The sequence below is a fragment of the Euprymna scolopes genome, chromosome 35, assembly GCF_053919585.1.
Source record: "Euprymna scolopes isolate OS-2025 chromosome 35, ASM5391958v1, whole genome shotgun sequence".
NCBI classification, from domain to species: domain Eukaryota; kingdom Metazoa; phylum Mollusca; class Cephalopoda; order Sepiida; family Sepiolidae; genus Euprymna; species Euprymna scolopes.
In genome coordinates this window covers 87,039,642-87,183,820 of record NC_136516.1, presented here as the reverse complement: position 1 = coordinate 87,183,820, position 144,179 = coordinate 87,039,642, and the positions used below count along the sequence as shown (strand labels likewise).

Below are 144,179 nucleotides of genomic sequence, written 5' to 3'. Positions count from 1 at the left end.
ATAGTTTGTGCATGAGGCAGCTTTTTCCCCCTTGGGATCCCTGTTATACCGTGCTTTTGAGTCAGCACGTGAGGCAGCCTTCTTTTTTTCTGGTTCTTTGTTATAAAGAGCACGTGAGGCAGTTTTTTTCCCCTCGGGATCCCTGTTATACTGTGCTTTTGAGTCAGCACGTGAGGCAGCCTTCTTTGCCTAAGGATTTGCATGATACTTAATTTTTATTATTTCAGCATTTTTCTGATAGTATTCTTTTTGCTCAGATAATACCTTGACTTTGTTTTTTTCATAGTCTATATTTCTCTGAGCTTTTTTACTACGGGCTGACTTTGGCATTTTTTATTAAATGTAAACATATAACACTTATGTGTATCACTATAATATCACTTATCTTATAGCAAGACAACTCTCGTAGAATTGAGATACTGCCCCGTCACCAATAGTTAAAGTGTGGAACGATATATACACCAATAGTGTAGTTGTTATCTTTATATGAAGTCCTAATCAGTGACAGTGTGAGGTTACTTGGTTAATTTATTGTAGTTTATTTTAGAAAACTTACTTGTTTTTATTAGTAGATTGTGTATAGTAGCCACAATATCTAGTTATTTTTGTGGCTAGGGCTTGGATTTTGATTCTTTTTGGTCAGCTTCCAGTGAGTTCTTAGAAGATGACTTTCTTGCAGTTTCTTTTGCGGTTAATTTAACTTATTTCCTTTGGCGTTTGGCGAGTTCTTAGAAGAACTGGTCTGATCTACTTTTCTTAGCGAGCGAAGAGATTCAGCTGCATTTAACAATGGTTGCTATAGTGTATTTTTGCGCATGCGTGAGAATTTCAAGTTTCCTTCTTATTTTTCAATAGTTTGACAGTAGTCAGGTGTCTTTCTGCCAAGAGCGACAGACGTCAGTGTTAGCCGTGATCGTCTAGAGGTTAGGACCCCACGTTGTGGCCGTGCTAACCTAGGTTCGAATCCTGGTCACAGCATTGACATTTTGTACATATTTTACAGTCCAAAATCTGAAGAATTATTTGTTTTTATAACATTGTTTTTTGACGTCGTACTTGCTGATAGGTTACTCTTATAACAATTTTGATCAACTGAGATAAAGATTCCGTGGTTTCATTAACGCTGGTGGGTTACTGTTTAAAGAAAAAACCTTAACGTTCACCTCAAATATTCAGCGTCCAAGAAATATAGGCCACTGGCAAACTGGAACGTCTGTGAGCATCCGGTGTATTATTTGGAGCTGTCCCTTTTGAGAGAAGTTCCGTGTTCGAAGTGGTCTGTCTACATTGGATATATAGTGTTTAAAACTTGTTATTACACGTAATCTTATTTAATTATGGAGTTAGCTAAAAAGCGATGGGTCACTGCACTTCTCCGTGTAAAGAGCAGTCGATTGATGCTTGAACTGTTGTCAGAGACTGTTCGTACACCGAGATACATCATCTCAAAAGAAAGAAGAAAGAAGAATAAAGAAGAAAGAAGAACAATTGGTCATTTTTGTACCCTTTTTTTTTTTTCTCTCTTTTGGCATTTTAACCGACGTTCTGACACTCGCTGGATTCGTAAGACGCTTCTCTGTAAGAATATGTGCTTTTTGAAACTTATAAGTTGATTTTAGTTGAGATTTGGATAGTTTTGTTTTGTAGGCGTATATAGGCGTGTACGGGCCATCCCTATATAGAGAGTGCTACCGCCTCTCTGATATTATAAAACTCAAATGATCTTGTAATGAGTGTTGTAACCCAACATCCGGTTTACGACTTCCGGTTTCTCAGTCGTACATAAACATAAACCCATAACAGCGTAAATTAATAAATACAAATCGCTGGACTAGTTTCGTTCGAACAAACGGACATCCTTAGAAAAGCGAATGTCTTAAATTTATTGAATAAAAAACTTCAAGATATTGGAAGCAAATGCAAAACGTTATTACAAATAATACGTACACTCATCGACCTATTTCATATATACGATATATACTACACTTAATAATTTAGGCGACAATAAAACGTACTGTTTTACTGTGTACGTTTTCAACGTCCCAAATTTTTGGCATTTAAATTATCCAAATAAACAATTGTTAAACTTTCTACTTTTTTTGTTACATTATTCATTTCCGTATTATGTTTAAGTTATTTTAACGCAATTCTCTTACAGTAAATCCAATTTAACCCGTTGACAACCATAAGAGCATTTTACAACAGCGATTTACGCGACAATAAAATGTATTGTTTTACTGTGTACGTTTTCAGCGTCCCAATTGTTTTTGGGGTTTTTTTTTTTCGCATTTAAATGAAAAGATATATCAAAATTTGAATTTAACTTTAAGTATTATGGTATCTGTTCAGTGCACATTTACCTATAAGTATGGCAAACCACTTATAATTCAATGGCTGTAAACAATTATAAACAGAACGACTAATAGAAATCTATCTATATTCTTTTCCATTTTAATATACTTTCATAGAAATGTTTCTGTTATGTCACAAAGAACATTTTTTTTACGTCACATACATTAATACCATAGCTAATATAACATACTGACCCAACGGGTCACGGGTAGTCTAGTGTATATATATATATATATATATATATATATATATATATATATATATATATATATATATATATAAGCGAAGATTGTTAAACAAGATAATTCTACTGCTTCATTTGACTATTTTTTATCTTTATAATTCTTCTGATTATCTTTCTTTAAATAAATAAATAAATAAATAAATAATGTACGTTTAATACGTATCATGAACGGTATTGATTCTCCATTAAACCCTCTTTAGGTGACAAAAACAAATGAACAAAAGATCTGAAGAAAAGAGAATTTTAAAAAGGAGCCAAGATTGTGTATAGAAGTCAGAAATCAAAGAACGAACGAGTGTTGTGCCAGGAGAGACGCTGACAATGTAAATTCCGGGCGGCATAAACGAAATGGCAACAGATAGGAAAACTTGGAAGTCATTCACGAAACGTCTAACCTTAAGCACAAGACAAGACAACGAATCTTCATTATATTTTTCTTAATCTGTCTTTCTCGGAAACTACTGGGCTTATTTGGCAGATATTTTGTATGGCCCTTTCTTACGGTATCCGTTCAATGCACAGCTAGGGATAAATAGGGATTAGTCACTACAAACACATTTGCTGTAGAAGTTTTCTCCGAAACTACGGCGCCGATCACACTTAAATAAAAAATAAACACAAATTTAACTAAACTCAACCACTTATTTGATAAAGCACTTATTTTAAGTCAATTAAGCTTTTATATAAGCAATATCGCCTGAAGAGGTCTCTAGTTACTAGTAACTGACTGACTGAAACCTGCTCATGAATGTGTAGAGACATAATTATGCTTATGTAAAACAAATAAAAAGTAATATATATATATTTTTTTAGAGGGAATTAGACCCGGAGTCTAAAGAGTAGAGTTTATTTTAATGTATTAGTAAATGTATTAATACTTTTAAGAGAAAACAGTGCCCATTATACCGTAGATATATAATAAGCTCAATAGGTATAGGCATCCTAGAGCTATATTGATATTAAGTAAAATGATTCATAATTGTGAATTAAAAATCAGTTTCAAAAGAATTTGACTTTTAATTGTATCTTTACAGTTACCCAAAAGGTGCCGAGTTCAATCCTGAACGAAGGCAGTAAAAAAGTAACATTCAAAACAGAGAATCAGCAACTATGTCCCAGAGCCTAGCTGGAGTCCGAACACGGTACCCCCGTAATAATAGTAATAATAATAAAGGGTTGGGTTCGAGACTCCTAACAAACGATTCCCCAGTTCGAGACAAAACACCTGATGAAGGCCGGAGGGTAAAACGGCCGAAACGTTGTGACCATAACAACCAAGATGAGGAAGTCAGTCCGATTATCTCAATCAAGGATTTGATTTTGTTTGTTTTTTTCTTTTTGAAACTGATTTTTAATTCACAATCATGAATCGTTTTACTCAATATAAATATATATATATATATATATATATATATATATATACCCTAGCAGGGAGACCCGACGTTGTTCGGTATTAAATAATGATCAACAAATGTTTCACACGCCCATAAGTTTGTCATTGAAATCGGTTTAATTGCCCATTTTTTAAAAAATCAAATCAATTGATAACCTACTCTAGTTGGGGACCCATTGCAGTGCAATGGGAGGAAGCTTCGCATGCTTCCTTGCAGTGACTTAGTCCATGATACATTGTAGTTTACATTGCACTGTAGAGAACCTACTGTTGATTTTATAAAAAATATCGTTATATGATGGCTTGAGTTAAAGTTTAAAATTCAAAAGTCAACTATCATAGTGTAATTCTGCTCTAAACAGAAACGTTCATTTTTAACGCACTTCTGTCTTATCAAAGAACATACTGTTGACTTTATATGCCGGATCATTCTGCTTGTGCAGTGATTAAACTTCTCAAATACACTACTGATGTTAGACTTTATAAATTACTTTATTCCTTCTTTGATTGAATTTCTTCAATTATCGATACTTATAAGGGACATCCCGATACAAAGCATATCTAAGAACACTCCCAGACACAAAGTATGTTTGCATGAAATTTCATAAAAATCGGCTCATTCGTTTTGGAATCCATAAGGAATTCACTTATACACACAAAGTGCCTTTTATATACAAGTAGGGATTATATTAGATCCTATCATGATAAAGGGATACTCTATGTTGTAGATAGAGCGTCAATATAAGAAATATTGAAATAATGAAAATAAAATTAGAAAATTTACAAAATTTATTAAATCGTCAAGTATTCATCCAAAGAATTAAAAAAAAAAAAAAATTTAAAAAAAAAGAAAAAAAATGACCCTTATTCCATCCATGAAAATATATTTTTAATGAAAAATCCAGACCCCCTCCCCCCTGCCAAAAAAAAAAGTTGGCTCTGAATTGGGATAAAAATAAAAATGGCGTCAAGCTAGATGGATTTCTCATTCGCTGACTGAGGACTGAAACAGATATTACACTTTATTCCTCTCCAATTTATCTGAAAAGATGGATTTTCACCACGCAAAATGTTAGGCACGCATAATTGCAATTAATATGTCCGACACCTTGAAGTTTTCCTCATCCATTTTTCATACGTCACCATTGAATGTGAAAATTGGACGCACATTGTTTAACTTGCTGTTTGTCTGTTTAGTTAATAATTAAAAATATTGGAAGATTGATTGCCGGACAGTTTTTTCCCCATATAATCGATAAGCAACACAAAATAAAGACAAAATGAAAGAAAGAATGAACAAATCGTCCTCTCGCCTACCACCCACTAGGAAAGTGATGGTGCACGCGGTTTCTGGTCCCATCCGATTCCAGCCCTTGGAGTAAGTTTCCAGCCTCTAACCGAGTAAAGTGAACAGCCCCTCCCCTCCACTTGCCAACAGAAAGCTTCCAAGATGCCCACTCTTTATTTTCAAGGTTTTCATTTATTACTATAGACAACAAAAAAACTGGTAAAGAAACAACTACCGTACTGGGATGGGTGGGTGGGTAATTACACCAAGTCCTGGTAATTGCACCAACTAGCTAAAAGTGCTCTTTTGTGGCAACCACGCATATAAAGAGCACTTTTTTTTTCTTTTTTTTTTTTTAGTTAGTGCAATTACCCCCGGATTTGATGCAATTACCCCCGGATTTGGTGCAATTACCCCAAAGTGCAGTGTACATAACAAATACCGTATATTTTGGCGGATCAGGCGACTATAGTTAAAAAATTATAGTTAAAAAAAAAAAAACAATATTTCATAAGATACCGGATGTTGCAATCTTTAGCCTAGGCTAAACAAACCTGGTTTCGTGATTTAGAAGTCGTCTTATACAACCGATATATGATAAATTTATTAAAATTTACTCCAATTTTGTACCTCGTCTTATCTGACGGTCGCCTTATATGCCGAAATATGCGGTAAATATCCCTACTTTCTTGCCTTTCCACGAGGGCAGAGTTACACGCAAGGTCGGTTTTTAATGTGGGGAAAATCCAGCTCCATCAAAAGGGACACTCTGGATAGGACCAAAAATTAAAATTGTCTCAGTCATGAAGAATTTCTCCTCCACTGACCGAGGATAGAAAAGGTGAAGTGTAACATCAGAACAGATACTACACTGTGATATTGGCCCGAAGACCAAGAATATTACCAAAGGCAAGATAAGTTACTCTTCTACCTACTTGGATAATTTTTTTTTTAATATGTTTAAACTTATTTTAAAACGATTTTTTTTTTTTTAAGTTTGAACCACATGCAGTGCCGAGTTGCTAAGTTAGAACGAGAACAAGATGGCTGACATGAGACGGTTATCTGGAGAGACTCAATAATTGTCCAAAAATCAAAAATGAAACAAAATACTGATATAGAAATCCAACCACTAACTCCCCGGCCTCTCCCAAATTGCATTCATCTTGGAAGGACATCACCCACTCTCCAAACTCCATCCATCGGGGAGGGGGGTATTTTTTTTCTTTTCTCTTCTCTCCTATTTAGATTTCACCTCCAACTCAGATATTTGTCTGCTCGTTTTCAGTTTTAAACAAACCGGAAAACAGTGAGCAGTCTATCATTTAGAAAGGGTTGGTAAGGTTATATTAACCAAATATTTTACCCCCCCCCCCCACGCACAAACTAAATGATTCTCTCCCATTAATTGTTTAGACATAAAATTTTTCAACTATTTGGGAAATTTTTAAGTCGGACAGCCCCAGGAGTATGGTGATTAAGGGTTCTAGTAAGGTAGACATTTTCTAGGCATAGTTACAAAAGATGACCAATAACATTTATTCCAACCTCCCACCCACCCGAACACTTTTGAATGGCCTTGTGCCTAATTTGTTAATTTAAATTTTTTATATTTTCTGCAAATAAATATTTCAAAGTGCAAGATCTGTTCTGTTCTCGTTTGGTAAAAAAGATATCTTTCTAGACTGAGGCAATTTAATTTTTATTTTGTTCCAATCCAGAGTAGCCATTTTTTTTTTTTTTTTTTTTTTTTTTTACAGGGCTACATCCCTCCCCCTACAATAAATGAAACAAATATATAAGTAATTGTTACCAAAGGCAAGATAAGTAACTCTTCTACCTACCTGAATACGTTTTTTTTGTTTTGTTTTTGTTTTAACTTATTTTAAAGCGACTTTTTAAGTTTGAAACAGTGCTGAGTTGTAAAGTTAGAACGGGAATATGATGACCGACATAAAACCGTCATCTGAATAAATTTTATTTCTATTTTTGTGCCAATCAAGAATGGCCTTTTTTTTTTTTTTTTTTTTTAACTTACAGAACTGAATTTTCCCCACAAAAAAATAAAATAAAATAAAATAAAATAAAAAATAAAAAAAGCGATCTTGTGTCTAACCCTGTCCACGTGGGTGGGCAACTAAATAAAGGCACAGTCTCAGTGAGTATCTGTGTGAAATAAAGGCACAGTCTCAGTGTAGTATCTGTTCTGATACTACACTTCATTTTTTTTCTGTCCTCGGTTAGTGAAAGAAATCCTTCCAGACTGAGGCAACTTTTATTTTTGTCCACATTCAGAGTGCTTCTTTTTTGGGGGAGCTGAATTTTTTCTTTACATTAAAAACCAGCCTTGTGTCTAACAATGCCCTCCTGGGGAGGCAAGTAAAAAGAGACGACTTTTCATGTTTGTTTGCATGTTTCTTGTCTCTAGGTGACTATATATATATATAATAACTATTTACTATAATAATTATTAAATACCTACAGACATTAGTGTTTCATCCTTTCGGGAATCTTCAGTGCAGGGTGTCATGATTAACACCAGTCAATAGATTCGAACCCGGCGACAGAAGCTATCTCTGGCTTCATCAGCAAGGATCTAATCCATTCAGCTACCGTTAACAGCGAGAAAAGCTGTTGAAATTTAAACATTTATTTCATTAAATGTTTTTAACGTCAGTCAGAATTATCTAATCATTATATGACGATCTGTGCATATATAACTGTTAATAGTTTAATTATTGAAATTCAAGATACAAGTGCATAGACTAAAGTGGATTTCTGAAAATCTCATTAAAAAATATAAATTAAGGTATTAAATCTGTCATAATGCATTTTTGTCAAAATCCAGAGTGCCCCTTTTTTGTGGTGGTAGTGGTGGTGGTGGGGGGGGACTGGATTTTCCCCACATTAAAAACCGGTCTGGTGTCTAACTTTGCCCTCGTGGGGAGGGGCAAGTAAATAGGTACTAATAAAATAAACCTGGATGAAACCTGGATGATGTTTTTTTTTTTGTTGGTAACTTTGATAAACTTGATAGCCTCAGGCTATCATTAAACATCAATAAACAGAAAATTCCTTTCAATCTCTATATCAATAAAATCATTAGAGAATTATGATGAAAATGTAGACTGTTTTGGTGATACATACACTTCATTTTTTCCTATCTTCTGCCCTCGTGGGGAGGCAAGTAAGTCGGGATTTAGAAGTTATTGAACTTTCTATTTTTTCTTGCTAAATGAAATATCTAAACTGTGCATTTTAATGATAAAATTACTATTTCAAACTTAAAACCAACAGACAAACCAACACACAGACTCATGGCACAACGGATAAAAGTGCTTAGTACTAATCAGTTCAAAGTGACTTCCATACAACATATAGAGTTCCTGTATATGAGAGTAGTACCTGGACGTTCACCAAAAGATTAGAGCGAAAAAACTTGATAGCGAGTATGCCAGAATACTAAGAGCTGCTCTTAACTCGGAGAGAGCAGCTCTACGAGAGAGCAACTTCATGGACACCTTTCTCACATTTCAGCCTTGATATAAGAGCGAGCAGCTCTACGAAAGAGCAACTTCATGGACACCTTTCTCACATTTCAGCCTTGATATAAGAGAGGAGAACCAGATTTTGCTGGACACTACTGGAGTGCCAAGGATGAAACCCTCAGAGATGTTTTTTGGATTTGTTTTACACTCCACAGAGATTTGAAAAAGTGGTTGTTAAAATAAAAAAATTAAAAAAAAAAAAAAAAAAATATACAACAAATGTTACCAAAGACAAGAGAAGTTACTCTTCTAACCTAGCTGGAGAGTTTTTTTGGCGTTTTTACTTAATCTAAAATGGTTATTCGGCTCGAAAAATAAGTAATGTCAACCGGTACACGAGCACAAGAAAAAAAAAAAAAAAGACTGCGTAACAAATACATTGCGGTGATTTTTCCTTCTGCTCATGTACCGATCGACATTACTTGTTTTGCAAGCTGAATAAATATTTTGCATGAAGTAAAAAAAAAACCACCAAAAACCTATCCAACGAGGTAGATTGGTTGGTTGTTTTTGTTTTACGGCATATCAACCCTTTTCAGGTTATTTAATGCCGAATCCGGTGATTTTGAAGAAAAAATTTTAATAGGATATATTTGTTTTTTGCAAGTCAGTTTCTATTTAACCCATAGTTGGGACCCTAACAGGTACTACCACTCCGGGTCAGAATGGACCTGGGAGCAATGGCAATTAAAGGGTGGCTCCACACTCCCCAGAGCCCGCAAGCTGGGGCCTCACCATCGGATAGAGTTTAAGGTCATATCCAGGACCCCAACGAGGTAGAAGAGCAACTTATCTTAACATTTATTTGTTATCGTTTTGATTTTTTTACCAATTTTTCGAATCTCTGGATTGTAAAACAAACCAGTCTTTTTTGTTTGTTTGTTTTGTTTTTTTGTGGATGCTAAAAAGCAGGAATATGGCTCCAAATAATACAAATTATCAATCCTCATCTCAATAATTCAGAAACATAAAATTTCCAATCTTTCAAATTCAGGATATCAGCAGACCAACTTAAACCTCCTCCTTCAGACTGTCACCAATCTGACTGTCAAGATCAGTGTCAAGCTCTTGTCAAACTCATTCATGTGAAGCTAGCACATCATAGAAGATTAACTCCTTTCTTCTAATATGAAGATGCCACACGGTCTTTTCGTTTGGAGTTTGACTAACTCTCGCTTCCCTTATTTTGTCCTTTAGTCCTCACGTTCCAGGAGTGGTGTTTCTGACAAAGAGGGAAGAATCGCTGTTTTCTTGATCAGTATCTATTCCATCTAACACTTATCTGTGGCAAGTTTTTGATTTTGAAGTAGTTTTTTTTTTTTTTTTTTAGCTTCATACATAAAGTGGCTTCATGCCTTGTTTGGAGCGATTTCCATTAAAAAAAAAAATATTAAAATTCAACTTGCTTATTTTCTGTAACTTTGATGTCTCATAATAGTTTTCACTGATAAGCATATTCATAAGTTTTTCTGTTATTTTATTTTGAACTGCCACGTTTCGCTTGAGTGTAAATAAAAATAAACACTAGATGATTGCTTTCTGAAACAGATACTAAACTTTGATCCTAGCTCAAGGTCAGGAAAAATTAGTGGCGACTAATAACAAAAATACACACACACACAAAAATGATGGAATATTTAATGATGAAAGATTTGTTCATTTTGTCGGGGAGGGGGGGGCTCAAGTAAACGTGTCCAAGTTTTCCTGTTATTTTTATTTTTATTTTTTTGAACTGCCATATTTTTCGTATGTATCTCAATAAAATGAATCACAAAAGATTGTCTCTTTGAAAACGTAAATAAAAAAGAAAAAGTAAACAAATAGAAAAAGAAAAAAAAAGGATAAATGCAACATAAAAATGAATGATGAAAAGTAAACCCAAGAAACCCTCAAATATATATATTTTTTTTTATTCAAAAAAAAAAAAAAAAAAAAAAAAAAAAAAAAAAAAAACTAAGAAAAAATAGATTTACCCAAAAGAAAGAAATAACCCCAGACCAATATTTTACCATCACCAATTTAAAAAAAAAAAAGGGCTATAAAATCTAACGAATTACCATTCAGGAATTTTGATAAATCTGAAAAATTCGAGAAGTTACAAATGAGATATTAAAATAAACAAAATGAGTTTACCAAAATGGTACAATAAACAACTTGTATTTATTTTTGCCCCCCACCCCACCCCACACACCGACAAAAGGAGGGTGGACCGGTAAATTCACCCTTGTTCGTTCCTCTGTCGAAATTTTCTCAATAACTACACCTTGGAATTTTTTGAAATTTTGGACAAACATTAAGCATGATATGAGTACAAAAGTAAACAGAACGGAGTTTTGGGAAAACTCCGGTTGCCCCCCCCCCCCAGGGGTGCCTTTAATGGCTAAAATTGACACTTTTGTGCTTATTTAAAAAAAATAATGCCTTGGATTTTTATAAAACTTTCTGAAAAGTTGTAACTAACTGATTTCTATATAATTTTGTTTGTCTATACTTCGCAATAACTCTTGCATGTGCCCCCAGGGGTTCTTTTAGGGCTAATAAAAACACTCCATTTTTGAGACTATTTTACCATATTTGTCCAAAATTTTCTGTGTATGTCTATTTAGCAGATTTGCTCGGTGCTGAACTCAAATTAAAATATGTTAAGGCCTTGGGGACTTTTGGGGCTAAATTTTTTTTGGGGGGGTGGGGGGATGATGGACTTAGTCATTTCTTTTTTTGCATGGTGTAGAACTTTTTTTGCATGGTGTAGAACTTTTTTTGCATGGTGTAGAAGACTTCTACCTGGTCATAGCTGACAGAACACGAGCAAGTTACTTTGGTGGATTAAATAAAGAGTTCCGTTTGAAATTCTTGAGTTTGACGAGACCCACCTGAAGAAGGTCAGAGCTTGCATCTGCTGAAATGTTGTAAAAAAATTACTCAAATAATCCAATAATATACAAAATATTAATCCTCTTCTGAAAAATTCCTAAACAAAACAGTTACTATCCAAAAAATTTGTTTGTTTTTGAAACTGTTACATTCGCTCTAGACAAAACATGAAGCCATTTTATGTAAGTAGCTAATAAGAATGAAAGCCGATTACCGGAAAGAAAGATGCCTTCGGGGGGGGGGGTAAGTTTATAGCCTCATAGCTAGTCGAATGAATAAACCCCTCACTTCTCAGCAATAGAAAGCCTCCAAGATACCCACTACTCATTTTCTCATTTTAGTCCCAGGTCTCTCCCAAATTGCATTCATCTTGGAAGGACATTACCCACTCTCCAAACTCCACACCCCCAACGCCAACCGTTTTCTTTTTCTTTCCCATTTAGATCTCACCCCACACTTAGAGATTGGCCTGCTTATTTTTGGTTCAAGACAAACCGAAAAACAGTGGACAGTTTATTATTTAAAAAGAGTTGGGAGGGTATCACTAACCGAGTTTATTAGCCTTCACTTTTTCCTTACACTCCATGATTATATCCAATGAAATTATTGGCCTTAGTCTTGAATAGACCAAAGCAATATGTAAGAGGAAACAAGTTTTTAGTTCTTGGGATCTTGGGAGGGATGGGGGGTACTTGGGAGTCACGACTTATCAAGGCCCGAAAGCCACTCAAGTATAAGGGTTAATGAATGTAAGGTGGTAGTATAGTAACCGTAAATGGTGTATATTGGGTAGAATTTAGATTATTTAAGGGGACAGCTCAACAAGAACTTGTTTACATTGGACTTGAAGGCTACCATGTCATATTCAACCGGGAAGCAGTTAATTTAGATTAATTGAACAATTGTTCTCATCTTGAGCATTATCTGCACAACTTTTCAGTAGATGTAACCCTCGACATTCGTTCGGTGTAAATGTCACCATGTTTTGCCAAAAAAAAAAAAAATGGGGGGGGGTAGGTCTGCACTCTAAGGTTTCTAATTTTTGGATCTAGTTGGAAGTATGTTTACACGAATAATAAAGATAATTTAATTATCAAGGAAATTCAGAGGATGTAATTTTTAGCTTATTATATGATTAAATTTTAAATTAAATCCATAAACAAATTGTAAGTTCTTAGAAACATAATATTTACGAAACTAAGAGGTTGCTGGTTTCAGTATAATTGTCATCCATTTTTTAACCAGATGTACTTTTTTAGTTTTTTGATATGTTATCATTATGACCGATATGAGATAAAGGGAGGAAAGCAAAAAAGGAAAAAAAAAAGAGGTAGGAAAGGAAGAGAAAAAGGGGGAAGAAAGGGAAGAGAGGTAAAAAATTGAAGATGTTTATATGTGAGAAGAAAAAAAAACAGTAATTTTTTAGGCTTTTTTTTTTTTTTTTTTTTTAACTCTTTGAGATGAGGCTTCATAATTTGTATATGCATTCTTTCGTAAACTATTATCCCCATCTTCATAGTTGTTGTTTCACCACGTTTCGGCCAACTCATCCTCTGACCTAGTCAGGTTATTAACCATGACTGGATAGAAATGCTGAGTCTTGTGACTATTGTTGCATATCAGTAATGCTGTTAACACGGTACTGAGTTGAACCCTACTTACTTGTGTCGGGTAGCTGCAGAAATGGTTACCTTCTCCTAGCCATATTGCCTCAAGTAACAGCACTTAAATGGATACTCTACTCCACTAGATCAGATTAATTTTAGTCCAGGATCTGATAAGATCAAGGGACCAGAAATAATAATAATATGTGTGTGTGTGTGTGTGTGTGTGTGAACAAAGATGGCTGACATAGCAAACACGATGTTGAGTCTTCTATGGACTTTTTTCTTCTTGTAGCATTATACTGTCATGCATTTTTTCTAAGCAAATAATTTCTAATTTTTGTGAAGAGTATATGCACGAAAAAAAAAGACAGCATTGACATAATAATAACCGTTTGTTTCTATATAATGAAACGGATCTATAAACAAAATGTACCGAAATTTTAACATGCTGGAGGAGCCATTTTGCATGAAAAATAAATATTTGGATCTTGGAATGTAACTATATTTACATTCCAAGATCCAAATATATATATATGAATACTGTTATTCTTTATATTCTATGTATGTATGTGTATATATAAAATAAATACGCATCAAGTGCTCTTGAAAGACAAATTACAACATAATTTTACAAAAATAAACAAATATTTACATGTTACAGCATGTTAAAACAAGTTGGAGAAAGAAAAATCAGTAATAAAGATACTAGCTCTTGCACTGCTATTTAGTGACATATGTAAAGAGTCCATAGTTTCTGAGGAAAGTCTGAGGTTATATCGGCAGAAACGTTGTGAGAAAAAGAATGAAGACAAGTAATGCAAACTAACATTTTTTTGTTAGAATCAATAGCATTTCGTGATCAAATTAATGAAAATCAAAATCGATTTTTTATCATTTGAAATTTAAACTATTTTAATGTTTTTATTTCTTTTAATGATTTATTAAAAAAAACAAAAAACAAAAAAAAACAATCGAAATAAAGTTTAATCAATAATAAAAAGAAAAAACAGTGATTTATTTTTTCTTAACCAGTTTTTTGTTTTGTATTTTTTCTAATAACATTAACTAACTTAACGTTTCTGGATGAAATAAAATCAATGCAACACATTTTAAAGTATCATCCGATTCTTATCTAGAATTAAATCTAAAAAAAAAAAAAAAAAAAAAAAAAAAAAAAATGCAGAAAAATCTTTATGGTGTACGTATTTGTCATGGAATGAAAATGTCATATTCCAAAAATTATATAAATTGAGCAAGTAGGTTTCTTTTTGAAGAAAATAATTTTTTTACGATTTCTAGCGATTTTAATGGTAAATTGTTGCTATTAAATGCTGACTTTGATCTCAGTAGTTCGAATTGAGTTGTCTCCTCATTTATTTAACATGACGGATGAAAACACGTCTCGTTTCCTTATAAAATTTGATTTTCTTAGTTAAAAAAATACTTGATCAATTTATGTGATTTTTGGAATATTTTCTGCATAATTTTTCTACGTTTTTTTTTTTTTTTTTTTTTTTAACTCAGTTGATTTCTGGACTTGCACTTATCATTTCAATAAAATGAGTACATTTACTTGACCTCTAGGTCACTGTAGCAAAGTGAGACGCAAAGTTAGTTTATAGGGTGGAGTGGGGGAGGTCCAGCTGACCCCTAAATAGAGGGAACTCTGGATTTGAGTACAAAAATTGATGTTCAACTACAGGTGTACCCCAACTGACCGGCCATAAACAAAGCTCCTTTTTGGAGACCAACACCATCATCTCTTCCGATCCCCGGGTTAGGCCACCCTCTGAGGTAGGTAGTTATTTCATTGGATGCTCATTTGTAAAGAATACTAAGGTATTTACCTGCTTCAACCTCATCTCCCGTTAGAGGTCAGTGTTTAATGTGTGTGTGGGGAGGGGGAGGCCCGGCTTCCCAACAGGACACACTATTTTTTTTCTTTTTTAATTGACTTAGAAGAAAATATACTACACTTTGAATTATTTATTCGTAATACACTTTTTGGTACTTGTGCAGTTTATGAAGCATATGAAAATAACAATGGCTTTCATCAAGTTTAGTTTGTCTTTGATGACATTCTCTATCAACTGGTCTGATTATATATATATATATATATATATATATATATATATATATATATATATATTGGCAGCAAGTCATTATTCAAGCACGTCTGATTGAACATGACAAAGTTATTTTTTCCGATTTTTTGGGGTATCTTTTCAATTCACCAAATGGTCTTTTTATTTCAGCTGCTATGCTGTATATTATGGCACACAAAAGTTGTTGTTCAGCCATATTTTTCTCAAGCGCTTTCTATCGATACATCCGATCATGATCATTATCAGGGGCGATTGATATATATATATATATATATATATATATATATATATTAATGTTGGGATGATTAATTGGGATCGGAAGTCAGAAAAATTGTAAGTTTTGGGGGGTATCAGAATTGGTATCAACAAAATTTGTGCCTATTTTCCGATGCCAAAAACGATTCCTTTAATTATCTTTTTTTTTTTTGATTTTGTTTAAAACAAAATCTTCCACTGCTGGTAGTAGTAAGACAATCAATCAAATGTGGCAACAGTACTCCATCCTCGGACGTACTTGGCTCTTATATATTTTTTTTTTTTTTTTTTTTACACAGTGATCACCACTTATCAAGGCCCGGAAGCCACTCAGGGATAAGGGTTATTGCAAGTACATTAAGTTAGTGTGGAGATTTGATGAAGTGTTTAATTAAGGGGGCGGTTCATTAGGAATTTGTTAACATTGGACTTGAACACATCCAAGTTGTAGTCCGGTGGGAAGCAGGCAGACGGAACAGAGTTCCACAGGCGTGCAGTTCTAAGAAAGAAGCTTTGTTCATGGAATCTGCGTTTTGATTTAGGCACAGATATAGAGTGGGGGAAATTTTTCACAGTGGATTCAACTAGACGGGTGTTTTTCGTGAAAAATTGGCGAGGGGGGACCAGAGATTGGAGTTCAGACGAGCGCCTGCCATGGAAATAACGATAAAACAAGGATAGGCTCGCAATGTCTCTTCTGTGGGAGAGAGGTTGCAGGGTAGAGAAAAGGGCATCCCCCACTAAGCCACGAAGTCTATTTTGCACTCTGTCAAGGCAGGATAGGCTGTTTTTAGCAGCTCCTGCCCAGATATGGCAACAGTATTCCATCCTTGGACGTACTTGGCTTTTATATAGATAGAGAATTGCATCAGTAGTGAGATATCTTCTGGAGCGGTAGAAGGATCCCACCATCTTTCCAGCGACCTTGGCAACAGACTTAATGTATGTGTTCCATTTCAGATCAGGAGTAAAGGTCAAACGCAGAAGCTTGTCAAAACACGGGGCCTCACCCAGACGAGAGCCATCCATCACAATTGATGCCAGCTGGGGATCAGAGCGTTGATGACGTAAGGATAGGAGTTTGGTTTTGGATGCATTAAAAGGTAACCAGCCACATCTTCCCCCACTGAACCACTCGCTCGAGATCAGAGGAGAGAGAATCAGAGAGAACTTTGTCATTTACAGCCTTTGATGTGTTGCCGTAGATGGTCGTGTCATCAGCATAGATGTCAACGAATGATTTAATAAAAAATTTGATGTACGTTTTCCTTCTCAGATCAGGAGTAAACGTCAAACCTTGAGGTTTGTCAAAAGATGGAGCCTCTCGAAAACAAGAGCCATTCCTTTTGATTGATGCCAGATGGGGATCAGAGCGTTGATGATGGAAAGATAGAAGCTTGGTTTTAGATGCATTAAAATTAACCAGCCACCACTTTCCCCATTGCACCACGTGATCAAGATCAGAGGAGAGAGAATCAGAGAGAACTTAGTCATTTACGGGCTTTGAAGTGTTGCCATAGATGGTAGTGTCGTCAGCATAAATATCCACAAATGATCTTAGGATGTGATTTGGAAGATTATTGATGTAGTTCTGGAAGAGAGTTGGGCCCAGGATGGATTCCTGAGGGACGCCAGCATTAAATACTGTGAGCTTGTGCAAGTTAGTGATGTCTTGTTGTCTCTTCTTACCGATGTTGTCAATAACTCGTCTAGCACAGACTAAACAATACCGGGTTATCTTTACAATTCGTGTCTCCACCAAACTTCCGGTTGCTGCTTCGTTTTTAATTGAATTTTTACAGTATCTTCTGTTTATTAAATTGTTAGGTAAAAGGGTGCTTGTACAAAGAAAGACGACAGATAGATTTAAAAAATAAATAAAATAGCAGGAACAACGGTCATGACTCAAATTGATTATTTTAGAATATGGTAATTTTTAATTTTTTCTTTTTTGCTTATTCATTATTTAATTATTATTTTTTTATTTTAAAAAATATTTTTGATATAAATTTATGAAAACAGAACTGGAAATAATTAAAATTTTTATTTCATTAAAGTATTGTTTCATGAAACCGTGCTGAAATAATAGCATTATTATTTAGAAAGCCATTCTTAACATGGGGAGAGTAGGGTGTTTTGTAACTATTCTGTACTTAATCTGTAAAAATATTTTTGGTGTGAAATAAAATAAAATTTTAAGAAAATGTCGGTCACCGATAAAAAAAAATTAAATTAAATTTAGATTTTGAAGACTTTAAAACGTAAATTACAACTTTATTTTGGAAATAAAAAATATAAGACCAAAAAATCAATTTTTAGTCGCGTGCAAGCGACTCTATAAGTCACTCCATCGGTCTGTCCGTAACACTTTTGTGCTTGGCCTTTTTGGTTAAGATCAAAGGTCTGTTGTTCTTAGCTTCCTAAACTTTTCTTGGCCTTTTGGCCAAGATCAAAGTGTAGTATCTGTTCTTACTACATGCTGTACTTATTGTGATATAAAGTGGGGGATCACTTTATTGTATTAATTTAATGTAAAATGATCACCCACTTTACAACCAGTCAGTTTCAAAGCCATTCAAGTCATTCTCCAGATCATTCAAGTTGTTTTTGAAGGATTCCAGTTATTTTTTAAGCATACAAGTCATTCCTAAGGTCACTCAATTCATCCTTTAGTTCATTAAAGTCATTCTAAGTCATTTACTTTTTATTTATTTAAGTCATTTCAGCTCATTTTTCGGTCATTTTAGTTTATCTTTAAGAATTTCATGTCAATCCTACATTCACGCATTCATTCATTACACGAGAGCATGCGGCTAATGGCTATCGGCCTTGTTTTATTTCAAACCATAGGTATGTCACTGCTTTAATCTATATTGAATAAGTACATTTTATTATTCCTCCTCCGGTCTTAAATATCCAGAGTTTGGACATGAAATAAAACTTTATTTAAATTCCTAATATTAATTTAACCATACTTCAACATGTTATCCTAGTCCTAAACCAACATATAAACAATACCTTAACCAAATATGAACTCCTCCCTCTCAAACCAATCAGTTTAAGATTTTGCTGCTTCTACTGCATGAATTTTTAAATTATCCCCTCTTCCAGTAACAATGAAATGGAAAGCATAGTAATGTCCTTTTTAATTATTCTGAGGAGTAACTTTCAGTAGATATAACCTTAATTAACTAACCCATTAACATTAACTACCTATGCGGGGGTCGCAGAAATACCTGGTTTAGCACCCAAGTACAGGGCTAACCCTCTCCGGTGCTGATGGACCCTTAGATATTCTCAGGTCATCCATCTAGAAGAAGGAAAACTCTGAAGCTAAACCCTGAGAAGAGAGGCCTCTTCAGTCCTCAATGAAGACCTTCCTAGAGCTGGTGACTAACAAATTATTGGTTTGCAAACCTAAACTGCTTAAGTAGATAAGCTCTGTCTATCACCCGGCTTTCATACTCCTCCTTTGCCTATTAGCCAGGCACAGAGGTGCAATCACAGGGACACTACAAAAACACCCAGTTGTGGACCTTGATTCCTAACTAGGGCAATGAACACCATTCCCCACTCCCGCCACATCCCATCCCCTAAAATTGGGAAATTTGGGGGTGCTTGAGTGGCAGATATGCCAATGCAATTGGATTGGGCTGATTTTTGTCTGATGGGTTGAGGGTATCAGATTTACAGTTCTTGGCTGAGGTTTCTGACTGATAGTACAGGAGCCCTAACTCTTTGGTAGCACTTAGAGTGGCTACTTCATCACATCAACAGTTGGATAATATCGAAATGGTTGTAGTGTCATGTTGCGCATGGAAAGAGACCTTGCACCCATCTCTGGTGGGTTTTCCCCGAGGCAACAATCCTGTAAATGAGGAGTCAGCTGATGGTCTACTTGTGTTGCATGTTCGGTATTCTGGTCAACCACTTTGTCCAGCACCTCTTACCCTTAAACTTCTAAATAAAATAAAATGGCAGTTCAATCAAAAATTATGGTTAAACAAGGCTAACTCAAAACCAATTTGCCTCCTCCTTGCATTCACAAATATCCATGGGCTTAGAACTAATTTAAATGATGTAGATTCATTTCTCCGAGCAAACACCCCAGATATCTTAGCGCTAAGTGAAACTAACCTAAACTCCTCCATTCTCTCTAACTACTTTAACATGCCTGGTTATCTCTCACTTTGCCATAAGGACTCAGACAGACATATGCATGGACTTGGAGTCTATATTCAAAACACCCTCCTCTTGACTAGAGAAACAAAACTAGAATCAGACGACCAAGCCTTTATGTGCTTTAGACTTAACATGCAAAATAACATTAGCTACTTATATTTTCTCTACCGCTCTCCCTAGATCCAGGACTGTACCCTAATCAACCAAGTCTCTGACAGCATAGATACAGCACTCTCCCTCGATACTAGCACACAAGGACATGTATTTGGGGACTTCAATGTCCACCATAGTAATTGACTTGGGTTCTCTACTTACAGACGCAGCTGGTAGCATGCGTAGCTTCTTTTTATCTTGTTCCCCGTCACAGACGGTTACGTTTCCGACACATTTCCCAGATCAGCAAGACCAACATGCCTCACTTCTAGATCTATTTTTGACCACAGTACCTGATGATTGTGTAACGAATGCCCATAGCCCACTTGAGAATGCTGATCATGCTGTGATAATGGTAGAAATTGCCCTTAATTTTTGACCCAAAACTGAAGATCCACTGCTCAAAACAAGATATTATAAGAAGGCTGACTGGGAAGCCATCGGGGATCTCATCAGAGATGCCTCATGGGGAAACATCTTTTCTCTTCCCACTGAACAGTGTGCAAAAGAGACCACTGAATGGTTCAAAACGGCAATTGAAGCACATGTTCCCACATGGAATCCAAAAGCAAACTCCACTCTCCTCAACGGTTTACTTCTACTTGTGCAGCTGCCATTGCTCAAAGGCAGAATGCATACTGCAAATTTAACTGACATAAGTCCAGTACAGACAGCCAGAAGTTTATAGAAGCTAGAAATAATTGTAAGAAAGAAATAACGACAGCTAAGAGAGAATATACTGAAACCACCAGAAAACGTATCAAAGCACAGAAATTAGGAACCCGTGATTTCTGGAAAATCTACAACAATGTAGTAAATAATGGGCAATCAACAATTCCCCCACTATTCAATAATCATGAAGTTTTTTGCACGACAACCGAGAAGGCTGACATACTTGCCAGTCAGTTTGCCTCAAACTCCACATTGGACCCCGCTGATCACTTCCTCCCTGACTTTCCTTTGCAGATAGACGCCACACTAGATGATCTGAAAATCACCCCTTCTCAGGTGCATGATATCATAAAAAACCTAGACAGCTCAAAAGCATGTGAACCAGCTTTATCCTGGCTGTGCTATTAAAGAAAATGCTCCGCTGAGGTTGCTCCAGTCTTCTCCAAACTATACAACAAATGCCTTAATAAATCTTACTTTCTTGACTGCTAAAAAACTGTTTCTGTGGTACTAGTTTACAAGAATTCTGGCGAAAGAACTGACCCATTAAATTATCACCCCCCATTAGCCTCTTCCTGCTTTTCACAAAAATATTTGAGTCCATAATTAACCAAGCTCTAGTCCATCACCTTACAGCTGCTAAACTTCTGACTGATGAACAATATGTATTTAGGCAAACCCGTTCTGCAGCAGATACAATAACTGAATAACTCTGAACATATATACCATACACTGGACAAAGCAGGTGAGAGTAAAGCAGTAGCTCTAATGATATCTAAGGCTTTTGACAGGGTATGGCACGATGGTCTTCTCAGGAAAATCAGATGTTACAGTATGACTGGACGAATAACTAAAAATTAAATCTTAAGCAAGAGAAGAATCCAGGTTGTCCTCGATGGTTGTACATCTAAACAATATGATATAAATGTGGGTGTACTTCAGGGGTCTATCCTTGGACCTTTATTATTCCTAATATTTATAAACAATCTCCCGATAAAATTGTTTCTGAGATGGGTATATTTGCTGATGACACCACGCTCTATAACAGGCACAAGGGGAAAACAAATGAACACATATCCAAGGAAATGGCAGAGACACTAGAAGATAACCTCCAATTTGTAGTGGAATGGGGACAAAAATGGATGGTCACATTCAATGCTGCCAAGACTAAGCTTGTTTCCTTCAATAATTACAAGAAACCTTCTCAACCACCAATAGCTGAGACTAAAGATACATTACCTGAAAGTACTTCTTTCAAACTCCTCGGCCTAACGTTCAGGAACATGAGCTGGAACAGATATATTGAGAACATTGCCAAGGCTGCTGTGAAGAAGGTGGGCTTTCTCTACCATGCTAGAAAGCTACACACGCCTGAAAGTATCCTGTATTTCTACAAAGCCACCATTCGCCCATGTATGGAGTACTGTTGTCACATTTGGGCTGGTGCATCTGCTACTAGTCTTTCGCTCCTGGATAGGGTTCAAAAGAGAGTCGCCAACCTGATAGGTTCTAAACTGTCATCAAAGCTTAAACTTCTGTCCCATCGACGAAATGGTGCATTCCTCTGCCTGTTCTACAAGTATTTTAATGGTGAATGCTTCGACGACCTACAAGCCCTTGTACCCCTTTGACGTAAATACCCCTGACAAACAGCAAAGTCCCACCCCTACACAGTAGAGGTCCCCAGATGTACGAAAACCTTCTACTCTAATAGTTTCTTCCCTAGAACAGCTAGACTTCGGAACTTCCTTCCGGGTTCCTGTTTTCCCAACTGTACTGACATGCAGAAGTTCAAGTGTCATGTGAACGGACACCTTGCTGCTCAACTCCCTGCAAAGTATCCCTGCAAATTATGCCCCCGATAGTAGTCCTCTACGTCAAAGTGGCACTGTGCCTTGTTTGAGGTAAAAATAGAATTTTTAAAAAATTATCCAAAATATGGGCGAAAAGCAAATGAAATAGGTGCAATTTTTCAACGATCTTTAAAACATGGCTGAAGTTGTCGTTAGATTTTACTGTTTTTACCACATGTTAAGGAAAAAAATAAAAATGAAATTGTGTGTGTGTGTGTGTGTGTGTGCGTGCGCGCGAGCGCTTCTACATAATCTGAACCGAACTAAACCTAAAACTTGGATTATGGTTAGGTTAGAGTAAAAAAAAAAAAAAAAACTTTATTCGTGCAATATAAATCAACACAATGAAAAGTTAAAATGTTTCTACAAAAAATTGAACCGAATAGTTTGTTTTTCTTTCTTTTTTTTTTTTCGTCTTTAACTCGAACCTAACCGAAAGTTTTAGTTTAGTTCAAATTCTGTAGAAGCACCTGTACCCAAAAGTAAAAGTTAAGAGTATAAAAAAAATTGTTTTGTTTTTTTACCTGCTCCAGCATAATATAAACACCCCCAACCTCCCCATGTTAAGAACGGCTTTCAGAATACCCTCCCAACACCGAAAGCTTTTCTTAACATGGGGAGGTTGAGGGGTGTTTATACTACGCTGGGGCACTGGGGCAGGTCGTAAAAAAAAAAAAATGCCAAATGTAACGTAAAATAACTATCCATTTTCCGACCAGAGTTTTTTGGTAACTCAGAACGGGTAACGATTTCTTTCTATTTTCAAAATGGCCCTTTTTTATGTGTGTTTATGCACTTATGTTTTAAATAGTATTTTCCAGTTAAATTCAAGTTTCTCGTGTCTTTTTTTTATATTAAATTGGTAGATGGAAGTACAGAATGGTTACAAAACACCCTCCCTTCCCCATGCTAAGAATGGATTTCCCGCAGGCTAACATACCCTTTTTTTTTTTTTTTTTTTAAATTTCAGAACTATTATATTTTCGATTTCTTTCTCATTATCGCCCCTACCCTAACTTTTTAATTATTTTTTTCTATTTTACGTGTTACAAACACCAATTTAGGGTTCGTGTTAGATTTAATGAGGGGCATCTTATTTTTTAGCGACTTGCTTTTTTTCTGTGTAATATAGTACGAAATAACCATTTTAAATTACAAAAAAAATAGTTACTCGTTCTGTCCGACGCTGTATAATGAAAAAAATGAGTGATCATCATGTAATATTTAATGGAGTCTAAAATAATATGTTCATGTATTTTCCCCCCAGGTAATTCCAGAGTGTTGACGTAATCGAACGAAAGAAAAAGAAATAAATAAACTCACTTCTATTTTTTTTTTTTTTTTTTTTTTTCACTGGCAGTGTGGGGGCAAAGAATAAAATTTGAACCAAACCATAGATTGTCAGTAAGTTAAATAAATAAATAAATGAAATAAAAATTCAATAATACTGAGAATAAAACTTTTTTTTTTTTCAAATCTAATTATTAGAAAATGTGGTTATGTTGAAGTTTTTAGCTTTAAGATGGCTGCTACTGAAACATTATCTTCTTAACCAAATTAGTTATAGGGAGTTGGACGGAGGAGTGCACTACTGCATCAAGGTAAGCCCCCATTAAAATGTGTATATTTTCGTATTTGAAAATTATCAAATAAACACTTAATAATAATAATAATAATAATTACAATAATTTGGTTCAATTAATAATGGGCATTTTGCAGTGTAAAAAGGTGATAAAAAAAAATAAATAAATATATAACTGTTACCAAAGGCAAGATAAATTACCCGTCTCCGTCTACCTACCTAGATAAGGTTTTGTTTTCACTTATTTTAAAGCGTTTTAGTTTGAAGCAAAAAGTAGTATCAAGTCTTCAGTTGGTACAAAAAAAAAGGTAAAACTATACAAACACCGTGACAGCGAATTAACCCTAACCCTAAACCTAACCCTAACCCTAATCCTAACGCTGTCACGGTGTTTGTATAATAATACCAAAAAAAATGCCCAAACACTACCTTAATTGCGGTATTGTTTGATCATTAAACTATTAAGTGAAACAAACTGTTAGAAAACTAGAACTAATTTGGTGAAACTAATAGCGTTTCAATGGTAGTCATTTTAAAGCTAAAAACTTCAATAGAAGCGGAAATATAACAATTCCAAGGCTTACTGAAAGGAAAAGTGCTTCTACAGAATTTGAACCGAATGAAACCAAGCAGATTTTTTGTGGAACGAAATCTAAAGTTCGGTTCAAATTCTGTAGAAGCACGAAAAACAAAGCAAAAAAAAGTATTAATATTTTTTTTTGTCGTTGTTTATTTATTTATTATTTTTAAGGAGGGACTTTTCAACTTACCTCATGAGCTTTAGGTACCTTGTGTCTACACACATGACGTCCATGGGTTAGGGTTAGAGTTAGGGTCAAAAGCGTGACCGTGAGTCCAGCTGCCAAGGGGGTCGGTATGTATCCTCGTTTTGCCGTTTTTGATCCGGATAACACGAAAAGGCATAATAAAGATAGCCATGAAGTGACCTGAGTTGTTGAAGTTAATGCATGGTCAGATGTTTGGGATATGAAATCAGTCACAAAGAATAACAATATTTTTATTACTATTGGTAATAATAATAAAAGTAATAATAGTAATGATAGCACCACGATTGACCGCGAAGAAGAATAGGTAAGAATAATCCCAAAGAAAAAGGAGGATTCCGTCAATGTTTTTTTATCGTTCTGGGATCGATTCCTGACCATGGCGATAAGAATAATAATAGCAATAACAATAAATTAATTCTTCTTAGCATTGCCGGTTTTAGCTTTCAAATAAAAATAAATCAAATTTGTAAAAATCTATCCAAAAAATAAAAACGGTAACTAAAACAATAAACAGTAGTCCGTGAAAACATGACGCGCTTTAAAAAAAAAAATAAATAAAAAAGATGAGGTTAAAAAAAGAAAAAAGCGGGGAAGGAAGAATGATACAGTTTTTCTTATCTTCTTTTTTAAATTTAAAAAAAAAAACAAACAAACAAAAATGACGTTTAAATATCACATTTAAGGGTCTCTCTTATTTCTTCCTTTCTGGGAGTCATTGCTATCACCAGATCGATCTAAAAACGAACCCCCTAAACGTGTGAGGGTTATTTTCTGTCTCTCTCATGTCTGAAGAAGACCTCCAGTCAGTGCGACCTCCTCCCGGAAGCAGAATATTAACGGAAAGAACAGCAACTTGACGAAGAGGAGGAATGATCGTACTCCAACTACTAATAATAATCGACTAATAATAATCGACTGCAGCTGCTATAATACTATTACTATTACACATACCAACACTATTACAACTACAAACAAACTGCTACATACCGGAGTCATCGCAATGCCGGTTTAGGCGAAGCGTGGTTGGGGATCCCGCGCACACACCCTTGCAGGGGTTATCCGTTGTCTCTCGTAACTGAAAGGATGCCTTACATACATGCATATATATATATATATATATATATATATATATATATATATATATATACCCACGCACATATATATAATATACACATATTATATATGTATATATACCAACACACATATATATAATATACACATATTATATATGTATATATACCAACACACATATATATATATACACATATTATATATGTATATATACCCACACACATATATATATAATATACACATATTATATATGTATATATACCCACACACATATATATATAATATACACATATTATATATGTATATATACCCACACACATATATATATAATATACACATATTATATATGTATATATACCCACACTCATATATATATAATATACACATATTATATATGTATATACACACACACACACATATATATAATATACATATATTATATATATATATATACACACACACACACACATACATATATATATATATATATATTTATGTCACACTCATACTATTTTATATGCGTTGCTTCCATTCAGTCTCGAAAGACAATGGTCACCCCCTGTAAGGGTAACTGAGCGTGTAATTGTGAGTCAGGAGTTGCACAATTCTCAACCAATCTCACCTGAATCAACAATGCTTGAGTCCAGTGGCAAGTCGCGGAGGATTGGAAACAGATTGAGATAAGTGGAAAGCACATACAACACCTGGAATTCAGAAATGGTCACCCATTTTAGTACTAACCAGGCTCAATGTTGCTTACCTTCGGTGATCTAACAGCAACTGGTGCATCAATGTATCATATTTATAGATATGAACGTAGATGGCTTGAGATAGTTGCTTGTCTAGCCGCATTGATGAGCTGTGAAACAGCGAAACAGTGCTGTATGTGAAAATTTCTATTTCTATGTCTATCCTTGTGGTCATGTCACTAGTAAGGGTGCTGGAGGTAAACGTTTCATCTGGGCTGACGTTACCCGCCTGATAGTCAGGGACCCGAACCTTGGATTAACCACTAAGGAGGCTGTCCTATCAGCAGGTGCAAAGTACCGGGGCTGCTGTATTGCCATTTGGTGAATGGATTCTGGACCATACAGTAGTTTCTGGTAGGGCCTCCATACTAGTGCGTAATTGTTACGGCCTTACTTTATCATGTGCCACAAAAAAAAAAAAAAAAAAATTCTTGTCTTTTTCTCTTATTTTCCCTCTCTGTCCTGCTCCAACCAAGTCTACCGATCTGCTCCACAAACCCCACAACCTCAATCATGACAAATCTCCAAAAAAGAAACACGAATAAACCTAGAACCCCATCCACCAACGTAGACCCCTACTACCAGGTCTCCTTCTCCAACATCAGGGGTCTACGTTCCAACCTTCCAGAGGTTGAAACACAATTGCAGGAGACGAAACCGGACATATTCTTTCTAAGTGAAACTGACATAGGGCCAACCACTTCTCTAGACGAATTCATAATTAAAGGTTACTCCAACTTAACATCTAAATCTGACCCCCAAGATCGCCATGGGCATGGAATATGTGCCTACATCAAAGATGGCTTTCCATGTGGTAGGGATATCTCCAGAGAAGACCCTAATTTACCTTATATGTGCTTTCGGGTTGCACTAGCTTACACCACTGCATTTATATTTCCCCTCTATAGCCCCCACAACAGTGGAGTTACTATCTTTAAGAGCATATCTGAGAAAATTGACCACATCTTGTCTGCTCATCCTTTGGCTAACATTCACATTTGCGGTGACTTCAATGTCCATAATGTGGAATGGCTGACCCACTCAACTAAAACTGATGACGAGGGGAGGTTTTGTCACGATTTTGCCATTGCCTATGACCTCACTCAGATAGTTCACGATACGCCCGGTCAATATGTAAGCCTTCTAGACCTTTTCCTCACAACTTCCCCTGAGCTGTGTTCATGTTCCGTTCTATCTCCTCTGGGATCCTCTGACCACTTTGTTGTAGTAGTTAAGATAAAAATGAAATGTAATAAGTCTTCAGACGTACCTCTCCACCGTACTGTATATCGATACCCTATGGCTGACTGGGATAGCTTCCGTACATTCATATCTGACCTACCTCTGCATTCCATGTTTAAAAAGGATGTGTCCTCTATAGTATCAAACCTGACTGAATGGTTAATTATAGGCATAGACCGATTCATACCATCCAAAAAATTCCAACAAAAACCTAACAGCCAGCCATGGTTCTCCCCTGAATGTGCTGCTGCCATCGCGCACAGAAATTACTTTTTCCATAGCTACCAACGTAATAGATGTACTGAGACTAAAGCTGCTTTCAGGACTGCCAACAACCACTGTAAAAGAGTAATAAAACATGCAAGAGAGCTATATGCTCAGTCTGTTAAATCCAAAGTAGCTAAGTAGCAGCTTGGTTCCCACCAGTTCTGGCAAATAGCAAACAGGATCTTGAACAGAAGTGTGTGTTCTATCCCAACTATCATCAATGGACCTGAGGTCATCTCGTCAGCATCAGACAAGGCCAGACTATTTGCCAAGAACTTTGCAGCTAATTCTACCCTATGTGACAATGACCATCAACTCCCTGTATTTCCTCCTATAACAGACAACATGCTATGCAACATACAAATATCTGTGCGTGAGGTCGCCAAGCTAATCAAGAACCTTGATTCCAGTAAAGGAACTGGCCCTGATGGCATTCCAGTTATAGTGCTGAAAAAGCTCCAATCAGAACTTGCCCCCATACTTACAAAACTGTTTAAGCGTTGCCTTAAGGAGAAGTGCTTTACAACACCCTAGAAAACCTCATCAGTATGCCCTGTATTTAAGAATTCAGGTGAAAAGTCATCTCCGTCTCAGTACAGACCAATAAGTCTCCTGTGTGTCATGAGTAAGTTGCTGGAATCCATATTAAATAAAGAAGTAGTCAACCACCTCAACAGAAACAACCTTCTTAGTGACATGCAATATGGTTTCCGCTCTGCAAGATCTACAGCAGATGTGCTAACGGTTATATCACACAGGATTAGCAAATCTCTTGACAAAGGTTTCCTTTCCAGGACAATTGCTCTTGACATATCGAAGGCCTTCGATAAGGTATGGCATAAGGGTCTACTTCACAAGATTTCCAGCTACGGTATTACTGGAAATGTTTTCTCAATCATTAAACCATTTCTCTCCGATAGTAGTGGTTGATGGGCAGAAATCAGAGGCCCACAGTATTAATGCTGGAGTCCCTCCGGGGTCCATCCTGGGCCCAACTCTCTTCCTGATCTACATCAATGATCTCCCAAAACACATACTTAAATCATTCGTTGACATCTATGCTGATGACACGACCACCTATGGCAACACATCAAAGGCTGTAAATGACAAAGTTCTCTCTAATTCTCTCTCCTCTGATCTTGAGCACATGGTACAATGGAGAAAGAGGTGGCTGGTCACTTTTAATGCATCCAAAACCAAGCTTCTATCTTTACATCATCAACGCTCTGATCCCCATCTGGCATCAATTGAAATGGATGGCTCTCGTCTTGGAGAGGCTCCATGTTTCGACAAGCTTCTGGGTTTGACCTTTACTCCTGATCTGAAATGGAACACGTACATCAAATCTGTTGCCAGGGACGCTGGGAAAATGGTGAGATCCTTCTACCGCTCCAGAAGATATCTCACTACTGATGAAATTCTCTATCTGTATAAAAGCCAAGTACGTCCAAGGATGGAGGACTGCTGACACATCTGGGCAGGAGTTGCTAAAAACAGCCTATCCTGCCTTGACAGAGTACAAAATAGACTTCGTGGTTTAGTGGGGGATGCCCTTTTCTCTTCCCTGCAACCTCTCTCCCACAGAAGAGACGTTGCAAGCCTGTCTTTGTTTTATTGCTATTTCTATGGCAGGTGCTCGTCTGAGCTCCAATCCCTCGTCCCCTCCCCTCGCCAATCTTTCACGAGAAACACCCGTTTGGCTGAAACTACTGTCAATAATTTTCCCCACTCTTTATCTGTACCTAAATCCAAACGTAGTTTCCATGAGCAAAGCTTCTTTCTTAGAACTGCACGCCTGTGGAACTCTGTTCCGTCTGCCGGCTTACCTTCTGACTACAACTTGGATGTGTTCAATTCCAACATAAACAAACTCCTGACAAACCGCCCCCTTAAGTAAGACACTCTATCAAAACCCCCAATACTAATGATTATTACAATACTATCTCATTGATTACTGTACACGCAATAACCCTTATCCCTGAGTGGCCTTCGGGCCTTGATAAGTGGTGACTCCCATGTAAAAAAAAAAAAAAAAATATGTACATATTTATTTGCAAATAATTGAATTCATTCAAAACGTATCGCAAAAACAAAAACAAATAACATCTAAGTAAATCGCGATATATCCATACAGTCGTGTGTTTAGTCTCCTTACTGTGGGGTCCCGATTTCAAATCTCGCTAGATTCAATCACTCTGATGAGTCATAGATAAAGAAACATGTGTCAGTGGATAATTATATTTAAAAAATTATATTTTAAAAACAATATGTATGCTGCTCCCCATATGGGGTTACCAAATTGGTTAAAAGGAAAATTATTCCCAACTCACATTTAGGTAAAAATGCACTTTCGTAAATAATTGAATTCATTCAAAACATATCACAAAAGCAAAAACAAATAACATCTAAGTAAATCGCGATATATCCAAGCAGTCGTGCGGGATGGGCGAGCGGTAAGAGTTTAGACTCCTTGCCGTGGGATCCCGATTTCGAATCTCGCTAGATTCAGCCACTCTGATGAGTCGTAGATGACGAAACACATCTCAGTGGATAATTATATTTTTAAAATAATGTATGTATATATATAATATATATGGCACCAATTCTTGTTAAATCACCAAAGTTAAGCCATGTTGAGCCTGGCTAGTTACCAGATGAGTGACCATTTAGGAATTTTAGGTGCTGTACGTACTCTCCGCTTATCTTGGCATTGTTTCCAGTGGTCCTGAACATTCACTTGCCACTGGTATTTAACAACGCTGACTCAGGAGAGGTGTGGTTAAAGATTGTACAAAAAAATTCCATGCGCAGGCACACTTACAGTGGATAGTCTGAAGGATGCTATCATATATATGTATATAGATATGTGTATATAGATATGTTACCAGAAAGCACATTTTGTTGCTGAAATATATATATATATATATATATATATATATATATATATATATATATATATATATATATATATATATATAAGAACAAGTAGTTAATAAAACATGTTAAAAAACACTTTGAAAAAAAGTTAAAAACATATTTAATTTTAAAAAGGAAGCACTAAATAAGTGGATAGTCCTTAATCCACAGAGTTTCAAAGAAATACTTTCCTTCTCATCAGAGGGTAGGATTTAGCAAAATGCAGGATCGGATTTTGCTGCAAAAGTATTTAATGAAACTACAAGTAAGTCATAGATCTTGCTTGATAACAAAAAGTGAAGCAAAGGGAATAGGGTGAATAAAAAAGTGATTTCACGTGAATGGATAGTCTGGTGAAGGGTAAAATATCCAATGATATATATATATATATATATATATATATAAGTTTCGTGGTTCAATTTTAAATTCTGAAAAAATAACATATAGAGACATATATTCGATTTAAGAATTTATTGTTTGACAAAGGAATATATAGAAGGGGTTATTTTAATTACCTCAAGCAAGCCGTTCCAGCGTACTCTTCCAAATTTCATCACCAAGATTATTTTGCCATCTTCGGTATTTTGATAACTACACTATTGATTCCGAAGTCCATTGCACACTTAATTCAATGCTCAAATTCTATTACTCATGGTGATAATTACAATGGAATGGTATATCCACCCAATTTCGAATATACTTTGTCAACACCGAGAAAGCATTTGGACCACAGCAAATAACAATCAACGCAACAACAAATAAGGCTGCCCAGTATACTTTTCGAAATATCAAGAAGGAGCAGTACACTTTCGTTATATGGGAATATCACTTTCTCCCATGTGCCTATATTCTGCCCACCCGGATTTATAACCCCAAATGACATTGGACTTCTTCCGATAATGGACTACCCAGGTTGTATCAACTCCTCTTTCCGTATAATTTTCTCCATACAATTATCCACAACCACTCCAAAAACTATTTTCAATAATTGTGCTGAAAAGCAAAATAGCGTCAATTCGCAGCTGAACATTTTGCTAACTGCATTTCATTTCCTCTGATGATATGAGCCATTGTTGAAAATCCAAGGATTAAGGTAATTAAAATAACCTCTTCTATATATTCTTTTGTCAAACAATAAATTCTTAAATCGAATATATGTCTCTATATGTTGTTTTTTCAGAATTTAAAATTTAACCATGAAACTTATATATTGCTCTATTCTTAAATATTGAGCTTTTCCTTTTTAGCTAGGATCTCCTTGAAAGTATTACTTTAAGTAATATCTATCAGGATTTTTCATCTGAATTCTATCAGTGTCTTATCTTGCTTATATATATATATATATATATATATATATATATATATATATATATATATATATATATATATACTTCAGAATAGTTTTTTTTTCAGAATAGGAGATTAATTTTCTAAAGCATTCTTTGTCTTGCTTAGAATAATAAAAATTCTTTGATATGAAACTCAACCACTTCATTTCATTTCAATGAGTTTTTTTTAAATTCATTGAATTACAATTTAATATATATATATATATATATATATATATATATATATATATATATATATATATATATATATATCAGTCATGTGATCTCACAAAGGCATTTGATACTGTTTCCAGGGATGCCCTATGGACTGTTTTGAGGAGGCTCTGTATTCCAGACAAGGTTTTGAGTATGATTGTCTCCTTTCAGTGGGGAATGGTGGCGACAGTACGATCTGACTGTGAACAAATGAACATTTGAAGTGTCAAATGAAACTAAGCAAGGGTGTGTCCTTGCTCCAATTCTATTTGCTCTTTTCTTTTCGGAGATGCTTGAGACAGCTTTCAAGAACACCTCGGGAGGTGTAGGTGTTGAGTATCGATCAAGTGGAGGATTATTTAACCAGCAACGGTTCAAGGCTAAATCCAGGGCTTCTGTGCAGACTGTTCTTGATCTCCTTTATGCTGATGACTGCGCTCTGGTCAACCACAGTCTTGATGACATGCAGAACATCCTCAATAGCTTTTCTGGTGCATGTAAGGTCTTTGGTTTTATAATTAGCATAAAAGAGGCTGAAATTATTCATGAGCCAAAGCTAAATGCTACGCGCTATTCACAACCAGTGGTATATGTTGATTGTGAAGCTTTGAAAACAGTATCTTCTTTTACATACCTCGGATCTGTTGTGTCTGATGATGTTAAATTTGAAAAGGACATTCAAAGTAGAATCAACAAAGCTAGTGAAGCATTTGGTAGGTTGTGACATAGACTCTGGAACAGCCACGTTGTCTCTCAAAAAGTGAAGCTGGCAGTCTACAAATCTGTTGTTCTGCCTACTCTTCTGTATTGTGCTAAAACGTGGATCTTGTACCACAAGCATATAAATCAGCTTGTTTCCTTTCACATGAGATGTCTGCGTTCTGTTTGCAATATTGGATGGCAAGATTGTGTCACAAATAGTGAATTACTGGATAGATGTGAAATCACTGATATTAAATCATTTTTGATCAGGATACAATTGCGCTGGTTGGTTGGTTAGTTGTTTTTGTTTTACGGCATATCAACCTTTTTCAGGTTATTTAATGCCGAATCCAGTTATTTTGAAGAAAATTTTTTAATAGAATATATATTTTTTTTTAAGCCGGTTTCTATTTAAGCCATAGTTGGGACCCTAACAGGTACTATTACTCCGAGTCAGAGTGGACCTGTGAGCAATGGCAATTAAAGGGTGGCTCCACACTCCCCAAAGCCTGCAAGCTGAGGTCTCACCATCGGATATAGTTTAAGGTCATATCCAGGACCAGTGCTGGTTGGATCATCTTGTGAGAATGGATGACTCAAGAGTTCCTAAGCAACTTTTTTATGGGTAACTGACAAATTCTTGTTGCCCAATAGGGTGTCCCCTCCTTCGTTACAAGGATAAACTAAAAGACAACTTGAAGCGTTGTGGAATTTCTCTGAGCTCCTGGGAGAGTGCAGCAGAGGATCGCAAAGAATGGAGGAAGATGTGTTTTCTAGGGACCAGAGAATTTGAAAATAACCGCCTTCATCATAGGGATTCCCTTCGTGCAACTATGAAGGCAAAATACCAGAAAATGCCATCAAAAAATGAATATGCATGCCACTGTGGTTTCAAAGCAGGCAGCAAAGCAGGATCATCTGTTTACTCGAGAAAGCATCTTTGACCAACGAGCATATATGCAAGTTCTGCGGAAGAGTGTGCCGGACATCTACAGGATTGTAATTATGCATGTAGTGTCACAGACCTTAGGAGTGCTGAAGATTGCATAATGAACTCTCATCCATCATCTTTGATGAGAGAATCCACTATATATATATATATATATATATATATATATATATATATATATATATATATATAGTATCATTATTATTATTATTATTATTTTTACCTCAAACAAGGCACAGTTCCACTTTGATGTAGGGGGCTACTATCGGGGACATAAATTGCAGGGATACTATGTAGGGAGCTGAGCAGCAAGATGTCTGTTCATACTACACTTGAACTTCTGCATGTCAGTACAGTTGTGGAAGCAAGAACCTGGAAGAAAATTCCAAAGTCTAGCAGTTCTGGGGAAGAAACTATTAAAGTAGAAGGTTTTCTGACATCTGGGGATCTCTACTGTGTAGGGGTGGGACTTTGCTGCTTGTCGGATTTGTTAGAGATATTAATGCCAAGGGGGTACAAGGGCCTGTAGGTCGTCAAAGTAGCTACCATTAAAATATTGTCAAACAGGCAGAGGGATGCAACATTTCACATTTCATAAATGGGACAGAGGCTGAAGCTTAGCTGATAGTTGCATCCCTCTGCCTGTTTTACAAGTATTTTAATGGTAGGTGCTTTGATGAACTACAGCCCTTGTACCCCCTCGACGTAAATACCCCCGACAAACTGACAAGCAGCAAAATCCCACTTTTTTTTTAACAAGGAAGTCACCACTTATCAAGGCCCGGAGGCCACTCAGTAATCAATGGGATAATATCGCTAGTAATGGGGATCAGATAAAGTGTCTTACTTAAGGGAGCGGTTCAACAGGAACTTGTTTATGTTGGACTTGAAGACATCCAAGTTGTAGGCAGGTGGGAAACAGGCAAACGGAAGAGAGTTCCACAGGCGTGCAGTTCTAAGAAAGAAGCTTTGTTCATGGAATCTACGTTTTTATCCACTTTTACGCAATAGAGATCCCGAAATGTCAGAAAGCTTTCTACTCTAATAGTTTCTTCCCTAGGACTGCTAGACTTTGGAATTCTCTTCCAGATTCCTACTTCTATACAGAAGTTCAAGTGTAATGTAAACAGACATCTCGCTACTCAACTCCCTACATAGAATTCCTGCAAATTATGTCCGAGATAGTAGCCCTTTACATCAAAGTGGCACTGTGCCTTGTTTGAGATGAAAATTTAATAATAAAAAAAACAACTTTCTTTTTTTTTTCTTTTTTTTTTTATAGTTTATTTCTGTTTGACTTTTTAGAGGGAGTGGGAGATGATTGAAAGACCGCACAGATCAAAAAAGAAGAGACTGTGTCATTTGATGTGAGATCGGTCATTTGTATCACATGAGCTAACTGGAAGGCAATAATTACTGGGGATACAAGACTCAGCATTCCTATCCTTTAATGGCTAATCACCTTAAGAAGGCCAGAGGATGAGTTGGCCGAAACGTAGTGAAACAACAACTATAAGGATAACAGTCCACAAAAAAAAAAGTGACTTACATTCACAAATTACTCATTTCAAAGGATTCCAATAAAAATAATATATAATACTAGCACCGTAAAATATGCTTAAATATGATATTTTAATTTGTACAGATTTTGTATATATTATTATAGTCGTGATTTCAGAAGTAAAATAAATTGTATTTGGGGAACGTCAGCTAGAATCGAAACCAAAACTGTAACATGCAAAGCTGGTGACGTTACCACTGTACCAACATGACACGCATACGAATTGATTAAAAATAAACTAAGATCAAAATAAAAAATAAAATAAGATGAACGTTCAAAATGTTTAACGATATTTTCAATTTTTACCCATTTTTGATCCCTTAAAAACAATTTTAACTGGCTAAAGAGCCATAAAAGAACGGTCCATAAAAAATCCAATCATTTGAGGCCTCTAGTGCCGCACTGCGACTTTTAGTTTCGGAGGAGATAGAGTTTGAAAATATGGGGACAGACTGACAGACAAACAGACATAGAGCCATTTATGGACTATTGTTCCCATATTAAGTGTTATTCTCACAATGTTTCAGCCGATGTAACCTCCAACCTTCTTAAGGTGTGTAGAAATGGGAGACAAAAATTCTAACATTTAAAACAACTTTTTTAGTTATTTTCATTAGTAAGAATAAAGAAGTAGGTTAATCATGGAAAGTGTTCTTACTGAGAGACGTCGATGATTATACAAGCCTGTTAAAAAGAGAGAAGTGTTCAAATGTGTATAACTTGTCTCCTAGAAGCTAGTAGTAGAACCGTGTGTCACGAAAGATTAGAGACAGTAAAGAAAGTTTGTGTGCGTACTGCATGGAAGTCCATATGCCGAGGTAGCCATGTTGGCTTGTTTGTATTTATGTTTTAGTCAAACCCCGAGCCCAAAGGCCAGGTGTTGGCTTGTTGTTCCTTGGCCTTCGGGCCGGGATCAAAGTGTAGTATCTGCTCAGATACTGCAAGCAAAGACCATATGTGGGAGTAACCCCACATATAAGACCTTGGTCAATGTAGGGGCAACCCTTCATACCAATTGTCACTATCCACCTCCCCTACTCCCCGGGAAGTTGGTCCCCATTTCCCCTTCACTCCTCACATAAAAAATCGGCCTTGTGTCTAATTTGCTCGGTGGGGGAGCAAATAAATACCTTGTTGAATCCCAAGAGAGAAGTTGGGGGTGACAAATCCATTTCCACATGAAGTTGTTGTCAGTCCACAATCTAGGAAGAAAAAGAGAGATTGTGTTGCTGGTTTAACCTTATATAAACTCGGTCACGTGACTGAGACCTGGTTTCTGATTGGGCAAGCCAGGAAGGAAGAATTCACTCCTGCTTATGTTTGTTGCAATTTCGTCTGCTACAGGTGTATCTTGTCAAATTGGGTATATGCATTCTCTACAAGTAAGATACGTTGGCGGCCCTAATCGCATAGGATAGAAGTTCTTGGTAAAGAGTTTGGCTTTGTTCATAACTGACGAGATTATCTTAGGTCAATTGATGATAGTTGGGATAGAGTACATGCTTCTGTTTAGGACCGTTATATGCCAAAGAAACAAACTTGAAGAATTATCCTAGGTCTGTTGCCTGTCGATGTACAGAGTTTTTTGCTTTGTTTTGTTTTTTAACTAAACACAACATAACACTTAAAAATAACATTATGTTTCTGAATTTTTGAGATGAGGGGAAAATCCAGCTCTCCCATTTATTTAATGTGGGGAAAATTTAGCTCCCCAAAACGGGGCACTCTGGATAGGAACAAAAATAAAAATTGTCTCCGTCATGAAGGATTCCTCCACCACTGACTGAGGACAGAAAAGATGAAGTGTAACATCAGAACAGATACTACACTGTGAGGTTTTTATTATTTATTTTCTACAAATGTAAAATTACAAATGTTAAAAAAAAAATAAACAATTAGGCACAAGGCGAACTCAAAAGATACTACACTGTGATCTTGGCCTGAAGGCCAAGAAATGTGAATGTTGCCCGTCAATCTACAGAATGTTTTGTTGTTTCATTAACATAATACTTAAAATAATATTATGTTTCTGAATTTTTTAAATGAGGATTGATAATTTGGACAATTTTTCTCATTTTCAGTGTTATTTTCATAACGTTTCAACCAACTTTCTTCAGGTGTATCAGGAATCTTTCTATCGAACTCGGGAATTTCGAACGGAACCCTTTATTTAATCCATGGGGTTAACATGCTCTCATTCCATCATCCATGACTGGGTAAAAGTCCTAGCTAATTCGCAATTGTATTTTTGAGCGTCGCTTGCATATATACAGAAGAATGTAACTTTACAACTGAATCATATTTCATCCACTACACCACTCAATCAATCCTCGTTCTCAAAAATTAAAAAACAGAATCAAAAATTTTTTTTTTTTTTGAGATGTGGGGAAAATCCAGCTTCCCCATTTATTTAATGTGGGGAAAATTTAGCTCCCCAAAACGGGGCACTCTGGATAGGAACAAAAATAAAAATTGTCTCAGTCATGAAGGATTCCTCCACCACTGACTGAGGATAGAAAAGGTGAAGTGTAGCATCAGAACAGATACTACACTTTGTTCGTTTTTATCATTTATTTTCTGCAAATGTAAAATTACAAATGTTAAACAAAAAATAAACAATTAGACACAAGGCCAACTCAAAAGATATTACATTGTGATCTTGGCCCAAAGGCTAAGAAATGTAAATGTTTTTTGTTTTAACTAAACACAACATAATATTTAAAATGAATTTATCTGTTTTAATTTTAATTTAAGTGTACCTATTTACAATGCCTCCCCACAGGGCAGAGTTAGACACCAGGGTCGTTTTTTAACATGGAGAAAAGGTACAGAAATAAAAATGGTCTCAGTCGTGAAGGATTTCTCCTCCACTGAAAGAGAATGAGAAATGGAAGTGCCGCATCTGAAGAACATATACTACACTTTGATCTTGGCCAAGAAGTTTAAATATAATGCAATTAAAATGTAATGCAAGTGAATTCACGATATCATTGCGTTGTAATAAAAAATATTAAAGAATGAATTCTTTGTGTAAAAATAAATGTTTAGTTGAAAGCAATAATAAATAAAGGTCGTAGTTAGATTTCACGGTTAGAGTCCGTAAAACCGGAAGTAAGAAGCGGTTAGTTAATAATCGCGTTTTCTTTTTCTTTTTTTTTCTTTTTATTTTATTATGGGAAAAACAGAAAGCATAAATCAGGGGAAAAAGATTAAACAAAAAACGGCATAAATAATCTTGTACGATTCCAAACTGGTGTTTCCTTGTACTGTCCCATTGTGAACGCATCCGCTGTGGTGTAAATGGGGAGTGGGGAAAGGAGGAATCTGATATAGAGAGAAGATGTTGCAACTTCCATTGAATCTGACCGATTTTGGCAGTGGACTCTCACCGGAAAAAATATAGGAATGTACCATTGTCGAGGAACTGTAGAGGTAATAGGCCTATAGCACATGTCAGATAATGTGCTACAGTTTGTACGCATTACATGTGCATGTAATGTCATGATTTTTAATCCTATTAAGGTTAAAGTCGGAGGGGAAAAATGAGTTCTTTTTATTTATATAGAAGAAGATAGATAGAAGAAGATTACTAATGATTACTATATTGTCCAATGTCTACTGTACACTCTTTAACCCTTATCCTTGAGTGGCCTCTTGGCCTTGATAAGTGGTGATGCCTATGTAAAAAAAAAAAAAAAATACAGAAGAAGATAGAAGATAGAAGAGAAGAAGATAATATTATGTTTCTGAATTTTTGAGATGAGGATTGATAATTTGGATAATTTGGTCAGCTTTTCTCATTTTCAGTGTTATTTTCATAGCGTTTCAAACAACATCCAACCTTCTTCAGGTATATTAGGAATCTTTCTATCGAACTCGGGAATTTCGAACGGAACCCTTTATTTAATCCATGGGGTTAACATGCTCTCATTCCATCATCCATGACTGGGTAAAAGTCCTAGCTAATTCACAATTGTATTTTTGAGCGTCGCTTGCATATATACAGAAGAATGTAACTTTACAACTGAATCATATTTTATCCACTACACCACTCAATCAATACTCGTTCTCAAAAATTAAAAAATAGATAAATTTATATCGAAATTAACAAAATGCTAATGTTTATTTCTTCATATGAATAAAGGAAAACTATTTTATTTTGTGCTTACAACAAAGTTATGAATTATTTTAAATTATTTCAAAGGTTGTCACAACTGAGGGTGATAGTGGGGATAAGCTGTGTCTCCCTAAAAAATTGCCCTCATGGTGTGCATCTCAAATAGCCTCTGACAACCCAGTCCAACTCCTGGCCTTCTTGTGCAGCTTATCCATAGCCCTTGAGCCCCTGGAGGGGCATAGGCCATCTACAACTTTTGTAGATGTTTTTGTAGCGAGTTCTTTTTACAGGCCCCACGTCCAACCTTCCCAGAAGATACATACAGCACCTAGCCTTCTCAAATGGTCACCCATCTGGTACTTGCCAGGCTCAGCATTGCTTAACTTCGATGATCTGGTGAGAACCGGTGTGTCAACGTGATTGTGTTGTGTGGCTTAGCTACTGGTGAAACTGTTTCCTACTACCTGAAACTAAACTGAATTTTTGAGATGAGGATTGATAATTTGGATTATACAGATAATTCGGACAACTTTTCTCATGTTCAGTGTGATTCTCATAATGTTTCGACCAGTGTAACCTCCAACCTTCTTCAGGTGTATCTTGTCAAACCTGGGTAGCCGAAAAACGTGCATATGCGAATTGGGAAGTGTACGCGAGAGCAAGAAGGAAAAAAAAAAAGGAGAAAAGAATGCAACACATGCTCGGAGAGAAGCAAAGTGGACGTCGAAGAGAATGCACATGTAAAACGAAGGTGAGAAATGACTAGCTGCGGCTGACGTGCAGTCAGAGGAAGGAAGAACTGCTTGCCAATTAAAATGAACATATGGCAACGAGAAACTTTTTTTTTTTAAGCCAGGTGATAACATGTAAAGCGAAGGTGAGAAATGACTAGCTGCGGCTGACGTGCAGTCAGAGGAAGGAGAACTGCTTGCCAATTAAAATGAACATATGGCAACGAGAAACTTTTTTTTTTTTTAAGCCAGGTGATAACATGTAAAGCGAAGGTGAGAAATGACTAGCTGCGGCTGACGTGCAGTCAGAGGAAGGAGAACTGCTTGCCAATTAAAATGAACATATGGCAACGAGAAACTTTTTTTTTTTAAGCCAGGTGATAACATGTAAAGCGAAGGTGAGAAATGACTAGCTGCGGCTGACGTGCAGTCAGAGGAAGGAGAACTGCTTGCCAATTAAAATGAACATATGGCAACGAGAAACTTTTTTTTTTTTAAGCCAGGTGATAACATGTAAAGCGAAGGTGAGAAATGACTAGCTGCGGCTGACGTGCAGTCAGAGGAAGGAGAACTGCTTGCCAATTAAAATGAACATATGGCAATGAGAAACTTTTTTTTTTTAAGCCAGGTGATAACATGTAAAGCGAAGGTGAGAAATGACTAGCTGCGGCTGACGTGCAGTCAGAGGAAGGAGAACTGCTTGCCAATTAAAATGAACATATGGCAACGAGAAACTTTTTTTTTTTTAAGCCAGGTGATAACATGTAAAGCGAAGGTGAGAAATGACTAGCTGCGGCTGACGTGCAGTCAGAGGAAGGAGAACTGCTTGCCAATTAAAATGAACATATGGCAATGAGAAACTTTTTTTTTTTTAAGCCAGGTGATAACATGTAAAGCGAAGGTGAGAAATGACTAGCTGCGGCTGACGTGCAGTCAGAGGAAGGAGAACTGCTTGCCAATTAAAATGAACATATGGCAACGAGAAACTTTTTTTTTTTAAGCCAGGTGATAACATGTAAAGCGAAGGTGAGAAATGACTAGCTGCGGCTGACGTGCAGTCAGAGGAAGGAGAACTGCTTGCCAATTAAAATGAACATATGGCAACGAGAAACTTTTTTTTTTTTAAGCCAGGTGATAACATGTAAAGCGAAGGTGAGAAATGACTAGCTGCGGCTGACGTGCAGTCAGAGGAAGGAGAACTGCTTGCCAATTAAAATGAACATATGGCAACGAGAAACTTTTTTTTTTTAAGCCAGGTGATAACATGTAAAGCGAAGGTGAGAAATGACTAGCTGCGGCTGACATGCAGTCAGAGGAAGGAGAACTGCTTGCCAATTAAAATGAACATATGGCAATGAGAAACTTTTTTTTTTTTAAGCCAGGTGATAACATGTAAAGCGAAGGTGAGAAATGACTAGCTGCGGCTGACGTGCAGTCAGAGGAAGGAGAACTGCTTGCCAATTAAAATGAACATATGGCAACGAGAAACTTTTTTTTTTTTAAGCCAGGTGATAACATGTAAAGCGAAGGTGAGAAATGACTAGCTGCGGCTGACGTGCAGTCAGAGGAAGGAGAACTGCTTGCCAATTAAAATGAACATATGGCAACGAGAAACTTTTTTTTTTTTAAGCCAGGTGATAACATGTAAAGCGAAGGTGAGAAATGACTAGCTGCGGCTGACGTGCAGTCAGAGGAAGGAGAACTGCTTGCCAATTAAAATGAACATATGGCAACGAGAAACTTTTTTTTTTTTAAGCCAGGTGATAACATGTAAAGTGAAGGTGAGAAATGACTAGCTGCGGCTGACGTGCAGTCAGAGGAAGGAGAACTGCTTGCCAATTAAAATGAACATATGGAAACGAGAAACTTTTTTTTTTTAAGCCAGGTGATGACATGTAAAGCGAAGGTGAGAAATGACTAGCTGCGGCTGACGTGCAGTCAGAGGAAGGAGAACTGCTTGCCAATTAAAATGAACATATGGCAACGAGAAACTTTTTTTTTTTAAGCCAGGTGATAACATGTAAAGCGAAGGTGAGAAATGACTAGCTGCGGCTGACGTGCAGTCAGAGGAAGGAGAACTGCTTGCCAATTAAAATGAACATTTGGCAACGAGAAACTTTTTTTTTTTTAAGCCAGGTGATAACATGTAAAGCGAAGGTGAGAAATGACTAGCTGCGGCTGACGTGCAGTCAGAGGAAGGAGAACTGCTTGCCAATTAAAATGAACATATGGCAACGAGAAACTTTTTTTTTTAAGCCAGGTGATAACATGTAAAGCGAAGGTGAGAAATGACTAGCTGCGGCTGACGTGCAGTCAGAGGAAGGAGAACTGCTTGCCAATTAAAATGAACATATGGCAACGAGAAACTTTTTTTTTTTTAAGCCAGGTGATAACATGTAAAGTGAAGGTGAGAAATGACTAGCTGCGGCTGACGTGCAGTCAGAGGAAGGAGAACTGCTTGCCAATTAAAATGAACATATGGAAACGAGAAACTTTTTTTTTTTTAAGCCAGGTGATAACATGTAAAGCGAAGGTGAGACATGACTAGCTGCGGCTGACGTGCAGTCAGAGGAAGGAGAACTGCTTGCCAATTAAAATGAACATATGGCAACGAGAAACTTTTTTTTTTTTAAGCCAGGTGATAACATGTAAAGCGAAGGTGAGAAATGACTAGCTGCGGCTGACGTGCAGTCAGAGGAAGGAGAACTGCTTGCCAATTAAAATGAACATATGGCAACGAGAAACTTTTTTTTTTTAAGCCAGGTGATAACATGTAAAGCGAAGGTGAGAAATGACTAGCTGCGGCTGACGTGCAGTCAGAGGAAGGAGAACTGCTTGCCAATTAAAATGAACATATGGCAACGAGAAACTTTTTTTTTTTTAAGCCAGGTGATAACATGTAAAGCGAAGGTGAGAAATGACTAGCTGCGGCTGACGTGCAGTCAGAGGAAGGAGAACTGCTTGCCAATTAAAATGAACATATGGCAACGAGAAACTTTTTTTTTTTTAAGCCAGGTGATAACATGTAAAGTGAAGGTGAGAAATGACTAGCTGCGGCTGACGTGCAGTCAGAGGAAGGAGAACTGCTTGCCAATTAAAATGAACATATGGAAACGAGAAACTTTTTTTTTTTTAAGCCAGGTGATAACATGTAAAGCGAAGGTGAGACATGACTAGCTGCGGCTGACGTGCAGTCAGAGGAAGGAGAACTGCTTGCCAATTAAAATGAACATATGGCAACGAGAAACTTTTTTTTTTTTAAGCCAGGTGATAACATGTAAAGCGAAGGTGAGAAATGACTAGCTGCGGCTGACGTGCAGTCAGAGGAAGGAGAACTGCTTGCCAATTAAAATGAACATATGGCAACGAGAAACTTTTTTTTTTTAAGCCAGGTGATAACATGTAAAGCGAAGGTGAGAAATGACTAGCTGCGGCTGACGTGCAGTCAGAGGAAGGAGAACTGCTTGCCAATTAAAATGAACATATGGCAACGAGAAACTTTTTTTTTTTTAAGCGGTGGCGAAAATAATGGTAAAAATGCCAACCCGGATTTTTATTTATTTCTATTCCTGCTTTATTTGTTTGTCCATTTGCAACATAATGGCTACGTTACAAAACTTTCTTACTTTGATTCCTTTTTTTTACACGGTCTTAACTTTCAGCAACCTACACCCAATGGTGTATATTACTCAGGTAAATATATTGTCACTTATAAGAGAGCTTAATTTTTCTTTCTTTTGACGACCTTTTCACTACACAGAGTTTGTCATACAATCAATGCAAAGATAGGCTCCAAAATATGTCACTGACCTTTGTTAATTAATAGTTCAAGTGGCAGAGTTTAGTAGTTTTTAATAGTGATATAATGATTTTAATAGACAAATAATGGTATTTAAGTGATCATTAAATATCAGTCAACTAAATTAAAATAATTCCCATTTCTGTATTTGCACTCAACTATGGGCTCTACACAAAATTGGGAGAACAGACCAACTAACAATGTGTCAAGTGTTTGCTAAATGAATTCATCTAAGATAAGGAAGTTTCTGTAGACTGGCTGAAAAAAGGATTATCATGATTGCCCAAGATCAAGGCTTCATGACCAAGGATGAAATTTTGCATGGACCTTTGTTATGATTTGGTTGGTTGGTTGGTTGGTTTTGTTTTACGGCATATCAACCCTTTTCGGGTTATTTAATGCCGAATCCAAAGATTTTGAAGAAAAAATTTTTTAATAGAGTATATTTGTTGTTTTCACATCGGTTTCTATTTAACCCATAGTTGGGACCCTAACAGGTACTACCACTCCGGGTCAGAGTGGACCTGGGAGCAATGGTAATTAAAGGGTGGCTCCACACTCCCCAAAGCCCACAAGCTGAGGCCTCACCATTGGATATAGAACCCCATTGAGGGACATTTACCCTCTGCAGGGGGGCAGTCGGCATATTCTAATGCCCCACCGACAGGGCCCTTTGTTATGATAAAGTGCAGCAAACTAAATATTGTGTTATCTATTCGATACACAATTTGGGAGTACGAGGGTTGAAGATGGATTAATAACCACAATATCACATTTACTATAGAAGTTTAGCATAAAGCAAACACTAATTCTAAGTTAATTTTTTCCAGTTTTTGATAATAGGTTAAAAGAACCAATATATACAATGCATATGTATGTCACTGTGGTTTTAAAGCACTCAACAAAGCAGGGTTATCTGTTCACTCAGAAGGCATCTTTAACTGACGAGCATATTCAAGTTCACCATCTGCAGAAGATTGTGTCGGACATCTGCAGGATTGTAATTATGCATGTGGTGTCACAGAGCTTAGGAGCTCCTGAAGATTGCATACTGAACCTTCATTCATTGTCTTCGATGAGAGAATCCACCAAATATATATTATATATATATATATATATATATATATATATATATATATATATATATATACTAGCAGTTCCGCTCGGCTTTGCTCGGGCCCTATATACTGTCCATAAGGTTATGTGCATATGTATATATTAAAAAGTGTGAATATGTAAAGTAATGTATTTCTGTATAATAGTCTTCCTTAATTACCATAGAGAAAAGACAGACAGACATTTACACTTTTATAGATGTAGATAGATAGATAGATAGATTGGATGCAATATATAATAATGATTAAAAAAAAAAAAAAGACTCATGCGCCACCATTGAGAATCGAAACCAAAACGTTCAGCTCACGATTTATTTTGCCTCTGCCATAAATGACTGGGCTATGAAAACATGTTTACTGCAAGGCTAAAAATTAAAACATGAACCAATATTAACTACATTATGCATTCGTAATGGCGGCATTCGACCTTCACCTGGCAAATTTAATTTTTTTTTAATTTTCACACTTTTGCACGGATTTTTCCAGGCTAAAACCCAAATATAAAGTTTTGCATGGATTCAAACATCTTATATATGAAATTTTATGTCCGTAGACCAAAAACTCTATGAGGAGTTTTTTAGGCAAAATCTGTGCAACAAAAATATATACGTATATATAAATATATATGGAAACAATTTTGTGTTTCCTATAAACGTTTTACGCAAATATTACGCAAGTATAAATCATGTAGAATATCTGCATGAATATAATTACACGTAATAGTTAAATAAAGATGATCACCCCATAAGAAAACCGAAAAAAACTAATAGGAAATTAATTAAAATGAATGTTTAAAAGAATATGCAAATTAGCTAGATCTTTTGCAGATGGATGCAATTCCACAACCCATATATAAGAAAATTGTATTTTCTTTTTAAATAAGTAGAAAAGGGGGTTTTTAATATGAATATCAATACACCCAAAAGAAAAACGAATTTATAGGAAGATAGATAGATAGATAGATAGATATACAAGGTGACCAAAAAAAACGGGCCCCAAATCTAATTAGGCCCCGTTTCTTAGTGTTTTGTCCGAATGAAATGAAACTTTGGACATAACTAGTTTATTATGTTCAAAACATCACATCAAAACACTAGGGTCCTTGGCCTTTTTTTATCCGTTCTATAGCATATGTTCTAGATGGCCTCCATTTAGCTCCATGCATTTCTTGAGGTGCAGCACAAAGTTGTCCGTGATTACCGAATTGGTAATGGCTCTCATCTCCTCCCTGATGGCTTCCTTGATGGTTCTGGGTTTCCCTGCATAGACTCTGTCCTTAAGATAGCCCCAAAGAAAAAAATCTGGGGGGGGGCTTAGGTCTTTAGACTGATCACTCGGCCTCCAAAGTTCTCTTTTAGCCACTCTTGGGACAGGTTTGAGGTGTGAGAACTTGCTCCATCCTGCTGGAACCAGAACTTGCTCATGAGCGACGGGTAGATGGTCTGGAGCTCACTCTTGAAGGTTTTGAGGACCTCCACATACCGCTCCTTGTGACTGTCACTGCTGCACCAGATTCTTCAATGAAGATTGATCCGATGATGCCTCTAGCCGAGATTGTAGCCCACACCATGCACTTAGGAGAGTGCAGGGGCTTGGTGGCTACTTCATTGGGTCTGGAGGACCCCCAGAAAACATTTGTCTTGGAGTTCGCCTTTCCATCAAGATGGAAGTGGGCTTCATCTGAGGTCCAAAGGAGGTTAAGGAAACTTGGTGTCTCCTCCATCTTCTCGAGCATCTTGACTGCCATAGCCCTCCTCTGCTTATTGTGAGGCTGTAAGGGTCTGCAGCATCTGTATTCTGTATGGGTAAGCCCTGATATCGTTCACCAGCACTCTCCTGCAAGTCTCACGGGAAATACCGAGGGACTGACTTTGCTTACGCACGGAGCATTTCGGACTCTGCTGGAGAGACTCTCTCACTCTTTCGACCAGCTCGGTTGTTCGCTTCTTGGGACGTCCTGAGTAGCTTAGACGGTTCTCTCTGGCAGCATTTAGGTTCTCAATGGTCCCATACTTCTCGAAGTGGTCCACCCAGTTCTGAATTCCGCTTTTGGATGGAGCCTTTTCACATTCGAACTGGTGCATGAAACTGTCCTGGGTTTTCTTAAACAAGCCTGTCTTGTAGTAAAATTTAACACAGTGTATTCTTTGTCCAAGCTCCCACTGGGGTCTTGGTGTACTCACGGTCGTTGATTCTGCCATGTCCTGTAAAATAAGGGTAATCGGTGAATAAATAATGTAGATATCACATAAAGTGTACACAGGGCCCGTTTTGTTGGGTCACCCTGTATATATATATATATATATATATATATATATATATATATATATATATATATATATCTTCTCTTCTTCTCTTCTCTTCTCTATCTCTTCTCTATATAAATAAAATGAACTCATTTTTTGCCGTGTGAGTTTGACCTTAATAGGATTAAAAATCACGACATTACATTCAAATGTAATATCCCCACACTTCAGCACAGGATCTGAGGTGTGCTATAGGCCTACTACCCTTACAGTTCCTTGATATTCGTACATTTCTATATTTTTTCCGGTGAGAGTTCACTGCCACAATCGATTAGAATCAATGGAAGTTTTAAAATCTTTTCTCTCTATTCGATTCATACTCCGCCCACGACCACTTAACACTACTGTAGATATGTCCATAGGGGAATATACGAGGAACACCGGTTTGAGTTCTTGCTTTAAAAATATGAATTGGCATTTTTCCGTCGGGTAAAACGCGACTTTACATTCAAGTTATTCTGTGGATTACTTGTGCCATTTTATAAATTTCTTTTTTTTTTTCCCCCCTTTTTTTCCTCCCTTTATATTTTTTCTCTTTTTGTAGGGGTGGATGGGGTGCGATTCGAAGGATTACTTAAACGAAACGAACTAACATTGGATTCCAGTTTTTACAAGAAACTTTTACAGTCAGTCACCAGTGTTCATCAAATCTTACACCGATTAGTCACTTTAATATTTTATTTACTGTCTTTATAATTCTATTATGTTTGCACTGATTTCACACGTGATACTAGGGGGGGGAGCTGACTTCCTATTTTCGGATTAGTTACTTTATACATGGTAAGTTTTATTTTTTTGAATTTTGTTTTTCCATTTAAAAAAAAAACAAAAAAATTAGATTTAAATGAACATATTTGCATTTTATGCAGTAAATTTTTTGGGGGTGTTTTTCTTTTTTTTTTCTTTTTTTCCTTTGGTATTCTTTCACATTCGTTTTGTTTTTATTCCTTTCAATTTTGCACGTTATATATTAGCTAAATCAGGGCAGGAGGCATCTATAAATATAAAAGCTAAAATTTGTGTGTATGTGGGGTGTGTGTGTTCCTTCACCCTAAACTCAGCCTCCTCCTGGTACTACGACAATGACGTCATGTTTGACCTAGAAAACGTTGACGTTAGTTTCAACCACCTGCAAGTGTTTTTAAAAGGTTAATTTTATCCGTTATCAATTGCGTGTCTCTTTGGCGTAGAGGGAACGTGTCAGGCATTTTTTTTTCTGCCTTGGCCTCGATGCTTCGGGTTCAAGCCTGTCTTCCTGCCTAAACCTTTTTTCCTCTTTTACACCTTTTTTCCCCTTTTTATTTTCCTTTTTTTTTACATTTGTTTTGCTTTGTTTTGGTTTTTCCAATTTTTTATAACATCGTGTTTTTTTTATAATATTAAAACAGGGTCACCCCCCTCCTACATACACACCTTCAAACATCAGGGCAACGCCGGGTACCCCCCGCTAGTATATATATAAATATTACGATCGTTTCGGAAAACAATGCTTTTTTATTGTGGTATACATCAAGTTATGTACAATAATTACATATAGTTTTTTAATAAGCAAGGTCACCTCGTCAGCAAATTTTGAAGGGTTTTTATTGAATTTAAAAGACACCATAAATAAACCTAGCATTAAAAGTAAGGCAGATGAATCTGAAAAAAAAATTGAAATAAAAGGTCTGGATTTAAAATTTATAAGAAAATTAATATGGGTTAGAGATAGAAATAAGTAGAGAAAAATATAGATTTGAATTTATATAATAAATTTGCTTTAAAAATATATAGAGATATTTACCTTTTAATTTTTCGCTTTTTGAAATCAGGAACTATGGTTAAAATATCTTTGAACCCTATCATAAACCTAACCAATCACTACTATATGTCCACAATCAATCAAACCACCCTAAATCCATATTAAATTGCACCGGATTTTTACTTTCGATTCACTTTATTTCAGAGTACTCCTATTTCCTTTGGATTAAGCTGCCATTAACTTGAGCAGGTTTTCCTATAATTTCTTTCTTTTTTTTTTCTTGCTTGTCCTTTTATATTTTCCTGACTTAATTCACCCTTTTTCCCTTCCTTCTTTCTTCTGCTTTTCAACTTCTTTCATACTACTTTTTGTTCACTATCATATCATCCCCCACACCCGTATTTCCCCCCTTTCATTTTTCTATTTCTGATCTAAATGTATTTGAAGTCGATATTGTCTTTTTTCCTTTATTTTTGTGACCTAACGAGGGTTCTTCCCTTTATTTACCTCTTTTTTTTACCCTTATTGAATTGATAATGTAATAAAGTGCCTATGTAATTGTTATGGCTTGCAATAAGCCACAAAGAAAAGATAACAACGGAATAGAGTTTAAACAATGTATTACTGGAACAACAACGTAAAAAGGTTACAACTGAAAAAAAATAGTAAACGTCACCGAGCAGGCGAGGGTCGCTCTGGTATTTAATCCACACCTGGGATCAAAAGGTCTATGGGTTATATAATGGATAGAACAGTCCATTTGGAGGGTGATTGCCCCACAACAGTAATTTTACTCCTTATCTTTTTATTCTCTCTCTCTCTCTCTCTCTCTCTCTCTCTCTCTCTCTCTCTCTATATATATATATATATATATATATATATATATATATATATATATATATATATAGTGAATAAATTACAAAAAACTATATTTCAAAATTCATGACGTTGACCATCTTATAATTTATTCCTTTAATTCAGTTGACTTTTACAATTCTTGACAGTATCTGTTTCATAGTGCAAAATCAATCACTTAATTATTATATCGATCAGTGAATCTATTTTGTCTTTAACTCATCAGAAGAAATAGCAACAATCAATCTGTCAAAAGGAAATAAAGTGCGATTTGACATGATTAAAATCCGAAAATTGGAAGAGAAGCTGCAAATATCTTTGATTGATTTTGCGCTATGAAACAGATACTGTCAAGAATTGTAAATGTCAACTGAATTAAAGGAATAAATTATAAGATGGTCAATAACATAAATTTTGGAATATAGTTTTTTGTCATTTATTCACTATATTGCTTTGTAATTACATTGAGCTTCTTAAATAAGGATTAGTATATAAGAAAATATATTTCTACAGAAATATATATATATATGTATATATATGTATATATATATATATATATATATATATATATATATATATATATATATATACACTTGTGCCCGATATTATTCATACCCCTCGGATCTTTGAGATTTCTATAAGAATATTGCTCAAACCAGAAGATAGACAATATTAAAGGGATTTCAAACAATAAATCAAGCATAAGCATTTAATTTAAACTCAACAAATAAATAAATTATGCAAGTTTGAAGCATTATACTAAGAAAAACAATAATGGCACTAGTTCAAAATTATTCATACCTCTCTTACTAATAGTCAATAGCATGCCCTTTATTCTTAATAATTGCCTATAACCGTTTTGGATATTCATCAACAAGGTTTTTACAATCATCAACACTGATTTTTGACCATTCTTCAATGCAGTAGTTCTCTTAATTCCTCAAATTTCTAGGTTTCCGCTTTTTAACCTCAGTTTTCAATATGTGCCAGAGGTTTTCGATAGGGTTCAGGTCAGGACTCTGGCTAGGCCATTCCAAAACATTAATGTGATTATCCTCAAACCATTTCTTGACTATTTTGGCAGTATGTTTTGGATTATTATCCTGTTGAAGGACCCAGTTTGGTCCTAAATGGAGCTTCTCCGCATCCTGTCTAATGTTTTTCTGGAGTATCTCCAAATATTGCTCCTTCTTCATGGTTCCATCTATCTTGACCAAACTACCTGGACCACTAGCCGAAAAGGAGCCCCAAAACATTAGGCTACCACCACCATGTTTCACCGTGGGTATGGTGTTCTTTGGGTTGTAAGCTTCTCCTTTCTTCCTCCAAACGTAAGAAGCATCCATATGGCCAAACAATTCAATTTTTGTTTCGTCAGTCCACAAAATACTTGAGAAAACGGACTCTGGAGAATTCACATGGGTCCTAGAAAACTTTAGACGTGCTGTAAGGCGTTTTCCGGTGTGCAATGGAGTCCTTCTTGGTCTTCTTTCTTTCAGACCATTTTCATGCAGAGTCCTTTGCAATGTTTGCCTTGATATTTTTATGCCAGAAGACTCCAGATTTTCTAAAATGTCCTTAGTAGTGGTGGTTGGATTTGCATTAACACTTCTTACAATATTCCTGGTGGCTCTAGCAGACAGTTTCCTTTTCCTTCCTCTACCAATCAAGTTGTTTGTTGTGTGGTGGCTCTGGAATTTTTTGATGATGCTCTGTACTGTTGCTGTAGGGACCTACAATGTCTTGGAAATTGACTTGTAACCTAAACCATCCTTATGTGAATTCACAATTTTAGTCCTAAGATCATTACTAAGCTCTTTTTTCTTCCCCATTCTAATAATTTTTATTCTTTTTTTGGTTTTCAGTTGATATCATTTTAATTTCTGAAAAATGCAAAAAACGAAATGAAATTAATCAAAGGTTGTATAAAAGCATTCAAAATAAGAATCAAACAGAAAACAAACAGTCAGAAACTCGATTAATACTGAAAAAATAAGGGGGTATGATTATTTTTGAACATTGCAGATTTTATAAATAGCTGTATATTTCTTTTATTACAAGTATCCCGAGATTTTAAAATGATGAAAATGATCAGAAGAGGTTTATTAAGAATATGTATCAATATGGACGTAAACAATAAATTCTTACAAAGTTACACCTAATAAACTCAATTTTCAAGAGGGGGTATGAATAATATCGGGCACAAGTGTATATACTAGACTACCCGTGACTCGTTGGGGCAGTATGTTATATTAGCTATGGAATTAATGTATGAGCGTGACACTTGTGATGTAAAGAAAATTTTTTTTTTTGACATAACAGAAACATTTCTATGAAAGTATATTAAAATGAAAAATCACGGACGGATCACTCAAACACGGAAAAAAAATCCTACCTATTCCTGTAAAGTTACCTATTTTTCTGAATAATCGCTCAAAAATCGAGAATTAAACATGATTTTCCTATGAATCGCACACAGATGAAAGTCATTTAGCAGCAAAAATGCACATGAACCTATTGATGAGAAATATAAGAATAAAAAACCTATAATGGAATCCTTCATCCGTTATAGAAACTTAAAATCTAAAAAAAAAAATTAATAAAACCTAAATAAATAAAATAAAATAAAACTATATTGAAACAGATTAGTAAATATGTCAACAAATTCACCGTTCTCAAAAACTATTTTGTATCTAGAAATGTAAACAAAAAATAAAAAAAGAAGGAAGGAAGGAAGGAAAAGGGACGGATAGAGAGTAGTAGTAGTAGTAGTAGTAGTAGTAGTAGTAGTAGTAGTCTTGGCTTTATTACAATTGTTCTTATGTTTGTCAACGGGTTAAAGTTGTTTGGTTGTAAGAAAATAGCGACAGTATAGTTGTAATAAAGAATAGTTGCAAAACACCCCCCACTCTTCGCATGTTAAATAATAATTTCGAAATAATAATGTTAATATTTCAGTGTGCAGGTCAAAATCTGCAAAAGAAGCGATTTGTGTTTATTTGTTTACGTTGTTATGGGTTAATGTTTATGCATGCATGCGCAACTGGATGTCGTAAACCGGAAAGTGGGTTACATCACTTGTTACAAAGTCATTTGAATTTTATAATTATTTATATATATATATATATATATATATATATATATATATATAGATTTAGAATTCCGTTTTCGAAAATAAGGGTTGTTGCCTGATGAGGTCTCTATTTAGTAAATACTAGTAGACCGAAACATGCTCATGACTGTGTAGCAATAAACTACTGCTTATGTAAAGACAAATATATATATATATATATATATATATATATATATATATAGTCTTATTTGTAGTATTCCGAATTATACTGAGTTTATATAATTCAGTAATCGTTCATATACCAATAAATTTTAAGCCAAAAAGGAATGACTTAAACTGTAAGCTACAAAATTATCATATTTCATAATTGAGCATTCATATATTGTTTTAAAAAGCTTCAAAGAATGGGTTGATAGCAACAAATAGTGTATTTCATCGTTAGTTACAATTGTTTCAAGACTATTTGGATAAATTCAAGCATTATCTTATTTGAAAATTTTCACAAGAACAGCCTTTCTTCAAACTTATTGAATAAAAAACACTTTAACTATAAAGCATTATAGAAACCATTTCCCTTATAAGGAAAAGAAAACAAGTGAAAATATTTTACCTATATCTCATCCTTGCAAAGTATTTTTTTTGTATATATATATATATATATATATATATATATATATATATATATATATATATATATATATATATATATTAATATTAAAATTTTCTTTCATTCCATTACGGTTGGCGGTAGTCTAGGAGTTTAGGTGCCCGTTAGCTGAGCTAAAAGTTGCTTTATTGCAGCGTGTGAATTCTTTGACCAGTGGCAATTGTCACATCCTGCACTGATGATTGCTTTCCAGTAATTGATAAAAACTGAAAGGTGATTCAAAAATCCTAAGGAGCAGGGCATATTTAAGAAGATTACAGATATGTATACATCAAGATATGTAACGCGGCCGTTACGTCGCAAATGGACAAACAAATAAAACAAATAAAACTGGAAATAAATAAACCAAAATCTGGGCCGACATTTTTTTCTTTTTTAGAAAACGTTGTTATTCCCATTACTTTCTGTCTGTCTCTCGCTTCCACGTGTTCATTTGAACCGGCACTCATTTCTCCTTGCTCCGACTGCATGCCGGTCACAATTGGCCCATTCTTGTCTGTCAAGAAATGCACAAATGGATCATAAACTCGAGTTGTTTTGTTTTCAATTTTTAATATAGAGAACGATTTACTTTAAGGAAAAAAAAATATGAACAGGTAAAATTATAGAAGAATAAAAGGCAAATCAAATGAGGTATAGGTTGATTAAACAGTTACATTAAATTTAGCTTAAATTTGCAGTTTTTGAAAAGATTACAAGTGCGAACTTTCTTTTTGCTGCCCTTGTATTTATATATATATATACAAGGGCAGCAAAAAGAAAGCTGCCCTTGTATATATATATATATATATATATATATATATACAAGGGCAGCAAAAAGAAAGTATATATATATATATATATGGGGTGTTAATGCTCCGGGAAAGTTCACAACTGTTGATTGATCGATCTTGTGAAAAACTACATACGAATAGACACTCAGAAAAATTGGAAACTATCTTTTATTCATAGTGTAAATCCGATATATTTGAAATTGTTCTGGAATATTAAAAAAAAATCAAAACGGTTGAAGTGTATTATCTTTTCCCCTTGTTCAAAAACGACAAAATTATTAGTTGCTTTATAATTGAATTCCATTTTTCGCGTTCGTTTTTAGCTGTACATTTAAATATTTTTGTTATATTTCGTTATGTACTAAAATATGTTTTTTTTTAATTTTTTTTAAATTTTTATTTTTATTTTTTTTATTTTTTATTTTATTTTTTTTTACACTATGTTTTAATAAGTAAAGAAATCCTTATCCTTATTTATCAAAATCGAAAATTCTATTTGGGGGTAAATTGAAATATTGAACCAGTGTTATTTAAGCCATTTTTCACGTAACGTTCGTTTTTCTGTTTTTTTTTTTACTTTGTTTATCCACCCCGACCACACACCCAAAAACACCCGGGTACCCACCGATTTTTTTAATTCTAATATCGAAACAAGCTTATTTAAGCCATTTCTTTTTTGCTTTTTCGATTTTTACATTTAACATCGTTTGTTTGCCTTACATTAGGTTTTTTTGTGTTTTTTTTTCGATGTTTTGATTACCCCCACCCCCGCTTAAGTTTTAACGTTGTTTTCTTTTTTTACTTCGCTTATAACAAACAAACCTGGTCATTGACCTCATTTGCTGAATAGCTATTGCTCTACGACTTCCGTGCGTGCACCTGTCAATTTGGTTCTTACTTAAATAAATTCAAACATCTTTCAGTAACTCATTCTGGCTGGCCGCTTTTATTTTCAAACTTCACCTCAGGGCTTCGGGTTCGATCCTACCAACTCCCCCCCCCCCGTTCACACCTCCAAACACCCGGGGAACGCATATATATGTTTTTATTTGTTTTTGTTAGTGATACTTTTTGAATGAATTCAATTATTTATTCAAAAGTGCATTTTTACCTAAATGCGAGTTGGGAATAATTTTCCCTTTGACCAAAATGGGGTGCGGCATATATATTATTTTTAAAATATAATTATCCACTGACACGTGTTTCATCATCTACGACTCATCAGAGTGGCTGAATCTAGCAAGATTCGAAATCAGGACCCCATTATAAGAAGCCTATGATTTATATTTTAAAAATAATGTGTATACTAGCATTTCAGCCCGGTGTCGCCCGGGTGTTTGGAGGTGTATGCATAACAGCCGAATTTCTGGCCGAATATGTATTACAAAGATTTTTCCAAATCTCAGTACCCTGTATATCAACTTTCGAGTCTGTAGACTAAAAATTGACAGAGTTATTGTGTAGGGAATGTTACACAGACACGTTCACTTTTATATATATACTAGCATTTCAGCCCGGCGTTGCCCAGCTGTTTGGAGGTGTATGCTGAGCAAAAAAAAAGCAAAACAAAAAAACGGTCAATTTTTTAATTTTGACCCCTATTATGACCCCTTAAGATTTATTGTTTTGGGCTCAAATCAAGTTATTAAGTTAGATCCATATCCAAGGAACCTATATCTAAAATTTCAAGTGTGTAGACCCAAAACTGTCGGATGAGTTTGGTAGAATTTGCAAAGGTCAAATCGTTGAACTTTAACCCCTTAATAGCCGAATTTCTGGCCGAAAACTGATTACAAAGATTTCCCCAAATCTCAGTACCCAGTATATCAAATTTTGAGTCTATAGACTAAAAATTGACAGAGCTATTGCGTATGGAAATGTACACAGACAGACAGACAAACAGACAGACACGTTCACTTATATATATATATCAAGGAACTATAAGGGTAGTAGGCCTATAGCACACCTCAGATCCTGTGCTGAAGTGTGGAGATATTACATTTGAATGTAATGTCGTGATTTTTAATCCTATTAAGGTCAAACTCACATGGGAAAAAATGAGTTCATTTTATTTATATAGAGATAGAGAAGAGAAGAGAAGAAGAGAAGATATATATATATATATATATATATATATATATATATATATATATATATATACAGGGTGACCCAACAAAACGGGCCCTGTGTACACTTTATGTGATATCTCCATTATTTATTCACCGATTACCCTTATTTTACAGGACATGGCAGAATCAACGACCATGAGTACACCAAGATCCCAGTGGTAGCTGGGACAAAGAATATACTGTGTTAAATTTTACTACAAGACAGGCTTGTTTATGAAAACCCAGGACAGTTTCATGCGTCAGTTCGAATGTGAAAAGGCTCCATCCAAAAGTGGAATTCAGAACTGGGTGGACCACTTCGAGAAGTATGTGACCATGGAGAACCTCAACGCTGTCAGAGAGAACTGTCCAAGAAGTGAACAGCCGAGCTGGTCGAAAGAGTGAGAGAGTCTCTCCAGCAGAGTCCAAAACGCTCTGTGCATAAGCAAAGTCAGTCCCTCGGTATGTCCCATGAGACTTGCAGGAGAGTGCTGGTGAACGATATCAGGGCTTACCCATACAGAATACAGACGCTGCAGACTCTTACAGCCTCAGATAAGAAGCACAAGAGGGCTATGGCAGTCAAGATGCTCGAGAAGATCGAGGAGACAGCAAGTTTCCTTAACCTCCTTTGGACCTCAGATGAAGCCCACTTCCATCTAGATGGAAAGGTGAACTCCAAGACAAATGTCTTCTGGGGGTCCTCCAGACACAATGAAGTAGCCACCAAGCCCCTGCACTCTCCTAAGTGCATGGTGTGAGCTGCAATCTCGGCTAGAGGCATCATCGGACCAATCTTCATTGAAGAATCTGGCGCAGCAGTGACAGTCACCAAGGAGCAGTATGTGGAGGTCCTCAAAACCTTCAAGAGTGAGCTCCAGACCATCTACCCATCGCTAATGAGCAAGTTCTGGTTCCAGCAAGACGGAGCAAGTTCTTACACCTCAAACCTGTCCCAAGATTGGCTGAAAGAGAAGAGGCCAAGTGATCAGTCTCAAGACTGATTTTGAGTGGGCACCCCATAGCCCGGACCTAAGCCCCCCCCCCCCAGAGTTTTTTCTTTGGGGCTATCTTAAGGACAGAGTCTATGCAGGGAAACCCAGAACCATCATGGAACTCAAGGAAGCCATCAGGGAGGAGATGAGAGCCATTACCAATTCAGTCTGTAAGAATGTCATGAACAACTTTATGAATGGAGCCGATCTAGAACATATGCTGTAGAACAGAGAAAAAAAGGCCAAAGACCCTAGTGTTTTGATGTGATGTTTTGAATATAATAAACTAGTTATGATCAAAGTTTCATTTTATTCGGACAAAACACTAAGAAACGGGGCCTAATTAGAGTTGGGGCCCGTTTTTTTTGGTAACCCTGTATATATATCTACATATATGTATATATATTTGAGCAACATTGTTTTCTGTTATGCATTTTTCAACAGGGATAATTCGCGTTTGTTTCTCTTCTTATCTGTTTTTCCATTTGGTAGGTCAATGTTCGAACGTTTTGTTCAAGTGTAAAAAGAAATTTGCCATGGAAGTTGAAGACGTTCACGACTATGGCAAATTTATTCTTACACTTGAACAGAAACGTTTAAACATTGACCCACCAAATGGAAAAAAAATGGATTGCAAAAGAAACAAACACAAATTATCCCAGCTGATGAATGAAACATATATATATATATATATATATATATATATATATATATATATATATATATATATATATATATATATATATTTGTATGTGTGTGTGTATATGTGTGTATGTGTGTGTGTGTTTGTCTCTACATATTTGTGTATATACAGATATGTATATATATATATGTATTTATATGTATATATGTGTACATGTGTGTGTATGTGTGTGTTGTGTGTTGTGTGTGTGCGTGTGTTTGTATATCTGCATATTTGTGTATATACAGATATGTATATATATATATGTATTTATATGTATATATGTGTACATGTGTGTGTGTTGTGTGTGTGTGTGTTTGTATATCTACATATTTGTGTATATACAGATATGTATATATATATATATGTATTTATATGTATATATGTGTACATGTGTGTGTATGTGTGTGTGTTGTGTGTGTGTTTGTATATCTACATATTTGTGTATATACAGATATGTATATATATATATATATATATATATATGTATTTATATGTATATATGTGTATATGTGTGTGTATGTGGGTGTGGGTGTGTGTTGTGTGTAGTGTGTGTGTGTTGTGTGTGTGTGTGTTTGTATATCTACATATTTGTGTATATACAGATATGTATATATAAATATGTATTTATATGTATATGTGTGTGTGTGTGCGTGTTTGTATATCTACATATTTGTGTATATACAGATATGTATATATATATATATGTATTTATATGTATATATGTGTACATGTGTGTGTGTGTTTTGTGTGTGTGTGTTTGTATTTCTACATATTTGTGTATATACAGATATGTATATATATATATATATATATATATGTGTGTATTTATATGTATATATGTGTACATGTGTGTGTGTGTGTGCGTGTGTGTGTGTACTATCCGTGCTAGATTTCGATAATTATATATATTTACAAAGCTATCAATGTTATGTTATTCAAATTTCAAGTTTGTTTTAATTCATTAATAATTTATCTTTTGTTGAGAGATTTCTCTTTCAATAGTTTAATTGGAAATTATCTTCGTATAAATGTTTATAATTGGCACTGGTATACATTTCATGATAACAAGATAATTGATACAAGAGTGTTCTGTAAAAGAATTGGTCTTGTAAAGCCATGGGGATGAAATGTTTTATTTATGCTTCTACGGTTATATCAGAAAAATCACTACCCAATGTATTAGGGATTCGTTCCCTAACAAATAATAAAAGGGCAATAACTCTTCAAACTAATTTAGAGGATTTATTCTGCATACAAATGAACCTTTCAGAATGACGATTTGACCATAGAAAACGCACTGGTAAAACAATTGTATTAAGTCTATGCAGGGTGGAACAATAAAATAGTCACCTTAGAAAAGACGACATGATTCCATTTCCATTTGATGGAAACCGGTTTTCTTTTTTTTGTTGTAAACCATCTACTAGTTTGCCAGTTGTGTACAAATATCAAGAGTGATAGAAGCCTTCTATCATGTCTGAAACTGACACAAGGTGCTCTCTACAGATCCAAGTTATTAGAACAGGACCATTGCCAGCATTATTTTTAAAACAGTAATTACTGTTTTAAAAATAAATGAATATATATATATATATATATATATATATATATATATATATATATATATATATATTATTACGAATTCCATTATTATAAATGCAAACAGATAATAATAACAACACATTCATGAGTTCGTAATAAAAAAAAATAATAAAGGACAGACATGAAATACAACTGGACCTTAAAACACGTAGACCCTGGGTTTGATACACCTTGTTGCAATAAAAAATATGGAGAGACTCTTTCAAAACCGGAAATATACAATAGACGAACGAACAGCGTATGAAAATAACGAAAAACGCGACACACAATGTTAACTTTCAAAGTTAAATTTTATTCTAAGACACTAAACTATGGTAGGGAGGGGATGAGGTTAAGTAAAATAAAAGAAACAGATTACAAGGGTGTGGAGGGAGGGTCTTTATCTACTATCTGAAAATATCAATGAGAAATATATCAAAACAAAAAAAATATATATATATCTTCAGTCCAAACAAAATGATTGCAAAATGAAGTCGCTGATGTAATATATGAGAGAGAGGTAACTCATGGTTTTTATGCTTCTTTTCTCTTTTTTTTCTTTTAATTTTCAAAGTGAACTTTAACCTTCATTTTATTTAACACGTTGTATCCCTGTATCCGTCCAACAGTTTGGTTATTCCTGGAGTATCGTGTCTCCTGTGTTTGTGAACTTAACACCCTGTATTTCGACTGCCGGCTTGTTCTCTCAGGCATTATTTCTTTCCTTTCGCTGTTGATGGGGGGTTTCTCACAGACATTATCTCCTTTGATGCTTTCAAGCCGTTCCTTTGCTTCTCTGTCACAGTTGGGTGGGAATTTTGCACGTCCACTTGGCACAACCGCCAGGCTGTAACTGTTGTACCAAAAGGTCTCTTTTCTTTTCTCTTTCTCTCTCTCTCCTCTTCTCAATACATTTCTTATCCCTTGTTTTTTTTCTTTGTTGCTTAGTGACTAGCAAGGGTCATAAAATATGTTTCTGAGCAAATGACTCGGTCATCTTGCTAGCTGATTTTCCTCTAGCTGTTCCTCACTTCCCCCCTCTCTCTCTCTCTCTCTCTCTCTCTCTCTCTCTCTCTCTCTCTCTCTCTCTCTCTCTTAGGTTTAGCCTCGGTGATAAAATATAAAAATACCAAAAAAGAAAAAGAAAATATATATATACATTTCTCATTGGCCTAAAATTGAATATTTCAATTTTTATTTAAATACGTAATCCAATTTAAGGGTTATGTCACAATATATATATATATATATATATATATATATATATATATATATATATATATATATATATATATATATATATTATGGTGTAACCCTTTAATTAGATTACGTATTTAAATAAAAATTGAAATATATATATATATATATATATATATATATATATATATATATATATATATGCGTGCATACATGTTTTCATAAGTTTTATTACGGTTTCGATTCAAGCTAATGCACCTAAGACATGTGAATTTATATATTTGTTAAATTGCAACTTTATAATATATAAAAAATCGATAGAACACTAACTCTATAATAATATTTAGGAAATCTGCAAGAATTAAGATATCATATTTAAGTGTACTTTATGACCGAGCTTTGCCGGGCGTTTGTGCTAGCCTAGATAAATACTTCTGCAGTTTTAACAAAAGACTACAATAATATCAGAGCGTCTCCATTTACACTGAACATCTACAGAATGACAACATCAATATGATATGAATGAGTCCCCATGTGGAATTTCCACCTGTCCCGCTAGTAATAATAATGATAATAATAAAATATCTATGCATTCACAATCCAATTCTCTAAGAAAGATATGCAGGCAGAATCCCCTTAAAACTTCTAATACATATTTATCTAAGTTTTATCTTTATTCTTTTTCACCCCAAGCAAGGCATATTGTTCCTATTTACAATGCCTCCCCATGGGACAGAGTTAGACACCAGGGTCGTTTTTTAACGTGGAGAAAAGGAACAAAAATAAAAATTATCTCAATCGTGAAGGATTTCTCCTCCACTGACAGAGAACAAGAAATTGAATTGCAGCATCTGAAGAACAGATACTACACTGTGATGGTATTTATTTGCTCCCCCACCGAGCAAATTAGGCACAAGGCCGATTTTTAAAGTGAGGAGTGAAGAGGAAATGGGGACCAACTCCCCGGGGAGTAGGGGAGCTGGATAGTGACAATTGGTATGAAGGGTTGCCCCTACATTGACCAAGGTCTTATATGTGGAGTTGCCCCCACATATGGTCTTTGCTTGCAGTATCTGCCGGAACAGATGGTATTTATTTGCTCCCCCACCGAGCAAATTAGGCACAAGGCCGATTTTTAAAGTGAGGAGTGAAGAGGAAATGGGGACCAACTCCCCGGGGAGTAGGGGAGCTGGATAGTGACAATTGGTATGAAGGGTTGCCCCTACATTGACCAAGGTCTTATATGTGGAGTTGCCCCCACATATGGTCTTTGCTTGCAGTATCTGCCGGAACAGATGGTATTTATTTGCTCCCCCACCGAGCAAATTAGGCACAAGGCCTATTTTTAATGTGAGGAGTGAAGGGAGGGGGAAGGGAAAAAGGGGACCAGCTCCCGAGAGGTGGGAAATGGGAGCTGGTTAAAGGTCAGGCATGTGGGGTTGCCCCCACATCTGGTATTTGCTAGTCATAGCTTGCAGTATCTGCCGGAACAGATACTACACTGTGATCTTGTCCCGAAGGCCAGGCAAGGCATATTGTTACTTGAAACGTAAGGATCTTATAGAATAAAGACAACAAAAAGAAAGTCTCATTCTAAGATTTAAAAGCAACTTTATTGGTTATCTTTGTTAGTAAGAATATAGGAGAGAAACAGTAGTAGCTGAAAAATGTTCTTGTGAGGAAACGTAGATTAAATATTAGACAGGCTTTTTAAAGGAAAGAAGAGTTCAGTGTACACATGTGGAAGTTGGTCGTAGGGGCGATTTTTTGGAATATATCATCTTCGTTCTGTAATAAGCGCATATACCATAAAGACTCTTTTGCATTTTCTTTACTTTTAATTGCCACCATAAGTGCCAGTCTTTTTATTTAAAAAGAAAGGGGGCATTTCAAATCGCTCAAAAATCGAAAATTAAACAAAATACTGACAGAAACCAGCCTAATAAATGTCACCAATCGTGTAAAAATCTAATGTTTAGTTATAGAATAAAGACAAAAAAAAGTCTCATTCTAACATTTAAAAGAAACTTTATTGGTTATCTTCGTTAGTAAGAATATAGGAGAGAAACGGGTTGTATAGAAAAAGGGTTAGTCATTGAAAGTGTTCTTGTGCGGAAATATAGATTGAATATGAGACAGGCTTGTTGAAAGAGAAAAGAGTTAAGTGTATACGTGTTGAAATTAGTAGTAGCAGCATGCGTCCATGTATGGATGAGGGCAGTCCTGTAGCATGAGAAAGAAAGTTTGTGTGTATACCGCATGTGGAAATAGCCATGTTTGTATTCATGCTAGCCCGGGGCCAAATGACTAAATCGCTCAAAAATCGAAAATTAAATAAAATACTGATAGAACCCAGCCCAATAAATGTCACCAATCATGCAAAAATGTAATGTTTAGTTATAGAATAAAGAAAAAAAAAACGAAAGTCTAATACTAACATTTAAAAGCAACTTTATTGGTTATCTTCATTAGTAAGAATATAGGAGAGAAACGGGTTAGGAGATGAAAGTGTTCTTGTGTAATATGTGGAAACATAGATTAAATACGTAGATTAGACAAGCCAGTTTAATGGGAAAGGTGTTCAGTGTTGTTGTTGGTTGGTTGGTTGATTTTCTTTTATGGCATATCAACCCTTTTCAGGTTATTTAATGCCAAATCCAGTGATTTTGAAGAACAATTTTTTAATAGAATACATTCGTTTTCTTTTAAGTCGGTTTCTATTCAACCCATAGTTGGGACCCTAACAGATACTACCAGTCCGGGTCAGAGTGGACCTGGGTGCAATGGCAATTAAAGGGTGGCTCCACACTCCCAAAGTCCACAAGCTGGGGCCTCACCATTGGATATAGTTTAAGGTCATATCCAGGACCGAAAGGTGTTCAGTGGATATGTGTTGTAGTTGGTAGTAAAAGTGTGCATCCATTGATAAACGGGGACAAAAGATTAGAGAGTCCTGTGGTAAAAAAAAGAGTATGTGTGTGTACCGCACGTAGAAGTAAGTCCGTATTTGAAGATAGCTATGCTGGCTTGTTTGTATTCATGCTAGCCCAGGACCAAAAAGGGCCGGATGAGGTTGCACTCCAACAGATATGTGTGCAGTCAACAAGAGCCGTGTAAAAAAAAAGGGAGAGTGTATTGCCGGTTTCATGTTTTATACACTCAGTCACATGACTGAAAGCTGGCTTCTTATTGGACAAGCCAGGAATAAAGTGGATTTCAAAATCTTCTGCTTGTGTTTCTTGCAATTTTCGTCTGCTACAGGTTACTATTTGGAATCACGTCTAACAGGAGACTGTAGGGAGTTGAGCAAGAAGATGCCTATTCGCATTACATTTAAACTTTTGAGGGTTAGTACAATTAGGGAAGCAGAAAACAGGCAGGAAATTCCAATTAAAAAAGAAAGAAAGAAGCTATTAGACTAGAAGGCTTTCCGACATCTACGGGGCTTAGTGATAGGGTGGGATTTTGCTGCTTGTCAGGTTAGTCTGTAGTATTTATGTTGAACGGACACAAGTGCTATGAGTTCATCAGAGCACATTTCATTAAAGTACTTGTAAAAAAGGCACAGGGATGCAACCTTACAGTGATGGGACAAACAGAGCTTGGGCGACAGCGCAGGGCCTATTGGATTTGAGACTCTTTTTTGGACCCTAATTAAGAGTGAGAGACTAGGGGTAGATGCATCTGCATAGATGTGGCAACAATACTCCATGCATGGGCAAATTGTGGCTTTGTAAAGATATAAGTGTGAGTAATTTTCTAGTATGATAGAGAGAGCCTACTTTCTTTGCAGTAGTCTTGGAAATGTCCTTATAATGTAATTTCCCAATTCATGTTAGGGTAAGGAGTTTAAAAGATATGCTCTCAGGCAAGGTGTTATATTATACGGCTATCTTTGTTTTCAGAAGGTTTTTTCTTGAAACTGAAGCAAAAACTTAATTCAGAGAGTTTTCCAAATTTCAATTTCGGTACTTGTTTAGTTTGATACAGACATTAAAAAAAAATGAAAATATTGTAAAAATATTAGCGCTTCTACACTATTAGAACAAAACATTGTAGTCGATAAATGGAGTTTTCAGATAAAAGCCAATAGTTTTGTAGCAGACGATACTCGCTACAAACAGGCAGAAACTACTTCTCATGACTTCAAGATTTGAAATCCATTTCTCCCTGGCTTATCCAATCACAAGCCAGCTCTCTATCACGTAACAGAGTATATAAAAGGTGAAATCTGAAACCATTAATTCTCTTTCTCGCTGGTCTGCCCAACAGCACACATCGCCGGGGGGGGGGGGGGGCTTTGGCCCCCGGTTGAACGTAAGTACTACAAGTTAATAATGGCTCTTTTCTAACTACCATTTATTTCCACGTGCTGTACCCACACAAACTTTATTATCGTTATTTCCATGGCAGGTGCTCGTCTGAACTCCAATCTCTGGTCCCCCCCTCACCAATCTTTTACAAAAAACACCTGTCTAGCTGAATCCACTGTCAAAAACTTTCCCCACTCTTTATCTATGCCTAAATCAAAACGTAGATTCCATGAACAAAGCTTCTTTCTTAGAACTGCCCGCCTGTGGAACTCTGTTCCCTCTGCCTGCTTCCATCCTGACTACAACTTGGATGTCTTCAAGTCCAATGTAAACAAATTCCTGATGAACCGCCCCCTTAAGTAGACACTCTAAAATATCCACACTAACGTACTGTACTTAGAATAACCCTTATCCCTGAGTGGCTTCCGGGCCTTGATAAGTTGTGACCACCTTGTAAAAAAACAAAAAACAAAAAACATTATCGTTCTTCAGGACTACTCTCATTGACATTGACACACACACTCTTGACAACACACTGAATACCTTTGCTCTTTCGTTCTCTTTTAACCGGCTTCCTTTGTACCGATGACTACTACCTATAAACACGTGTGGACTGAACTATTCTCTCCTTCAACAAGCCAGCAATATATTAATTCTATCTCTACACAAGAACTCTCGAACCTACTAACCCATTTCTCTCTTGCACTCTTCTACTAACGCCACTAACAAAAATCACAAATAAAGTGTCTATTAATATATTGCGTTCTCACATCTCTATAGTTTCTACTGATTTTTTTTTTTGTCAATTCTAATAAATAACAATGTTAGCTTCCAAATTATGCAATCGAGATTACCTGAATATTACTGAATTATTTAAAAAAAACAACTTTAATCGTGTTAGCAGGTGAAAAATTGCGGCCATCTTGTTTTAATAAAATAAATCGAAACAGAAAATTACCTCCCCTTTTTGAACTCTCCTGTGTCTTACATAAGTAAATATGATCGTTTTCTTCAAATTCTATTTTCTTTAATAAATAATTTTTTACCTTATCGATTTTCGTAATTTTTGGAGAATAATCATCCATTTTTGGAGATAATCATCGAGGAATACGTAGATACTATGGTTTTCATGTGAAATTCAGTTTTACGATTTCCGAAATTTCGTTCTGATAGTGTAGAAGAGCGAAAATATTATATTGTACGTCCTCGTTATGGAATTAAGTTTTTATAAAAAATTCATTTAATTTGATCAAGTAGTTTTTAAAAATTTTTTAAATATTTTTTTTTAAATAAAAAAAAAAATATAAAAAAATTTTAAAAAAGAAAATCAAATTTAAATGAGATCATTTGATTCCTGACCATCTTGCCTATTTCGCAAATGAGGAGTAAAGGGCGCCAAGGGAGATAACTCCACCACCTATTAAAGTTACCAAAAATTTGACGAGATTATTTTGAAACATGGGCAGAAAAAATATCTAGATAAATATTCTAGCTTTTTTTCTCTTATTTTACAAAGTTTCTGTGTCCTTCTTTAATCCTTTTTTCATTTTGTCCTTTGTTAATACCTTTTTTGTTTAAATGCACCCCCTCCTCGTCGTCATGAAATGGGCAGGATGGTCGGGATATGATCGATCTCATTAAAATTTGATTTTCCTCTGTAAAAAAAAAACAACAACAACTACTTCATCAAATTAAGGGAATGGCCAAAGACTCATTATCTGAAAGTACTTCTTTTAAACTCCTCGGCCTAACGTTCACAGGAAACATGAGTTGGAACAATTACATCGAGACCATTGCCAGGACCACTGCGAAGAAGGTGGACTCTCTCTACCATGCTAGAAAGCTACTAGCGTCCGAATGTATACTGACAAGAGTCGCCACCTGATAGGTCCTGAACTGTCATCTAAGCTTCAGCCTCTGTCCCATCGATGAAATGTTGCATCCCTCTGCCTGTTCTACAAGTATTTTAATGGTGAATGCTCCGACGAACTGCAAGCACTTGTATCCCTTCGGCGTAAATATCTCTAACAAACCCGACAAGCAGCTAAATCCCACCCTTTCACAGTAGAGATCCCTAGATGTAAGAGAGCTTTCTACTCTAGTAATTTCTTCCCCAGAACTGCTAGATTTTGGAATTCTCTTCCGGGTCCCTGCTTCCCCAACTGTACTGACATGCAGAAGTTCAAGTGTAAGGTGAACCGACGTGTTGCTGCCCAACTCCCTACATAGTACCCCTGTAGCTTAGGTCCCTGATAGTAACCCCCTACATTAAAGTGGCAATGTGCCTTGTTTGGGAGTGAAAATGTAATAAAAAAATAAATAAAAATAACGAGTGCGTACAATATAATTTTTTTTTTTTTTTTCAATATTTTCATTTTTTAATGTCTTGATTAAACTAAACAAGAACCTCGGTTTCTTCCGAATGAAACGGGGCGGGGTAGTAAAAAAAAAAGAAAAAAAAGTAATATGCTGTTGTGAAAAAAAAATACTAATAAAGACCTTAAATCTAGAGCAACGTCGAATCTTTCTGCAAGCAATTGATGTTTTTATAATTCTTTCCAAATAAATAGGTACGCCCAGACAACCCAACCATAGGTAACAAGTTTGCCGAGTTATCTCCCTTGGCAACGTGCTCGTTCTTTCGCGCTGTCCACGTGCGTCCGTCGCAATCACATCTTCTAAACCATCTTTAAACTCATCAACTATGTCTACCGCTACAAAAGTTGAACGAGGTATTTTTCAACTTATTAGATTTGTCTTTTCTTTTTAAGTAAATCTTTAATTTCACTTTCTGATTTATCTGTTGCTATTTATTTCAGATTTTTTTGTAAAAAAAGAAATACTGCATAAATGTCTTCGTTTTTATCTCTTTTTGCGTATGTGATTTCAGGTTTAAAACTTTGCGTGTTCTTAAACTAATTTGTAAAAAAACAAAAAAAAACATTTTTTTTTCAGCTTTCATGATGCAAAATCTGTTAAAATTAAAAATATATATATAATAAATAAAACTTAAAAAAAACGCGTTATTTTTATTTATTTTTTTCTTAATGCTTAAATGAAAAGATGACCCGGTCCGGTCCGGCGCCCCGGCGGTCCATGTAGCCTGGTAGTTCCACTGAAGACTTACCTGCAAAGGGGTTTATTCTGAAAGCCGTTCTTAACATGGGAAGTTAGGGGTAATACCACTAAAAAGCAAGTCTTTGTTAGTAAGTCTTCAGTGAGACAACCAAGCCACATTGACCAACGACCCCCCCCCCCCCGAAAAAAAAAATTCTCTTTAATAAGTAAATGATCATCCAGGGAATTCCAGTTCTTATCGAACTATGATGAAGAATGTCGAGTCCCAGAAATGACCGAAGCGGCGAAGCAGCTGATAATTGAAATGCCCTTCACCTTTTTTGGAGACTGAATGGCGGACTAAACGAAAATCACCCCCACTCATATATTAGTGTGTCCAATCAATAATAATCCACTGAAAAAATTGCAAACAAACCGAAAGTCGTTCTTAACATGGGGAGGTTAGAGGTGTTTATTCCGAAAGCCGTTCTTTACATGCGGTGGTCGGGGGTGTTTATTCCGAAAGTCGTTCGTAATCTACAAACTAATGATTTTTTTTAAAAGTTACCCACCACGGTAAATGTTTAGATTCGCGTCGAAAATTGTGTATAGATAATTTGGTTTTGTATTACAATCCTCAGAGGTACGAAAAAGTTGTTAAAAAGCGAATAGGTAACATTTATTTGTTACATATTTGCTATCTAACTAGATAGGTTTTTAGTGTTTTTATTTCATGTAAAATGTTTATTCGGTTCGAAAAACGAGTAATATTGAACACTACCGAAGAACAAGAAAAAATGACCGTGATGTATTTGAAGACTCGATAATCACTTCAAAATAAGAAATAAAACAAAATGGTGGTAGAAATCCGCCCAATAAATGTTACCGTGACAGGCGTGACACTTATTGGGTGGATTTTGGATTTCTATTACCATTTTGTTTTAGTTAGGTAGAAAATTAACTGGATGTTTTCTAACTTGCCTTTGATAACATTTGTTTTTTGACAATTTTTTTCATACCTCTTCGATAGTTTTTATTGATTCAAATCTAGAATTTGGCTTAATTATAAAAACAAAATTACAGACAAATCTTTATGGCGTACGTACCGCCGACCGGTCACCCTAACCCGACGGTCACGAAACTAAGATATCACATTCCTAACATGACGACAATTGATCAATAATCAAGTATTTTTTTTTAACTAAGAAAATAAAATGTTATGACGAGCGACACACAAGAATCAACAGTCGCCATATTGTTTTAGAATGTATTAAAATTCATGGACGACAATTCAATTCGACTACCGAGATTTTGTTTTTATTCAAAGTAATTTAAACTTTGTATCGCTAAAAATCGTACTTGATCAGTTTATGTGATTTTTTTTTTTTTTTTTTTTTTTTTTTTTTTTTTGTGAATATGACGTTTTCGTTTAGGTGCAAGTACGTGGTGATGCAGAAGAATAGCCGACTCGAAGTCCGCAGCAAATAGTGTCAGATTAAAGTTTTTTTTGTTTTTTTTTTCTTAAATATATATACGAGGGCGTGCAATAATGCCCCTGACCCACTTCCAGTTGTCTGATCTAGCTGAAATTTAGCAGGTGCAATGATTTCTATCTCTACGGTTTATGTGGCAAATTACAGCTCTGAACTTATTGTGGTTTCTGTTTTACAGGTGTTTGAACTGAGTCAGGTGTGAAATGCAGCCTGTTGAATGTCGAGCAGTGATCCAGTTTTTGGAAAAGGACGCACACCACCACAGGAGACTTTTGATGAAATGAAAGAAACTTATGGTGATAATGCCCCATCATATGACCTTGTAAAACGCTGGCATCATGAATTCAAACATGGCAGGAAGTCTGTGGAAACGGCTCCCAGATCTGGGCCCCCCCCCACACACACACACCTTCTGTCATTGATGAGGCATCTGTCCGTCAAGTTTAGGCTGCCATTTTGGAAGATCGGCACATTACTAATCACCAAATAGCCCAAGATGTCAAGATTAGTACAGGGTCTGTGGAAACTATCATTCATGACCATTTGCATATGCATAAGGTGTCTGCCAGATGGATTCCTAGGTTGCTCACACCATTCCAGAATCGAGTGCTCGAGGATGAATTTGGAGATGTGCCAAGAAGATGAGTCAAAGTTTTTCAAAAGACTGATTGCACAGGATGAAACCTGGGTCCATCACTCTGATCCAGAGACCAAATCCCAGTCAATGCAGTGGAAGCACTTAGACTCACCACCTCCAAAGAAGGCAAGGATGCAGCCCTCCGCTGGCAAGCTTATGCACAGTCTTCTGGAACCAGGACTGAGTAGTGATGACAGATTTCCTGGCAAAGGGTACCACAATTACAGGAGCCTATTATGCTTCACTTTTGAAGAAATTAAGGGAAGCTATCAAAATCCAGAGGCGGGGCAAGATCAGCAAAGGTACCGTCCTCCTGCAGGACAACACTCCGGTCCACAACTCGCATGTCGCCAGATCAGAAGCACAGGCGTGTGGTTATGAAATCCTCTCTCATCCTCCCTACTCTCCTGACCTTGCACCCTCTGACTTTCACCTCTTCCCAGCCATGAAGTTGTTTTTGAAAGGAAAGAATTTCCCAGATGATGCAGCCTTGATTTCTGAAGTCACGTCGTGGTTGGAGGACCAACCTGGGGGTGTTCTACAAAACGGTCTCCAGAGCTGCATCAAACGATGGGAGAAATGCATAACTCTGGGTGGTTCCTATGTAGAGAAAGACTAATAATTGTGCCGAGTTTCGTTGCTCTACTCCTATGGGAAGTGGGTCAGGGTCATTACTTATTGCACGCCCCTTGTATACTCAAATTTTTGATCTACAGACTTGCAATTTGTGTGCATAGGATAATCAGACTTGTGTAAAACTTTTTGATTGGGTTTTCATCGTTAGGCTGCTAAGGGGTCAAAATTAGAAATTGGTAGGTGGGAGTGGTCAAATTTTTATCTGTTTTCAACTGTTTCACGAATATGTATGCGCGGCCGCAAAACATAAGATTTATGTTAAGAATAAGAAGGTTTAAAAACACTTTTTAAAGGCTGTGACAAGCTGGTCTAATGGTTATCATACTTGATTCAGTCTTTAGGTTTTGGTTTCGATCTCAGTTTCAGTATTTTTTTTTCTTACAAAAAGTGAAATATTTAATAAAAAAAAAACAATACTTGCATGTACATGTCTCAGTTTCTGTATGAATGGAGATATTTATGCATATTTTATGACTGGAAATGTCGGGTGGCCTGCTAGTATTTCACATTTCACGTATTGCACTTACTTGTGACGTCATTCACCCGGGGTGGGTTGAGCCGTCTTTAAATGAATTTGTTGCATCACGTGTCAAGGCAGTCCCTCCATCACTGTCCGCTGCTGACTGCTCAGCATACTTCAGCCATTTGCGATTCCATCATCGCACACCAAAGACACAAGGGTCAGTCATACCTTCCAAGTTAGCTTTGACTTTTGCGAACCATGCCCTCAGTTGACCACCGCTCTTCTTGTGCTATCCTGGTAACAGTGTTAGTGCTATTGCCTTGTAAATCAGGTCAGTTAGTAGACAACCAAGGGCGTGGCCAAACCATCACAGCCTCCTGATAAGAATTATTTCCATGAGTCTAGGAAATTTATATTGTGCATGTATTGTGGCGTTGAGACGTGGTCAGAGATACAAATTCCAAGTATGCAGCGGAGACGCCATCGATTGAAAACTTCCGGCCTTTGAATGTCAGCTAATCATATGGGCCAGGTTCATCGAACAAGAACCTAGTAGATGTGGCATTTGGTTGTTCAAGTGATTTCTTTTTACAACTAAAAGCAATTATGATGCCAACAAAAAACCTTGTTGATTCTAATAGAGATTTGTGCATTGTATCCATATGTTCGCTATGCAAGAAACTCTGGCTAATGTGTCTCCACGCTGGAGTATTGTGAATGTGTTGCCATCTTGGAAAATTATGATGAAACGTTTATTTTATTCTAGGTTGTACTTGGTAAAACGTTGGTGCCTAATTATTAGGACTATGAAAAGAGCATATTCTTTTCCTTGTTTTGATTCTCTGGTATATATCCATTGGTATCTTATGTTTTTATGTAGTGATGTGGTTTCAATCCATTTCAATATTTTAGTCATGGGTCGGAGGTCACCAATTTGTTGCAGTAGGCTTGCGCATTCATCAACAAAAATTAATGAAAATAGATTATTAATAGTGTGTATATATATATATATATATATATATATATATTTATTAGATGTTGTTTGTTTTGGTTTTAGCGATATGTTTTTGAATGAATTCAATTATTTACGAAAGTGCATTTTTACCTAAATGCAAGTTGGGAATAATTTTCCCTTTAACCAATTTGATACCCCTACATAGGGAGTGGTATATATATTATTTTTAAAATGTAATTATCCACTGACATGTGTTTCGTCATCTACGACTCATCAGAGTGGCTGAATATAGCGAGATTTGAAATCGGGACCCCACGATAATGAGCCTAAACCCCCTTACCTCTGACCTATCTCTCCAACTGTCTGGATATATCGCGATCTTAGATGTTTGTTTTGGTTTTAGCAATATGTTTTTGAATGAATTCAATTATTTACATTTTAAAATATATATATATATATATATATATACTACAATAGGCTTTATTTAAACAAAGAACATTTATACATTTTTTTATAAACAATAGCTTTTGCGAAAAATGCATAAGACGTGTGCGTGCGGCGTGTTGCTGATATTTGCCGATCAGATGTGATCTGAGATTAAGTATTTGTTTAAAGTTGTTTACCGAGGTAATTCATGATTGTAGAGTTTCTCCGTGAATTACCTCGGTAACAACTTTAAACAAATACCTGATCTCAGATCACACCTGATGGGCAAATATCAGCAACACCCATGTACGCACATTGTAAAATGTTTTTGACTCCTAATGGGGGTATGAGACGAATGGATTCGCCAATCATTTTTATAACCAACGGCTGTGCTAAACAACCAATGAAAACGTCCCAAAATTACTATAAAAATTGTCGAAGTTTGGATTCAATCAGTTCACCGTTTACTACGTCACGGACCGCATTTAATTCTTGGCCGCCATCTTGGTTAATGATCTGAACTACGCCGCCATCTTGGTTAATGATCTGAACTACGCCGCCATCTTTGTTCGACACAATGTCTCAAAACTTAACATGCGTCTTATGCATTTTTCACATTTATTTATTTATGGCGTACTATTATCCTCATCTTTCTTGGTTGTTGTTTCTTTCTTGGCCAAAAACGTGGTGAGACAACAACAACTATGGATGGCAGTGATTGTTGAGGATGCAGTTAGGAGTTTCAGAGTTCCTATCCCGTCATGGTTACCACTGGACGAAGGCCAGAGGAATAGTTAGCCGAAATGTTAAATAATATATTGGTATCTATTTTTGTTATTTTTTATCAATGAATGTGCAAGCCTGCTGCAACAGATTTCATCTTTCCCCTACCCTTTAAATGTGAAGATGACACTGAGATATTAAAAGTTGTAAACCTCTTCAACCATTTCCCTGTTAAAAATTATACCAATTCTGTTGCTCGAGAGAATCTTCATTTTTGAGCTGTTAATTTTTATATAAAAAAGCTGCACCACTGATACCAGTTCGGATCTTTCGACAGAGGCTACCTTTCTAGAGCAATTGTTCTTGACATATCAAAGGCCTTTGATAGAGTATGGCATAAAGGTTTACTTCACAAATCTCCAGCTATGGTATAGCTGGAAATGTCTTCTCGATTATTAAATCATTTCTCTGAGAGGTTCATAAGTATAGTGGTTGATGGGCAGAAATCAGAAGCTTACAGTATTAATGCTGGAGTCCCTCAGGGGTCCATCCTAGGTCCAACTCTCTTCTTGATCTACATTAATGATCTTCCAAATCACATCCTTACATCATTCATAGACATTTATACTGATGACACTACTATCTATGGTAGCACATCTAAGACAATAAACAACCACGTTTTCTCCGATTCTCTCTTCTCTGATCTTGAGCAAGTGGTACAATGGGGAAAGAGGTGGCTTGTTACTTTTAATGCATCTAAAACCAAGCTTTTATCTTTACATCATCAACGCTCTGATCCCTATCTGGCATTAAGTGAAATAAATGGCTCTCGTCTTGGGGAGGCCTCATGTTTTGATAAGCTTCTGGGCTTGACCTTTACTCCTGATCTTAAATGGAACACGTACATTAAATCTGTTGCGAAGGCCGCTGGAAAAATGGTGGGATCCTTCTATCAATCCAGTAGATATCTCACTGCTGATGCAATTCTCTATCTATATAAGAGCCTGGTACGTCCAAGCATGAAGTACTGTTACCACATCTGTGCAGGAGCTGCTAGAAAGGACTTGCCCTGCCTTGATAGAGTTTAAAATAGACTTTGTAGTCTCGTAGGAGATGTCCTTTTCTCTTCGCTGCAACCTCTTTCTCACAGAAGAGATGTTGCGAGTTTGTCTCTGATGTATCGTTATTTTCATGGAAAGTGTTCCCCCCTCGCCAAACTTTCACAAGAAACACTCGTCTAGCGGAAAACAGTATCAGTAATTGCCCCCACTCGTTATCTCTGCGTAAACCTAAATGTAGATTCCATGAACAAAGCTTCTTTCTTAGAACTGCACGCCTGTAGAATTGTCTTCCGTTTTCCTGCTTTCCAGCTGACTACCATATGGTTGTCTTCAAGTCTAACGTAAACAAGTTCTTGATGAGTCGTTCCACTTGTTAACAAATTTACTGAATTTCTATTACTAACGATTACTATATTGTTCAATTTCTACTGTACACTCTTTAACCCTTATCCTCGAGTGGCCTCTTGGCCTTGATAAGTGGTGATGTCTATGTAAAAAAAACATAAAATGACATTCCTAAAGCATTGAACCTACCATCTGTAAGAACCTTTTGAATCGGTAAGTTTGCATAAAAAAAAAACATTATTCTAATTTGCATTCTCATAAAAAAGTTGAGGTTAATCTCCCCCTCATACCATTCCCATAACTGTCGCCTCTTACCACCATGCTGAACAGCTCATAGTATAGAGATACCCAGCAGTATTTGTTTCTTTTATTAAAAGCAAAAATCCTTTCTTCTTTTTTTTTTTTTTTTTACAATGATAACCACTTATCAAGGCCCGGAAGCCACTCAGGGATAAGGGTTATTGCAAGTACATTACGTTAGTGAGGAGATTTGTTGAAGTGTTTACTTAAGGGGGCGGTTCATTAGGAATTTGTTAACATTGGACTTGAAGACATCCAAGTTGTAGTCCGGAGGGAAGCAGGCAGACAGAACAGAGTTCCACAGGCGTGCAGTTCTAAGAAAGAAGCTTTGTTCATGGAATCCGCGTTTTGATTTATGAACAGAATTATTATAATAAATATCATAAATAATCAAATATAATAATGATTTGATTTATGATTTCTCATTTCTATAAAAAATATCCATTTCCTTCCATCTCCTCCTTGAATTTGTTAAAGCAAAAGTTACCAGTACAACTAGATCAAACCTTTTCCATATCCCCAAATCCTGATAAATGACGGATGTTCAAGCTCATGACCGTACATCTGTGCCAGGAACCGAATTGATTGTGGGAGTTGATTATTGGTTACTAAATAGAATCAGCATTCAGAATTTTTTCAGTTTTCGTCCAGTTGTCATCTAGTAATTTTTTTTTTTTTCTGTAAGACGTTTCTCAACAACCATCAACTCGGACGCGTTCTATATTGAAACACGGAGTTGAAATCAATCTTTGAAGAAGACGTCAAAGATCAAATTTTAGATTCGAGAGAAAGCATGTTACTTTTAATCTTGGACCCTGTTTCATCCTGAGAACTCAACAACATTATATATATATGTATATATATATATATATATATATATATATATATATAAAAACCCAAAGATATTGCTCTTTGATCATATTGACCACATAATTGACCACTTCTTATTAAAGAAACATTTTCTCAGTGACCGGTGACCTTCTCTTTAAAAAATTATGAAATTTTGAATGAAAATATTATGCCATTTCATGTCAATGTCTTAACACTTTTGAATTTACTATGTTCCCGAAACCTTATTTGCGCCACTTCCTTTGTGGCAACCATTATCTTGTCTATTCTCTTCTGTTCTTTTCCTGTTTTATTAATAATTCTGTTAATAAATTATTTATTTTATGCAGATTTATGTGTCATTGTTATTACTTCAGCATGTTTATTGATATCTTCTCTGGAACACAAAATGAAGTTCAGGAACGGATAATCACTAAAAAAAAAAAAGAAAAAAAAACTTATTGGTCCCCCCCCCCACAACAAAGGAGGGATTGCACCTAGTAATTCACTCCCATTCATCTGTTCATTCGTTTGCATGTTTCTCAATAACCACACCTTGAATTTTTTTAAATTTTGCACAAACATTAGTCATGGTGAAAGTAAAATTTTTGCCAGAACGGATTTTCCGAAATAACTGGTTGCCTCCCTAGAGGGCATTATAGGGCTAAAATTGCCTCCAAATTGTTCACTTGTAGAGGGGAACCCCGCATGCTTGGCTTGTTTCTACTTAAATTTAAATAAAATATAAAGAGTGAGCTGTTGAGTTGCTTATCAATTAGAAAAATTAAAAGGGATTTTTTATTTGTTTGTCAAATGTAACTCCATCCCAGAACTAAGGAATATTTTAGTACATACTTGGTACTAGCCTGGATGCCCGGGTGTTTGGTGTGTGTTGAGCAAAAAAAATTTCTATTTCTAAATAACGTAACAACTTTTCCTGCAAAACATTTTTATCGTAAACTCCTTTATATTTCCAAGCTATTTAAGTTGGTAAGTTTATTCCTAAAAAAAAAAAAGACTTTAAAATATGTTGCCTTTGTTAAAGTAATTAAACCATGAACAGATATATTAAACACATGTTGAAAATTACATCTTCTTATACCTATTTCATGCAAGATGGTCCAAAAGCAGTATGAAACATTCCATGCGTTTCTGTGGCATTTTTTTTTTTTTTTTTTTTTTTTTTCAAGTTTTAAACAGAATTTAATTGCATATCGTTCTTCTAAAGGCCAGGTGCTGTAGGTGCTCTCCGCTTATCACAGCATTGTTTGTAGTCAACTTGGACTTCTACTTACCACTGATCAATCAAGCAGCATCTATTCAGGAGAGATGTTGCTGGAGATTGCGCAACTCGTGCTTCACAATTATATGGGCAGTTACCCTTACAGAGGGTATTCATTGTCTCTCATGACAGAATCGAGGTGATAAGTTAGACTGTCTTCCCATTGCGATGTATATTATTAGATTACAATGAACATTTTTGAAATTCACCAGCTGTAACAATCAGGCTTTAGTAGGGTGTATTCCAATTCCTGCTGTAGCTGTCCATTTGAACCTGAAATCATAAAAATTAGTCGGTCATCTCGTAGCATGTATAGCAATAACATATTGAATTTTCAAGAGTCTACAACAATTTTAACTGCCTGTACAAAAATGTCAGTACATTTATTGAAGGTTCCTCATACAACGGTTGTGGGGCTTTTGGTAACTGAACACTTATATACTGTCGAAAGTAAACCCAAGCATTGTAACGCTATGTGATTTGGATTTTCCGTCAACTTATACTATGATTATATAATACTGTGCATTTACTGGAGTTTCTGGTAGCTCAAACAATAACAACTAAGGCTAGAGCACGGTTTTAGCTGATGTCATTGAAGTCATATTTTTTTTTTTTTTTTACTTTTGAAATCACTTTTAAATATTGGTTGTAATATTATAAATGATAGAAAATATGCTCTGTAACATTAAATATAAAATCTGCATATGTTACAGCTGTGCCAGTGAGTAATTATTAGGGCTATGACAACAGCATATTCTTTTCATTGTTTTGACTCTCAAGTGTGTATCCGTTGATATCTTGTATGCTTTTATATAGAGTTATGTGGGTCTCGGTTGATTAACTGTGTCGGATATATACTCAAGAATCAAAACAGTGAAAAGAATATTCTGTTGTCATAGCCCTAGTAATATATATATATATATATATATATATATTGATTGATATCAGAATTAAATGAATGATTTTGCCTCATGAAATGGGTGCTGTCAAGAATTATGCATGTCAACTTAAAGGAATAAATGGTAAGCTGGTCGACATTTTGAAATTTAGAATATAGACTTTCGTCATTTATTTGTTATATGCTCCGTAATTACATTGAGCTTCATAAATTAAAGGATTGATATAAATAAAAGGTGAAGTATAATTTAAAAAAACATTTCCACACACGCATATATATATATATATATATATATATATATATATATATATATATATAACTACATTTACTCACATAAAATTAATATACGAAAGTATAGATTTATGCGTAAACTTTAAGTATTTACTTCAAAAGTGCTCAATACGTAGGTAGAACTAGTTAGTAATTTATAAAATATATATGGCGATTAAGCTACACTGAATATTCGGCGTTTCATCCACTCTAGGATTCGTCAGGCTTATGCGCGAATTCTGTAGTTGTTTATCGTTTTTATATGGTCCTCTTCTGTTGAGGATTTTAGTTAGCCAATCAGCTTTCTAGTATCCACCGTGCCCCTTCCTATCAGCCAATGGGCATGCATTTTATCGAACAAAGGATCTGTTTTAAAACTAGTTTAGTGGTTTAAGGCAGACATTTTTATATATATATATATATATATATATATATAAATAAATATACATATATGCACATATATATACATGTATATATACATACATATGTGTGATCGTTTATGTATATTCATGTTTATTTAATTTATTTATTTGTTTATTTTCTATTGTTTTTGTTAGTTTTAAAACTATTTTGTATCGCTATCCTCTTCTACAGTTTAATAGATTTTGGGGTTCTTTAAAGTACAGGATAGCAAATTTTTCATGAAGGCATAATTTACAACCACAGAATTCACGCATAAGCCTGACGAATCCTAGAGTGGATGAAACGCTGAATATTCAGTGTAGCTTAATCGCCATGAATAAAAACAAGTTAAGAGTTAAAAATATTTAATTTTCAAAAAGGAAACACAAATTAAGTGGATTGTCCTTAATCCACAGAGTTTCGAAAGAAATACTTTCCATCTCATCAGAGGGTAGGAATTAGAAAAATGCGGAATTGGATTTTGCTTGCAAAGTATTTAATGAAACTACAAGTAAGCCATAGAACTTACTTGGTAATAGTTATATAAAAGGTGTGTGTGTATATATATATATATATATATCAGCAAAAATATGCGATTGTTAGGGGCATATATGTGCTGGTATTTATAGTAAATGTTATTTCAAGAAGTTTATTTTTCATTTGAAATTTTTAACAATTTTTTTTTTACTTTGCAATAAATTCCTTGCTAACCTCAATAACGTTAACGATGGCATGACTAAGCGACACTCACCACGTTCAAATTTCTAACCTTTTCATAAAGGAAACAAGCAATTAGAATGACAATCATTTGACATAAAAATTTGAGTCAGAATTTCATGTAAGTTTTAATGCTCAATGAACCAAAAAGGATGTCCTCCAGACAAAATTGTTTACTTTCTGTAGTAGACGGTTTTAACTGTTGGTTCCAAAATCCAGGGTAGTCTCCAAATTTTGTTGCACTAAGAAGTAATAATAAAGGGGAAAAAAAATCCCCAAAGTGTCAGAAAATATTGTAACGCCACATTTTATACCACACACACACACACATTGGCTTGAATGCTTACTGGAGAGAACTTGAATGCTTACTAGACACTATCCTCGAGTGTCTAAGGTCTCTCTGTACAGAGGTTTGTCAGAACAACCTGGCATTAGGATTCTTTTCCCTAGAAGTAAACCCTGACTAAATATTCAAAATCACATAGTATTCGCAGCCCAAATAAGATCTCCTTTCTATAGCTAACCCACATTAGCTTTTACAAAGAATGGTGCACCTTCTCTGAAGTGATGTTATCTCAAGTAATAGCACGAAGATGGATACTCCACCAGACTAGATAAATTCTTGTCCTGCGTATCCAATAAGACCCAAGAAACCAAAACGAAAGATACGCTAAAACATATGAAAATGGTTAATTCGGGAGAGGAAAATTATTATTTTTAATTTTTATTTTTCGTGATGGGACAATTCCAATATTTTTCCCGATTTCTGATACAATTACCGAACTTTCTTGGCCTTCGGGACAAGATCAAAGTGTAGTATCTGTTCTTCAGATGCTGCACTTCTATTTCTTGTTCTCTTTCGGTGGAGGAGAAATCCTTCACGACTGAGACAATTTTTATTTTTGTACCTTTTCTCCACGTTAAAAAACGACCCTGGTGTCTAACTCTGTCCCGTGGGGAGGCATAGTAAATAGGTACAATTACCGATTCTGTGCTAAATTCCAGATTCCGATACAATTACCGATTCTGATTCTCTAATTATTGAACCATAAGATTATTTTCCCCAATTTTCATAAATATGCTGATATTTTCCTGTCAAAATACACTTGTGGAGGATGATCTATCGATTTTAGCTTTACTAATATTATAAAATCAAATGTTTATTATTTTATCATTATTAACAGCAATGGAAGATTTTAATTTACACAAAATCAAATAAAAAAAAGATTGAATGAATCGTTTTGGCATCGGAAAATAGGCATCAATTTTTCCGATTTTGATACCGATTCCGATACCTCCAAATCTTCTGATTTTGCTGATTCCCGATTCTGATTAATCGTCCCAACACTAATTTTTTTGTTACTAAACTCTGTGTTTGAAGGATAAAGAACTTTAATGGAACATTCGAATGTTTATATCTCTCATATAGGGATCAGGTCCTGGATATGACCTAAAACTATATCCGATGGTGAGGTCCCACCTTGCGGGCTTTGGGGAGTGTGGAGCCACCCTTTAATTGCCATTGCTCTCAGGTCCACTCTGACCAAAATCGTTCCTCAAAATAACTAGATTCGGCATCCAATAACCTGAAAAAGGTTGATATGCCGTAAAACAAAACCAACCAACCAACCAACCATATAGGGATCAAGTGTTAGCCCCAGGTAGGGAGCCCCTTGATTTCTGAGAACTTTGACTGAAGTAAAATAAAAACAAAAAAAATGTGAGTGTGTGTTTCCTATAGAAAGAATGGTTAAGAAAGCTACATAAGATCTAAAAATGTTTTATGTAACATTGGTTCCAAATCTCTTTAGGTGTTCCTGTAAGAGAGCTATAAGAGCACAACCCCCTTAAAACTTCAAATAGATACTATTTTGATGAAATCTATATATCTACAAAAGTGAGAATGTGTGTGTGTGTGTGTGTGTGTGTGAGGACAATTCTCAACCTATATACTCAACGGATTTTTGATCTACAGACTTGACATTTGGTATGTAGGGTATTCAGACACGTGGAAAACTTTTTATTCAGGTTTTCATCCAGAAAAAAGAGCTGCTAGCGGGTCAAAATTGATACCGGGGGAGGGGGGGGTCATCAAATTTTTATCTGTTTGTCAACTGCTCCACGAATGCGCATGCATGAGTTGTTCACGTGACAGATTCCTTATGTTAAGAATAAGTAGGTTTGAAAACACTTTTTAAAGATTGTGTCAAGCTATTTGTTGTCTGAAGGGTCGAGCTTCAAAACAATACCAATCTTGTGAAAATCCGTCGCCTCTGTCAAAAGTTTTAGGTAGACATATATACATACATTCATTACATACAGGTGAGATTTATATTATAGACTAGTGGGGGGTGCCTGGCGTTGCTCGGGTGTTTGTGTAAGATGGGAAAAAAACATGTTAGTAGGCAGGCAGGCTCGAACCCGTGACGCGAAGGCGGAAAAGAAAGTGAAAGAAAACCTGACATGTTACTGCTACACTATGACGCAACAGGAAGTGAAAATATTCAAATTTAGCGATGTCAGTCAAAAAGTTGCAGAAATGGATAGTTAAGTGAATGAATTCACGCAGGCGCAGAAATGAACGTCTGCTAGTCTAATATATAAAGGCCAAAATGTGTGTGTATGTTTGTATATCTCGCAAAAACTTTTAACACACGTGACGGATCCTCACAAGATTGGTATCGTTTTGAAGCTTGATACTTGGATGACAAATATAAAAAAATTGGCCAAAAACATTAATTCCTTCACCCTCAACTAGGCAAGGGGGGGTTCATTTTTTTTTTTTTTTTTTTTTTTTCAAAATTTGCACAAGTTATCGTCTCCGTTGAATCGACTACGCTTAATTTCAACACTCTGGATTTTTGCTTGCTGCGTGGACGCATCGGCCAAGATGTTATGTTTTTTTTTTTTTTTCCTTCGCATTACGGGTTCGAGCCTGCCTGCCTACTACCACATATTTTTTTTCTTTAAATAACATCTCTCTCCACCCAAACTGCCTACTGTTTTAGATCCCCCCCCTACTACCCCTCTTCCCCCGGGGTGCCTTATTACATCACCTACACACACCCGGGCAATGCCAGGAATCTTTGCTAGTTATATAGAATACGGCTTCCTATTTCAGAAATTTCTTTTTCAGAACTGCAAGTTTGTGGGACTATTTTGTACTGACTGTTTTCCTCCTGACTATAACCTTGATTTTTTGAAGGCATCGCCAGTCTTTGCGATTAATCATTTTTCGTTCTTGTTAGCACTTTATATCAAGTGGTTTCAAGGCTAGTCTGAAGCGATTTCTATTAGGAATATATTCTTTTTAGATCTGTGTATCAGTTTGTAAAATTAAATAATCAAAAGGCTTTAAGGTAGTTTTCTTGCAATAAAAGTAGCTTCAGTTTCACAAGGTGTGTATTAACAAATTCCTAAAGGCAATTTCTATCGCTGGTTTATTGAAGAAAAATCTGGCCTTTAAAGAGTTTGTGACAACAGAGGTGGGGAGGGGGTCAGTATTTCCTGGTTGTAAAAAATTAAAAAAAAATGATGCGTGCCGGGTACGAACTCACATAACTTATGTGAGCAAGTGAAAACCTTATCAGTGGGCCTACTGATATAAGGTCGCAATGTTAGCTACTTATAATAAAAGTACGTAATGAAATTTGTGCATGCGCAGTTTGCAAAACACGTCAAAAACAGATTTTTTATCTGACTCCCCCCCCCCCTCCTTTGACTGCGGGGTAGTATTTTATTTAATGCGAGCACTTTTTTTATTTTTATTTTCCCAAAATGTTGGGGAGAGGGGGAACCAGCTCCCCTTGTCCAAATTGAATAGCAATTGTCTGATATAAGGAAAATATTTTCACATGTATCAAAGCTGATTGCTTTCGGACATTTCCGGTGATCGCGACCGAAAAAATACTGCCAGAATTAGTGTCGCTTTTATTATACGAAAAAGCCTAATCCACATGCGGCAAGCGAAAAATGTTGAATATTTATCTTCCCAAAGTTGAGTAAATTAAATAGACAGGCGACCTCCATTGTCAACTCGGAGATATTATGATTTATATGTGATATAAAAAGTTTTAAGAAGTTGTGAGCCGACTGACCGCTTCTCTGAAAAAAAAGCCATTCTTGGACATACACAAAAAGCGAACATACATACACACATTTTCGCTTTTATATATATAGACTAGCGGGGGGGGGGGTAACCAACGTTGCTCGGGTGTTTGGAGGTGTGTGTGTTTTTGGGTAAATGAAAATAAAAATCGTTAGCCGGGTGTTTGTTTTAAAAAAAAAAAAAAAAAAAAAACAAAAAAAACAAAGCCTTGACGCGCAGTTGGAAAATAATAAAGTGTGAAAAAAAAAAAGTGCGACATTTAACGGCAGGTGCCCGTTTTTGACGAGTTAATGACGTCAACTTTGAGTGCAGGACAGTGTTTTATTTACCGCGAGTCTGTTCGCTTCTTTTTTTATACGAAAAAGCTTAATGTACATGCGGCGATCGAAAATTGTTGAATATTTATCTTTTGAAAGTCGGGCAAATTAAATAGACAGGCCACCCCGGTTGTTAACGTAGATATTATCATTTATGGTGTGATATAAAAAGTTTTATGAAGTTGTGAGGTGACCGATCGGTTCTTGGAAAAAAAGCCTTTCTTGGACATACCAAAAGAAGCGAACATACATACACACATTTTCGCTTTTATATTTATAGAAGACTAGCATTGATAACTGCTCGGATCGACATGAAGTTCTGCTTGGAAACATCTGCTATACTCAGGATATTGAGCACTTTTTCATTATTATATGTCAACTCCATTGTTTCCCCTGCAACAATTTCACAAATAAAATAACAGATAAAAACACAAAAATGTAATTGCGACAAAAAAGAAGTATTTGACAACCTCCCCCACCAGATACTTCGCCAGAAGAGATACGAAAGGAAGAAGCTATTCTCCTGATATTGAGCAGCTAGGGAAAAAAACCATCCCCCCCCCAAAAAAAAAAATAAAAAAAAAAAAATCATAAATAAATAAATCAAAACTTTTTCTTTCAATCAAAATAGCAGTGAGTGCCCATGCGACCGTAAAAAAAAAAAAAAAGGAGCCACCGTATCTGAGCTCAAACGTGAAAGAGCGGAAAAAGGTAAAAACTTATGGACATACACTTTTGCCCACACCCACACGGCTACAAGTGCTTATGATGTTATGACGTTGCAAAATAAGCGTTTTAAACATAGCTTTAGTTTAATGCCTTGACTTACAAAAATGTGATGTGAAAAAGGGCCCCCCCTTCCAAAAATGAATCTTTTTTTTTTTTTTTTTTTTTTTCTTAATTTTCTCAGACTATGCATCCCTTTCAGATGGTACCGGTTTTGACCCGGTCAAATGTGGATGACAAGAAATTTTAGCAGACACACACACACACACACACACACACACACACCTCCTTTATAATAGATGAGCATGGATACCCGGCGTTGCCTGGGTGGACATAAAGTTAAGTTTAGACACAGCTGCTATATTAAGGATATTGAGCAACCACACAAAAAAGTAGTAGATGACAACTCCCCACCAGCCCATGTGCTGGAACCATGCTCTAAAAAAAAAAAAAAAAAAAAAAAAATGAATCTAAACAGGTTTTCTTTCATCAAAATAGCAAAGGCCCGTGCTACCGCAAAAAAACAAAAAAACAAAAGAAAAATTAGCTGCGGTAAGCAGGCTTGAACCTAAAACGTGAAAGGCTGAAAGAAGGGGAAAAAAACGTTACTAACAAATGCTTTTGCCCATCAGACCACGACGACTTAAGACAACATGACCCCTCAAAATAATTTTTTTAAATAAACTCTCAGTTTGCTACATGACTTGCGGAGATGGAGGTCGCAAAAAGTGACCCACCCCCTTTGCAAGAAATGGTCCAGTTGACCACCACAGAATTAATTTTTTTTTTTTAAATTTTCACAAATTATTACGTTGCTCTTTCAGATGGTACTGGTTTCTACTTGGTCCGATGTGGGTGACAAAAAATTTTAGCAGATATACAAACGCACAAACAAATTGACGTTTGAGACACTAGTGGGGAGTACCCGGCGTTGCCTGGGTGGAGGATATTGGCATAAGGACGGAGCAATGTTAAGAATGACTCCTAATTAAAATTTTTTTTTAAAAGTTAAGGAGAGAAGTGGGTAATTAGTTTTCCATGCTAGTGAATTCAATGAGTTGGTAATTAACTTTTTGCCCGGGTGGAGGATATTGGCACAAGGACGAAATAAAAAATTTTTTTAAAAAAGATAGAGGTGGGATTGAACTTGGAAACGTTGGTAATTAACTTAAGAATTATAAGAGTCGTCATGCATGCGCAGAAATGAACATTGCTTTTAAGCCTGACCCCAGCCCAGGTAAAGTATTTATTTGCTTCCCCACGAAAGCAAATTAGACATAAGGTCATTTTTAATGGGCACTCTGGCATCCAAATAAATACTAATTGTTCCAGTATAAAGGGTTCCCCTACATTGATCAAGGACCAATTACTTAGGCGAAGCATCAGAACAGCTGGCCAGGGGCCAGTTAAGCTTTCCAATTTCTGTCATTTGCAGTCAAATAGTTTCACTTTATACAAAAAAGCCAAACAAACACCCGAGAGGATGCCACAGGGGGAATTTTGTTTAACTTGATCAGAAAAAAAGAAAGAAAGGCTGTCTGTTTGCGAATGCGAGATATTAAGATCTGGAAAGTATGCAAATGCGGAATCTAACCGACACACACACTAACACACATTTTGCCTTTTATATATATATATATATATAGACTAGCTGGGTGTGGAGAGGTTTTATGGTCAGGGTATTGATCAACTGAAAAATAGCAGCGAGTACCCGTGCGAGCGCAAAAAAAAAAAATTTTTTAAAAAGTAGTAAGCAGGTAGTAATGCTAAGGGGGAAAATGAGGTGAAAAAAAGGAAACTGTTTAGTCGTCTCACCCACACATCTTGTGACATGTTTCTTGTGGAAAATGATGGTGAAAGAATGCATGTTTTTCGCCAATTTTTGGATATTTGTTGGTCAAGAGACAACTTTCAATTTTGTCAGTGTTGATCGCGTGTGTCAAAAGTTTTAGCGAAACGGACAAACATACACGTACACACACTAACAGACAGGTGAGATTTATATTATGGACTAGTGAGGGTGCCCGGGTGTTTGGAGGTGTAAAAGAAAAAAAAAAGTCGTAGTAGACAGGCAGGCTGGAACCCGTACCGCAAAGGAGTAACAAGAATGTGAAAAAAAGAGTTAGTAATTAAATTTTGCTCGGGTGGAGGATATTGGCACAAAGGTGAAATGGAAAAAAAAAAAAAAAAAAGAGAGAGAGAGAGAGGTGGGATTGAACTTTAAAACGTACGGTAAAGACGCCAAAGAGGACAGTGAATTTATTGAGTTGGAAATTAAGTTAAGAATCATAGGAGTCGGTGATGAAATGAAAATGGCTTTTAAACCTGGCCTGGGGCCAGTTAAGCTTTCCACTTTCTATCGTGGTATCTATTTGTTTCCCCACAAGGTCATTTATAATGTGGGGGCAAACCAGTTCCCCACAAAAAGTGGGAATTCTGGCAGTGTCCAAATGAATAGCAATTGTCTGATATGAAGGATTTTCCCCACATTGATCAAAGCAAATTGCCTTCTAGACGCCCCGGCCAAGTAGGCCTGGATTTAGTTTCGCTTTACTTATACGAAAAAGACAAACAAACATGCGAAAGGACGAAATAGGATGAATTTTATAAAAGTCGATCAAAAGAAATGTAGAGACGATGTTTATTCGCAAATCGTAGATATTATAATCTAGGGAGTATATAAAAAGTTCTCGAAAATAGTGACCCTCTCGAGACCTATACCCCCGGATAAAAAAAGCCTTTCTTGGACATAAAAAAACGCACGCAGCCATTTTAAAAATTTATCCGATAATTTTTCCTAATTTTTGGTGAAGATACTTACTTTTGCATGATCAATACGTAAGTATATTAAACAGCTTTTTAATTGGAATTAAATTTTTAATTCTACCCCTTAAGTGTGTAACCAAACATTTTTTTTTTTTTTTTTTTTTTTTTTTATCTCTCTTTACCCCTCTGTCTATCTTCCTCTTTCTGTGTTTATCCCTCGTATATTAATATGAACGTTTTGTTTTTCTTATCTCTTTAAGCTCTTCTTAGTGTCTCTGACAAAACTGGCATTGTTGACTTTGCCAAAAGTCTCAGTGAATTGGGTCTGGAACTGATTGGATCTGGAGGCACAGCCCAATCGATTAAGAATGCTGGGATTTCAATCGAGTAAGTTTTTGGTCTACTTTTAAAACTTTTTTTTTTTTTTTTTTTTTTTTTTTAAGATTTCTTAGTTAAATTTAAAATGTATTAATGTAAGTTTTTTTCGTTTTTTTTTTTTTTTTAAGATTTCTTAGTTAAATTTAAAATGTATTAATGTAAGTTTTTTTCGTTTTTTTTTGTTTTTTTTTCATTGAGTATTCCTATATCAAAACTGGTTGCTTTTATTTAAAACAATAATGCATTTTGAAATGAAATACTCTATTATATATATATAATTATATAATATTATATAAATACTCTATTATATAAATACTCTATTATATATATATAATTATATATGAAATACTCTATTATATATATATAATTATATACCTATAAGCTGAGTTTTTTTCTCACTCTAATATTGATATTAAAATCTTACATTTTCCATTGGTATTTATTTGTTTCCCCAAAGAAAGCAAAATATGACACAAGGTCATTTTTAATGTGGGGGAAGGGGCCAGCTCCCCAAAAAGGAGGCACACCAAAAGTAGGCAAAAATAAAAATTGCTTTAGCATAGAAGGGTTTCCCTTCCATTGACTAATAACAAATTAACTTAACAGATACTATACTGTGATCTTAGTCTGCAGGCTAGATCTACTTTTTCTATTTAAAAATTATTAAAACGAACTTCTTAATATACTTAATCATGGATAAGTGACCTTATGTGTGTGTGTGTGTGTGAAACTTCTCTACTAAACTCCTCTTTGAATATATAGTCCACAGACTTTAAATTTGATATACAGGGTATTTGTTCCTTGGAAACATTTTTGATTTGGTATTTAGTCTGTAGAAATGGCTGCTTAGGAGTCCAAATTGAAAGGAAAATAATTGACCTTGGCAAGAGTAAAATGACTAACTTCTGAGCATGCACACATATACGTTTTTAAGTTGAAGTTGCTTAATTTTTAGCTTTTTTTTTTCCATCTGGCAAGAGCTCAGACGGTAACAACGAAAGTTGAAGTGCTAAATAACGACTAAGTCTAGAGCGCTGAATCGTTTAGTTTCTATTCCATCTGATGGCACCAAAGTCATTTTCTTTTTTTTTTAACTTTGGAAATCATTACTCTATATATTAGGTACAATATCATAATCAATACAGAATTTGCTCTATAATAATAAGTACAAAATCTGCATGAATTAAAATATCATATTTAAGCGTATTTTACACATTAAGCAGCCTGTTATATCATTAAATTCATTACCATCACAGCAGCAGCCATTATAGCGTAATGGTGAGAAGTCTTGACTGTCATTTGGGCGGTCAGGTTTCGATCCTGGCCTGAGGCAGTTGCCTGTCTAGTCACACTGATGAGCTGTGAAACAGTACTGTATGTGGATGACTATATATATATATATATATATATATATATATATATATATATATATAATATCTCATAGAGATGAAAGCCCCCCCCCCTACAAATTTTTGTATGCCTAATTGACATAATTACTTTTTAAATGGTTTATGATAAACTAGCCTGGGTTCCTGGTATTGCCCGGGTGTTTGGAGGTGAGTGTTGAGCAAAAAGAAAAAAAAAGGAAATGGTAGTAGGCAGGCAGGCTTGAACCCGTACCACGAAGGAGGAAAAGAACATGAAAAAAAATGTGACATATTTGCTGTTGCGTCCATCGCAAAACCAGAAGTGGCAAATGTCAAAATTAAGGCTAGTCAATCCAAAAGAGTGGATGACTTTCGAAAATATCTGCGAAAAAAGCGACACCCTCCTTGTAGAAAACTACCCTGTTAGGTATGTGAAAATGCCAAGGCTTTTGCAAGGGTTAAGTGGCACTGGTAACTTGAGTAAGCCATAATTCTGTGCACTGGGGTATGTGTCATAGATTTGCGCTTAGCATCTGTATCCGGGGGGTTAACTACACAGCACGGATACTAATGACGTAGCACACGGTATTTGAATTATTTTCATACGTTCAGTAGAAGTGAAAAAATTTTTGAAGTGAAGTTTTGTGTCATTTAAGTCATCATTATTCGACCTGAAGGTAAGTTGTAATAGTTTTGAAACTATATATATTCCTTAATATAGATATTAAACCTTATTTGGGCGAAATATGAAGCCTATATGACTTTACCTTCATTGGTTTTGAGTTTACCTAAAATGTGAAGCCGTTAGGAAAATTTTGAAAATTGGCTAAAAGTATAAAAGTTCTTTTAGCATATAAATTATTAAAATTTATTTCAGCATAATGAACTTTTAGGATTTAAATTATTTTAATTTCTTTAAACCAAAACATTTCTCCCCGGCAAAATCAAACGTCAATGTATTTTTTTCTATTTTATCATTTCGAGCTGTTTTTTTTTTTCTTCCATTTGTTACTTTGCTTTTTTTTCTATAATAAACTAATAAACCAATTTACAATTAAAAAAAAAAATACAAGAGTTATTTTTAAAATTAAAAATAAAACTTTCATAAATATATTTTTTATTATGCACATTTTGCAAACTTTAAATTCTAAAAGTTTTAATTTATATGCTAAAAGAAATTTTAATTTATATGCTAAAAGAAATTTTAATTTATATGCTAAAAGAAATTTTAATTTATTTATATGCTAAAAGAAATTTTAATAATTTATATGCTAAAAGTTCATGAGAAATGTAAAAAAAAATTATTTATTGGTGTTTGTATGAGAAATAAAAATAAAAAACGGTGCTTCTGCAGTTTATTCATGACATTAAAAAAATGGAAATATTAAAAAAAATATACATCGTACGTACTCGTCATGGGATAAAGTATTCATACAGAAGTAATCATTTAATTTGATCAGGTAGGGTTTTTTTACAGGCGAAAACAAAATTTTAAGACAGACAGACGGAATTGTTGTTTTTACGAACGCGAGGAAGAGTTGCATTTAAACGAAAAATTGATTTAGAACGGACAAAACAATAAAAATATTTAATGACATAGAATCTCTGTAAAATAAGTGGGAAAGGACTGAAATATTTATCTAGGTATTTTTATTTCTTTTCACATTTAAAAAAAATATGAAGACTAGTCCAGTGGAAGAGGTCACGTGACCACATTCCAGTTATTTGCTGCAACCGATGTTTACCAACACAAGTAGCCATGTGCTTGTTAACATTTGAAATAAAGTCTATAAAATGGATTATTTTTGGTTTAATGATTAATATTTTGTTGGTTTTGTATTCAAAGTTGCATTGTTGCTGAATGAAAGATGCCACCAAAGAAGCAGCAACAGGCTTTGCGAGAGAAAGTGGGCAAGATGCGGCAGTATCTAGCTGATAATTTTGTTGCTTTGCCCGACGATGTGGACAACTTAAAGAATGGACACCTGCTCTTCATTCACACCGTCAACGGTAGATCCATCGGAAAGACTATTGACACTGTCATCGAAAAGTTTCCTTGCTCAATTACATACGCTCAAGTCCAGTCCCTATTGAATAGAGCCAAGAAAATAAAAGATGTCAGTTCTGATAAAGGCATGAACAAGTATTCAAACCTGTGCAGTGAAGCCTATACCTTAGTGAAGCCCCAGCCCATGGAGGCAGTGTCATCCACACCTGTTTCATCAAGCAGTATCTGTAAGTAGTGTTTTAAAAGTCTCTCGATTTATTAACTTTATAAATGAAATATGTCAAGGTCCAGTCAAAGTCATTGAAGATTCCTATTTCTATTTCAGATCAAGAGCACCTCCATCTCAACAATGAAGTTTCAACTGAAGAGCCAGTCAGTAGGCCTTTAGTCGTTTCCACTAAAGATCCAGCACCTGCTACCCCTGACAAGAAAACTCCTACGGTCCACTCATCTCTTCGGATAAAACACAACCTCACCCCACGTTGCCTGAAGAAGAGGCTGGATTATCTTTTGTTATCGCACTCCGCTATGAAAGAAACTCAGCGAAAGAAACTCAGCGAAATGAAATCCAAAATTGACTTTCCGCGGATCAACAAAGTAACGTACCTCAATCAAGATATCAATCGCCTCAAACTGAAGCTTACCGTGAAAGACAATAAGATTCGCGATATCCAAAGCATCATTCAAACAGGATTCTTTGGTACAAGAATTGGAAAAAACAAAGGAGGAGTTAAATAAAATGCGGCGAACTGTACAATGTCTTAAGGCATCTTCCTGCAGTGGATGTGTGTCGAAAGGAAATAGAAATACTGAGTGATGAACTCACTGAAAAAAATAAAACTATCCAGAGTATGGAGAACGAAAAATTTATCCTTGAGGAAGTGGTAGACGCGTTGAAAGCTGGTGAAATGGACACTAGTTTGTTGAAAGAAGGGCGATCATACTCCATGGACATGAGGATGTTTGTATATGACTCTATAGTGAATAACATCCCCATTCTCATTAAGCAATATGCGAAGAGATCTGGAGTTTTTGTAGAAAGCATTCCACACAGGAACATGGTTGAGATGATGGCCAGAGAACTCGGCATTGTTTCAGACTTTCAGGCTGCTGAAATGGTCCTGGAAGGGAAGCACTTGACAATTGGTTTTGACGCTACGACACAGGAGGGCATACACGTGAACAGTGTGCATGTGACCAACAAAGAGGCAAATCGTGTTCTGGCCCTAGGCCAGATGGCGGGAGGAACTGCTGAAGATTATGAGCTGCACATTACAGAAACATTCGACAACATCAGTGATGTCTACTGCAGGTTTTATGGCATGGACTTCAGTGAAACGCGTGAAGAAATTATCAAGCGCATAACCAACACCATGACAGACCGTGCTGCTGTGAACTATGCGACCATCCAGCGACTGGAGAATGCCTGGGGGACAAAACTCAACGAGCTGAACTGTCATCTACATCCTCTGGATACAATAGCAAGTTCAATGAGATCAAGCCTCAAGGCAGTTGAACCCAAGGACTTGAGTAAGCAGCTGTTCGGAACCGATTACAAAGCCAGTCAGCTTATGTTAGCAATCAATAAATTCCGTTATAAGGATAGTCGGGGAGACCCCAATGGGTTCACTGCAGCACTTAGGGATGCTGGTCTCCCTAAGGGATTGATTCCGTGATATCGCGGTAACAGGCTGCATATTATGTTCTTGATATGTGGCAGGCTTGTGGAACATAGTAAGTTCTTTATAAAATTCTTTGAAGAAGGTTTGGTTTCTTGTGGCGGCCTCCAGACTGCCATCGCACATGATTTTAAAGAACCAGTCACCAAAGTTGAACTCCAGGTCCTCGGCCTGCTTGGAATACTCCTCTCAGGACCATGGATGAGCCGCTTCTACACTGCCGCCGCGTCTGATATCAGCCATGTAGATGCCATTGGAGAGGTCAGGAATGTCTTGGCCGAAGTGAAAGCTTTAGTTCTGAAGCCTGAAGAAAGTCTGACTGCGACAAAGGACTTGTTTGGCAGGGATCTGAAGTTGGACAATATGCTTTACTAACTTCAGCAGACGCCTGTAGATCTTCCGATCTTCAAGAAGATGATGACAGTTTGCCTCACTGCGGCTGTGATGGTGCTGGAGAAGCAGTACAACAGGCACTTCAGTCTGGACATAACCGAGACCCTGACGAAAGAGACAGAATCAACCAGGCTAAACAATATTGATGCAGAACAGGTGATGGGAATGTTCAGTGCTTTGAAAGACCATGCCCCCAATGCAACACTCTGTTACATCTCCTGTAGAATCCAAGCACAGAAAAACGGTGTTGTGGACTACCTTGACAGTCTTTCACTAGAAAAGAGGGACAGGCTGATTTCTCTTGCTATATCAATGGGTCGGAAAACCCACCTGGCAAAAAGAAAGAAGTCTGAGGAGACGAAGAGAGAAATATGTAAACGGTTGGTCACAAAGCGGCTGAAGAAAGTGACATTTCAAAGAAGCAAAATCGAGACAAAACTAAGGAAACCAGTCCTAGATCTAAGCACTGAATTTCCTGAGATGGACGAGGAAACTAGAGAGAGGACTCAAAATATGTCATATCTGGTTTGATGCGGAAACTTTGGAGAAGACCGTCTATAACGGGAAAGTGGAGAAATTCCTAAAGAGGAGTGGGGGAGTTTATGTAATTGGATACTGAGGTGAGGGAGGAAGATGCCGAGGATTTTGACATAAAAAAATCAGCATTAGCAGCAGACTTCATATGCGGGGATGTAATATTACCTTAGAAATTGACTTTATCTTTCGCCCTAGCATCCCCCTTCACCTCTTAATCTTGTAAATAATTGATTAATAAACTTTCAAAATATATTTTTCTTGTTCTCCATTCAATAAGCTCTCCAGTGATATTTGTTTTTTTTGAAATCGGACAAGAAATAAGAAAGTTATGACAAAATAACTGGGAAAAATCTTGATAGCGGTCACAACTTTGTTAAGGAAATCCATTGATTCTATTGTCCAAAATCAGCCTCAAATTTCAGCTTTAGAATTGTTGTAACTTTCTTATTATTTGTCCTACAGAGGTGGTTCAAGTATCATTAGAATGGTCTCTGCATACTCTTTCTGCTGAGCTGTTCCATTTTGAGATATGTTAACTTTGAATTTTTCTTTCACATACTTAACCCTGTTGAAGGTGAAGGAATTAATGTTTTTGGCCAATTTTTTTATATTTGTCGTCAGAAAGTTTGAGGTTTAAAACAATACTGGTTTCATCACGTTCCAATGCGTATGTCAAAAGTTTTAGGCACATATACATACATACATACATTTAAACAGACAGCTGAGATTTATATTATAGATTAATATTTGATGTTCTTTTGTAATTTGACTGTCCTATTTTTTCAATAATATATGCAATGCAATAGTAAACAGTAAAAACTGTGACTTGTTTTTTTTGTTTTTTGTTTTTTTTTTTAAGTATAAATTATTAAATCTTTGCTAAAATATTTGCCAATTTTCAGTGGGAGATCATTTAAATAAAACTAACTAGGAAGGAAGATATGTTAACGACACTACAGAAAGAAAGAGAAGGGGGCTTGTGACTGTACCCTCCCACTAGCGACTCCTGCCATATTTGTTTTTTTAATTGTTTTTAAATTTAACAGACTTTTGTCGATGCAACAAACAACCAGAAAATGAGAATGAGGCTGCATTCCAACAGTAAAAAAAAAAATTCAATGAAAAAATTTTAAGTTAAGAAATAAGAGCATGCACACACAAACATACATACACACTATCGCTCGGGTTCATAATCATTTTTCTTTCCATTATTTAAATGGTAAATAAATTTATATATATATTATTCCTTAATTGAAATTCATTTTTGAGATGAGCATTATATATTAATTTTTATTTTGGACTATTATTCTCATTTTCGGGGCCCGTAGCGCAGTTGATAGAGACATTGAATCTCTACAGTTCCAGATGAACACTGTCTGAAGATAGTGGTTTCAATCCCACCCAAAGCGTGCCAGAGGTTAATTGGCCAAAATGTGGTGAGACGACAACTACGGATGGCAGTGATGGCTGAGAATGCAGTTAGGAGATTCGAAGTTCCTATCCGTCGCAGTTACCACCTGACGAAGGCCAGAGGAATAGTTGGCCGAAACGTTGTGAATAAACAAAACCAATAAAAGATCAAAAACAACAACTAATAAAGATGAGAATAATAGTCCGAAATAAAAATGAATTAATATGTAAATAAATTTGTATAAAAATTTACCGTAATACAAATATGTACGAGGTGCCTTCAATAAGTTTCCAGACATTTTTTGTATCTGCACTTTTATTCATAGTACACACATGAAACTCTAGTCCCCTTTGAAGTAATCTCTTCTGGCTGCAATGCACTTGTTGTACCGTTCCAACAACTTTTGAAGGGCCCCATGAAAGTTCTCTTATGTAAGCGTGTCAATGACCCTCATCACGGCCTCTTTCATCTCCTCAATTGTCTTCTAATGACAGCCTCTAAAGTCACAGGGAGCAAGGTCTGGACTACAAGGAGGATGAGGAGCTGTCTTGATGCCCATCTTGGTCAAATAGTCTGTGGCAAGGATAGAGTTGCGAATTGGTGCATTTGCGTAGATCTTCCACATCTTCAGTTCCTCATGAATAATTGTGTATACAGTTCCCACACTGACATCAAACTGTCCTTAACCATGAAATTCTTTATTTGGTCAATCAACTCAGGTGTTTTGACTTTCTTACTGCTTCCACACCTCTCATCATCCCTCACAGACATCCTGCTTTTCTTTGACTCTCTTTTGCTACTCAAAAACTGATGCTCTATTCATGCAAGATGGTCCAAAAGCAATCTGAACGAATCCATACATTTCTGTGGCATTTTTCTAAGTTTAAAACAGAATTTATTCTAAAATGTCCTCACGTCCTGATTGCATTTTTGAGATTCACCAGCTGTGACAATCCGGCTTTAATAGGATGTATTCCAGTTGCTGCTGTAGCTGTTCATTTGAACTTGAAATCATAAGAATTAGTCAGTCATCTCATAAGATGTATAGCAATAACATACTGAATTTTCAAGTGTCTATGACAATTTTAAATGCCTGTACAAAAAGTCTGGAAACTTAAAGTACCGCGCATATATATATATATATATATATTTGTATATGTTGGCAGCAAGTCATTATTCAAGCATGTCTGATTGAACACGACTGAGTTCTTCTTTCTTCCGATTTTGTTGGATATTTTTTCAATTCGCCGAGCAATCTTTTTTATTTCGGCTGGCATGTTGTATATAATGGCGCTCAGTAGTTGTTGTTTCTTTATTGAGGCTTACTGTATTTATAGTTAGTTCTATTTTTTTTTTTTATATTAGTTATAATAAATCGAAAAAAGGAAAAACTTGATCTTGTTCAATCAGACGTGCTTGAACATTTAAATCTCCTCAATCCGTATACTGACGGATTTAAACCAAGTTTGCAAATCTGAATTTTGGGATGAGGATTATTCATACTATTTGGATTCTTTGGGCTACAGTTCTCATATTGAATGTTATTTGTTTTAACTGATATAACATCCGACCCTCTTCAGGTGTACCTTGTCGAACTCAAATCTTTGTCAAACTTCAGAATCTGCATGGAATTTCGAACGATACACTTTATTTAGTCCATGAGAGTCGCATGCTATCATGCCATTAGTCATGACTGTAGAAGTTCTAAGTAATTTGCAATTGTATTTTTGGGTCACCCGCACCGAGGATTGAACCTTCAATCTCCAGAAATATCCGTTTTGCAACTGAATTTTACCCAAGTACTTTACCTACTGTGGACGCTCCAGATGAGAACAATAGTCCAAAGAATTCAAATAATAATACGAAAAAGGTTGCAGAGTTGGAAGTTATAAAGTCAGATACGGACTCTTCAGATTCAAAAAATTGTCTTATTTTAATGACAAGTGCTCGTCTGAGCTCCAATCTCTGGTCCCCCCTCGCCAATTTTTCACGATAAACACCCGTCTAGCTGAAACAAACCACTGTCAAAAATTTTCCCCTCTCCTTATCTGTGCCAAAATCAAAACGTAGATTCCATGAACAAAGCTTCTTTCTTAGAAGTGCACGCCTGTGGAATTCTGTTCCGGTTGCCTGTTTCCCACCTGACTACAATTTGGATGTCTTAAAGTCCAATGTAAACAAATTCCTGATGAACTTCCCCCTTAAGTAAGACACTTTATCAAATCTCCAATACTAACGTACTGTACACGCAATAACCCTTATCCCCGAGTGGCTTCCGGGCTTTGATAAGTGGTGACTACCTTGTAAAAAAAAAAAAAAAAAAAAAAAAATTAGTTCCAAATTCAGTAGAAATTGGTCGGATTTTAAAAAGAATTGCTTTTTTATTTTTTATTTTTTTTTGACTCCGAACAGTCGTAAGACTTAGACTTCCTGTAACAGAGTGCATGTGGGTGCGTGTGAGAAAATATTAGCAGCATCAGCCGTTTAAGCACGCATGCAAATTAACATTGCAAGAAAAGCAACAAAAAATGCAGCACCTGCTCGAGCAAAGGAAGCGATCGGACTTTTTTTTTTTTTTTTTTTTTTTTTTTTTGACTTCGTGTGCATCGAGAGAAAAATTGCAACCTGTGGCGAGGAGCAGAAAGAAAAATGCAAATCAGGTGAGATGGACGTGTGGTCCTGTGGTGGTGGTGGCGGCGAGAAACTTTTACGTTGGTGTTGAGTCTGCAGGGTTTTGTTAATGTTAGTTGCAGACGAAATGAACCGTTAGAAAAAAACAAGAAGCAGGCATTGTTTGAAAAAGTAACGATAATAAATGCCTTTTGTTTACACAGAAAAAAAAGTCAAGAGGGATTATTTATTTATTTTTTATTTGTTTGCTATTTTGCAGTGGTGTCGGACAGCATGTTGGTTCAAGATGTAATGACACAGTTAAAAAGTAACGGCTACGTTACACAAAGCTGCAATCTTGATTTAAATTTAATTTTTTTTTTTTCCTTTCCTCTTTAGGGAAGTGTCCAACATCACTCGTTGTCCAGAAATGTTGGGTGGTCGCGTTAAGACTCTCCATCCAGCTATCCATGGTGGTAAGTTAACAATTAATTTTTTTTTTTTTTTTTAATTTATGCAAAAAAAATAAAAAAAGCGCAAAAGACATTTTTTTAATTTACATTATAGATTGTTCTCATTCTGTCAGCCATGACTGGATAAAAATGTTAAGTAATATCGATGTTATTGTGAAACAAAATCATGTTCGAGTGACGTCAGATATGACATAAAAATTACTGCCTTAGTAATGTGTGCTCTGCCTATTCCTTTTTTCTCAACCAATCACATTTCAAAAGCACTATGACTTTAATATATATATGTATATATGAAGTGATAGTGTGTGTGTGTACGTACAACTCTCCTACAGCGCACCCCATTGGATTGATCATGACCAAACCTGGCATGATGATTTTTCCCCCACCTAGAGATGTTGCACAATTTTTCAAGGCCAAAAGTCAAGGTCATAGGATATGTATATATATACTCTCCTACAGCCCACACCACTGAATTGATCCTGACATGATGATGGTCTCTGACCTAGGGATGGTGCACACTATTTTTCAAGGTTAAGGTCAAATGTTAAGGTCGGGACTTTGCTAGTAATATATAAATTATTCAGATTGCCGTTCTCATCTCCGATGTTATTTTCATTGTGTTTTGGCTCATGTAACCTCTGACCTTCATGGGCATCTTGTTAAAGCCTTTATTTAATTTATGAGGGAAGATTGTTCTCGTTCTGTCAGCTATGAAAGTGTTAAGTAATTTTGATGCTGCTGTGAGACCAAGTCATTGAATGTTAGAGCAACGTCGGATATGCTCGTGTCCTTGCTAATTGAGAGTGCAGCATATACAGTTGGTCTGCACCATCATATTTGATGATGGCAAATTTAAATTTTTGGTTCTTATTTAGAATTCAACCTAATTAAAAAGACAACTATACAATTTTTTAATATACTTAAAGTGATTAATAGGGAAACCATTTGCATTACAGGGCCGATCTTACAAGTTAGAATTATTGTGAACTTATCTGTCCTTGGTTTTCTTTAAGATGGCTGCACAAGACAGTTTCTTTTTGCCTACTCATAAAATGTGATTTTTTTTAGTTAAAAATAAAACTACTTGATCAATTCATGAATTTTGGAATATGACCTCATTCTCTCCACCATTTTTATATGTATATTGTCATGCTTAACCTTCGTTTGAGACCATGGTGCCATACATGTGACAATGATAATAAAACAAAAGATATGGGATCGACTCGTAGGTTCCTGTGTTAAATAATGGTACCAGCTATATGCTGCAACAAACAAGGATGAGAATTGAAGTAACAAAACTCCCGGATGATGCCAGATTCCTGAAAAAAACAAACAAACAGGAGAAAGCCACCCAGATTGTGACCTGTAACGTAGATGAGATATCAAATGCCGAACAAAGTTAAAATAGATGTTTCTGGGTTAGTCGGAGATTCACGCTATGAATCGGTCTGTTGTCCCCCTCCCTATCTCTGTGTGTGTGTCTCTCTCTCTCTCTCTCGCTCTCTTTCTCTGTCTGTTGCTGCTACACTTTGGTTTTCAAATAAAGTTTGTTTTTATAGACAAAAAGAATTTGTCATTTATTTGATAAACACAGCATATTTCAGATGTGTGTTTTGTGCCATTAAAGTACAGTGGAAAAAAAAACAAAAGTGAGCTGCTATTATTAATGCAGAATGTACACTTGGTTCACATTATAATACTGAGTGTAAATTACTTTTGTCTTTTTCCACCATTTTTATATATATATATATATATATATATATATATATATATATTAATAGTAATACTTGTTTCTTTTCAGGAATCCTTGCTAAACCAACTGATGTGGACATCAAGGAAGTGGAAGACCTTGATTATCGCCTAATTCGGTGAGTATTAATATTATCTAGAGTATTTAAACAGTGGTTGTATGTGTCTCACAGTATTATAATCTTGCTTTCATATCATTTCAGAAAAGAACAGGGTATTCATATACACATTTGAGATATATACCGCTTTCATTATTTTTTTTTTTTTTTCTGAATGATGGAAAAAGAATTCTATAAAAAGAATAAAATAAATATTTTTGGTTAAAAAGGCAAAACATAAACAAATAAAAAAAAATTGGGTGATTATACAGTATGAGGACACAGATGCAACAGTTGATAATTTAAGGACAATGAATTGTCCATCGGCCGGTGTAGCAAAGGTACTGAGAGGACAGGTCTCTTGCCAGTCGCCAAAAGAATTTGTGAGGCGACGGGTATCGTGTGTGAGCATAGGCAGTCTTAGCTGGCGCTCGATTTGATTCCAAACCTTAAGATGACTCTGTGTGTGTAACAAGGGAGGCATGAAAAAGGAACAAACCATCAACGTTTCGTCTTTTATTGTAAGACTTTTTCCAAAAATAAAGATGAAACTTTGATGGAGACATAACTTGGTTTGTACCTTTTTCATCTTTCTCATCGGAATATTATTTCCATTATTCTCATATATATATATATATATATATATATTGTTCATGCTTGAAATCTTAAGACGCCAAGTTGTTGAACGATATGCAATGTGTGATGGAAAGAGACTCTAAAATAGAGCCAAATTATGTCAACGAAAGAACAAGAAATGTGTTCTTGTTGAAACGGAATTGACATATTGCAACCATTTTTGAAATGGCAAGAAAACAAAAGTGGGAGAGAAAATATCTACTCATTGTGGTGGTTTGCATTGGTTTTTAGTTTACAATGCTGAATTATTTTCTTTTTTTTTTTTTTTTTTTTTCACCCCCATCATTTCAGTAGTAATTTTAAAAATAATGTATACATGTATGACTTGGGTACCATCAGCTAGAATCAAAACCAAAACATATAGTGTTCCAGCCTTAGTTGTTACCATTTGAGCTATCATTAGATGGATAAGAAATAGTTAAAAGTTAATCGACTTTAACGTACAAATGTGCATTTGCGCATGCATACAAATTTCACGTTTAGTTGACTTATGCCTGCCAAGATCCAATTTTTTTCAATTTTGACTCCTTAGCAGCTATTTTTACTGATTAAAACATCCCAGAAAAGAATACTCCACAAAAAATGCAATCATTTGACACTCCTCGCGTCGCTCTGCTACCTTGCATCTCGAAGGAGATGCATTTTTAAAAATGGTGACATAGTGAGTTTTATAAATTTGGATTTTATAATAAATGAATAATGTTTCTTATTTGTTTTTCTTTGAAGAGTCGTTGTCTGCAACCTTTATCCATTTGTGAAAACCGTGGCTTCCCCCGATGTGACGCCTGATGAGGCAGTGGAGAAAATTGATATTGGTTCGTAGTTTTTTTAATTTTTCTTTTTGACTTTTTAGAGCATATTTAATTAGTCTTTAGATTCTAAAGACTAGCAATCTTTATTTAAATTTAACAATCTAAACTTTAGATTGCTAGATACAACATCCTTCAGCGCAAATTATTAGGGGTTTGTATCTGATTTTGAGCATGTGGTACAATGGGGAAAAAAGTGGCTGGTTACTTTCAATGCATCTAAAACCAAGCTTCTATTTGTGCATCAACGTTCTGATCCCCGTCTGGCATCAATTGAAGTGAATGGCTCTTGTCTTATATCTAGAAGTGTAAGCCATGTTTAGTTTCAGATGGTTCGTTGTTCTAAACAAGTTTTGAGAGGTGACTGGTTTGCAGTAGACAACAGTTTCCGATGGTTCGTTGTTCTAAACAAGTTTTGAGAGGTGGCTGGTTTGCAGTAGACAGTTCCACAGAGCAAAATATTCTTACCGTGTCGAGACGGAAAATACATGTGAAATTGCTACCGAAAAGGTTTAATATTTATGGAGCGGTTGGTAGCAGAACGTGAATTAATTTGATTCGTCAGTTCCTAGCAGCATCGTTTATAAATAGAATCGTCCGACTGTGTGGGATCATACCCCATTATATGTCCAAAATATTGCAACATTATATATACACACTACACCGATGAAGACTGAAGGATCAGTTGAAAATTATGTACTTGAAAAAAAAGTTTTTTAATTTTTTTTCATAACATTATTTTGTATTCCTGCACGTCACCAATTGAAAACGAATAAAGAAAAGTTATAAGCTTTTATACTTTTCGTATTCTTTTTTATACATTTCCATATATATATATATATGGCTCTAGTCTTGGGGAGGCTTCATGTTTTGACAAGCTTCTGGGTTTGACCTTTACTCCTGATCTAAAATGGAATATGTACATCAAATCCATTGCCAAGGTCGCTGGAAAAATGATGGGATCCTTCTATCAATCTAGTAGATATCTACTTGCTGATGCAATTCTCTTCCTATATAAGAGCCAGGTACATCCATGGATGGAGTACTGCTGTCACATCTGGGCAAGAGCTGCTAGGAAGACCTTCTCCTGCCTTGACAGAGTTCAGAATAAACTTTGTAACCTAGTGGGGATGCCCTTTTCTCTTCCCTGCAACCTCTTTCTCACAAAAGACGTTGTGAGCCCCTCTCTGTTTTATCGTTATTTTCATGGCAACTGCTCATCTGAGCTCCAATCTATGGTCCCCCCTCTCTAAACATTCACGAGAAACACTTGTTTGGTTGTAAACACTATCAATAATTTCCCCCACTCTTTATCTGTGCCTAAACCTAAACATAAATTCCATGAACAAAGCTTCTTTCTAAGAACTGCACACCTGTGGAACTCTCTTCCGTTTTCCAGCTGACTACAATATGGTTGTCTTCAAGTCCAATGTAAACAAGTTCTTGCTGATCCGTTCCCCTTAAGTAATCCAATTTACAAAATTTGCACTTCTAACGATTACTATGATATTGTCCTTTTGACCACTGTACACTCTTATCCTCGAGTGGCCTCCGGACTTTGATAAGTGGTGATTTCTTTGTAAAAAAAAAAAAAAAATGTATGTAAGGCTTAATTTCCATGGCCAGAGTTTATTATTTCCGAGTGTTGTGTAGTGAGGACAAGAATGAGACGATTATATTAGATTGCACACAGTTCATATTCATAACATATAGGAGATGCGAATTCATCATTGAAAGAGAGTGTTTCGTATCACACTTTTGAGGAGGGGGATTCGGTTAACTTTGGAAGGGTGCTTCATACAAAGTTTGTTTACAAAGATGATCTCAAAAAAACACATTACCTTTCAGAAGATGAAATAACGATGAAGACAAAGGTTTACAAATGCATGATGATTGATGATCAAGAATTCAATTGCCTTTAGATTTCTCCATTTTCTTGTTTCCCTTTCTGGTCGCTTCCAAAAGAGCTTCAGTTAACTCTCCTCTCTGACTCCGAACTTGACTCTGCCCCAACTCTACTCTGATTCACTGAATATATTGGAAATATCCTTTCTTTGTGATGTCAGAGACGTGCTCCAGCCATGTGAATGTTTTCTCACATGAATTTTACATGTCACATGCATCCAACACATTCCAGACAAAACGAACACATTCCTTAAGTTACATTGTCCAATATCTGACCTCACTAGTTGTGTAATATAATTCGTACCCAGTCATGGCTGATGGAACAAGAGCATGCTACCACTGGATTAAATAAAGGGTTTCGTTTGATCACGAGCACCCGTTTATTAAGGCGACTAATTACTAAATTGCATCATCGAATTGGTAATTAAACAAATATACCAGTTTTCAGTCTCTTTGTTTTTTCTGAATTTTTGAGATGATTGATTATTCGTGTTATTCGGACTACTGTCCTCATCTTGAGTGTCATTTTCACGTTTCAATTAATGTTGGGACGATTAATCGGAATCAGGAATCGGAAAAATCGGGAGATTTGAAGTATCAGAATCGGAAAAAATTGATGCCTATTTTCCGATGCCAGAACGATTCTTTTAATTGTCTTCTTTTTTTTTATTATTAAAGCAAAATCTTCCATATTTTTTGATTTTAAATTACCAGTAAAGCTAAAATCAATAGACCATCCTCCACAAGTGTATTTTGACATTTAGGAAAATATCTGCATATTTAACATGTTTTTTTATGAAAATCGGGAGAAATAACAATCTTATAGTTAAATAATTAGAGATTTATGAAGAATCGGAATTGTAATCAGGAATTTTGTACAGAATCGGGGGAAAATATTGCAATCGTCCCATCACTAGTTTCAATTGATGTAACCTCTGATCATCTTCAGGTGTATCCTTGTCGAACTCTGGGAATCTTTTTCTTGAACTTGAGAATTGGCATGGAATTCCAAATGGAGAAGAATGGTAGAAGTCATAAGTTATTGGCAATTGTATTCTTCTGGCGTTGAAGTGTGGATGATGCTCATAATACAAATGCAAATTACTTATAACTGTTACCCGATTTTGGCTGATGGGACAAGGACATGCTACCACCACGGATGAAATAAATGCAGATTTGTTTCAGAGTTGGACAAGATACATCTGAAAATATTTGGAGATAACCTCACAACATTTTGTCGATGTAAACTTAGTAATAATAGTTTGAATAATCCAAATAATACAAGTTATCAATCCCCCCCATCCAAGAAATTCAGAAACATTTTTTCTTTGTTTATTTTTTTAAATTAAAAAAAGAAAAAAATTTTATTACTACCAATTAATTTTTTTTTTTTTTTGCTTAGAAAAATATTGCTAGAATTAATTATCAATCCTCATCTCAGAAATTCAGAAAGAAATTTTTCATTTAAAAAAAAAAATAATTATTTCTGAAATGGGATTGATAATTCTAGCAATATTTTTCTTGGAGTCATGCAAAAAAAAATATGTAAAAAAAAAAAAAATTGATTGGCAGTTATAAAAAATGTTTTTTGTTTTTTTATTTTTAATAAAAAAAGAAAGTTTTTATAACTATCAATCAAATTTAAAAAAAAAATTTTTTTTTGCACAACTCAAAAGAGACTCGCCAACCTAATAGGTCTTGAACTGTTATCTAAGCTTCAACGTCTGTCCCATCAGCGAAATGTTGCATCCCTCTGCCTGTTTTACATGTATTTTAATGGTGGATGCTCTGACGAACTTCTAGTCCTTTGTACCCCCTTGACGAAAATCCACCCAACAAACAGCAAAGTCCCACCCCTACACAGTAGAGATCCCTAGATATAAGATTACCTTCTACTCCAATAGTTTCTTCTCCAGAATTGCCAGACTTTGGAATTCCTTTCAGCGTTTCTGCTTCCCCAACTATACTGGCATGCAGGAGTTCAAGTGTAATGTGAACAGACATCTTGATGCCCAACTTCCTACATAGTAACCCTGCAACTTATGTCCCCGATAGTACATCAAAGTAGCATTGTCTTGTTTGGTGTGAAAATGTAATTTAAAAAAAAAAAAAACTCCAGTGAAAAATATTGCTAAAATACATTTAAAAAATTTTTTTCAGGTGGTGTGACACTTCTTCGGGCGGCAGCGAAAAATTTTGCCCGTGTAACTGTTGTCTGCGATCCTGCTGACTATAACAAGTGAGCTTTAATTCTGTTGCTTTGTTGGCATGATTGTTTTTTTTTTTTGTTTAGTGTTGGGATAATTAATCGGGATTCAGAAAAATTAGAATTTTTTGAGGTATGCCAAAAACGGTTCTTTTACTTGCCTTTTTTTAATTTAATTTTGTTTAAAACAAAGTCTTCCACTAGTAGTAATGTTAAAATAATAAATATTTATTGATTTTAAACAACCAATAAAACTAAAATCTATGGATTATCCCCCACAAGTGTATTTTTTTACATTTGACCAAATATCTGCACATTTTAGATGTGTTTTTCTTGTAATCAGGAGGAAAAATAAATTTATCGATGGTCAATGCCTCTGTTCAGTCTCAAAAAACAAAAGATACCCCTTGTTAGGGAAGCTGCATATGTAATTGTGAGGCAAAGGTTGCGCAATTTCCAACCACCCCTCTCCTGAATCGGCACTGTTTGAGTCCAGTGGCAAAGAGAAGTCCAGGACGACTGGAAACAATGCCAAGATAAGTGGGGAGCACATACAGCACCTGGAAGTCCCAAATGTTAACCCATTTAGTACTGACCAGGTTCAACGTTACTTAACTTCAGTGATTCAATGGGAACCGGTGTGTCAATATGATTATGTCGTATATTGATTTATAAAGAATCGGAATCAGATCAATAATTTTATAAGTATTGGGGAAAAATATTGAAATCGTCTCATCACTAATAAATATATATGTACTTGTTTTACAAGTACTTTAGTAAAATGTGTTCTGAAGAACTCTCTGCACTGGTGCCCCCATGGCGTAAATACTTCTTGTCAGACTGTAGGGACACTGTAGAAGTACTCAGATGTTGGAGAGAAGATATTATGTGCTACAACTGCTGCTACAGGTAATATCTAGCGCTGCTGCATATACATGTACGGTGTTTGTAATGAAAATTCTTCCACTGTACAGGGTGTCCGTAAAGTCTGGACACATAGGTTAAATAAATACCAAGTGATTTCTTGTGTCACATCTTTATTGTGTTTTCCAACAAGGCCGAAAGATGAGCGAAACCAGCCCTCCCCCCCCCATTGTCAATACTTTACTATTTTCATAACCAATGAGAAGTTGCAAGGCTGATGTTTGATAATACTAGATGTCCAGACTTTGCGGACATATTTCAAACAACTTTTTGAGGTTATGTTACACTACCTTGGTCTCTACTTGATAATCATGTTAATAATTCCCTTCCCATTTCTCATTTCTTCATTAAAAATTTTTTTCATACTCGTGCAGTTTACAAATCAAACTGAAATAATAACGTTATTTAGAAAGCCCTTCTTAACATGCGGGAGATGGTTTATCAACTATTTTAAACTTTCAGTTAACAAGATACTGTAAGAATTGAATTTAACTTGAAAATTCTATCTAAAAATAGGATGGTTTGTAAACTGCACAAGTTCCTTTTTTTTTCCTCACATTTGAATTTTGGTACTTATTTAGAATTACACTTAATAAAAACACAAGTTGAGAAAAATCTTTATGATGTACATACTCGCCACAGAATGAAGATGTCATAATCCAAAAATCATATAAATGATCAAGTATTTTTTTTATATATAAAAATCCATTTTTAGGACTTTTTTTTTCTGATTTTAAGATTAAATTATGTCTATTCCAAAGCTTATTTTGATCTCTATAGTTCAAATTCAGTTGTTTCCCTTTATTTATAAATAATGACTGCCAAAAATTATTAATCGCTAAAAATCGTAAAATGTGGTTTTCTTTATTAAAAAAAAATAAACTACTTGATCAATTTATGTGGGAATATGACTTCCTTGTTTCATGAAGGGTACACACATTATAAAGGCTTGTCTGTAGTTTTGTTTTTTTAATTAAGTATAATTCTAAATAAGCACTGATTTAAAAAAAAAAAAAAAATTTTTGGTAATCTTCAAATTTTTTTTTTCATCTTTTCAGGATAATTGAAGAAATGAAAAATTCGCCAACTAAAAACACAACAGAAGAAACAAGGAAACTTCTGGCTGTAAAAGTTTGTATTATTTTTAGTAATTGCTAAAATAAAAATAAAAAAGGAATTAAAATAATTTAAAAAAAACAATTTTTATTTCTCGATAAAAAGTAGAATAGGATATCATATACTCTTGAATATTCATTTTTTTTTTTTTTCTTTAACCCCCCACCCCCACCCCTTCTCAACAAAACCTATTACCACTGAGACGTAAGGAAATATTGTGATTAGGGGTCAGCTTCATAGGGGAATCCTAAGTATAATGAAGGGTCTGTGCAGCTAGATGTTTGCTGAGCCGAAAAAAAGTGGTCGTAGTAGGCATGCAGGCTCGAACCTGTGACGCGAAGGCGAAAAGAAAGTGAAAGAAAACCTGACATCTTACCACTAAGCTATGATACGGCAGGAAGTGAAAAGCGTTCAAATTTAGCAATGACAATCAAAAAGTTGACTTGTAGAAATAAATAGTTAAGTGAACGAGTTCACGCAGAGGCAGAATGAACATCTAGTTAAGTTAAGAATCACACACTAATCTTCTGGCTGTAGGCCAGTTTCTGTCATATCTGTTTCCCCACGAAAAAGAAGAAACTCTGAAATGAATAACAATTGTCTGATATGAAGGGTGTCCCCCACATTGATCAAAACTGATTTTTTTTTTTTTTTTTTACATGGTAGTCGCCACTTATCAAGGCCCAGAAGCCACTCAGGGATAAGGGTTATTGCGTGTACAGTAATCAATGGGATAATATCGTAGTAATCGTTAGTATTGGAAATTTGATAGTGTCTCACTTAAGGGGGGGGGCGGTTTATCAGGAATTTGTTTATGTTGGACTTGAAAGCATCCAAATTGTAGTCAGGTGGGAAACAGGTAAACGGAAGAGAGTTCCACACGTGTGCAGTTCTAAGAAAGAAGCTTTGTTCATGGAATCTACATTTTGATTTGGACACAGATAAAGAATGTGGAAAATTATTGACAGTGGTTTCAGCTAGACGGATGTTTTTTTTTTTTTTTTTTTTTTTTTTTTTTGTGAAAGATTAGCGAGGTAGACCAGAGATTGGAGCACGGACGAACACTTGCCATGGAAATAACAATAAAATAAAGACAGGCTCGCAACGTCTGTTCTGTGGGAGAGAGGTTGCAGGGAAGACAAAAGGGCATCCCCCACTAAACCACAAAGTCTATTTTGTACTCTGTCAAGGCAGGATAGGCTCCTTTAGCAGCTCCTGCCCAGATGTGGCAGCAGTACTCCATCCTTGGACGTACTTGGCTTTTATACAGATAGAGAATTGCATTAGTAGTGAGATATCTTCTGGAGTGGTAGAAGGATCCCACCATTTTCCCAGCGTCCCTGGCAACAGATTTGATGTACGTGTTCCATTTCAGATCAGGGGTAACGGTCAAACCCAGAAGCTTGTCAAAACATGGAGCCTCCCCAAGACAAGAGCCATCCATTTCAATTGGTACCAGATGGGGATCAGAGCGTTGATGATGTAAAGATAGGAGTTTGGTTTTAGATGCATTAAAAGTAACCAGCCATCTCTTCCTCCACTGTACCACGCGCTCAAAAGGGGGAGATCAAAACAACCCTGTTTTTAAAAAAAAAACCGTTGGCCGTAGGAAGGTAGGCTCGAACTCGAAGCCTTGACACACTAGCACTCATTTTCGCTTTTATATATATAGACGGCATTGCCCGGGTGTTTGGAGGTGTGTGTGTTTTTGGGTAAATGAAAGCAAAAATCGTTGTCCGGGTGTTTGTTTTATAAAAAAAAAAAACAAAGCCTTGACACGCAGTTGGAAAATAATAAAGTGTGAAAAAAAAAATGTTTAACGGCAGGTGCGCGTTTTTGACGACTTAATGACGTCAACTTGGACTGCGGGACAGTGTTTTATTTACCGCGAGTCTGTTCGCTTCTTTCTTTATACGAAAAAGTCGAATCGACGTGCGGCGATCAAAAACTGTTGAATATTTAAGGTTTGTAAGTCGGGCAAATTAAATACACACGCAACGCCAGTTCGTAACTCGTACATATTATCTTTTAGACGTGATATAAAAAGTTTTAAGAAGCAACCCGAGCGAAAAGCAAGCAGAAAAAAATCCTTTCTTGGACATACACAAAAATGCACACACACACACACACACACACAAACATTTTCGCTTTTATATTCATAGATGTAATTTTAATACATAATACTAGCACATGAAGGTGTTTTAAATTTTTTTTGTTTGTTTTCACTGGCCAACAACAACAATCAATCTTGATTTGCTATTAGAAAAACAACCTTATAATTGACATCTTTTTTCTGACCTAACATGTCTAACATCGCTGAAGCGTTGCAGTCATTCCATAAACTAACGTCTGTCATATTTCTATCATGTCTTCTCGTATTCTTCAAATGAAACTTTCTATTTCCTCAGGCTTTCAACCACACAGCTGAATACGATGCTGCAATATCAGACTATTTCCGTAAACAGTTCAGTCAGAATGTGTCTCATTTGTCTCTGCGCTATGGCATGAATCCCCACCAGAAACCGGCCCAGCTCTACACAAACTTACCCAATTTACCTTTAAAAGGTAAGTATGCACCATACATAAATAAGTTTTTTTTTCTTTTCTTATTATCTAAATATTAATTTACTTGTTAAACATCTGGTGTCGCAAAAAAAAAAAACATCATCGCAAACATTAATTAATGAGAAACAAATTACCTTCCTTTATAGTCGCTTTTTATCAGTCAAAAAACATGAAAACCATTTCCTCTCCAAAAATTTAAAAAAAAAACAAAAAAAACATGTCTGTTTACGGTTTAAAATTGGCTATTTCTATAATTAAAAAAAAAAGTCATGTTGAGAGGAGACTAAGTCTTTTTTATTATAGATTCTTTGGGTTTAGCTAATTAATTAATCACATTTTTGTTTGGTAATAATTTTTAAATGTTTAATAATGTTGAATAAATTACTTTTTTTTTTTTTATTCGAGAAAAAGAACAACAAACACAGAAATATTTAGTTTCACGGGTTTGTATTACTGTACACATAGATTCGAAAAAGTTGTCAAAAAACAAATATATAACAAATAAATGTCATCAAAGGCAAGATAAGTTACTTTTCTACCTAACTGGATATATTTTTCGTGTTTTTATTCAATGTAACATGTTTATTCAGCTCGAAAACCATACAGTGTTTACCGATGTATTGGAACATTCAAGATGGCGTCTGATTCTCTCTTTAACACGGTAAGTTTAGAAAAAGGTGTTATAAATAATAAAAAAAACACGTATAAAATACTGTTAAAAACTCGCTCAATATATGTTACCGTGACATAGGTTGACATATATTCGTCGGATTTTTAATAGTATTTTGTATAGTTTTTTATTTATAACACCTTTTCCCAAACTTACCGTGTTAAAGAGGGTGTGAGACGCCATTTTGAATTTTCCAATACATTGGTAAACACTGTATGTTTTTCGAGCTGAATAAGCATGTTATATGGAATAAAAACACAAAAAATATATCCAGTTTGGCAGAAAAGTAACTTATCTTGCCTTTGATAACATTTATTTGTTATATATTTGTTTTTTGACAACTTTTTCGAATCTATGTGTACAGTAATACAAACCCGATTCTTTTTAAAATTCAAAAGAAATGTGCGAGTGTATTGACAACTGTTCATTTATAATTTATATTAAAAATTATTCAGAAAATAAAATGCGTTGTTGAATTTTGAGTGAAAAAAAAATGTAAATTTTTAAAATTATTTTTAGCTTTAAAAGGTAAAAAAGGAACTTACTAAAAAAATTGTTTTAAATTTATTTGTTTTATTATATTTTTATTCGTGTGTTTAAAAAAAATTTGCAACTACCGTGGAATTTCCACAGGTTCTGCTAGTTAGGATTATTCGGATTACTGTTCTCATCTTAAGTGTTATTTTCACAACACCTTATAGTCACGATATTTCAATCACTATAATTTTTATCTTCAATTGTCTTCTTTTTTTTTTTTTCCTACATAAAGCAAAAGTGATAATTAATTCATTGTAATTTTTACTTCTATATTGGGAAGAGGGTTTGTTTTTATTTACTTCAAAATATATGGAAATAACATTTGCTTCCATTTTTTTCTTCTGTTTTTAGTAATTTGGGGATTTTAAAATAATTCACCGATTTTACAGAAAAAAAAAATTTTTTTTTTTTAAGAATCTTTTTTCTTGAGAATACTGCAAAAATTACAATGAATCAATTTTATTTTACAAGTTTTTACTGTTATTATTTGTTGGGGAGGGGACCTTTTATTAGTGTCGTGTCTATAATTAGGTGTTGGGAGGGATCATCTACCTCTCTTTACAACTTATGCAGGCTATTTTTCACATCTGATAAGAATTTTTATTTACAAGGAGTTTATTTGTCTGTTTTTTCCTCACCCCCACCCCCTTCCCCATTGCTATTTTTTTTTTTGTTTACTTTTTAGTCTTTTGTTCATCTTTTTAAAGGTTTTGTTCATTTAAAAGAAAATATTTGTTTATTTATAACTTGCCTTTTATTTCAGTTATGAACGGTTCTCCTGGTTTCATCAACTTGTGTGATGCTCTCAATGGTTGGCAATTGGTGCGAGAACTCAAAAATGCCCTTGGTCTGCCAGCTGCAACTTCATTCAAGCATGTCAGTCCTGCGGGTAAGTTTATAAAAAATGTTTCCATCACCCAAAATTAGAAAAGAACAGAAACTTTTATTTTGTCATCTGCATGTTAAGAATAGTTAATTTAACAAATAGGACAGTAATAATTGTCTCCCTTTCTGTCTCTCTGTCTCTCTGTCTCTGTCTCTCTCTCTCTCTCTCTCTCTCTTTCATATATATGTATGTGTGTGTGTGTGTGTTTTGAAAATATATTAGGCAATTAAGCTACACAGAATTTGTCTGAAAATTTGTTAGGTTATATTTTCTAAACTTACTACCTAGCTCTACTTGAGCACTGTAAAGTAAATGCTAAAAATAGATATAATATATAATCTGAAGTTCAGAGAAAGCAGGCCCTCACCAATTGTCAAATAGAAAATATCACAGACCAGTACATGTAGAAATTTAGACAACCCATGTAGATTGTGTCTTAGTGAGAAAGTTGAAATTGTAAACTTTAAGGATTCCCAAAACCTATTGAACTGTAAAAGTGAAATAACAAACAACTGTATACACGGGGGGGGGGGGGCTTTACTTTAGGACAACCATGTATAATAAAAAATGTACTCCAAGCATGTACATGTTAAGATAAACTCAACTATTTATTCAACATACTCACACAAAAAAGGTTAAAACAGGACAACATAGAAGTCAGTTAAACTTTTTTTCATTGGCTAATAAAAACATTAGCCTGCAGATGCGAATAAAAATGAATTTGATTGGTTAATTAGCTAAAGTATATGTATATATAAAAAAAACATGATACAAATACCATGCATATTGTCCTAACAATTCCCTATGGGGACGAAATGTGGAAGATTCTGTGTAGCTTAATTGCTATATATTTTCATAACTTACTATTTAGCTCTACTTATGTATTGAGCACTGTTGAAATAAATACTGAAAATCCTGATTTTCACGGGTTTGGTTGCTTAAACAATGTCTTAAAGACGAGATAACTGTTCAATAGGTGCTTATGCCTGTCTGCTTATGTATCTGACTCTAATAGTTACCTTAGGTTTGGATTTCTGGTTCCCCCATACATAATTAATTAGAAATTCGGCTTGTAACTTTAACCTTTTTCTCTTAATAAACTTCCATTTCTGAAACTACGTCTCCTATTACTCTAACTGAAGTTATGATGAGCGATATAATGATGACATGTGTCCCAAGGAAAAAAAGATGACAACAACAAAGATGAAAACTTCCAACAATTAATTAACTGAGAAAAATTTAAGCTTAGACAGTTTAATCAAGACGTTAAAAAAAAACAAATGAAAATATTGAGAAAAAAATTATATTGTATGTACCTGTTATGGAATGAAGTTCTCCGAAAAAAAAATTTTTTTACTTAATTTGATCGAGTATTTTTTTTTTCTTTTTTTTTTTTACAGCATACAAACACGTTTTTTAGAACATGCCATGGGGCGATAACTCAGTCTAACGTGCCAACCCACCTCGCCATGTTAAATAATAACTTTTCTTCCTAGAAATCGAAACATGACTACCTTTTGCTCAGTATCATAACAAATTGTTTTTTGTTTCCTTTTTTTCTTTTGTTTTTTTTGTTTTTTTGTTTTTTTTTTTCCTGTAAAAAAAAAAAAATTACTTGATCAAATTAAGTGAAAATTTTTTTTTTTCGGAGAACATCATTCCATAATGGATATGTACAATATAAGTTTTTTTCAATATTTTCATTTTTTAATGTCTTGATTAAATTGTACCAGTACCGAAAAATTAATCAAATCTTTTTCTTTTCAAGTATACATATGCAATATCCCCAACTCCCTAACCTGTATGGACTAGGAGCATAACTAACCGCTTTCATTCACAGTTCAAGCTTATCTGATACGCGTCATTTCAGAGTTACTGTGTCACAAAAACCTGACTTGCAACTCTGTTTGGCTTGATCGCATTGAAAAAATGGATGAGAGTTCTTGGGTTAACAAATGTAGAACAATCGAGATGGCAGGCCTAGGAATACATGGGAGGAAATGAGGAAGATCAATTTGAAAGGAAAAAAGATAAAGTTCTCAATCTCTAAAAGCTAGCAAACATATGCCAGCATATAAAAGTGAACATTAAACCGAATATGATGATGGTGATTTTAAATTTTTTATTTCTAATGGAAATTTTCTGCTTAACTTAACCTAATGTGGAAATGTCTCTTTTTAACCATATTTATACGTGTCTGCCTCTTTCGTCTTTCTATGATGATTTTTTGAATGCAAGATAACCTGAATCATTAATTTTATTCAATTTTTTTTTTTTTTTTTGTCTTGTAGGTGCTGCTGTAGGGTCGCCACTTAGCACAGAGCAGGCCCAGCTTTGCATGGTCAATGACATGATTGATAATCTTAGCCCATTGGCAATTGCATACGCTCGTGCAAGAGGTATGTTTTGTTTTCAAGTCAAAAACAATAAAATATTTTTTGTGCTTAAACTTAAACGTAGATTCCATGAACAAAGTTTCTTTCTTAGAACTGCATGCCTGTGGAACTCTCTTCTGACTACAATTTGGTCATCTTCAAGTCCAATGTAAACAAATTCTTGATGAGCTTTAAGTAATCCAATTTACCAAATTTCCACTACTAACGATTACTACGATATTGTCTCATTGACTACTGTACACTCATTAACCCTTATCCTTGAGTGGCCTTTGGGCCTTGATAAGTAGTGACTACTATGTAGAAAAAAAAAATTAAACAATTTAATTTAATTTTTTTTTTTGTATTAGTAGGATTATTTTAACTACTGTTATCTTGTGGTCTTTGCGCAACGTTTCAGCCAATGTAATCTTTGACCTTGTCAAACTTTAAGAATTTGCACGGAAATTCAAATGAAACCCTTCATGTAATCCATAAGCATACTCTTGATCCCCCGATCACGACCAGATAGAGCTCAAGTATTTATTTACCTTCTATCCAGGAGATGAGACACAAGGTCAGGTGTTAGTTTGATGTATTTCTATGGAACAAACTGGATTGGAACCTGGCAAACCTAAATTTCAATTTGTGTTTTTAACTACTTAGCCACTGAGGATTGAACCTTCAATCTCCAGAAAACTGTCACTTAGAACTGAATTTTACTTCCTACTTTTTCCGTCTGATGTCCTGTGTAGCGAGGTGAGTGACCAACATTTGAACTAGCTACAATGTTATGGAAATAACAAACGTGTTTTGGTTATGGAAGAATCTTTTAAAATAGGACTGGAATTTAATGCAGAAATAATTAGACCAGAAATATGTAAAACAATAAACTGTTTCGAAAAATGTTTAATAAAATAGGATTGGAATGCTTGGTTTTAATAAATAAACGTACGTGACAAAAGACCAGGCAATGATCTTTGGTTACATAGATGCATGACATGACGGATACACTAGCAGTGTCAGAAATTTTGTGAAAATAGTGAATAATTCCACCCCATCTTTCTAAGCTTATAACTCCTCGAAAAATGTAATTCAAGCCCTAATTTTTTTTTTCAATTAAAGGACCAAAGACCAAGGTTTCATTAAAAAAAAAAAAAAAGACAAAAAAAAAAAACGTTTGTCTAAAATATTATATTCGGTTTATTGGAAAGAACATAAAATTTCACATTGACCCTGAAAATATCGTAAAAATAGAATCAATAGAAAAATTTTGATAGATTTTTAAAGTTTAAAAATTGAAAAATATTGAGTTCGGAAAATTCATTACTGTTTTTAAAAAAAAAATATTTCTATTACTTTTAAAACAACTGTAATAGCTTATTTTGGAAGTATAATCCATAAAGAAAATAAATAACCCACTTTTAACAGAGAAATTACGAGATTTTTATATTGTATTCGCAGTTTCGTGTTAGGGGTGTCAAAAATTCCTACAAAAATTCTGATACTGCTACGGATACACGATGTAATGGATAGGCAATGATCTTTGGTTACGTAGATACATGATGTAACGAGTTTAGAGAAACCTTAGAAAGTTAGTAGTTAGTCTGTAAAGGGCGGCCGAGAGAGACGGTTGACAGACGTGATGGAACTCAGCAGGGGTAAGATCGATAATTAAGATGTAGACAGGACTGTATCAGCGTTCAACCTTTCCAAAATAGGAACAACATGCTAGAACGAAGGTTACCAAAAACAACCCAAGGTCTGTTGTTTGTGGTAGAATTTTCATTGTAACTTTCCATCCAACAAGATCAAAGATGGGTCAAGTGTGTTCCCTAATTGGCCAAATGTTGTAACCCCATATTTGTCCCTTTTGTTGAATATGTCTTCCTTTGTCTGGCAAAGGATGGAGTATTGTTGCCACATCTGAGTAGGAGTTGCTTCTAGCAACCTATCCTGCCTTGACAGAGTTCAAAATAGACTTTGTAGCCTCGTAGGGGATGCCCTTTACTCTTCCCTGCAACTTCTTTCTCACAAAAGAGACGTTGCAAGCCTGTCTCTGCTTTATCGTTATTTTTATGGCAAGTGCTCGTCTGAGCTCTAATCTATGGTCTCCTCCCCTCGCCAAACATTCACGAAAAACACGTCTAGCTGAAAACACTATCAATAATTTCCCTCACTCTTTATCTGTGCCTAAACCTAAACGTAGGTTCCATTAAAAAAAAAAATTTCTTTCTTAAAACTGCACAACTGTGGAAGTGTCTTCCGTTTGCCTGCTTTCCAGCTTACTACAATATGGCTGTCTTCAAGTCCAACGTAAACAAGTTCTTGATGAGCCGTTCCCCTTAAGTAATCCAATTTGTATTACTACTGATTACTATAATATTGTCCCATTGACTACTGTACACTCTTTAACCCTTATCCTTGAGTGACCTCTGGGCCTTGATAAGTGGTGACTCCTATGTACAAAAAACAAGTTTATTCTGTCCCTTATTTGTCGTTATATGTGAACATGCACCAGATGACATTTTGAAAACTAGCCGATTACACGTAAATACTTATATGAAGAACAGACGGGCATTCAATAACACACTAGTTACGTACACGTGTGTATGCGTACAGAATATATACACACCCCTACGGGAATACGTGTGTAATGCTACAAGTTCTTGGAAATAGTTCTGGTATATTAGTTTAAATCGGCTGAAACATTGTGAAAATTACATTGAAAATGATAAAAATAGTCCTAATAATCTTATTATTGCAAATTATATGTTCATCATCTCAAAAATTCAGAAACCATCTTTTTTTTTTTTTCTTTTCTTTTAAGGTGCCGATCGTATGTCTTCGTTTGGAGATTTCATTGCTCTCTCAGATGTGTGTGACGTGCCCACAGCCAAGATAATTTCACGTGAGGTAACTATGTTTTCTTCTATTAATGAGAGTAATATTGTTTTAATTTTAACTAATTTTTTACTTTTTATTTATTTATAATTTTATAACCAATTTACATATTTTGAATTAAAAGCCATTTTAATTTCAGAAAAGTTTCCAATGGTTAGCTAATCTGTATAAGTCCTGGAGATGAAAAAAGGTTTTCGGTGGGTAGCTAATTTGTATATGTCTTGAACTTTAAAATTTGTCAGTGTGGACACAAAAAATTATATGTGGGAATTCTAAAAGGTCTGATATTTTTATGAGGTGATTCCGGTTTCTGATTGATTCCTGGTAGAACGTGACTCCATTTGATTGGTCAGTTTCTATCGCCAGTGTCTATAAGTAGAACCTTCCAATTTTCTTGAATTATACCCCCATTATAGAAAAAATATTGCAAGAATTTTTGAAATGGATTTATATTAGAATTCTTAAATAAAAAGGGAGGGGGGGGGCGTACTTATGTTGTTTATGACCCAATCTCTGGCAATTTTGCATCTGTATCATGTGGCAAGTTACATAAGCAAATTTTAATGAAAGCATGAAATTCATTAAATAAAGAATTTAATTTTTTTTTTAATTTTCACTATTTTTTATTATTTTTTTATTATTTTATAATTGATTACATATTTTAAAGGATTTGGTACTGATACACTTATGTTACCATACTGAAATAATAGCACTATTAATTAGAAAGCCATTTCTCATATGAAAAGAGGATGGCGTTTTGTAATTATTCTGTACTTTCACCTAACAATTTAGTAAAAAAAAGATGCAGTAAAACTTGAATTTAACTAGAATATACAATTTTTAAAAAAATAGCACAGTAACACAAGTGTATGAGCACCAAACATTTTTTATACAAAAATATTTCAGAAAATATATAAATTGATTAAATAGAATTTTTAAATAAGAAAATCAAATGTTCTGAGTAACAGCTGTTTTGTCTGCCATTTTTAAAAATAAAAACGTACAAGTGTATTTATACATAGATTAATAAACAGTTTAAATTTTGAATATTTCACTCAATAGTCTCCAAAAAATCCTCTTCATAAAAAAATTATATTCAAACCATTATGTTTCCAAATTTTTGAGATGAGGATTGATTATTCATATTATTTGTGGACCCATGACGCAGTGGATAGAGTACTTGATGAAATTCAATTGTAAAGTTTACATTTAGGAAAATCAAAAGTTCTCTGTGCAATTGTGAATAACTTAGGAATTCTACCTAGCTGATGGAATGAGAGCATACTACCGTTGTGGATTAAATAACAGGTTACATTTGAAATTATGGGCAGATTTCAAAGTTCGACAAGCTACATCTGGAGAAGGTCCGGGGGTTACATCAACATTGATCAAAATGTTGTGCAAATAACACTCAAAACAGGAAGAATGCAAATGATATGAATTTAACTCTTATTTCTGAAAAGATATTTTATTAGGTTCTGTTAAAAAAAAAAAAAAATGTTTTTATATTTGGCTGGAGTCCAATTATGCTGTTTTTGCCTGATTTTCCTTTTTTTTTTTTTTTTTTCTTTTTTCTTTTTCCTTTTTTTTCTTTTTCTTTTTCTTTTATTTTTTCTTTTTCTTTCTTTTATTTTTTCTTTTTTTTCTTTTTTCCTTTTTTTTCTTTTTTTTTTTCCTTTTTATTTGTTTTTTTTAATTTTATTTTTTCCTTTTTTTTCTTTTTCCTTTTTTTTTCTTTTTTTTTCTTTTATTTTTTCTTTTTTTTCCTTTTTTTTTTTTTTTTTGCATATTTTAGAAAACAAATTTGCAGCAACCTCAAATCATCTTTGATTCGTTTTCAGGTTTCTGATGGTGTCATCGCCCCCGGTTATCAAACAGAGGCTCTAGAAATCCTTAAGAAGAAAAAGAATGGCAACTACTGTGTCTTAAATGTAAGTGTTTGGCTCTTTAAATATTCATTTATTCCTATTGTCTTTATACTTTAGCAGGGATGTTTTTGAAATGTGACTTTTTAAAAAAAATTTTTTTTTGTGATTGTCAAGATTAGTTGACAGATCAATGTTTTAAGTATGTGGTTTCAAGCAAAAACAACAGTACTTAATTTCCATGTTGTTATGTTATGTTATCCGTTTCATAGGAGGCACATATTTATGTGACGGCCTGTACATATATTATTAAATGCTCCTTGTAGTTGACAACACACACATTTTAAATGTTCATTTAGAGAGGAGACAGAGTGACAGTAGGTACATGTTGAAGACATTTATACGGAGAGAGTTGATATTCACAAGACATATACTTTGATGAGAGGATGAAGTGGTATACATTGATACATACTGGAATGATTAAACACATTACCTTTTCTCGTTGGAATGATGAACACAGAAAGACGGCACTTATAAAAAACATGATGATAGCTTATTCTTCGATCAGTCGGAAATGATTCTGTACTTCAGGAATTCAAAGTTATTACATGGTTCCTTCTCAGCCTCCCACTTCCAAGAGGGTGCCCTGACTCTAACTGAGAATCGGTCTGATTCTCTGATCTGAATCTGATTCTCCTTTTTTCTAACTTTTCGAACCCTTTCCTATATTGAGAAAATCTGGTGCTACCAGATCAGGCTGTCCTTTGGCTTCCTGAGACGAAATGCACCTACATTGATGTTCCTTTTTGTTTTTCTATTCTCTTTTATAAAACTTAATTATGTTCTACAAAACCAAAAAAAACAACCCCCTTCTTTTCCCTCCCCGCCTTTTTTTTCTTCTTCCCCTACTTCCCAATCGGCCCTGTCAGTGGGGCATTAGAATACACAGACTGCCCCCCTGCAGAGAGTAAAAGTCTCTCAATGGGGTCACCTGTTGACCGTGGGTGGCAACCTGTAATGCCTAAGGACGGGATCCTGGTGGTTGAGCAAATCATGTTCAAGGTTCTAGTAGGACATGAGGTGCAACACCCCACTTTGTCCCTTACTTGGGTTAAGACAGGTGGTTGGATAGGCTCGATCCAATCAATCGGTTGGTCATGACTAGCACTAAATCAAGACAAACACAACAAGAAAATACGCTCACGCTCCCCACATTAGGCAAAAAACTGATTTAGTAAACGGTGGCTGAAGGGTCAATCAACTTGTTGAAGAATGGATAAAACACGGCTGGAAAACCAACATCTTTTCTAGAAATGAGGCCATTAGAAAGGACGAAGGAAACATGGGTGCTTGAGTCCATCAGCAGGAAGAGTATATATCTCCTGTATCCTTGTTGTGTTGGGGTGAATGAGCCCCCCCCCCCCCAACACTTCCCAAATAGGGCTCCAAGGCGGGTGGGGAGCAAGAGAAATGAAAAGTTCAAAATATTTAAATGGCAAATAAAGTTTTAAAAGAGAAACCATTGTAAAATTTCAAACAAATCTAGTTCAGATTCAGAAACAGAATCACAACACCCAAATCTTGTTCAAAATCTACCTTTTTTCATAATTATTGAAGCAATCGAAGGAGAACCAATAACAGAAGTGTCCCCCTTCAAAATAGAGAAAATTTTCTCAAGTATCAAACCAAAAATGGTCAAAAACTGAATAACGGCACACTACTAGTGGAAGTAGAAAGCCAAAAGCATATCACAGAAATCTTAAAATGGAGACTTTTTAATAACCAAAAAGTAAAAATCTATCCCAACAAAACGTAAAGGAGTAATCAGGAGTTCAGACCTATCACTGTGCTCCATTTAACTAATTCTCTTTTCATGTAACAATGTCAAAAATAGTAATATATCCAAAAATGATGAAAATTCAAAGAGTAGAACAACTGCTATTGTGTTTTTAGTAAAAAAAAAAAAAAAAGTTTCACTCCCGTCTAAAACAAAGTTAGCCATTGCAGTGCCGATAAAGGAGATAAGTATGTCACCTGTATTTGCAATCTTCAAGGTGTTTACATCTAGGAAAATGTAGTTTCCTCCCATTTTCCATAAATATTACTTTTAACTGAATAATTTTCTACTCAATGAATTTTCATAATTTTTGGATATATTACTATTTTAACATGACAATTACCTAAGCACTGTTGTTCTTGCTTAAAACGACATATTTAAAAAAATCGATCCATCAACTCTATCTTAACAAGCACCTTTTTTTGACTACTAATTTATACAAAGTTCATATTTTTATATTTTATTGTTCCTATTTACAATGTCTCCCCACGGGACAGAGTTAGACAGCAGGGTCGTTTTTTTAATGTGAAGAAAAGGAACAAAAATAAAAATTGTCTCAGTCGTGAAGGATTTCTCCTCCACTGACAAAGAACAAGAAATTGAAGTGTAGCGTAGTTAAGTGCATAATTTTATTGCTAATTTATACGAAGGACATATATAAATGTTAGTATAAAAGGAATGTGATTTGACTTTATAATTTTTGTATTTCCTATAATTACAAATGGAGAAGCAGACAATATTGTGACTATAAAGGCTGAATATTGCAATTTAGAAATACAGCCATTGTTTAAAAGTTTCTCTCTCTCTTCGCCTTATGCCGGTTGTAAAATAAAGTGCGATTGTTTTCTTTTTTTCAGCTGTACTTTTGATGACACCAAACGCGTATCCAAAGTATTGTGGTGTTTATCAAACAAATGACAAATTCTTTTATCTGAAAGAATTTGTCATTTGTTTGATAAACACAGCAATACTTTGAATACGTGGTTGGTGTCATGAAAAGTACAGTTGAAAAGGAAATAGAAAAATATACACTAGCATTCACCATAAACATGACATGACAGGAGATATGCTTGTTATGTGTCAGACATAATTTGATGTCATGTAACACAATGAGGTCACATGCAAATTATTACTTTTTGGATTTTATTTATTTTTTTTTTTTTTAACTTTGCTTTCTAAATGATTTTTGTTTCCTTTCAAAGATTGACCCTGAATATGATGCGCCAGAAATGGAAACTAGAACTTTATTCGGTCTACAACTTCAACAAAAGCGTAACAACGCTCCTATCACTAAGAGCCTTTTTGATAACATCACGTCTAAAAGAAACGAAGTAAGTATTTGGGGGGCTTATCCAGAACCCACTCCCATATTAAAGGTCCTGGATATGACCTTAAACTATATCCGATGGTGAGGCCCCAGCTTGCGGGCTTTGGGGAGTGTGGAGCCACCCCTTAATTGCCATTGCTCCCAGGTCCACTTTGACCCGGAGTGATAGTAGCTGTTAGGGTCCCAACTATGGGTTAAATAGAAACCGACTTAAAAAAAACAAATATACTCTATTAAAAAATTGTTCTTCAAAATCACTGTATTCGGCATTAAATAACCTGAAAAGGGTTGATATGCCGTAAAACAAAAACAACCAACCAACCTATATTAAAAAATATAAACAAAAAATCTGTGTGACGTATGTGCCCATGATGAAATGAAAATGTCATGTTCCAAAAATCACATAAATTGATCGAGTAATTTTATTTTTATGTAGCGAGTTTGTCTTTGCTTTATCATTATTTTCATGGCAAGTGCTCGACTGAGCTTCAATCTATGGTCCCCCCCTCACCAGACTTTCACAAGAAACACTCATCTAGCTGAAAACACTATCAATAATTCACCCCACTCTTTATCTGTGCCTAAACCTAAATGTAAATTCCATGAACAAAACTTCTTTCTTAGAACTGCACGCCTGTGGAACTGTCTTCCGTTTTCCAGCTGACTACAATATGGTTGTCTTCAAGTCTAATGTAAACAAGTTCTTGATAAGCTGTTCCCCTTAAGTTAACAAATTTACTGAATTTCCATTACTGACAATTACTATATTGTCCAATTGACTACTGTACACTCTTTAACCCTTATCCTCGAGTGGCCCCTGGGCCTTTATAAGTGGTTATGCCTGTGTAAAAAAAAAAAAAAAATCAAATTTTATGAGCATCGGAGAAGTAACTGTCTTTCATCATTTTGTAAAATATCTTAAGAAACAAAGCGAGATGTTGCAGTGCTTATAAATTTCCATTAATCGCTTAAAAATGAATTTGTTTACAAAAATAAAACTACTTGATCAATTTACGTAATTTTTGGAATATGATATCTTCGTTTTGTCACAAATACATACATCATACGTAGTTTTTTTTTCTGTTTTTTTTTTTTTTTTTGTTTTTTTTTCTAATATAAGAGAATGAACCAGTATTTTTCGTTTCTCAGTTGATTAGGGTATATACTCACCATTTCATCATCCAGTTGTAGTAATATAATGGATCTTCCTGGCTCTCTCACATCATCTCACTTACCCTATCCTCCATTACACCAGGTAGGTCTTCACAGGCGCATTGTGAGTCTTTTGTTGCTTGATGTAAGTACTGTGTGGTCTCCCTATTCTACATCTCTATTTTATATTTTAGTATCCACAAACAAAAAAAAAACATTGCTGAGAAATTCATTCTTCGCCTTCAGCCCTAATTACCAAATCTGTCTCTCTTTTAAAATCCCAGGAAGGTGTCTGTAGTGTTGTTTTCTCATGTGGTGCTAATGCTAAGAGATGTTAAGAACACCTCTTAGCATTCGAGTATACACGCCATCACTTTTCTTCTCCAATCTGTAAGTTTGTATTCTTCAGTTCTTAAACTGAGATAATCAACAAAATGCGGAATATTCTGGATTTCTTTGAAGAAGACATTATAGTAACACAAATAATTCCCTTATTCTTCATCTGGTACATAATTTTTGGTACTTGTACAGTTTAATCAAGACATTCAAAAATGAAAATATCGAAAAAAACGGTTATATTGTACGTATCCGTTTTGGACTGAGGATCTCCAGAAAAAAATTTCTTTTATTTGATCAAGTAGTTTTTATTTTACAGCAGAAAAACACGTTTTTATGACAGTGCATTGAAAATTATGAAATTTGTTGAACACGCCATGGGGAGATAACTCCAGTGAAAGAGCCGACACTCCCTCCCCATCTTTATTACTAGCCTTTATTCCTAAAAATCAAACCTTTTGTTCGGTATCATAACAAATTGTTTTTTTTTCGCTGTAAAATAAAAACTACTTGATGAAATTAAGTGAAGATTTTTTTTTTTTTTTCAGGGAACTTCGTTCCATAACGATTACGTACAATATAACTTCTTTTTCGATATTTTCATTTTTAAATATCTTAATTAAACTGTACAAGCACCTAATTTTTAAATAACAATAGCTAAAACTTTAGCACTTACTTTTTTTGAACACCTTCGTGAGAAAAAAAAGAACTCTTAGCCAAATCAAATCACTGCATATACTTAAAGCAATTGTGTGTGTGTGTGTATATATATATATGTACACACACGCACACTCGAAGTGCAATTAAAACAGAACTCGGATTCTTTTTTCTTTTGAAAGATAGTTTTTTTTTCAAAGTTAGTTCTTTATTTTAAAAAAAGTACTGTCTTTCTTTTAGAAAGAGTTTGGAGTTTTCTTGAAAGAATTTTTTAGATTGACTTAAAAAAAACATTTGCTTAAAGCACAAAAGGCAGTATTTAATTTCACCAATAAAAAACGCCTTTTAATCTATTATATAAAGAGGAACTGTCTGTGTGTTTATGTGTCTACTATAAACTTTTTCATGTGCATCATACATGCACCAACTTGGCATCATTAGAAAGAGCGATCTCTCGGACAAATCATCTCCAAAAATCATAAAAGGTGGTCAATTATTTTGTGTAGAAATGCCTTTTCTTTGAAGGATAAGTTCAGATAAAAACCTACTTTTCAAGATTTGTAAATTGCGCATGTGATAATCATCGATACCTTCTTTTGTTTAGAAATAACTAAATTTGCAATATCATAGCATCTGTGTAATTGTGGCCACATTGGTAAAAGCGTTCAGTTACTAACTTCAGTTATGCGAGTTCGCTCCTGGCACATGTGTTCTTTTTTTTTTTTTTTTTTTTTTAATACAAAATTTTGGCTTCGATTTTGCTTTCGGCTGATAGCCTTGATTTTTTATTTATTTATTTATTTATTTTTTATATGACCGAGCAACGACGGGTGCCCTACCACCAGTGTCACATGTTGACTTGCTTATCCAAATTTCCAGAAACCGATTTTCAAATTTTGTTGGAAATTTTATTCTATATTTTTTTTTTTAAATGATCGTGTTTGTAATTTATATATTTAATTTTTTTCAGATAATCGTGTTTTTAATTCGCTTATTTTTTTCCTTTTACTAGTTTCCTGAATCTGCGATTCGAGATTTGATTGTTGCCAGCATCGCCCTGAAATACACGCAGTCAAATTCCGTCTGTTATGCACGTGATGGTCAGGTAAGTAAGTTTGTAATATTTATTAAATTATCTCCCTTTGTATTAAGTTCTATTCTTTTATGATAAGTTTGTAGAGTGATCTCCCTTGCTTGTTGTTAGAAAACAAAGATGGCAGCTTGGACGAATGAACATGTGCTTTTTGGCTTGATTAATGTAATTTAATGAAATAAGTAAAATAACATTGATAGCAAAAATTAATAAATGTTAACTGGTACTGAATGTATTTAAGTTGTAAGTGTATCACTTTTCCAGCGGTCCTGGATATGACCTTAAACTATATCCGATGGTGAGGGCCCCAGCTTGCGGGCTTTAGGGAGCGTGGAGCCACCCTTTAATTGCCATTGCTCTCAGGTCCACTCTGACCCGGAGTGGTAGTAGCTGTTAGGGTCCCAACTATGAGTTAAATAGAAACCGACTTATAAAAAAATATATTCTATTAGAAAATTTTTCTTTAAAATCACTGAATTCGGCATTAAATCACTGAATTCGGCATTAAATAACCTGAAAAGGGCTGATATGCCGTAAAACAAAAACAACCAACCAATCTATTCTACAAGCTGGTGTTACCAGATCAGGCTGTCTGAAGATATTGGCTACCTGAGACGAAATGCACCTAACATTGATGCTTTTTTTAATTTTTTTTTACTTCCTTTTGCAAAACTTAATTATTTTCTGCAAAATCAAAAACCAAAAACAAAAACAACCCACTTTTTCTCCCTTTTCCTTCATCCCGTTTCACCTTTCTCTTTCTATATGCACCACTTCCTGACTGGTTTCCTAGCTTAAAATGTACCAAACATTAATACTGTAACTTTTTTCCCTCCCCCATTGTCAAACTCATTCATGTTCTGCAGTGCAGGGGACAAAAACGATAAAAACCACTATAAAAATACCAAACCAAACACTACAAAACAAAAACAACCGACCAACTTTTCCAGCTATGACACAGTAGATTAGACAATACTCAGTATTTAGTAAAGATCTCTTTTTTGTAATGTTAAAGCTTAGTTTAGTTTTAGTTTAAGGTCATATCCAGGACCGCTGGAAAAGTGATACGCCTACAACTTAAATACATTCAGTACCAGTTAACATTTATTAACTTTTGCAATCAATGTTATTTTACTCATTTCATTAAATTGCGTTAATCTTATAAAACTTTATTACATTAAATAAAGTAGTTGAAAAAAAACGTATGGGGTGCCTTCAATATGTTTTCTTTCATTTTTCATATGGGCACTTTAATTGATAGTACACACATGAAACTAGTCCCCTTAGAAGTAATCTCCTCCGGCTGCAATGCATTTGTTGTACCGTTCCAGCAACTTCTGGATTCCTCATGGAAGTCCTCTTGTGTGAGTGTGCCAATGACCCTCGTCACAGCCTCTTTCATTTCAATTGTCTCATATTGACCGCCTCAATGGTTTTCTTTGAGCTTAGGGAATAACCGAAAATCAGAAGGAGCAAAGGGAAGGTGAAGAATTCTCTTGATGCCTTTCACAATTCAGCTTTTTTATTATTATCTGTTAACTAGCAAGATCTGTGGAAATTCCACAGGGGACTCATTCATAGGTAATGTATTGATGTTGGCATTCTGTAGATGTTCGACGTAAATGTAGACACTCTGATATTATTGTAGCTCTTTTGTTAAAACTGCCAAAGTATTTTCGGAAGCTTGCAGGGATGCCCACTGTAGCCCGGTCATAAAGTATGCTTAAATATATTTTAATTCATATATATTATTATAGAGTTAATGTTCTATTGATTTTTATATATTATAGAGTTGCAATTAAAAAAAGAAAAAAATATCCATATGACTTGGGTGCATCGCTTGAACCAAAACTCATGGAAAAAAAATAGTACTGTGTGTGTGTATGTATGTGTGTGTATATATATATATATATATATATATATATATATATATGTATATATATATATATATAACTTGAGTTCCTTCATCTATAACCGAAACCAAAACTTATGAAGAATTCTTGGTAAAATTATTTATTATAAGAAATGGAAGTTCATAACAGTTAAACGATAGTTACTTGAATGTAAGTGTGACACACAAAATAAATAACTTCATAACACATGCTATCATATTAATATATAGATGATTGATTTTTTTTTTTTTTGTCTTTAGGTTATTGGTATTGGTGCTGGGCAACAGTCTCGTATACATTGTACGAGATTAGCAGGTGACAAGGCCAACAATTGGTGAGTATGTGCATGTTGTTTATGATATAAAACTGGGGGGGGTACCTGAGTGTTTGGAGCAAAAAAAACAAAGAGGTAGTAGACAGGCAGGTAGGCTCGAACCTGCGACGCAAAGACGGAAAAGAAAGTGAAACAAAACCTGACATCTTATCGCTACACTATGACGCAACAGGAAGTGTAAAGCGTTCAAATTTAGAGATGTTAACCATAATGCCATATAGTGGATAAGAATCACGCACTTAACTCTGGCTGTAGGGCAGTTAAGCTTTTGGGGAACTCTGGCAGTGTCTTAATTTATAGCAATTGTCTGATATGAAGGGTTTCCTCCCATATTGATCAAAGCTGATCGCCTTTCTGGACGTCCCAGCGGGAGGGCCAGGTGGTGTGCCTTCTCTCCGATCAGTTTTGCTTTTGTATGAAAAAGACAGACAAATACTGGGAACCATGGATTTTTTTAAAACTCGATCAAAATAAAGATAGACAACGTCCGTTTTTCGAATCTGAGATATTACAATCTAGGGAGTATAAGGAAAGTTCTCCAAAATAGTAACCTTGTCGAGAAGCCATCGTTTCTTGGACATACACAAAAGCGCACATCCATTTTGCCTTTTATATATTAGATGTCAATTAAAGTAAAAATAGACAACAAACTATATTTTGCTTCGGTGTTACCCGTTGTGTTCTGGCAAATGTTTATTAACAACGGACATGTTTCATGTTAACTAACAGTTATTGGTGTTGTTATATATCATGGATTGCCGGATAAACGTTAACATTAATATTAAATGAACCCTATACAGGGTATAATGATAAAATTGTTGAGTCACATGGATTTTTTAGAGGGAAAAACTAATAAAACAAATAGAAATCTTGACATCAGAAGGAATTGGTTAGTTTTTGTGCACAGTTAGTCAGGGGCTGTCAAATCTGGTGAATGTGAAGGCCAGTTAAAATCAGAAAATCTGCTGAATAAACGCTCGCCAAACAATCCCCTTACTAGTGTGAAATAAGACAGTTCAAATCTGTTGTCATGAAAAGAGTGGTGATATGCGCAGTGTAGGTTTTTTTGGGCAGGCTTTGTCAAATGTTGTTCAGGCTTTTCAATTATGAAATTCATCGATTCCCAGCGTTAGACACAATGTTTTGTTGTTTTTTTTTTGTTTTTTTTTTAAAGATGCAAAGACGTATATTTTCTGTGTTTCTGATGGTCTAAAATAAAATTTCTATATTAAAATATGCAACTAAACAAGAGTTTATATTTTTACAAAAAAAATATTCACTTGCAAGGTTATTCAGGCTAGAAATGATAAAATTGTCACCCTAAAAAAAAAAAACAGCACTACAGCTTTATTTTAAATCTTTTATTGAAAAAAAATAAAATCTGGTAACTTGATGCTGTAGTAGAGCTGACATCTATTCAATGTAGCCACCTTCAGCTTCAATCACCGCCTCAATATGGGTCCGTAACTGGGAGCTTGCCTTTTTCACAAGATTTGTAAATTCTATGACCATTTTCATGAGTTTCACAAATGTTCAATATGAGCGCCATCTTAATTATTCCACTGCACGAGCATATTCCAACACGCAAAATGACTTTTGAAGTGAACAGTATTCCTCCACCTGAAAAAAAGATAAATGTCAAATATGAAAAATAAAATGTTTCCATACAAGCTGTGAAAATTTAAGGTCATTTCAACGAAAATTGGCGAAATTATTGGCCTGCAAAATATCGTCAAATTTTTTGGAACGCACTGTGTATTCCACAAATAATGTAAATTGATCCAATAATTTTATTTTTAAACTAAGGGGGGGGTTGTAAAATGCGCTTAAATATATTTTAATTCGTGCAGCTTTTGTATTATTACAGACTCTTATGAATATTAAATTGTACCTAATATATAGTTGTGATTTCAAAAGATTTTTTTTTAAATGACTTTGGTGCCATCAGCTAGAATCAAAACAAAAACATTTAGCACTCCAGCCGCATTCTCTACCATTTGAGCTATCAACAGATAGATAAAAAAAGATTTAAAGAATTTGTGCATGTGCAAAAGTAATAGAAATATATCAGCAAGTTAAAATGAACATTTTTGCATTTGAGCTTGCGGTCAGATTCTGCATACATTATCTATCCATCCAAACAAAGATTTTACTCATTATAAACCATCCTTGGTGTATGATTATTATTTCCTGTTAATTTCGGTGTTGTGTGATCAGTGCTTTAAGAGTTTATGATTAAATATTTTCACACGCACACATACATCTACTGTTTTATTTATATAGATAAGAAAATTGAAAGAAAAACACAAAAAACAAGGGGAGATAATTCAACATTAATTCAATCTTGCGAAATTTATGTTGTAATGCTTATAAATTCCCATTACTTGCTTAAAAATTATTTTTTTTTTTTAATAAAATAAAACTACTTGATCAATTACATAAGTTTTGGAATATGATATTGTTTCATTGCGTGTATGTGCGTTATGCATATTTTTCTTCTTTTTTTTTTAATATACGGGGAATTCTGGATAAGAACTGAATTATCAATGTTTTAAAAATTATTTTTTTATAATGACCAGTCTCCATCATATGATTTTTTTTTTTTTTTTTTATCCATGCTGTGCATGTATTTTGAATATAATGATTTATGTATTAGTTAAAGTATAAATTTTTCTATTTATCTCAAGGTGGCTTCGTCAGCATCCTAAAGTTTTAGGGATGAAATTTAAGAAAGGTGTTAAAAGGGCTGAAATTTCTAATGCAATTGACATCTATGTGCTTGGAACTGTGGGACAGGTGAGTTGAAATTCATATTAAACATGTTGTATTTAATATATATATAATTAAAGTCCAAAACACAAATATTAATAAAATAAAATTTAGTAACACTATTAATTCATGTATTTAATAACAAATGATATACTGGTAATTAGTTCAGTGTTAATGGATCCGAAAGTACTCAGATTAACAATGACTATGGCAACTACATCAGCCAGTTTTTGTCTGGAGTAAGAAAATTAAGATTAGAAACAAAACTGTGAAAACAGGAATTGTCTGTTTTTTAATGAAATATGCTTATAGTAAAGAATGCTGCCTCTCTCTATATATATATAAGAACTGGTAAATAGTAAAAACTTGAGGAAGGTGCTCAATACTATTGCAGAGCAAATATATATATATATTTTAGACGCATCTTAGTTACTCAGAGTATGCCCACGAAAAAAATACATTCTTTTGGATAAAAATTCTTGTAACCACTCTCTTTTCTTCTAGGATATGGAAAAATCCGCATGGGAAAACCTTATGGAAAATCCACCAAGTCCTTTTACTGAGGTAAGTCAATATGTGGGAATGTTCTAGAGTTTTGATGTATGGGTCAGTCGGCTATGTTGAGAAGAGTGACTCTTGGATAAGAAAATGCAGGATTCTTGAGGTCAAAGGTCAAGGAAACATTGGATGAATCAAAAAAACTTGAATGCAAGAATCTTTGTTGGTGGAATTTGAATGGAATCGATCCTCAAGATCGCCAAACTTTGTTGATTGCAGGCTGCAAGAAAATTTCAGATTTCAGACCAAGAGAAATCTCTATCTCTACTTAAAACAGTGTGCGTGTGCACATGTGTAAGTTCATTCTCTATAGACTCCGAAATAGTTGGGTCAATATTTTTGAAATTTCACACAAATGTACTTCATATGTCTGAGAGTGTTCTTAGATAGGTTTTGTATTGGAATATCTCTGGTAAGTACAGTAAAAACCCGGGACACGTCATTAAAAATTAGTAACAAAATACATTACAGTATATAATACACATGTATATAATCAAATAACATTATAAATAACACCGTAAGGCAGGGCAAATACTATGATCAGGGGCCAGAAAAGCATCATATTCCACATTATAACCTGAAAAAACGTATCCTAGGGCCACTGTATCATGGGGTTCTACTGTATCAAAAATTGATAATCAAACAAAAAAAAATTCAACAGAAGCAGTCTGATTTTGACCAAAGTTAACACCCTTATACTGCCTAACATTATAAGTGCATTTGAAAAGCTTTATCACTGCATAAGCAGAAAAGCCTGCCATATAAAATCAACAGTAGGTTTTTTGATAAGACGGGTGTGTTCAAAATGAATGTTTCTGTTTAGAGCACAATTGAACCATGATACTTTACTTTAATTTCAAGCCATTATATAAAATAATTTTATAAATTCAATAGTAGGTTCTTTACAGTGCCATGTAGACTACAATGTATTATGGATTAAGTCACTCCGGGTAGGCATGTGAACTTTCTTCCTGGTGCACTGGTGGGTCTCTAACTAGAGTAGGCATTCAATCAATTTGATTGAAAAATGGGTGTTTTCACTGATTTTGATGACAACAAAAGTATTGGAAATGTGGAAAATTCATTGATCTTCATTCAATTTCTGGCAACGTTAAATTTCTCTACTTGTAAAGTGAGAAAAATGGATATAAGTAAAAATGTAGACTTTGAAGAATCTATAAATTTACCTTATTCTTAATTTTTTCTAATAATGAATACAAAATAATAAGATAATAATACAGTGTTACAGTGGAGGAAGAGGTGGCTGGTTACTTTTACCAAGCTCCTATCTTTATAAAATAGCAATAATTACTCATTAAAGATTATATATTCGAAAGTCCCTGATTTCTTAATATTCCAGTCTGGATGGCAATTTTCAAATTTAGTCATTTCAACCTTCAATCCTAAGTACGGGAGTAAGTCTTTTAATGGTGTAGAATCAGCAGGCGAGCAGAGTGGAGTCACTTATGCATTGACTTATATTGAGAATCAGAGGAGCATAGCTTCATCTGCCCCCCCCCTTCCCAATCAAATTCAACTTGCACTTCTCAATAATACATAACCTGTAATATTCTAAAATTCCCAACTCTAAAGAATACATTATCAGACAATGAGTGGCCAATGGATTTCTAAGTACACCCTTTTCTTTTTCTTCATCTATTTTGAATCTCTTTCTGCTACCATGAATGGGAGGTTCCTTCTCACCTTTTGGGCTGGTCCCCAAAATCACTGATGACTTTCATTAATTGGCATTTTTAAACATTTTTTTTTTGTTACATTTTTAAACATTTCATTTTTGTTACATTTTTTTATTTTATTTTTGCTTTTTTTTTTTGTTTGCTACTGTCTGAATTATAACATTTGTCTCTGTGGCATATCAATCCTTTTCATTGTCTCTGTGGCATATCAATCCTTTTCAATCTGTCAACATTACCACAGATCAAATAAACCACAACAAACAGTATACTATCCACCAGCAGATGCAGCACTATATAAGGCGACCAACTCACTCACTGAACTAAAAATATTAGAACTTGGAAACAAGTCGCTGCTCCTAAAATCTACATGCCTATAAATGATCATAAAATGATTGATGGGTCATTTAGCAATAAGCAAAGAAACAACTGTTAATTTACAATGAGTTTTGTCTTTAACTCTCTTTTCCACTAGAAATAAACAATTTTTTTTTATAAATTAAAAGAAGGATGTATTGCTATAAAGATGTGAATTTATTTATTTATTTTTTTTGTTGTTGAAAACTTGGTCAAGACTCATCTATTTCTTGATTTTTTTTCCCCCCTTTTTTAAGAAATTTATTTTTTTATTAATGAAATATATTGATAAATTTAGATATGATATATTTTGATTTTTTTTTTTTTTTTTTTTTTTTTTTTTTTTTAATTATTAACAAATTTGGACATGATATATTTTGATTTTTTTTTTTTTTTTTTTTTTTTTTATTAAATTTGGACATGATATATTTTGAAAATTTTTTTTTTTTTTTTTTTTAATTATTAACAAACTAGCAGTTCGACCCAGCTTTGCTCGAGCCCTATGTACTGTTCATAACTTGCCCTACATGTGAATAGACTGTATGTAAGATTTCAAATGTTTAAACCAAAATTTGTCTGAGTAATTTTGTAGATACCACAGAGGTCAATGTTTTTTAATTTTGACCCCAATTTTGACCCCTTAACATTTATTATTTTTGTCTCAAATCAAAATATAAAGTTTTACTCATGTCCAAGTTACCTACATCTAAAATTTCAACTCTTTAGACCCAAAATTGGCGAAGGAATTTTGTAGAATCTGCAACGGTCAACTCTTTCAACTTTGACCAAATTTTCGCCCCAAAACTGATTAAAATGCTTGCCACATGTCTGAATACCCATTATGTATAAATTCCAAATGTTTAGACCCAAAATTGGCTGAGTATTTTGCTAAACACTGCAAAGATCAAAGCTTTTGAACTTTGACTCCTTGGCAGATCAAATTTTCGACTCAAACCAATTAAAAAGCTTGTCCTATCTCTGAATACCCTTTTTATGTAAAATTTCAAATGTTTAAACCAGAAATTGACTGAGTAATTTAATAGAGACTGCAGAGATAAAATTGTTTTTAACTTTGACTCCAATTTTGACCCCTTAACATTTATTTTTTTGGGCTCAAATCAAATTAAAAAGTTTGATCCATGTCCAAGTAACCTACATTAAAATTTCAAGTGTTTAGACCCAAAATTGGCGGAGGAGTTTGGTAGAGTTTTCAAAGGTCAAATTGTTGACAGCCAAATTTCTGGCCAAAAACTGATTTAAAAAGATTTTCCCAAATCTCAATGTTGAATCTCAAGTCTCTAGGCTGAAAACAGAGTTATTTGGTGGAGAAATGTCCACACACACACACACACATGCAGAGACATTTTCACTTTCATAGATATATAGATTTGAACATGATATCTTCTGAATATTTTTTAATTATTAACAAATTTGGACATAATATATTTTAAGTATTTTTTTAATTCACAAATTCGGTCATGAATAATGTTTTGAAAAGAGCGCTAATATGCGAAGCTAATATCAAAAATAAAGAATCTATTTAAGTTCAAAACCCTTCAGTGACTCTTTGGACACCCTGTACTCTTATGCAGGTAGATGACTGCATCAGCAGTGAGATATCTACTGGTGCGGTAGAATGATCCAACCATTTTCCTGGTCATTTTGGCAACGGATTTTATGCATGTTCCATTTCAGATCAAAGGTGAAGGTCAACCCCAGAAGCTTGTCAAAACGTGATGCTTCCCCCGAGACGAGAGCCAATCATTTCAATTGGAACCAGATGGGGGTCAGAGCGTTGATGATGGGAAGAGAGAAGCTTTTTTTTTAGATGCATTAAAATTAACTATCCACCTTTTGTCTCATTGCACCATATGCTTATGGTCAGGAGAGAGAGAATTAGAGATCTTGGTCATTGCTGGCCTTTGAAGTGTTGCATTAAATTGTCATGTCATCTGCATAAATGTCTACGAATGATCTAAGAATGTGATTTGAGAGATCATTGATGAAGATCAGGAAGAGAGTTGAAGCCCAGGATGAAACTCTGAGGGCGTTCAGTGTTTATACTGTGAGCTCCTGATTGCTGCCCATCAACGACTACTCTTATAAGCCCATCAAAGAGAAAGAATTTAATAATTGAGGACATTTCCAGCTATTCTTGTGAAGTAGACCTTTAAGCCATATTCTTTCAAAAGCCTTTTATATTTCAAGCAATTGTCCTAGATACGAAATTCCTGTTAAGAGATTCACCAATGTTGCAGTTAGCACATCAGCTGTAGATCACAACGGAAGCTATATTGCATGTCACTAAGTGGGTTGTTTTTGTTGAGATAGTTGACCACGTCTCTATTTCTCACAGATTCAAGCAACTTACTTGTGACCCACAGGAAACTGATTGGTCTGTACTGAGAGGCAGACAACCAATCTCCAGAATTTTTAAATACAGGGCAAACTAATGTTTCCATGTTGTTGGAAAGCATTTTTCCTTAAGGCAATGTTTAAACAGTTTTGTAAGTATGGGAGCTAGTTCCGGTTAAAGGGTTAGTTGCTTTTTTTTTTTTTTTTTTACATAGGCATAACCACTTACGAAGGCTAGAGACCACTCGAAGATAAGGGTTAAGAGTGTACAGTAGTCAATTGGACAATATAGTAATCATTATTAATGAAAATTCAGTAAATTTGTTAACTCAAGTGGAACGGCTCGTCAAGAACTTGTTTATGTTGGACTTGGAGCGAACCATATTGTAGTCAGCTGGAAAACAGGAAAGCGGAAGACAATTCCACAGGCGTGCAGTTCTAAGAAAGAAGCTTTGTTCATGGAATCTGTTTAGGTTTAGGCACAGATAAAGAGTGGGGGGAATTATTGATAGTGTTTTCAGCTAGACAAGTGTTTCTTGTGAAAGTTTGGCGGGGTGGGGGGGGCATAGATTGAAGCTCATTCGAGCACTTGCCATGAAAATAATGATAAAGCAGACAAACTCGCAACATCTCTTCTGTGAGATAGAGGTTGCAGGGAAGAGAAAAGGACATCTCCTACAAGGCTTTACTGGAATCAAGGTTTTTGATAAGTTTAGCAACATTACGCACAGATATTTGTATGTTGTATAGAGCGTTTTCAATCACAGGAGGATATACGGGAGGTAGGGAGCCCTGAATGCAAAGGATAGAATTTGCTGCAAAGTTCTTGGCAAAGTGTTTTGCTTTGTTAGATGCTGATGAAATTATCTCCGGTCCGTTGATGATGATTGGGATAGAAGACACGCCTTCGTTCAGGACCCTATTTGTTATTAGCAAAACTGGTGAGAACTAAGCTGCTGTTCAGCTAAGACTTAATGGACTGAGCATATGACTCCCTCGCATTCTTTATTAGTTTTGTAGTGGTTGCTGGCAGTCTTAAACAGGACTCTATGGACAAATTTATCCTTAGTTGACTTTTTACAACTAAATATTTTCAGTTACCAGTCAAATAGAACAGTTACTAGCCAAACCCACATGATTTTTAGAATATGACATTTTCGTTCTGTGACGAGCATGTATATCATAAATGTTTTTCTGCGTTTTTTTTAAATAAGTGTAATTCTAAATATACAACAAATTTTATGTTGATACTTGAAGGTATAAACATTCTAATTTCTTCAGATATGTTTTTAAACAGCCTTCGTTAAAAAAAAAAAAAGAATATATTGTCCTATTAAACTTTTATTGTTAAATAATTTAACTTTGTTCATTTTATTGAAAAAAAAAAAAAAAGTTGAAAAGATATTTTTCACTCAGTAGTGAGTTTTAGAATATTGTCAGTGAAAGAAATGCAATCGCCAAAAGATAAGCGTTTTATTATTTCTAGTCGCCACTTTTGAAAAATCACTCACAAATGCGACTGTTTCATTCGCTATGTAGAGCCCTGTTAAAGGTGGTTTTAGTTTTAGAGTATCTATTTCATTGCAAACAATGGAAATGGTAATTTCTGTTTACAATAGCAGTGGCAGTCTATAGTGAACCGTGGCTGCTGTTAGGTTTTTACTGGAATTTCTTGGAGGGTAGTCTATACTGACAGTTAATTATTCAGTCAGGTTTGATGCTATAGATGACATATTTTTTTAAACATAGAACACAGAGGTATATCTGATATAAATGTTCGAAAGCTATCCCAGTCAGCGTTAGAGTATTGATATACTGTATGATAGAGAGGTATATCTGAGGACTTATTACATTTTGTTTTTTATCTTAATTGAAACATCATAGAGGATGAGCACATTTCCAGACAAATTTGTAAGAAAAAGGCCTAGAAGACTTGTACACTATCCGTGTCAGTGTTGGACACATGGGTGGGTTCTGAACAATCTCTTTAAGTCATAAGCTATGTAGAAATCATGACAGAACCTCCCCTCACCATCTGTTTTGTTTGAGTGGCTAACCATTCAACGTTGTGAACATTGAAGTCCCCACAAACGTGAATGTTAGCCGAGGGATGAGGAGACAGAATGTGGTCAATTTTCTCAGAGATACTCTCAATGATGGTAACTGCACTATTGTAGGGGCAATGGAGGGCAAATATGAATGCAGTGCTGCCAGTATGTCAGTAAGTGTTACTCGGAAGCACATATAAGACAGTTTAGGATCTGCTCAGGAGATGTCCCTACAACATGGAAAGCCATCTCTAATGTGAGCACATATTCCATGCCCATGATGATCTTGGTCAGATTTTAATGTCAAGTTGAAGTATCCTTTAATCATAAACTCCTCTAGAGAAATAGTCGGTCCAGTGCCAGTTTCGCACAGGAACAATGGGTCAAGTTTGGCCTTCTGTAATTGGATTTCAACCTCTGGAAGGTTGGAACGCAGACCTCTAATGTTGGAGAAGGAGACCTGGTAGTGGGGGTGTTATGTTGGGAGTTTGTGTTCTGGATTTAATCTTTTATTGTTTCTTGGAATTTTTCATGTTGGAATATGGAGATATGTGGAAAAGGTTGGCAGAATTGATTAGAGCAAGAGAGAAAGGAAAAGAAATGGGAAATGATTTTTGCAGACCATGAAGAGGAAAAGCCATAAGTTTCCACTAATATGGCCTCAAGAGAGGGAATTGGATGTAGTGGTTTTTACTTATAATTTTGATAAGTCTTTCTTTTTTTTTTTCTTTTTTTTTTTTATTGCATCCAATTCATCTTGATTATGATTGTCTAATTCTAATTTTCAATGAATTTTCCTACTTGTGACATCATTATTTTATTAATTATTTCTATTAATATTTCTTTTTCGTGACGTCATTTCTTTTTAACTTATTTAGGATGAGAGAAAGGCTTGGATCCAAGAATTAAAAGGAGTTTCTTTGAGTTCAGATGCTTTCTTTCCATTCCGTGACAATATTGACCGTGCATATCAAGTAAGATCTCTTCTTTTTTTGTTTTGTTTAGTTTTTTTATCATTTATTTAGCAAACCAATTTTTTCTTAAATAAAAATACAGGATTCCTTGTTCAAAATTAAATTCAGAAATTTGTATGGAATTTTGAACAGAATTCTTTATTAAATTCAGCTGGGGGTAGCTTGTTCTCATTCTGTCGGCTATGACCAGTTAGAAGTCTTAAGTAATTTTGTAATTGTATTCTTAATACCACCTGCTTTGAGGATTGAACCTTCAATCTCCAGAAGAGTGTCAATTAGAATTGAGTATCACTTATACGCCATCAAAGAATACAATTATGAATTAGGTAAGACTTTTACTTGGTCATGGCTGTCACAATGAATGCAAGATTTCCCCCCCCCCCCATTAAATAAAGGGTTCTATTAGAAATTATGTACAGATTCTTAAGCTTGACAAAATTCACTTGAAGAATGTCTGAGGTTACATCAGTTGAAACAATATGGAAATAACATCTTAGCTACGAATAATCCAAATTATCAATGATCATCTAAATAAATTACGTGTTTAAGAAAGTCGACATATCGATTTTTTTTTTTTTTTTTTTACTATATTGTTTTAAGCAAAAACAGCAGTACTTACTTGTCATGTTGAAAATAATTTCTCCAAAAATTATGAAAATTCATCAAGTTGAAATTATTTATAGTTAAAAGTAATTTTTACAGAAAATTGGGCTAAATTGCATTTTTTCTAGATCTAAACGATGATTGCGAATACAGGGGACATACTTATCTCCCTTTTCAACACCTTAATTGCAAACTTTTTATTTCTTTTTTTTAAGATCCTAGAAATGGACTTTTCTTTTTTCTTTTCTTTTTTTTCTTTTTCTTTTTTCTTTTACTTTTCTTTTTTCTTTTACTTTTCTTTTTTCTTTCTTTTTTCTTTTCTTTTTTCTTTTCTTTTTTTTTTTTTCTTTTTTTCTTTCTTTTCTTTTCTTTCTTTTCTTTTTCCTTTTCTTTCTTTCTTTTTCTTCTTTCTTTTCTTTCTTTTCTTTTCCTTTTCTTTCTTTTCTTTTCCTCTTTCTTTTCTTTTTCTTTTCTTTTTTTCTTTTCTTTTTTCTTTTCTTTTTTCTTTTTTTCTTTTCTTTTCTTCTTTTCTTTTTTTCTTTTCTTTTTTTTCTTTTTTTTTCTTTTTTTTTTTTTTTACTAAAAACACAGTAGCAGTTGTGTTCTACTTAATGAATTTTCATAATTTTTGGATATATTATTTTCGACATGACAATTAAGTAAGTACTGTTGTTTTTGCTTAAAACAACATATTTAAAAAAATCAATCCGTCAACTCTATCTTAACAAGCACCAAAATTTCAAAACGTTATTTTCAAGATGGTTTCTATTTTATAGTGTGTCTGAAAAATTAATGGGACTGGCGTCTCAAACGATTAATTTCAGTTGCAAACTATATAGTTTCCGCATTAAAAGATTTTCCCACCAGAGTCAAATACATCACATTATCCCATCTTTCTCTCCCACACTACTCTGCTTTGTTCGAAGGATTCGTTTGTGATGCCGCTCAACACCATTGCTATTGTTTTATTGGTCGCCTCTACACCTTCAAGATTCATCCAATTGACTATTTCTTTTAGTTTTAACAGAAAAGAAATGGAAGTCACGTGAAAGAACTTGTTTAAAACAATGAATATTATTTTTTACGTTTAGAACTTGAAAAGAACCATGGTGTAGTTGGCTTGAAGCCATACCGTATAGAGTTCCACAGGCGGAAGTTATAGGAAAGAAATTTTGTTCATGAAATTTAGATTTAGGCACAGATAGTTATGGAAATTGTTGACAGATGTTTTAGCTAGGCGAATCGTTATTGTGAGTGGTTTGCAAGGGAGGGGAATATCATAGATTGAAGTTTGGTTGAGCACTTGCCATCAGGGTTGCGGAGTCGGATGCTGACTCTGACTCCTTTGATATCTTCGACTACGACTCCCGACTCCTTGACCTCCTATATGGAAATCTATTCTGCAGATCCATATACCAGCCTCCCACATCAATTCAGCAAGCATTTTATAAATACTTTTCATGCATATTATTTTTTACGTTTAACATTCACTTGTATGATAAATATATACTCACATATACACTCAACCAGCTTTATAGAATAAGTTAAGATAATAAAAGGATAAAAAATTTATAATGAAATTTTATTATGCTATCAGTTCAATATTTAGGGATAGGGAAACCTCTTTAGGCCATGGCATTTTGAAGCCAAACGCTTCTCATCAGAAGAGGAGAATAAAGACATACAGAGAAGAAATTTGTTAAAATATTGTCTTTATGGAAAGAGGATCAAAGGAAAAACAGGAAAAAGCGATAAAAGGCTATGGTAACATGGGTTGGTTCTTATTAATTTAAGCCTGTTTTTTTTTTTTTTTTTTTTCGGATAAGATTGTAGTTCGGATCAATCCCAGACTAATCCAATTGCCAAATTCCATTTGATTCAAGAACTGGGTAACTTTCAGATTACAAACAGATTGCTATCCGATGTAATCCACAGTGATCTCACTCAAAGACAGAATATTCATTTATCCTGTGTCATGTCACAACCAAAACGAAAACAGCTGTCCAGACAGGATTTGCAGTGATCCGATGGACAGAAATATCTTGATGAAGTAGAAGCGTTGTAGTACGGTGCAAAATACGATAAATCTCCAAAATAAAAGCAAAACCATACAAAAACTGCTGAATTGTGCAACTGGTAACACCAAACAGGAAAACTATCTACAAAAAAAAAAAAAAAAAATTTATTGGTCTTGAGGAGTCCGAGTCGGATAAAAAAATTTTGGCTCCAACTCTGACTCCAACTCCGCAACCTTCTTGCCATGAAAATACCAATAGAAATAGACTTGCAACTGTTCTTCTGTGAGAAAGAGGTTTCAAGGAGGAGCAAAGGACATGACTTACTAGGTTTCGAGGTTGGTTTTGAACCCTGTCAAGGCAGGAAAGTTCCTTCCAAGATGTGGCAATAATATTCCATTTTAGGATGTATTTGGCTCCTACATTTAGAGGTTTTGGTTGGGAATGAAATATTTTCTAGTTGCAGAAAAAGTTATTAGTTAGATACTCAAGATACTCTTTCTCTCAGAACTCGTACGGCAAACCCAGTGATGCTACTTTTCAGATTGGCTTTGTATGAATAGTTTCAAATTAAAAATTTTATTAAAAAAATTTCAGCATATATTTTTGGGGAATTAAACTAGTTTTTATTTTATCTATTTATTTTATCCTTTTTTTTTCATTTTAATTTTGTCCATTTTTAAAATTTTATCCATTCTTATATTTTTGCATTTTATTTATTTATTTTTTTTTTCCATTTAATTTATTACAAAAATTTTTTCCCGCAGAGTGGAGTTGAATTCATTGCCTCACCTGCTGGCTCTACCAATGATGCAGTCATAATTGAAGCCTGTGATGATCATAACATAGTCCTTGCTCATACCAATATGAGACTCTTCCATCATTAAACTGGTGGTAATTTTATCCCACCCACCCCTCTCATTTTCTTACAGAATAAAATGACTATTTTTGTTCCAATCAACCTCTTGTAATACTCACCATTTTCTTGAATCTCTCTTTTTTTTTCTCTTTTCTTTTTTTTTTTAAAAAAACATGATAACCGGAAACTAAACATTAGAGCAAAATATTTGTTCATCTTTTTCCTGTCAAATACTGGATTTTCTTTTCATTTTTTTTATAACTACTGTTCTGTTTATATTCTATGGAATAAAGTTTTAGTTTTTAAAACAAAACGTGGAATTTAATCTTTTACTTATTTCAAGTTTCTTAAAATATTCTCCCTGAAAAATGACTCCAAAAGATGACTTTCATGTAAGTGCTGTTATCGAAATGTGCCATTTATTTGCTAATTATGTGAATGGCGGCTGTTGCAATGATAAATGCTTAGCCAGGAGAAGTGGGGCTGTGGTACAATGATAACCTTTATTCTAGGAAGCTGGAGCTTTTCACGTTAATAAACCTTGTACCAATGAAATATAAACGTCAGTAGAATTAAATGACTATTATAAAAACAATATAAAAATAAGATGATACATTAACATAAAGAAGATAGCAATGAGGGGGAGAAACGAAAAAAATTAAGATTTTCCTTGCATGAGAGAGCAAGAGATTCCTTTAAAAAAAAAAAAAAAATGTGCCATGAAAACAGAAGGTATAATTTTTGCAGGTTAGAGCAAAGGTCATGGGGGGGGGAGCACTAATAAACTCCCTTTTGAGGAGCTGGGTCTTTTTGCATAATTAAGCCTGTTGACAATGACAAGATTTCAGTGGCTTTGTT

The 144,179-nt window shown here is 35.0% G+C and overlaps 3 protein-coding genes and 1 pseudogene across 3 annotated transcripts in view; 3 read left to right on the top strand and 1 right to left on the bottom strand.

The window, feature by feature from the left end:
* Positions 1-25,784, bottom strand: part of LOC145259978 (leishmanolysin-like peptidase) — a 109,674-nt gene extending 83,890 nt beyond the window's left edge. Inside the window, exon 1 of the mRNA XM_080117970.1 lies at positions 24,875-25,784. The gene's annotated coding sequence lies outside the window, so the exon portion shown is untranslated. The remainder of the gene's footprint in view (positions 1-24,874) is intronic.
* LOC145260026 (U2 spliceosomal RNA) lies at positions 18,090-18,215 on the top strand (annotated as a pseudogene).
* A 42,750-nt stretch (positions 25,785-68,534) lies between the features above and the next one.
* Positions 68,535-143,634, top strand: LOC145259975 (bifunctional purine biosynthesis protein ATIC-like). The gene is made up of 19 exons (XM_080117968.1): positions 68,535-68,685; positions 88,624-88,750; positions 99,146-99,222; positions 101,021-101,087; positions 102,429-102,517; positions 106,577-106,655; positions 108,605-108,677; positions 111,071-111,227; positions 113,198-113,323; positions 115,612-115,719; positions 118,523-118,608; positions 120,438-120,527; positions 123,501-123,629; positions 126,783-126,875; positions 129,016-129,089; positions 131,777-131,885; positions 132,363-132,422; positions 139,749-139,844; positions 143,230-143,634. The coding sequence occupies exons 1-19, from the start codon at positions 68,658-68,660 to the stop codon at positions 143,347-143,349; spliced, it is 1,788 nt and encodes a 595-aa protein (XP_079974094.1). The 5' UTR covers positions 68,535-68,657; the 3' UTR covers positions 143,350-143,634.
* On the top strand, positions 91,944-92,854 carry LOC145259976 (uncharacterized). Its single transcript, XM_080117969.1, has 2 exons — positions 91,944-92,343; positions 92,442-92,854. Exons 1-2 carry the CDS (start codon positions 91,977-91,979, stop codon positions 92,852-92,854), a joined length of 780 nt encoding a protein of 259 aa, XP_079974095.1. The 5' UTR covers positions 91,944-91,976.
* Positions 143,635-144,179: the final 545 nt, after the last annotated feature.

Coding starts and splice junctions, on each gene's coding strand:
- LOC145259976 (XM_080117969.1), top strand. CDS start 91,977: ATGCCACCAAAGAAGCAGCAACAGGCTTTGCGAGAGAAAGTGGGCAAG. Junction 92,344..92,441: donor TGTTTCATCAAGCAGTATCT/GTAAGTAGTGTT, acceptor TTTCTATTTCAG/ATCAAGAGCACCTCCATCTC.
- LOC145259975 (XM_080117968.1), top strand. CDS start 68,658: ATGTCTACCGCTACAAAAGTTGAACGAG. Junction 118,609..120,437: donor CCAAGATAATTTCACGTGAG/GTAACTATGTTT, acceptor ATTCGTTTTCAG/GTTTCTGATGGTGTCATCGC. Junction 120,528..123,500: donor GCAACTACTGTGTCTTAAAT/GTAAGTGTTTGG, acceptor TTCCTTTCAAAG/ATTGACCCTGAATATGATGC.